Source organism: Lampris incognitus, chromosome 9, assembly GCF_029633865.1.
Source record: "Lampris incognitus isolate fLamInc1 chromosome 9, fLamInc1.hap2, whole genome shotgun sequence".
NCBI lineage: Eukaryota > Metazoa > Chordata > Actinopteri > Lampriformes > Lampridae > Lampris > Lampris incognitus.
Window position 1 is genome coordinate 33,078,188 of NC_079219.1, and position 108,931 is coordinate 33,187,118.

The 108,931-nt window shown below is 43.4% G+C and overlaps 5 protein-coding genes across 8 annotated transcripts in view; 1 reads left to right on the plus strand and 4 right to left on the minus strand.

Moving 5' to 3' along the window:
- LOC130118527 (uncharacterized) overlaps nt 1–8,009 on the minus strand; it is a 10,576-nt gene extending 2,567 nt beyond the window's left edge. The window contains 5 exon segments of the mRNA XM_056286976.1: nt 1–69; nt 1,171–1,311; nt 2,358–2,514; nt 6,737–7,234; nt 7,337–8,009. The exon segment at nt 1–69 is cut by the window's left edge and continues 143 nt beyond it. Of these exon segments, the coding sequence (XP_056142951.1) occupies nt 1–69; nt 1,171–1,311; nt 2,358–2,514; nt 6,737–7,234; nt 7,337–8,009 (1,538 nt within the window).
- Nucleotides 8,010–13,782: 5,773 nt separating this feature from the next.
- On the minus strand, nt 13,783–17,536 carry LOC130118316 (potassium channel subfamily K member 5-like). The gene is made up of 5 exons (XM_056286731.1): nt 17,279–17,536; nt 16,493–16,604; nt 15,272–15,438; nt 14,946–15,114; nt 13,783–14,815 (listed from the first exon to the last, which is right to left on the minus strand). Exons 1-5 carry the CDS (start codon nt 17,462–17,464, stop codon nt 14,103–14,105), a joined length of 1,347 nt encoding a protein of 448 aa, XP_056142706.1. The 5' UTR covers nt 17,465–17,536; the 3' UTR covers nt 13,783–14,102.
- Nucleotides 17,537–35,162: 17,626 nt separating this feature from the next.
- Nucleotides 35,163–66,753, plus strand: LOC130118528 (uncharacterized). Its single transcript, XM_056286977.1, has 34 exons — nt 35,163–36,383; nt 39,144–39,437; nt 39,538–39,642; nt 39,749–39,867; nt 40,007–40,225; nt 40,507–40,594; nt 41,010–41,162; nt 42,069–42,166; nt 43,022–43,200; nt 43,326–43,439; nt 44,209–44,466; nt 44,892–46,259; nt 46,980–47,207; nt 47,348–47,569; nt 47,684–47,920; nt 48,061–48,282; nt 48,399–48,635; nt 48,777–48,998; nt 49,113–49,349; nt 49,544–49,750; nt 49,921–50,148; nt 50,359–50,544; nt 51,411–51,617; nt 52,508–52,711; nt 53,413–53,618; nt 55,575–55,649; nt 55,786–55,824; nt 56,526–56,588; nt 59,068–59,247; nt 62,931–63,332; nt 63,951–64,073; nt 64,316–64,429; nt 65,118–65,201; nt 65,827–66,753. Exons 2-34 carry the CDS (start codon nt 39,384–39,386, stop codon nt 65,854–65,856), a joined length of 6,708 nt encoding a protein of 2,235 aa, XP_056142952.1. The 5' UTR covers nt 35,163–36,383; nt 39,144–39,383; the 3' UTR covers nt 65,857–66,753.
- A 1,787-nt stretch (nt 66,754–68,540) lies between these two features.
- Nucleotides 68,541–81,022, minus strand: LOC130118305 (casein kinase II subunit beta). 3 transcript variants are annotated; one of them, XM_056286717.1, is made up of 7 exons: nt 80,949–81,022; nt 79,553–79,628; nt 76,226–76,328; nt 75,784–75,899; nt 75,593–75,668; nt 75,285–75,474; nt 68,541–69,374 (listed from the first exon to the last, which is right to left on the minus strand). In XM_056286717.1, the coding sequence occupies exons 2-7, from the start codon at nt 79,622–79,624 to the stop codon at nt 69,284–69,286; spliced, it is 648 nt and encodes a 215-aa protein (XP_056142692.1). In that variant the 5' UTR covers nt 79,625–79,628; nt 80,949–81,022; the 3' UTR covers nt 68,541–69,283. The 3 variants fall into 3 exon arrangements, with proteins under 3 accessions (XP_056142692.1, XP_056142691.1, XP_056142690.1); XM_056286716.1 differs by lacking the exon at nt 80,949–81,022 and adding an exon at nt 80,630–80,928; XM_056286715.1 differs by lacking the exon at nt 80,949–81,022 and adding an exon at nt 80,179–80,448.
- A 695-nt stretch (nt 81,023–81,717) lies between these two features.
- LOC130118079 (allograft inflammatory factor 1-like) lies at nt 81,718–83,406 on the minus strand. Of its 2 annotated transcripts, none has more exons than XM_056286395.1 (6): nt 83,300–83,406; nt 83,124–83,185; nt 82,962–83,028; nt 82,831–82,872; nt 82,500–82,665; nt 81,718–82,019 (listed from the first exon to the last, which is right to left on the minus strand). In XM_056286395.1, the coding sequence occupies exons 1-6, from the start codon at nt 83,316–83,318 to the stop codon at nt 81,932–81,934; spliced, it is 444 nt and encodes a 147-aa protein (XP_056142370.1). In that variant the 5' UTR covers nt 83,319–83,406; the 3' UTR covers nt 81,718–81,931. The 2 variants fall into 2 exon arrangements, with proteins under 2 accessions (XP_056142370.1, XP_056142372.1); XM_056286397.1 differs by having other exon boundaries at nt 82,962–83,015; nt 83,300–83,348.
- Nucleotides 83,407–108,931: the final 25,525 nt, after the last annotated feature.

Here is a 108,931-nt window from a genome sequence, read left to right on the forward strand (position 1 = left end):
GCATAGATGCCAAGCTTCAGTCCACGGTCATGGACGTACCTGGCAAGCTTTGCGATTCCCCCTGGGAACCTGGAGGAAACAAAAAGGGACTGGTACTAGAGTTATGACACCAGCACAGAGGGCCTACATAACTACCAAATATCACAACATATATACACTGACAATGAATTTTCATATGATGAGATATAAGTACCGTATTTGTAAATACTGAACCATTGGGGATATTATATTTGAGCATATATTTAAGTTTCCTTTATTAGGCATCCATGTAGCGTGGCGGTCTATTCCGTTGCCTACCAACACAGGGATCGCAGGATCAAATCCTCGTGTTACCTCTGGCTTAGTCGGGGGTCCCTACAGACACAATTGACAATGTCTGCGGGTGGGAACCCGGATGTGGGTATGTGTCCTGGTCACTGCACTAGCACCTCCTCTGGTTGGTCAGTGCGCCTGTTCGGGGGGGGGGGGGGGACTGTGGGGAATAGTGTGATTCTCCCACGCGCTATGTCCCCTTGGTGAAACTCCGCACTGTCAGGTGAAAAGAAGCAGCTGGCAACTCCACATGTATAGGAGGAGGCATGTGGTAGTCTGCAGCCCTCCTCGGATCGGCGAAGGGGGTGGAGCAGCGACTGGGATGGCTCGGAAGAGTGGGGTAATTGGCCGGATACAATTGGGGAGAAAAAAAAGTTGCCTTTATTAATCCCCTTGGGGAAATTCAGTTACTGCAAATTAACCCATGCTAGCTGTGATCTGTGTAGCTAGGAGCAGTGGGGTGCCTCCTTCATGCAGCACCCAGGGACTAACTCCAGTTCTTTTCCCACTGCCTTGATCAGTGGCACAGACAGGAGTATAAACCATAAAATGCATGTTTCTTTTGATGATGGGGGAAACTGGAGCACCCGGAGAAAACCCACCGCAGACATGGGGAGAACATGCAAACTCTACACAGAGGATGACCTGGGATTACCCCCAAGTTTGGACAACCCCAGCATTCAAACCCAGGACCTTCTTGCTATGAGGCGACAGCGCTAACCACTGGGCCACTGCTGCTCTAAATATGAAATTATGCTAAGGAAGTTACAGAAAAGACTCTGCGCCAGTGTGACCAAGACCAATTTCTGTCCATTTACTCAGCAGGTTATTCTGACTCTGATAAAGAGAAAGCTTAACCTAAACGGGTGGGGCTGCAACCTCCCCTCGGTGTCTCTCAGCATGGACATCCAGCAGTCATCGATGATCACATACTCATACCCCAGCTCCTTCCAGCCATCCTCAGCTATTCTGTCAGCCATGTCTCTGAACAGATCCTCACTGTGGTGAGAATGGAAAGACACACATCATCCAAACATATGCAGTGACATGAAAAGGTATTCATGCCTCCTCGTTTTTTTTTTTAAATGCTCGCTTAGTTTTGACACAGCAGATGATTAGATCTTTCACTAGAACTTACTAGATTTAAAATGGACCTGAAGCCCAAAAATTGTAAACTTTCATCAGAGATATTTATCTAATACTGGATTCTTATGTGGGGGGGAATATATAGTATATCCATTCCATCCATTATCCAAACCGCTTATCCTGCTCTCAGTATCGCGGGGATGCTGGAGCCCATCCCAGCAGTCACTGGGCGGCAGGCAGGGAGACACCCTGGACAGGCTGCCAAGCCATCACACACATACACACACACACACACACACACACACACACACACACACACACACACACACACACACACACACACACACACACACACTATATATATATAAATATATAACTTTGTTAAAAGAAACACTCAACAGTAGGGAAAGTGCTCAACAAATGAGGAGCAAAATAATCTGATTTTATATATATTTATTTTTACTACTTTATTAATCCCCGTGGGGAAATTCTTCTCTGTATTTAACCCATCCTAGCTAGGAGGAGTGGGCAGCTGCCGTGCAGCACTCAGGGACCAACTCCAGTTCTTCTTGCCATGCCTCACGCAGGAGCACAGACATGAGTATTAACCCTAACATGCATGTCTTTTTGATGGTGGGGGAAACTGGAGCACCCGGAGAAAACGCATCGTAGACACGAGGAAAACATGCAAACTCCACACAGAGGACAACCCCAAGGTCGGACAACCCTGGGATTCGAACCCAGGACCTTCTTGCTGTGAGGCAACAGCGCTAACCACTGGGCCATCGTACCACCCCTATACAAACTAGCTATATGAATTACAACTCACCCACAGGGTGAGTTTTTCTTACTGAACTGTATACATACAGACAATTTAAACATATTGATCTCATCATAAAGATGGGAAAATATTTAAAAAATATATATTTGGGAGAAGAGAGCTAGATTGTTAAATGTACTTAATGCAGTTCTTGGGGTCGCTTTTACAGTCAACATTGCAACGGAAGTGTTCCCAAGCCATCCATCCCATGGGTGGAGTCCTGAGTAATCCATCATCTAAGGCCATGCCGGTTGAGATTAGGTTCAGCAGCAGAAGTAATGTAAAAAACTTCATTTCTGAGAGAAAATAACAAGTTCATCATATTACTGCACATATCTAAGCACATGAACATACAAAAAAAAACTATAATCACAATTATCCATTATCCAAACCGCTTATCCTGCTCTCAGGGGTTCGCAGGGATGCTGGAGCCTATCCCAGCAGTCATTGGGCGGCAGGCGGGGAGATACTCTGGACAGGCCTCCAGTCCATCACAGGGCCCACACAAACACACACACATTCACAGCTAGGGACAATTTAGTACGGCCGATTCACCTGGCCTACATGTCTTTGGAATGTGGGAGGAAACCGGAGCACCCGGAGGAAACCCACACAGACATGGGGAGAACATGCAAACTCCACACAGGGGACGACCCAGGACGACCCCCAAGGTTGGACTACCCTGGAGCTCAAACCCAGGACCTTCTTGCTGTGAGGTGACCGCGCTAACCACTGTGCCACCATGCCGCCCGTAATCATAATCATAGTCATCTTTACTGGCCAAGTGTGTCTATGCACACAAGGAATTTGACTCCGGTTCACAGCAGCTTCTAGCACTTGCAGACTCACACACAAAGCACGACTTCAGCTTATTTTACACTAAGACCATAAGTAAGGCAAAGAGGAAAAGGAGAAAGTACTGTTCCTTTATATTTAGAATTAGAATTTAGTCATCTGAGCCATAAGCTACAGCAATAAAAAGCAAATTTGCCTGAAATACAAATGTACATTGTGCATACATATGTACATGAAACATAGTGTAGATTGTAGACCAGTCTCAACATTTTGCATTTCTCATTCATCACAACTCCCTTAGTGTAAAGAAGAAATCTTAATTTAGTAACTTCCTAAAACAAAAAAATCTTGCTTTACAATACCCTTCTGGTGATAACGCTATCATACTACCTTTGAAGGGGCTTGTAGAACTGAAAGCACATTTTCTTACCTGTTCACCTGATAGCCAAGTTTGCAAAGATGTGTGTGGTACGAGCAGTTATACCCCCTGTTTTTCAGCAGCAACCTCTAGCCACCCCTTCCCTTTGAAGTGGGTTGGCTATCACGTGACTGCTTTGAGTCACATGACAATACAATACAGGAAGTATTGACTTGAAACCTGACAACTTGCTGTGAGCAGGTGAAAAACCTATTGCAGCCAATACATGTGTTGTTAAACCAAGGTAAATTTTGTTATTAATTTCTTTAAATTGCATCTGTGAACTGAAGGGCCAAGGGTGTTTAAATGGCTGATAATTCTAATTCTGAGCTATGAAACTAGGGATGCATTGATAGCAATACGTGGTATCGATATCGGGCCGATACCAGGCTAAAATGGAGGACTGTTATCAGATTTTACCCAAGGCTAAAATCTGATACCAAAAGTGGCATGCTTATCATGTCATGAAAAAAAATCATTTTGGCTTGATATACTGCATTTTTTGGCATGGGACATGATTGACTTTCTGCCAATCATGCCCCGTGCTGTCAGTCACCTCTTGTACTGGTTAGACCGGCTGCAGAGCAGGCTGGAAGCAGGCAGCAAGTGTCCTCACAAACAGGCAGTATTTTCCTTTGAAAAGCATAACGTATTATGCAGTCAGTTCTCATTATTATAACTTTATAGCAGGAATCGTCGTTATTTCATTAGAAAACCACACAGCGTCCGGGTGGCGTGGCGGTCTATTCCGTTGCCTACCGACATGGGGATCGACTGTTCGAATCCCCGTGTTACCTCCGGCTTGGTTGGGCGTCCCTACAGACCCAATTGGCTGTGTCTGCGGGTGGGAAGCCGGATGTGGGTATACGTCCTGGTCGCTGCACTAGCGCCTCCTCTGGTCGGTCGGGGCACCTGTTCGGGGGGGGGGAACTGGGAGGACTAGCGCGATCCTCCCACGCGCTACGTCCCCCTGGTGAAACTCTTCACTGTCAGGTGAAAAGAAGCGGCTGGCGACTCCACATGTATCGGAGGAGACGTGGGAGTCTGTAGCCCTCCCCGGATCGGCAGAGGGGGGTGGAGCAGCGACCGTGACGGCTCGGAAGAGTGGGTAATTGGCCAGGTACAATTGGGGGAGGGGGAAAAGGGGGGGAGGGTTAAAAATAAATAAAAGGAAAACCAGACAGGTCCAAAACACTGATTTAGAGTTCTGAAGTCTGCATAATGCTGTGATATTATATTACTAGGAAGCTTCCGTTCCTATGACAAATGTTTTTTTTCTTCTTTTAGCTTTTAATATGTAGTATTAGGACCAGTGCGGGAAAACTGAAATGAAGGTAAAATGGTAGACCGTGTCTTATTCAAAGGACCCCTCAGCAGCCAAACCCACCTCTGAACCCTCCAGCACTTTGTGGTAATAAATCTCACCCTAACTGTACATGGATGAGCTGGATATTTGGCGAACCGTCCTGATCAACATTCATTTATTCTCTGGTTCAGTCTGGCTGCTTCTATTGACTTGTGTCCACTTAGTCCAAAATCTTTTTTTATGTAGTTTTATTGAAATATTGCAGAAATAATGTGCAACAACAATTCTACACCCTGTGGAACACGATTTAATAAAACCTTGTACACCTGAAGCCTATTTATTTATGTTTTGGTAGAACAATGCATATACAACCCATTGTAGAACAGTAATGAAAAGCTCGGACAATATTGATGAGACTGAAAATGGTTGCGTTGAAGAAACTGAAGATATGAAAATATCAATGTGCTTTTAAATGTCATTTCCATAGCAAACCACATGAGGGCAGCATAGACCTTATTGAGTTTTTACATCTCGTCTATTATAAAGGACAACGTAGTGGTGGAAGAGGGAAAGAGCAGTACAGCATCATAGTTCTCCTTTTTCGCTACAGGATATAATAATAATAATACATTTTATTTGTGGGCGTCTTTCAGAGCACTCAATGACACCTTAACAAGCAGCACTGTATCAGACAGCATAAAATCAAAATAAAGCAGGGTAGACAATAAAAAGTTAATACAACAGATCAGTATAAAATCAACATCTGCACAAAACTCAGTGAAGCGTGGATCAGACTGAATATGCCAGTGTGAAAAGGTACATTGTGAGATGGGATTTGAAGGTTGCAAGAGAGTCAATGTTGCAAATGTCTTGTGGGAGAGAGTTCCATAGGCAGGGGGCGGAACGAATGAAGGCTGTAGACCCCATGGTAGTCAAGTGGGCCAATATGGTGCCGAAAGATCTCATCCTACTAGCAAATGGGTTCACTGACAGTATGTTGAAGTGTTTTTTATGACAAAAGGCGAAAGACTGGTTGTGTGTGTGTATATATATATATATATATATATATATATATATATATATATATATATATATATATATGTGTGTGTGTGTGTAATATGTGTTAACAGGTGAATGAGAGGACATACCAGTTAGTGATGACCAAATCACATTAGAAAATTGTTTATTGATCCATTCTCTCCCCCCCCCCCCCCCATCATTCTTATACATAATGAACGTATTTCTGTCATGACACTATGTCTTGGCAATATATACACTTATAAATGTACCGACTGCTCAGGATACTGTCATTACATTTTCTTTGCTCTTCGTATGTATGAGGTTTTTAATGTGGATGTGTCGGACCAGGTTGTGCAACTTGTTCTAGTGCTCACAGCTGGGTAGCAGTTCATCAGAATGGCTTTGCTGTACGGTTTGTCCAAACCACAAAATAGTGTCAGTATACTTTCTGAAGAAACAAAATGATTGAAAAGTGAACCACAGTCAATAAAGCTGCTGCATACAAATAATTGTGTGCTTGTTGCAGGTTTGCCTCAATTTTCCACCACAAGATGGTTTTCAAAGTGATGTAAACAAAAGCAATGAATTGGAAAGGGAACAAGCAATCATTGGCGGTGGATGTACTGTAGGAAGAAATGAACTAGTTGAGAGGACAGGTCTATGAATAGTTTGGAGCCAGGATGTCATGTGGTCCCTTAGCACCACAAGGTCCTTTTGGTTCTGTAACACATATGCTGACCCTTTGAGGGATGTTAAACCTTTTGTGGCTACTGTCAATATGGTTTGGTCATCGCAAATACATAGGCCATGGGTACCTGCACTCCGATGTTAACAAAATGCAATTTGCCTATACCAAGCGCTCCTAAAATCAACCCTACTACGGTTGCAAAAGTGCCCCCCCATGAGGACCACCCTCCCGCTACCGCTGCTGCTGCCCCCACTGACACCCCAGCTGCCCCCACAGCCCCCAGCAGTGCACCGGATTTCCCCCCGTCCCCAAGCACAGGGGCTAAAGCCTCCACCAGGACCAGTAAAGCTCCTGCCATCCCAGCTGCCCCGATGATGACTTTCTCCTTTCCAGCTCCTCGCCTCACCAGCGCCCCCCCCATCATAGCCCCTAAGCCCAACTGGCACAGCTTTGCCATGAAAACCCCCGTGTTCAAAGCCTCCAGAGCTGACCGGTAGTTCATGCGAGCGCCAATGTTCTCCCTGGATTGATGCTCCCCCGCAGCTTGCATCTTCATGGAGGCTGTTACAACTTCCTGTCCAGCGTGTAAAGTCAGAACCGCTATGACAAAGGTTGCAAGCAATCCCATGCACCCAGCCAACATCCAGAACTTGAAGTCGGATGATTTCAACAATAAGTAGGCTATAAGTGTGACTAAAACCAGAAGTGCTATGAACACAGATTGGTGACCCCCGTAACCATACATCCCAAACCCCGACATGGCTACGGCTATCATCGTCATCGGGGCCCCTGAGAAAGCCAAGAAGTCCACGTATTTTACCAGCCCATCGTTGATCCACTCTTGGGTGGTTCTTTGTTCCATCTCTGCCTCCTCTCTCTCTCTTCTCTCGCTTTCAATCTTGTCTCTCTGCCTGCGGTCGGCCTGCCAGGCTGTCCTGTGTTCCAGCTCATTCACCCTCCCTCCCCTTTCAAGCATGAGGATCCTTTGCTCCAACTGAATGGTTACCCTATCTCTCTGCTGCCTCTCTCTGGCATCTCTGTCCTTCTGTCCCCTCTCTCCATTGAGGGCTGCTTGTACCGGGTCGCAACATACCTGCCCTTGCCGCCAAATGAGCTTGAATAAGAAGTGCAGGGCCGGTTTGATCATGGTGAATATGGCCAGCGCCCAGAGCAGTCCTAACATGCCCGACTTCATCACGATCCACTCAATAATGACTCCGAGTGTGGCTCCGCTGAGTGTGGTCCCCAAGGCGCCTGCAAATCCGGCTGATGCCCACAACATTATGAAGTCTGTGTGGGACTCGGTGCAGCTCCTAGCGGCCAGGATTATTGAGGCTATGGCTGCCGCTAGGATCACCCCAGCCACGACTGAGGTCATTGCTGTGGTCAGCGCGGTCGCTCCTATGAGGGTGCCCAGTCCCAAAGCCCCCACCATTCGGACTTCGTTCATCAAGGGTGTCATGGAGTTCTTTGTGGTCAACACTGACAAGACTTTGTCCACAGGGTCCTCTGTGGCTCCCAGCACACAACCTCCCACGGCTCCCAGTGTGAACCCAAGGGCCATGTCAACAAAAAGGGTCCTAGCTCCTGATGAACATTACAAAAAGGAGTGTATTAATGCATGCTCAATAATCCAGGTAAAGCACTCACAGAAAGTTGAATCAGTGACTTCTACATCGGGGCAACCAAACGGATACTGGCCAAGAGGGTGGCACAACACAGGAGAGCTAACACGTCAGGCCAGGACTCCACAGTCTACACCCATCTACAGGACAGTGGCCACTCTTTCAAGGATGAGCATGTGCACATTCTTGATAGGGAGGAGCGCTGGTTTGAATGGGGAGTCAAAGAGACTATCTATGTTAAGAGGGAACGGCCATCCCTGAACTGGGGGGGGGGGGGCTAAGAATACATCTGTCGCCATCATACAGTGCTGTGATTGCAACTATTCCCCAATCCTCTGCGAATAGTACACATGGCCATTGAAACTCTAGTTAATGCTCACGACAATTTGCATATGAAACCTATCGCTGGTTTCGCTTGTTATGCCACTGTATTATTCATAAGGGTGGGGACACCTGCAGTCAATTTAGATATGAGCGATGAAACGTTTCTCCCAATAAAGGTTGTATCCAGATGAACTGATTCAGCTTTCTGTGGTTACAAAAAGGAACATATCATGTAAATCAAAATAATGGATTTTGCACAACCACTATTTGAATTTATGTTTTTCGATGCGAAAGTATGAATAAAAAATTTTTTTTTTTCCTATTGTATATCAAAGAGAATCTATATTTTTGCTTTCATAAACCATCATTTCATGCTGGAAAAACCACCACGTGCCTTCTCATGCATAAAGTACCTGCAGCCAGAGAGTCAACAGACCAGTTGACCAGGTTTAACCAGCAGGAGCTGCATGCTGCCATCTTATCTCCCCGCACCGCTCACATGGTGCTAACACTTGTGAGCATAAAATCATGATTTAGAAATTACAGCTTGGAAACTTGAAAATAAAAGGAAAGGTGTGAATAGTGTTTCCTATCATTCCCATCATATTCAGGTGAGCAAAAGTTCAATTTCATATTCTCCCTCTTCCAAAGTCATATACAACAATTAATATGTGACAAAGGATAGAAATATCCTAATCTAGAAACCGTTGCACTTATAAAAGAATATTTACACTGTCAATTTGGCATGATAAAACGCAATTCTCTCTAACGAAACAGATAACAAACCATCCATATCACACCATCGCCACTGGGCACTTCCACAAAGATGAATGAATAAGCCAGGTTTTTAAAAAAGTGAAGATGACTTACTCAGAGTTGACCGTGCCATGCTCCTCATACGATTGTAATGAAAGGAGGCCCTCTTCTACTTGAGTTATGAATTTTTTTTGTCCTTCAGATTTTGTGCAAAGTGACACAACAGCCCCCCTTTAGCGTCATGTGTCAGTGAAAGACGGGGGGAGTGTGCCTCTCTTGTTCTTTATAAGACATGAATGGACACACCTGCTACCTGTCTCTCCTCATCCTATCTTTCTGGGTGATCTTGCATCGATCTCTGTACCAAATAGTGAGTGGCAAGTGTGTCACGAGTAGTGAGGCTCCTGTATTATCTGTCATCTGTCCTGGCTCCTCCTCTGCGTCCTCTCCACTCCCATGCTGTCAGCCCCCCTTCTTCTGCTGGTTAGACGGGCTGACAGCAGGCTGCAGGGCAGGCCGAGCAGCTACTCTCTGACAGCCCTGTCTGCACAAACAAGCTGTGTGCATATCAATAATCATACACTGTTCACCGGTATTCAAGATACTGAACTACTTTCTGGCCAACTTGCACAAGGTATCCTGTACTTGGAATAAAAAGAACCACTTTTGGGGAAAAGACAAACCCCAACCCTTTTCATAGGCTGACTATGGCCCTGCTGATATTACATTGGTGGGAGTTTTCCATTACCATGACAACTGATTTTTCCTTGGAAGAAAAATAAACCCCACAGATCTCCAACTTGGGTGTATGGGTCTCGCTCAACTACACAACGCAAAGACAGAAAGCAGTTATTGGTCAGTTACACTTCCGCTACTCTTTCCCATATCTTCATGCTGTGGTTGATCAACTTTATACCTCTGGTGTTGCTGTAAGTCTGCACATCGCCCTTGTTCCTGAAAACCCATACCAGTATACTTCTTCTCCACTCCACAGGCACCCTCTCACTTTCCAAGATTGTGTTAAATGGTCTGGTTAAAAACTCTACTGCTGCCTCTCCTAAAGACCTCCATGCCTCCAAAGGTATATATCATTATATTATGCACCTGAAAGCCATTACCCATGACCTCCATCACAGTTATGTTCAGCTCGGCTGTGACACCATGAATCACACACTGGCTCTTTCAGGTTTTTATTCCGACCGTCTTTTTGTTTTGTCTCTCACTTACCGTCTCCCTCTCTCCACACGAGTAATGTTGCTCTTGTTGAGGTGGAGGGGGTCTACGCTACAAATGAGAGCTATTTTTCCAAAGAGCAGTTGCATTTTCTGACCATCCTCCGTGGTTTTTGTCAGTGTAATGTGGTTTACTGCAGTCCAGAGACATGAGGGTGGTGGCCACTTGGTTCCTGTCTTAAAATATTTCACCTAACAAAAGGTCACAATGCTACAATGTCCTTTAGCAGACGCTTTTGTCCATCTGAGCGACTTCCATCTGAGAGTTAATACAACACAAGCAAGGATCTAGTCAGCAGGCGACAGCAGAAAGTCCGATAGGACATATAGGTGTCAACTGGTAGTGCACAAACGCAAAGGCATAGGATGCATAGAAGCGATTTTTTTTTAAAAATTTCAGGTCATGTCTTGTTTTTTAATCATTGTTTGAAAAGTTAAACCAAAATCGTCTAGAATTTGTGCGTACAAGAATGTGGGTTGATTTGTATATGTATGTGTGTGTGTGTGTTAGGTCACATTAAGCTACATACAATAATTGGATTCGATCATTTTGCTGTATATCATTTACAGCAGTGGTTCCCAAACTATTTTTTCCTGGGGACCCACTTTTTAAAAATGACAAGCCATCGTGACCCAATTCACAATAGGCCTTATCTATAAAACGTGAAAAGAGCGAATTTGTGTGTAAGTGAACGCTCCTGACCATTTTCACTGCCATTTCCACATCACCTCATGTTATCTTAGGTAAACCTGACGTTTCAGAAACATGTACATTTGATAAATCACACCTTGGCTTTAGGCACGTGTTATTGAAAACATACGCACATGTTACATACTTTATAAATGAGACCAAATAAATGTCAAGGCGGAGTTAACAGTCTCATTTTTATTTCCTCTCATCAGTAAAACATCATAGACATTTCAAATACTTTATAAATGAGACAGAAATAAGTGCATTTAGGCAAAGTAAACACGTTCATTGTTTTTTTTTCCTCTCATCAGTAAAACAAATGGATGTACGCTAGTCTTTCATTTTAGATTCAGTGTTATAAGTACAATTATCAGAACAAGTAGGCTTGTGTTTAAGTGCAGCTATTGTTATCAAATAGCTAATCAATCAGTTTAAACAGTTAATCGGTTTGAACAGTCAACAATCAATTTGTTAGCCACATCGGGTCTATCCCACGTCAAATCTCATTAGATCTGTTACATGCGGTTTACCAACCCTGACTATTATCTTTTTAGGTCTACTCCAACTATCCAAATGTGCATATTAATTGTACTAATACCTTGCTAATGTGAAAGATGGACCTGCTTGCTTGTTAGCATTGCCGTGCAGTGTGGTGCACAAGAGGAGGTGCAGGGGTCAGCCTGTTTCTGAGGTCTGGTGGGAATCGTAAGTGTGGCAGAAACACCAACGAGCTCTCTTATGTAACTCGAAGGTGTACCGCAGATATAGATCTTAGAGATTCTGCAAATTTATTTGGCAACCGATTTACAGCAATGAAAAAAGAGTAAACATACACTTAAACGAAATGAGTTTTTGCTGGTAAACCCTATAATAATGTTGAATTTGATCTGCTTAATCACATTTTCTACAGGAGAGAAGATCGTGGGGCCTCATGATTATATTGTTTTCAACCAAGCTATGGCTGTTGGGTCATTTTGTGGCAATAACGATGGTTGGACCGTCACATACATGAATCATGGTTTGGTTGTCATCGAGCTGTGAATGGCATCAGGTTCAGTATAAATGATCCCAAAGATCCACTTGGCTCTGAAGTTAGTCCCCCCTACCTACCCCTTTTTCTTTTTTTTAGAAAAATTAAATATAATAATTTATTATTTTCATTTGCAGATCAGGTTTCCTTAACATTCACTTTGAGCTATCACAGATGACTCAGGTGTATACCAAAGGTGGTGTTGAAATGACTGGTTCCTCTGTAGCTGCTCCCTGTGGAGGAACGCTGTTCATCGGCAAGAGCTGCCGTAAAGCCCTGCCCTGTGATGTGAAGTTGTCAGTGAATTAATAAAACGTTTTCACTGATTTAGATCAGTGAACATTTTAAGTGAGATGTAATCGAATTTCCTGTGAAAATGCATTGCTGTAGGGTCACAGTATGATGAAAATATAACCTTAAGTCTGGGTAGCATAGCGGTCTATTCCATTGCCTACCAACATGGGGATCGCCAGTTCGAATACCTGTGTTACCTCCGGCTTGTTTGGGCGTCCCTACAGACACAAATGGCCGTGTGTGCAGGTGGGAAGCCGGATGTGGGTATGTGCCCTGGTTGCTACACTAGCGCCTCCTCTGGTCAGTCGGGGTGCCTGTTCGGAGGGGATGGGGAACTGGGGTAATAGCGTGATCTTCTCACGCACTACATCCCCCTGGTGAAACTCTTCACTGTCAGGTGAAAAGAAGCGGCTGGCAACTCCACATGTATTGGAGGAGGCATGTGGTAGTCGGCAGCCCTCCCCGGGTCGGCAGAGCCGCAGAGGGGGTGGAGCAGTGACCGGGATGGCTCAGAAAATAGGGTAATTGGACGGGTATAATTGGGGAGAAAAAAAGGGATATATATATATATATATATATATATATATATATATATATATATATATATACTTGGCACAAAAAGTAAGGAAATGTGTGTATGGTAGATTATTTCTTTGTTGTAACAATGCTTCTTGGCAATAAATCTTATACCGTTGGAAAGCCTGTTTATTTCCCTTTTAAATGGCACCACATTTGTAAGGAACATGCATTTGTGGGATGAGCAGCAGAGCTGAGTATGTGAGTTGCGCCCATGAAAAATTTGCCAAATCTTCTCTGCCAATGCCAAACAGCTTATTTTGCTGTTGCTATTGACTCTTGTTTTGAGCTTCTGGTACCCCAGGTGCTGACAATCAGGTGCCTGATATAAGATTTATTGCCAAGAAGCATTTTTACAACAAAGAAATAATCTACCAAACACAAATTTCCTTACTTTTTGTGCTGAGTTTATATATATATATCCATCCCTGTGATGGCCTGTCCAGGGTGTCCCCCTACCTGCCACCCAATGACTGCTGGGATAGATTCCAGCATCCCCTGAGAGCAAGATAAATGGTTTGGATAATGGATGAATGGATATATATATATATATAGCGTTTTTTTCCAAAACCATCAATGGTGTTGACTAATGAGGAGCGGAATATTAGCAGCTGATGAGTGCAAGGCGCACGAAACAGGCCTGTACTGCTATGCATTAAAATCTTTTTTCCTGTATCCGTGTTTATATATATATATATATATATATATATATATATATATATATATATATATATATATATATATATATAAAATCTTAATTCACTGTGATCTGAAAATAACATGTCATCTGTAATGTGAATGTGCCCATTTAGAGTGCCTAAAGATGAATAGACAGTATCAACAAAAAAAGCATTTTCAAAGTAAGGAATCATTTGACAGAACAACCTGGCTTGTGTAGAATGATGCATCTTACACTGCCTACTTTATGTCATATTGATATTTGTCAGCATTTAGGGGGCAAGGGCTGCTACTAAAGCTGGTGTTCATTACATACCATCATTCAAATATGCCTCCTACAGATTACTCCACAGATAAAGGACAAGTTCGCGATCAAGTTTATCACAACAACTAACTTAATCGACATGGTTCCACGACTCCACAACATATTTAATATATTATTCTCAATCATTTACCCCTCTTCATCTTTATCTGTAATCAGATCTCCCTCTGATACCTTGGATATGGTAAACCTGGTTCCCCCACTACCCGGACCCTGAACACCTTCCTCTTCCTTGAGGTCTTCATCAGGTTCACAGCTGATGCTGTACTCCTTCTCTGAGTCAAACACACAGCTGTCCTGATCCTCCTCACATAGAAGCAGACATTCTCTCAGTTTACGGTCTTTGTCGCTGTCCAGGATAAGTGAAAGGCCTTCTTCTGCTTTTACGTTACAGTCCGGGGCTGCCTTTGCGTCGATGAACATTTCGCTGATACTGAATTTGCGTCTCCGCCGCGGAGAATGATCCAGAGTCTGGATGTTGGTGGCCAAGATGTCACTACAACTCTTAGAGCGATTGGCGCTGTCGGAGAGGCTCCTCTTCTTGGCTGACTCTCCAATCCCCTTGATAACAGTGCTGTAGTCGTCCTCGTTCTCAGAAAGGAACTTGAAGATGTCAATGACTGTGGGTCGTGCTTCTGGGCTGTGCATCTCTTCTGCTGGCTGGGGTTGCTTCTCCAAATGGAGTTTGGGCTTATGCCTCCTTTTCTTCAGCACTTTGTGGGCCTCCACCACCATGTGGACGTTCCAGCTGAAGAACAGCGAAAGCCAGGCCAGGCCCATGTAGATCCACAGCTCCGCGAAGACCCTATACAAACTCGGGTACTCAATGTTTGGATTGACACCTGAAATGACAGTGAATGCTCTGACATGCCGTGGTTGTAAAATACTAAATCAAACAAAACCTGATGGTTAATGAGTGATCTCCAAAGAACAGAGCACATGCTTAATCCACCATGTTTAATTCAACCGTACCCGCTACATAGTCTCCAAAGCCAACAGTGGTAAGGGTGATGAAGGAGAAATAGAGGCCTTCCAGGTAGCTCCAGCCTTCCAGAGACATGAAAATAATTGGGGGGATCACCAGGTGCACAAACAGCCCCCATAAAAGAAAGAGGGCTGTACAGATAAACTGGACCTTTTTCTGACAGAAGGAGAAAAAAAATACACCTATAATGTATCACAGTTATATTCTCTCATTTCACAGTTGCATGAATAAAATAACATCTCCCTACTATTTTGTGCGATGAACACAAAGCTGTTTCAAAGATCGGACTTCAGTTTGGAGTTGGGGTTCTTACCACTGCGATGCCTTTACGGATCAGAATCTGTGACAAACGTTTAGCACGGTCGCCAAAGAATGAGCCCAGCTCACTTATCCACACCAGACACAACGGGATCCCGCAAAGACCGTACATGATGCAGAACACACGGCCATTAATGGTCTTTGGAGCGACATTGCCATACCCTGCAAAATGTGAGAGACATGTTCATCCAGATGTCAGTTTCCCTCTGACAAAGCAGGCTGCATTTACAGTGTGAAATGACTGAACCCACGTCCTGCAACCTGTCCAAACTACTGTTCACCGCCAACAAATAACTGCACGTGACGGAGTTATACATCATCTGAGTCAATTAGTTTTCATTAAATGCATTTTCTATACTTGGGTGGTGCAGTGGTTAGCAGGGTCGCCTCACAGCAAGAATGTCCTGGATTTGAATCCCGGGGTTATCCAAACTTGGGGGCCATCCCAGGTCTCCCTCTGTGTGGAGTTTGCATGTTCTCCCCGTGTCTGTGTGGGTTTCCTCCGGGTGCTCTGGTTTCCTCCCTCAGCTCAACGGCATGTAGGTCAGGTGAATCGGCCGTACTGAAATGGTCCCTAGGTGTTAATGTGTGTGTGTGTGTGTGTGTGTGTGTGTGTGTGTGTGTGTGTGTGTGTGTGTGTGTGTGTGTGGGCCCTGTGATGGACTGGCAGCCTGTCCAGGGTGTCTGCCCAATGACTGCTGGGATAGGCTCCAGCATCCCGCGACCCCAATTGGGGTAAGCGGCTTGGATAATGGATGGATGGATGGATGGATGAAATGTTCTATACTCAGCAATATACCATGCCCCCAACCAATACTCAGGTGTTGGTTGTTTTAGTGCCATAGAGGCATTATTCAGCATGGTGTCCTAGCGGTTAGCACTTTTGGCTCACAGCAAGAAGGTCCTGGGTTCGCATGTTCCCCCTGTGTCTGCGGTGGGTTTCCTCCAGGTTCTCCGGTTTCACCCACCATCAAAAAGACATGCATGTTAGGGTTAATACTCCTGTCTGTGCCCCTGAGCAAGACGATGGAAAGAAAAACTGAAGTTGGTCCCCGGGCACTGCAGCTGCCCACTGCTTCCAGTGTGTGTGTGTGTGTGTGTGTGTGTGTGTGTGTGTGTGTGTGTGTGTGTGTGTTGGGATGGGTTGAATGCAGATGATAAAGTCCCCCGCAGGGATTAATAAATGATATCTTATCTTATCCCATCGTATACAAACCTATAGTAGTGACGATCGTGGCAGCAAAGATGACCGAGTTGGACCAGTCCCAGGTTTTGATATGATTCTTCCCTGTGATGGTTACGCCTTGGCCGGCAGCCTCTGACACTACCTAGAAAAACAGTCCAGAAACACTCACTTTCCAAACGGTGTGACACAAACCATAACTCCCGCGGCAGCAATGCGCTCACTGAGTTTGATTTTATCACACTCACAGCTAGCACCCACTTTAAACCACCACGAAGCCTGAAACACACCCTGTACAAATATTCAGCCTTTCATTATGTGCTTAGTGGGCAGGAAGTGACACTCCCTCAGGTGAAGCACGCCATCGTGTTGGATTGCCTTCTATTATGGCATTTCTTGATGCTTCTGTTGTACTGACTTGCACGGGACATAGGCTTTGGGTTGCTATGATCTGCCGTTGACCTGCTATGAAAGTTGTTTCCTATTCCCAACCAGCAGAACCGGTTGTGATGTGTGCAGACATGCAGCGTCTGCACAATGCAGGTCTATACAGAGTAACAATGACTTAGTATTGAGTTATCAGCTTCACAAAACGAGAAGTTTTACACGTCATTCTTACCCATACAGTTGAAGTAGTTTTGGTTTAATTGGTTTAGATCATGATTGCTGCAGTTATTCTTCATGATGTAGACCTTATTTACGCTCAGTGCCAATTCTTAAGCCCATACAGACATTACTGATTTTTGTCAAATGTTGTATTTTGTAAAGTCCTACTGTTGAGATGACGGAGCTGTCAGGGAAATGATACCTCTCTCGTACCTCCAAAATGTCTTCCAGGTCGTCCTCGGTCAAACATGTATACTTTTGTAAAATCCTATGCTTCTCCTGGGTGTATGTGGATTTGGCCGCCTCCCAGTTCGGCTCCTCCAGAATTTGGAATATTGCCGCTCCGATCGACAGGTAGAAAATGATACACGAGGTTAAGAACGGACCCTTATCGGCCATAGTCAGGTCAGGAGCCGGCGCGGGACCCTTCAGCGCAGCGCCCGTGCTGCCTGCGGACCTCCTCCCTGCTCCCCACACGCATACGCGCGCGCGCGCGCGCACACACACCGGGGAGCATTTCAAAACGCGATCATCGTCATACTCGCTGCGCTCTCAGCTGCCACAGATGTGCGCGACACCACTTCTATAAAGTGCGCACTTCTTCTTGTGGGGTTAAAACGACTCAGCACATTACGTTGCGCTGCCGGTCGAGCGTCTAGGAGGGAAAACACAACAATCCTGCACATGACCTCAGTGTGTGTGTGTGTGTGTGTGTGTGTGTGTGTGTGTGTGTGTGTGTGTGTGTGTGTGTGTGTACTCGTTTTTATAGAAAAAACAGAAACCACATGTGGGGCCCCATAAAATGGCCCCACAAGGAAAAGGGTCTATTTTAGGGTTAGGACTTGGTTTTAGGGTGAAGGCTAGAATTATGGTTGGGTTAAGGTATAGGGTAAGGGTTAAGGTATAGGGTAAGGGTTCAGGTTAGGCATATAGTTAGTGCGGTTAAGGTTAGGGTTAAGGGCTAGGGAATGAATGTAGTCAATGAGGGGCCCCACAATGATAGATTTTGCGAGGATGTGTGTGTGTGTGTGTGTGTGTGTGTGTGTGTGTGTGTGTGTGTGTGTGTGTGTGTGTGTGTGTGTGTGTGTGTGTGTGTGTGTGTGAGTGTGAAGACGGTTGCTCTTATCTTTCCCAGGGGGCCCCAGCTGTCTCTTAACCGCAAATTGGGTGGATCCTGGCTGCTGGGCATGATAATGTGTGTGTGTGTGGGGGGGGGGGGGCGCATTTTTTATTATAGGCCTACAACAACAGTATTTTTTTATTCTATCTATCTATCTATCTATCTATCTATCTATCTATCTATCTATCTATCTATCTATCTATCTATCTATCTATCTATCTATCTATCTATCTATCTATCTATCTATCTATCTATCTATCTATCTATCTATCTATCTATCTATCTATCTATCTATCTATCTATCTATAATAATGACCCGTATCTATTTCATGATTGTCTACTGGATGTTTGCCAACACTGCCCTCTGGGGGCTAATACTGAGACAGATGCCCCATGCAGATGTTACTCTCTCCCCCGCAAGGTGGGAGGACTGTGGGCGGTCGGATCTCAGGTAATCAAATGCCTGCAGGTATAGATACAGTTGACAGTGAAAGGAAGTGAAAAAAACCACATCATAACCTGTGAGATCTAGCTATGCAATGTAATTGTCTGGAGGCTACAGTATCTGACGCGTGCAACAGTGAAATAGTAAAAAAGTGGCATACAAAGGGTCCTTAATTGGACTACAAGTTCCACAAGCGCCACCACCTGACGTCATGGATTCAGGTGAACATAAGGTAGCAGACCTCGGACAGGGAGACGACACCTGCTTTTCAAAGGTGGCCGATATAATATGGGTGTTAAAAGAAAAGAAACCCCCTGACACGCACACCAGAGAGACCACCACCCACAAACGTGTCTACTGCTGCTCCTGACACTCCGCGTCGGCTCGCGGCGCCTCTCTACAGCGGCACCCCCCCCCCCCCACTTGCCCCGTCATTGCGGCTGCGTCAGCGCTGCACTTCACCCCCCTCCCTCCCTTCACACCGACATCGGCCAACCTGGTGAAAGGGGAAACCACCGCAGTGATGGCACCGGATTGAGAGGAAACACAAAAAGGATCCGACCGCACTCACAGGTAGGACTCACAATTGGTGAAAAATACTGTTTTATTTCAGTCCAGCAAGTCATTTGGACCCCCCCCCCCCCACCGACCGATGGCTCTGTCAGAGTTCACCGGCTTCAGTTTAGTCTGCGTCTACAGGGATTACGATGTTCACCACGGCCAGGTCAGAGATATGTCTGCTTTCTGTGTGCAGGAAATAACAAATATGGATGTTGGTAGACAGGGGGGGAAAAGTGTTAAAATAACCACGAATGTCCGCAAATGTTGTGAATGGAAAAGGGTAAGCAGCCTTCACGTCACAGCCGTCGTTGGCCAATATTGTCTAGATTCAGTGCAGCTGTGCTGTGCGTAATATAGCATACAAACATGCCGTGCGTAATGTTTGTATGCTACCATGCTCACATAGGATGAGTGTCTGCCATTAACCGCCTGATTACACTGCCTTAACCAAACTTTTGGGTGTGCACGCGCGCGTTTCAGCCCATCGCCATCGAGCAGGTTATAACGCCAAATAATCCCCCTTCTCTATTCTCCTGGTTCGTCTCTGCGTATCTGTTTTAGTGCGCTGTCGACTTTGCATCTCATACCACCAAGTATACCCTTGTTGCCCCATGGCCTATTTCTCATATGCTTGAAATGAAAATGGGAAAATGAATAAAAAAAGAAAATCATGATTACCTTATTTACCTCTTGCATGTCACAACACTGACTTATCATGTTCTCTCCTCTCCCACCTGGACCGGGTGTCCCGCATGGTCCGGACTGCATCGGCCCTCTGTGGACATGTGTGTATATACTATACTGTGAGTATGAAGCAACATTTCACTTGTATGAAAACTGAAAACATTTTTTTTATTATTGTCAAGTAACAAACTGTTATTTTTGTGTGATATAAGTAGATTATCGCACTCCACATGGTTTTGGGCTGGGGAGAACAGCTTTATTTCATCAGAAGTATATCGTTTGTAAAAAATGGGACGTGCATTACAGTACAGTTTATAATGCATACGAGCAAACTCCATGTCATCCAACGCCCGCGCTCTCGCCTCCAGAGAAACAGTCCGTGTATGTTAATGAAACGATTCTCTGAAGTTGTTCTGCGTAAACACATGGGGACTAATGATGATTTCAGTCTTATATCCTTCTCCCTCGGTTGTGCTTGCAACATTTGCAGGTTTCCTCTGTATCTTTTGCACACACATATGCATGCCTCCACTGTAGGTGGGCCTGTTTGGACTTCTTCCTAAAGGAAATCAGGGTCCATCAACCTGAGTTAATAATCCACACTTTAGGTCAGATTGCCAAAAAATAAAGAAGCAACAAGCTGCACCCTTTGCTTAAATCCTGAACACGCAACGGGAAGTTGAGAGTCTGGAAATGTATTTACACTCATATGGCTTCCTCGATACGTTGAATTCTGGTAACCGAAACGATATCCTAGCTACCTAAATCACCCTAAAATAGTTGTAGTTCCTTTAACAATTGGATCCGTGGGTTGAGCTTATGACACGTTAGCCTTTTTAAATGAGTCCATCAATGTTTGTTTTTTGGAGGGGAGGGGTTGGGAGTGGTAGCGGCTGTACTTTTTGCCTGAGGCCTCTGGAGGCCAAGACGTCTTTATCTGCTTTGAACACTTGCTGCCCCAGCATGCATTGCAGCTCCGTGTTTTAATAGATGATAACTGGCGGGGATTTCAGTCCTCTCATAGCGAGCGATAATGTTGAACAATTTAAATGACATTAAGATTATTCCTTTAAAAAAATAATGCTTAATTTCAAGAGCAAGAATATATACTGAAGACATGATATGCTGGAAAATAGTCAGCACACAAGTGATATAACGCTTGTTTTTATTATTGTTCAGTAACGTTTAATACCTAATATAATGTGTTGTTTTGTGCCTCCTCACTCAATCCCCCCCCCCCCCCCACGGACTCTTGAGACGAAACGTTAACGTGTTAATAAAATGTAATCCATAACAGTTGCTATAGTTCCCCACTAGGTGGCAACCTAAACCAAAATGATGCTTGCGTGCAGTAGCGGATTATAAAAAACAAAAAAACAAAAACGCTCATGCACTATGTGCACTATGAACAAAAGGTGCACGGAGGAGGACGCGGGAAACCGTTAAGCGTCTGGCCTCTACATATCTTGTGTATTACATGCCTGATCGCCTAGAAACCATGCTTCACACTGGCACTCTCTCTCTCATAGCTTGATCTTTGAGTGTGGACATTAACGGTAGTTCTACTGACCTCAAAATGTTGTTCTACCTAAGAAACTGACCGAACCAAACTGCTTTTGGTCTTTTAATGAAAAATATAATTGTATGTTCTGGAGTCTCTGTTGGGGGGGGGTCCCAGCTTGGCCTTTTAAAGGGAAGGTCTGCAGAGCCACCATCGCTGTTGCCAGGCAGGAACGTTGAACATTCCCTGCTTCATGAATTCTTCATAGCATAATGGAGCACAATGAATATTGATGTGCTTGTTACCATCTATTCCGCGAGTGCTTCTGAGAGCTTAGAATCCCAAGCACGAGGAAAGGGCCCTTAAACCATGCCTCCACCATATGAACTTAAACCATGCCTCCATCATATGAACTTAAACCATGCCCCATCATATGAACTTAAACCATGCCTCCACCATATGAACTTAAACCATGCCTCCACCATATGAACTTAAACCATGCCTCCATCATATGAACTTAAACCATGCCCCATCATATGAACTTAAACCATGCCTCCACCATATGAACTTAAACCATGCCTCCACCATATGAACTTAAACCATGCCTCCATCATATGAACTTAAACCATGCCCCATCATATGAACTTAAACCATGCCTCCACCATATGAACTTAAACCATGCCCCATCATATGAACTTAAACCATGCCTCCATCATATGAACTTAAACCATGCCTCCATCATAACTCGGAGCTGTGCCGCCCACATTTCAGGTTCAAAGCCGCACGTGTTGTTTTCCACACAGGATGGAAACGGTGCAGTGTCTGATTTGTACCCAGATGCAGTGGTGAAGAGAGCAAAGTGGAAGGGAGATAATTCGGGCGGGAGGGGTGTGGGACATTATATAATCACTCGGCCGTGGAGCCAGGGAGGGATAAAGATGTTCAAAACAAACATACTCCATGTGTTCATGTGCTGCCCTATATTTTGCATTTTGTGTGCAAAAGGTTTTTTTGTGTGAGCGAGAAGGACAGAGGAAGAGACTGAAAAGGGGGCACAGAAAGAGAGAGAGAGAGAGAGAGAGATTGTGTGTGTGTGTGTGTGTGTGTGTGTGTGTGTGTGTGTGTGTGTGTGTGTGTGTGTGTGTGTGTGTGTGTGTGTGTGTGTGTGTGTGTGTGTGTGTGTGTGTGTGTGTGTGTGTGTGTGTGTGTGCGTGCGCTTGCCTAGCCCGTCTCAAAAGTCTGTGGTTGCAGTCTGTCACCGTCTCTGGGGACAGTCTGTGTATGAATGCTGCTCCTCCTCTCCTCCCTTCTGCACTCCATCTCTCTCTCTCTCTTTCTCCAGGGCCCAGCTCAACACCTGCTCCTTGCATCAGGGACAGGGAAGGCCGGGCTTCCTTGGCAACTGGCAGCGGTGTATTTAGTTCATAGTCTTTCTCTTCTTTTGGTCTTCTCTCTCTGTCTCTGTCTCTGTCTCTCTCTCTCTCGCACACGTGCGTGCTCTCTCTTTCTCTTTCGCTGTCAATAGTAAACAAATCATTCATAATAACTGCACCCACTCCAGTCCACATTCTGTCTGCATGTGGCTGGCCTTAATTAGACCTCTCGTTAGTGTGATATCCCATGGTGAATGAATAACACCACTGGAATTGATTACTGTGTGAAGTGATGTTTGGTCACAGTCTAAACTGCATCATCCAATGCCACCCTGGCCGCGCTAGGAAAAACAAAATGAGTTTTATTTCCTCTTTCTTTTTTTTCGCTCTGACCTCTCTCTATATTTCTGTTTTAGTTATTATAGCTTGAGCACCACGGTGGCACTTAGTTGTATTTCTCAAATGAGCTTTGGATCGGGGAACATGTCCGGAGGAGGCGTTTGGCATTGCAGTGCACAGGGCTGCAGTCTGGACATGGCTGTGGGAGACGAAGGTGATGGTGGCTAACCCTGTGTCGTTGGGAAGATAATGAACCCCCCTTACCTCCCTCCCCCGCCTCCCTATGAGCCGTACGGCACTAATGGGGTCAGGCAGATGGGCGGAGACCATTTTGGGGACCATAAAGACATCGTGTGTGTGTGTGTGTGTGTGTGTGTGTGTGTGTGTGTGTGTGTGTGTGTGTTTAGTTTTATATTAAGGTCTATTGTATGTGATTGTTTTGGTCGGCATCGTTGATGAAGTGAGGTGGTTGACGTGAGGCTGGGCAGATGCAGAGTACGGCGCTGTGTGTCGACATGGTGACTGGTGCAGGGTTATGAGCGTCATCTTCATGCTGTGTTTATGAAGGCCCCGGGTGGCTGACTGGGAAGAAGACAGCCAGGCGCTCCCAGGAGAAGTGCCGTCGCTCCCTTTGTACTTCCCTCCTGTTTCTAGACGGGGAGTTGTGCCAACACATGTCATCTTTGTATTGTAACGACCACGGATGACTAGACTCTCTAGACCTTTGCTAACTGGTCGGACCCTTTAGTTGACTGGCTAGAGCATTCCGGGTCCGCTTCCCGGCTGCCCCCTGAATTCGCTACATTGGTGTCAGAAGCGGGAGGGTGAGACCATGAGGCCATCGGAAGCACATGCACCCCGAGGCATGAGGGAGCTGGTATGGCGCTTCCCGAAGGAGGGGGTGGTGGTGGTAGTGTAATGATCATGAAGGAGTAGACTCGCTAGCCGGTTGGCTAACGGGTCGGACCCTTTAGTCAACTGGTTAGCGCAGTCGCCCCGGGTTCGCGTCCCGGCTGACCCCCGAATTCGAAATGTAGTGAATTCAGGGGGCCAGCCGGGAACCGCCGCAGTCGGGATGTGAACCTGAGTCGCCCGCGACCGTGCTAACCAGTCGACCAAAGGGTCCGACCCGTTAGCCAACCGTTTAGCGAGTTTAGTCTGGCTGTATTCTTGCCAGAGAGTCCGTAGTGAGGAGCAGTGTAAGTATTACACCAACATGACCACGAGTTTGTCGGTAATTTTGTTTTCTCTTTAGAGGAAGGGTGGATGGATAGTCAGGAGGCCATGAGGTGGTAGGATTTGTGGATTGGACCGAGGTAATCTTATTTGTGATGCAAGGGGGATAAAAAGTTGTATGAAAGCATAGGGCAGGGCAATAATAGTACAACATAAGTGTTCATCTTCTTTCACTGGTACTGTATCTGGAATTAAATGCAGATATTGCCGGATCATCATACCAAATTCTGTTGCCTAAATTAAAGATGACAAGACTCCATTAATCCTGGGCGTCCGGGTGGCGTGGCGGTCTGTTCCGTTGCCTACCAACACGGGGATCTCTGGTTCGAATCCCCGTGTTACATCCGGTGTCCGTACACACCAAATTGGCCGTGTCTGAGAACTGGAAGCCGGATGTGTCCTGGTCGGTCGAGGCGTCTGTTCAGGGGGGGTAGTGGGAACAGGCGGAAATAGCGTCATCCTCCCACGCGCTACGTCCCCCTGGTGAAACTCCTCACTGTCAGGTGAAAAGAAGCGGCTGGCGACTCCACATGTATCAGGGGAGACATGTGGTAGTCTGCAGCCCTCCCCGGATCGGCAGAGGGGGTGGAGCAGCGACTAGGACAGCTCGGGAAATAGAGTAATTGGCCAAGTACAGTTGGGAGGAAAAAGGGGGGGAAATCTATTACCTTTTTTTTACAAAATAAGGTCTGGAAATTTGATTAATATTATTTGAAAACTACTTTTTGATTTGATATTGTATTTCACATTACCAAACGGCCCTGTGATTGGACTGGCGGTCTGTCCAGGGTGTCTCCACGCTTGCCGCCCAATGACTGCTGGGATAGGCTCCAGCATCCCCGCGACCCCGAGAGCAGGATAAGCGGTTTAGATAATGGATGGATGGACTTTACATTAACAACCAGTTCATCATGATGACCCTAAGCCCAGTTTGTATACTGTTTAGGCACATATTGATGCATACTGATATCCTGTAAAATTCTTTGCGGTTATAGTGAAAATAACATTTTCCATATCATCCAGCACTATGGATTAAGCGTCTGCTACCTGTGTGTGTGTTTCAGCAGCCAAGAGGACTCTATGATGTCACGCTGACTATAGCGTTTAATTATATCATATGTGTTTCACATCAGCTAACATGAGGGTAAAACTCTCGGACTGGTTTGAGGAGCCTACTGGTCCGTGCGTTAACTGCTGTGTTGTGCGTGAGACTCCGCCTCTTTACGAGCGTCGGGCACCTCCGGCACAACAAAGCGTGCGTCTCTTGTGTGCAGCGCTGCCTCGTCAGCCAATGTACGGAATATAGCGATCCGGCGGATTTCTGCAGCATTTGTTCCCCATTGATGGTAACAGTAGAATAGGTAAGCCACGTTTTAATTCATGTGCGCGCGGGAAGGGGCCGACTTCTGATTTTTTTTTTAAATTAGTTTTCGTTTCACATTCGGCGCCATTTTCAGACGGCGACTATATTTAAATGTCCTGCGTGCTGTGCCGTAACAGCCCGTCAAGGAACGATTTCTTTCAATTGTCTAAATTCCGCCTTCTTATTTTTCCTGTTCTTCCAAACAAAAAGTAGATCCACACTTCTTTTTTTGAGGATTGAATATCCCATGAAAATAAATTTTTAAAAAAGTGCCGTTGAATTACAATAATATGTAGCTAGATCTTGTAAAAGTTAATCTGGTCTTTATAAAAATCAAATAAGATGAAGTAAAAGAAACGAATGGGCATGCTACTGCACGGCATGGACAGCTTTACTAAGCCCACCTCACAGCACCGCTGTTAAGCCTAGTTCTGCTCCGTGTTTACCATAAAACCGAACACTGTTTTACACCAATGTAGCGTGTTTGTTTTCCCCGCCGCTGCCAGATGAGAGCAGAAAGCGCAGCGGCTTCGCGTTTCGATGCCTCTGGTCAGTGTTGTTGACTCGGGTTTACGTGTGGGTGGTTTGTCTAGTGCCGTGCTGCGCTACTGGCCCGGCAGAAAGTTGTCGGGACGGAGAGCAGCGGTACAAAACACGGCTGCCTCCGAACACACACGCTGCTCCGCTCGCACCTCGCGTTGTCACGGACAATGCGCCGCGTTAGGCTTTCATTTTATGCTTGGCATGACTCGCTTTTATCCAAAGAGGAGTGGATGGGTTAAAAATATCCCGTCTTTGCTTGGAGGGCTGTAGTGTGTGTGTGTGTGTGTGTGTGTGTGTGTGTGTGTGTGTGTGCGCGCGCGCGCGCGCGCGCGTTTGTGTGTGTGTGCGCGCGCGTTTGTGTTTCTTTTTTGCGCATGTGCACTTCGGCGCGGTTCAGGATGGAGATTCAGCCCATAAGCCCGGTCTCCATTGATGATACTGATGGATATATTTATATGGTCAGATAATCTTTTATCAAGGGCTGATAACGTGACGTAGGGGCGAGGGAGGAGGAGAGAGCGGGGATGCGTTGGTGGTGTTTGTGTGTGTGTGTGTGTGTGTGTGTGGGGGGGGGGGGGGGGCTTACTGGAGAGCTTCACCATTTGTGAGTTAAGTGGTGGCAAGCGGGTAAAAGGCTGATGTTAACGACAGTGTAAATTCTAATAAGATCGGTTTACTTAAAAAAAAGTAAGTAAATGAACTTAATTGGGTCAAAGTTACGTGAAATGATGTCACACGACTTGACACAATTAAGTTCATTTACTTACTTTTCCCCAAGGTAATCGGTTTCCTGATTTAGTTTTTAAGTAAACTTAACTTTAAGAATTTGTGGTGTATGTTGAGGTGAATGTGGAGGAATAGGGAGGCAGGAGAGGCTTGGATGCGGGTGCATCTCTCTCACAGCTGTTTCAGCATCTTCCCTAGAGCAGAGCAGAGCAGAGCTGAGGTGATGTGATGTGGAGGGATGTCTCAGGGCACCGCTGTAGGAGGAGGGTGAGGTCCCTCAGGTCCTGTAGAAGAGCTCGCCGGTGTTAATCCTCTTTCGGGAATTATGATGCGTTAGAGTGGGTAGATTGTGGAGTGAGCACTGGCAGATGGAAAAGAAACGCGCTCTTTCTTGATGAATGAGCGAGCCTGAAAAGGTGAGAGGCGAGGGTGAATGTGTAAACAATGTGAGGATCGGTCAAAGTCAACACGGCATTTGTGCGATTTTGTAGATACATTATCGGCTCACATCTTTTGAATTGTTCGAAGAAAGAAAACAAAACTGCAGATCCCCATTTCTTGTGCTTTTTTTTTTATAAACTGCTCAACAAACATCACAGTCTTCTCTCTAGTAAAGTGCAGTTGTGCTGCATGATCAATGGGACTTGGCTGGGGTGATATCTGAAATGGATTCAGAGGCGCTTTCAAGGCCACCACAGTAAAATCAATCAGGCTCCTCCACCGTCCTCCCTGGACAGCTCACGTTGCAGCTTGTGGAGACACACCATCTGTGTGTATTGATCATTGTGCATGTGACTGTGGTGTACTTTTACACAGAACAGACTTAAGTAAGTCACCGTAGCCTTTAATTCTTTTTTTTGTTTTTTGTTCAGCATCGCCTACTTCACTAAGAGATGTATGATCAACGAATGCAGTAGTTCATCATTAGTGTATTTCCTGTTGTGTATTTTTCAACCAAGATCGGACATTGGTTGCCTCTTGTTCTTTCATTGTCTCGTTGTATTTGATATTGACAGTACGTGCAGCATTAATTGTACTGGGGCCTTGCTGAATGGAGTAGTTGTAAACTCAACAACTTGCATTTGAGATCACCATCCACTTTGGTGGTGTTCATGAAGTTAGCTGACAGTGTTGTGTTTCAATCTCACCTAAACAAACATGCCATTACGAGCAGGGATGGGTGGGTGGGTGTGTGTGTCTTCTGTTACAGTGTGTGTATGTGTGTGTGTGTGTGTGTGTGTGTGTGTGTGTGTGTGTGTGTGTGCATGTCTGGAACAGTGTGCATGTGCGTGTGTCTTGCTGTGTGTGTGTGTGTGTACATGTGTTTTTGTGTGTTTGTGCCTGTGTGTATGTGTGTGTGTGTCTTGCTGTGTGTGTGTGTGTTTGGTACTGTGTGTGTGTATGTGTGTCTGTTGCTGTGTGTGTGTGTGTGTCTGGTACGGTGTGTGTGTGCGTGCGAGTGTATATGTGTGCATGTGCGAGTGTATATGTGTGTGTGTGTGTCTGGTACTGTGTGTGTATGTGTGTGTGTGGGGGGGGGACTGTACAAGGATAACATAGTGTCCATGTGGCCAGTGGACTGATGTCTAGGCCTTCAGTTCTTTCCTGGTGACTTTGAGCCAGGCGCGGGCGGAGCTCCACATAAAACCATGAATCAGCAGAGCTGATCACCACCCTGCTGCTGCCAGCTCTCTCTCTCTCTCTCTCTCTCTCTCTCTCTCTCTCTCTCTCTCTCTCTCTCTCTCTCTCTCTCTCTCTCTCTCTCTCTCTCTCTCTCTCTCTCTCTCTCTCTCTCTCTCTCTCTCTCTCTCTCTCTCACACACACACACAGAAAGAGAGAGGCAGTGAGCGAGAGAGATAGATGGATAGCTACTGAAGGGGAGAGATAATCTCACTTGGACACTTGGGGCCTGATTAACTCTAAACTCCTTCTAATTCCTTAAGCCCACACTCAGCACCCAGGAAGCATGTTTTCTTTTTGTCTCGGTCTTCCAGTAGAGTAATGGTCTTTTCTTCCTCATGCTGCTTGTGGGTCAATAGCAATGGGTATGTTTGAAAGGGGTGGAGTGGTGGCATTGCTCATCACATTCAAGCAAATCAGATTAATTGCCTAATTGTAATAAAATAAAAAAGAAAGCCATAGGCCACCTTGTGTGCACGGCCGTGTGTGTGAGAGAAAATGTGTGTGTGTGCATGTGAAGATGTGCATGTGGATGGTTGCAGGCAGCGTGCAGTGACTGTAAATAGAAACGTGCTTGACTATAAAGGAAACTAATGAGTCTCAGCATCTTGAGCACACGTAGCTATTTATAAACCTGCTCCTCTCCAAGCTCTTCTATACTCAACCATCTCATCTTTTTCATCTCTCTCTCTCTCTCTCTCTCTCTCTCTCTCTCTCACTCACTCACTCACTCACTCACTCACTCACACACACACACACAGCATCACTGGGAAGTGGAAGGAAGGCTTGGGTAACCAGAGGGAAAGGTCTAAACAGATCTTTTACTTCAAATAGAGATTTGTGAGATCTGTCACAAAAACAGCTGAGTGGAATTTTATTATTCAGGGAAAAATCGGTCTAATCTTCCTCATCAGTAATGGACTATGCTGTCTTCCTGGGAAAGGGTTAGGGGTCGGCTCAGAATTTGTGATTCTATTAGTTTTTAAAAAAAAATTATTTAAATGTGTTTATTCTTTTATTATTATTATTATAATTATTAGATTCTATGTGATTAGTGATATCATCACCAATGATATGGCTTATCTCAGTTTCGTAAGTTTGAGCGGAAATTTAAAAAAAATTGACGCTGGAAAACATTTTGTCTTGAATGTAAATACAAAAAGAAAAAAAAGGAAATTCCACAAATTGCTATTCTTTGGAATGAAACACTGTGGAAATTCAGTTTAGGAAACTGTGAATATCACTTTAACATAAATTACTTGGAATGTCACAAAAATCAGATTCTTTCCTGTCATGTGGCGAGCCATTAAATTTCAATCAAATCTCTTTTAATTTGGAATAGTTAAATTTAGGCCTACATTTGCATCCCTTCCAGCACCTCTTTACTATAGGCACACCCACGCTGGAGGTTGCCTGCTTCATTTATAATTTAGCTCATTGGCAGTACTAATTACACAGTAACAAGGATGGCATTTAATTAATTATATTTTTTACCATAATGTTGTAATATTTCACCTTGTTTAATTTCAACCAAAGTGGGCCACATATTGGGAGGGTGATATATTGAGCATGAAGCGCCGCTGTCATTTGGCTGTTGCTGTCTCAATTAGTCTTGATGCAGGTTTGTCCTGCTCAGCTGGCCGCGAGCAGAGATGTTAGCTAGGCAACACAAAATGGAGGAGGCAGCAGACACAAGCTCAGCTGGTCCATTAGGAGCACGTCTGTTTCCTGACACTCAGAATTGAGATGACGGGGCATTAAAAAGACCCAGAGGAGCCTATGAGCGCTGATGCGTATGTGTGTGTGTGTGGTGACCTGGGGGAACAGGCCCATGGGGGGTCGCGTGGGGGGAAGGGAAGGCAGGATTAGTAATGGTGTGTGGCACAGTTATTGGTCACTAGACACAAACAATGGGAGGGGTAAAGAGGATTTGGTCTCTGCGAGGTGCACCCCCCCCCCCTTCCCTGCTGTCCTATAGTGTTGGAGGGAAGTGCACGGTATAGAGGAGCCAGGCTGTAGTCTACGGGCCATGGACAACCCCATACATCTGGAAGATTGGCCTGCTGCCTGCCGCCCTGTCTAGCCTCTCCCCTCCCCCCACTCTTTGCAAGGCAGGGTGAGACAGGAACCACATATGGAAGAGACAAAAAAAAACAAACAGCCACGTTCGCCAGCCAATTAGGCAAGACGTTGACCATTGGTACACGATGGTATGTCTGTCTCACAGGACTGGAAGTATTGATTGTCGTGCACCCGACTGTAACCATTAGACCTCACTTGGGGTAGTGTATAGAGTGTTTGGTGTTATACCTGCTGTATAGTTGCAGTCATTTGTGTGATTAAGCTTGTGGGTTAGAGGTTTACTAAATACTAAATCCCTCCTCACCCTGTCTCGCTGATGAATCAAAGGCGGCGCCCGTCTAAAACCTGAGGCCTGCTGGCTGAACTACGTGTATGGATGATGAGCAGTTCAGCGAGGATGTTTATACTGCCAAGCACTAAGATTAGTCTCGTCCTGCAGATCTATATGTCAGGCTTGCGTTGAACTGAGGTAAAATGTTAAGGAACAATGTGATGTTGTGTAAACCAGTGGTATTCATTCAACCATGTAACATGAAGGACCATGTGTATGTGTCCATCCAACCCAAATGGGGTGGGGGGGGGGAGTCTCCCGCACCACAGGTGACTACGTTAACCAGTTGACTACAGGGTCCGATCCGTTATGCAAGGGCTAACGAGTCTAGCCATCCATGGTCGTTACACTACCCCTCCTTCGGGAGACGCGTCCCCGCGCTTCAGCATATCAGCGCCCCCACACGCCTCTGGGCGCATGCGCTTCCGACGGCCTCACCATCCCACTTCTGACACCAATTTAGCAAATTCAGAGGGCTGCTGGGACGCGAACCCGGGTCTCCCGCACCATGGGGGACTACGTTAACCAGTTGACTAAAGGGTCCGACCCGTTAGCCAAGGGCTAGCGAGTCTAGTCATCCGTGGTCGTTATAATAGATTCACAAATTCCAAAAATTGAGTTTTAAAACCTTTTTATTTTTCAGTCTTGGGTAGCCTCCTCGCTGCTGACAATGTTGACTTGTGGCGCACCTGTTCCGGAAAACACGGCAGTGGCACAGCTAATGCTCCTGGTAGCCTTTCTAAAAATGGAGCAGCAACAAATTCAGCCAGTCCCATAAGGCAAGCGTTTGGGTGCATTTTGGATTTTACAATCTCCCTGGGGGAAGAAGGAGCTTGACATGACTCATTCAATATGCAAGATTTGCAAAAAGAAAGTTAAGTATTTCGGCAACACTACAAATGTTGGGTCTCACATCATACGCCGTCGCCCAGAGCTGAAAGAAGAGGAACAACGACCTCCTGCAACGTTAACAAACAACCAACGCACACTGCACCACCTTACCAAACTCTCAGCCAGGTCTGGACGGGTAAAAAAAACAAAAAACAAAACTAGATCCATCACCTGTTTCGTTTCAAAAGTCCTGCGCCCCTACATCGTAGTCGACAATGAAGTCTTTAGATTTATGGTCAGACAATTGAACCAAAGTACGACATACCATCGCATCGGTTTTTACTGAGAAAGGTTAGGTTTGCCTTTGTGTGTTCACATTATTGCAAGCAATTGATATAACTTTTTCAAATCTAAAAACTACATGATCCTACACACACTTTAGTCTGCTTTCATGCCATAACTTGCCACACAGCCTTTCTTAGTGCACAGCGGACTGGAGTAGATCCGGAAATTAGCACCCCTATGTACCAAATCTAGAATCGATTTTGAACCGGGAATCCTTTGGAATCGATTTGGAATTGAATCGTGACCCAAGAACCGAATCGAATAGCGAGATTCCGAAAGATTCCCACCCCTACCCAACACTACAGTGCAGTGGGTTTAAGATTGGAAAGATTAGTCCTCTCCTGTCTGACTCAAGTTCAATTCACTAATTAGCACTCATTCAGTTTTAAGTCAGACAGGAGAGGACTAATCTTTCCAATCTTAAACCCACTGCACTGTTAACATAGGGCTGGGCAATAACTCAGTGTTGTCATTTATTATCTATTGGATTGGGATGAAATTCCGATATTAATGTCATGAAATGCAATGTTGTTGACTAAATTATGATATTGGACATTTATTGCCTTAAATCTGTCACAAATGACAGATCTGAATCTGGAATATTTTAGGGAGCATTTTTTGAAAACTGGTCTAGGTTTGATATTACACTTTGCCAATCAATGCACTGATGTGACCTGGATTCTTAAACATGGTATATTTTTGCATAAGTAAGCAGATATCATGATGTTGATATCGTGTAAAATTATGATTATTCTGATAATATTTTCCATGTCCCCCAGCATTACTGTTACACATTAACTTGGCACATAGAGGGGTGTTGCATGACCCAGGCTGGTTTTACTTGGTTGGGATGATACTGGCTGTGCATGTAGGCATGCATGCAGCAGAATGTCTCCTTTGTTTTAGTGACTTCTAATGAGCGTGTGGTGGGCACTGTTGTTTGCTTGCCCTCAGAAGGCCATGCACACACACACACACACACACACACACACACACACACACACACAGAGTCTCAAACAAGAGAGACCATTGTTTAATGGAGAGGTGCCTCTGCACAAATGTTCGTATCATATTATCTGAATGGCATTTGGCTTCATCATGTGTTTTTTTCAAGATTTTTTTTTTTGGCATCAAAAGGAATTGAATCAAGTGCAACTGGATTTGGTATATTGCACTTGATTCAGTTCCTTTGGATAACCATGACCTGAATGAATGAGAACATTCACAGACATTTTTTTTTGGCATTTTTGCCTTCATTGAATAGAGGATAGTGAAGTGACAGAGAGGAAACGAGGGGAAAGAGAGATGGGTATGACATACAACAAAGGTCCCTGGCTGGAATCGAACCAGGGACGTTGAAGTTCTGTGGCATGCGCTGTAACCATTCAGCTATCAGGGTGCCGATATGGCTTCATCTTTAACCAACATGTTCTTATCTTATTTGTGTCATGTAGACGAGGCCACTAATGATCACCTTAATGATAACTTAAAAGTAGCTTAGGTACCAAGGATAACTTAAAGATGTTCAATATAATTTTTTTTTCTTTCACCCCCTTTTTTCCCCCCAACTGTACTTGGCCAATTACCCCATTCTTCCGAGCCGTCCCGGTCGCTGCTCCACCCCCTCTGCCGATCCGGGGAGGGCTGCAGACTACCGCATGCCTCCTCTGATACATGTGGAGTCACCAGCCGCTTCTTTTCACCTGACAATGAGGAGTTTCACCAGGGGGACGTAGCGTGTGGGAGGATCACACTATTCCCCCCAGTCCCCCCCCCCCCAAACAGGTGCCCCGACTGACCAGAGGAGGTGCTAATGCAGCGACCAGGAAACATACCCACATCTGAGTTCCCACCCGCAGACATGGCCAATTTTGTCTGTAGAGACGCCCGACCAAGCCAGAGGTAACACAGGGATTTGAACCAGCGATCCCTGTGTTGGTAGACAACGAAATAGACCGCTATGCAACCCGGATGCCCCCGGTGTTCTATATAATTTTTCACTGTATATAATAATTTGTTTATTTGGATCCCCCATAAGTTGGGGTACTAAAGCAACAACTACTCTTCCCGGGATCCTCGAACACAATTTTGCCTCACTTCAAGTGCAGGCAAATAAGACATTTCAATCAAAACGAAAATAGAATCTGTCTCCATCCTCACCTGCTTTCCAAAGCAGTGCTGCATATGTACTCTCACTGAGCAGACAGGTTTTCACACAGCCACACTAGTGCCAATACAAAAGCAATGCTGTGAAGTGTGGAGGTAGAGTAGAGACAATATTGACTATGACAGGTACTCATTTGATAGCTGCTGCCAAAGCAAAAACTTTTACTGTACTCTGTTGGTAGCAGACCATACCTTTGGACCCACTGAGTGAAAATATTCCATTGTCTCCTTTTAAAGTATTACCTGTTGTAAATTGTCCCACATACGAATGTCTGCTTAATGGCTGCAATGTGAATGTAAATGATGATGCATGCAGAAATTTTTGACGGGGTATAAGTTGAAACCCAGGCTTGATTTGATATGATATAATACTATACATTACCAAACATTTTGATACAATGAACCTCAGTTGGACTCTTTATTATGGTATTTTTGCATATTTGAGCAGATCTTGTGATATCTTGATATCATGTAGAATCCCCTATGGTTAATGTGACAGTAACATTTTCCATATCACCCAGCGCTACACTGGGTTGGAGCATATCTCTGCACTTGCATGTTGTATTGTTACTGTATTGGATCTGTCACATTTCCAAATTGTGGGCTTAACGAGCTAACTATTAGTAGTCCATGTTTGCTGCGGTCTAAGTGTAGCTGCTCTACATACTTTCACACACTATACAGCACGGTGACCTTCATTCACCTCTTACTCCCCCTCCATTCTCCATTTTCCAGTGGCGGCCATGACAACAGAGGTGAGCGCAGTGAGTGAGGCAGACACCGAAGGCAAGCAGGAGGTCAGGGGAGCCGAGCCGGAGCCCGAGAACAAACAGAAATCGGAGGCGGCGGCAGCAGCCAAGCCCGAGAAGGGCTCGGAGCCCAATCCTGCCGACAGTGCCACCTCCAACGCCGAGGAGGAGCAGCTGAAGCCTCGAACCCGCACCTCTGCTGGGAAAGGCCTGTCTCGCCTCTTTTCCTCCTTCCTCAAGCGCCGCTCCCAGTGCTCGGAGGGAGAGGGGTTTGAGGTCGAGAAAGCCAGCGAGGAAAAGGTGGACAGGGAAGAAAAAGCAGAGAAAGGAGAAGAAGAAAAGGTAGAGGAGGCAAAGAAGGCAGAAGTGCAGGAAGAAAAAACTGAGGTAAAAGAAGGGAAGAAGTGCGAGGAGGAGAACACGGAAAAGAAAGAGGAAGAGAAAAAAGTGGAAGAAAAAATTGAGAAGAAGGGGAGTAAGAAGAAAAAGAAAGAGGCAAAGAGGAAAGGAGAGGATAAAAATGAGGAGACAGTGAGAAAACCAGACAAGGAAGAAAAGGAGGAGGAAAAGGTGAAGAAGACAGGCGAGGACAAGGAGGAGCAGGCAGCAGAAAAGAAAGAGGAGGTAAAGGAAGAAAAGCTTAAGACAAAAGAGGGAGAACAGGAGGAGGCGAAAGAAGCAAAGGACAAAAAGGTGACAGTAGGGAAGGAGAGTAAAGAGGAGAAGGTTGACAAGAAAGACGTGAAGAAGAAAGATAAGGAGGAGAAGGCAAAGAAGAAGGAAGAGGAAAAGGCTAAGCGGAAAGCAGAGGAAGAGGAAAAAGTGAAAAAGAGAGAGGAGGAAAGAGCAAAGAAGAGAGAGGAGGAGAAGGCACGAGAGGCAGAGCGAGCAAAGAAGCGAGAGGAGAAGGCCAAGAAGAGGGAAGGGGAAAAAGCAAAAGAGGAGAAGGCCCAAGAGGAGGCCAAAAAGAAAGAGGAGGAGAAGAGGAAAGAGCAAGAAGAGAAGACAGAAAAGACGGAAAAGACGGAGAAGAAGGAAGAAGAGGGGGGAAAGAAGGAGGAGGAGGAGAAGGGAAAGAAAAAAGAGAAGGGAAAGAAGAAAGAGAAGAAGAAGGAGGAGGAGACGGAGTCAGCTGAAGAGCAGGTGAAAGCTCCCATTGCTGCTCCAGAGCCTGAGCTGAAAACTGAGCCAGAGACTGAACAGGCTCCTGACCAACATTCACTCAGCAGTGCCGAGTCTCAGGTGAGCTGGTCTTAACATATGCACATATTACACACTTATATGCACTTATTGCATATACAAATATTATACACACATTTCAAAGACAAATACACACTTATTACAGGCAAATATTACATTACATACTTATATAACATAGACAAATATTACACACCTAATACATAGAGAAATATGTGCATTAGCGGCTGATGAGTGTGCACGAAACAAGCTTGTACTGCCATGTATTAAGTTTTTTTCCTACATATATATATATACGTATATATATGTGTGTGTGTGTGTGTGTGTGTGTGTGTGTGTGTGTGTGCGCGCGTATTTCATACTAATTACATAGACAAATATTACACACTTATGTAAAAAAAAAGTTCACACTTATTGTACAAACATATCGTCACCATCTTAATATGATGGCCTAAGTCATAGTTTCAAGTTTTTCAAAAACAGAATAAACTGACAAATTTTGTTTCAGTTTATTCTGTTTTTTGAAAAACTTAAAATATGACTTAGGTCATTATTTTAAGAAGGTGACAATATTACACTTCATACATACACAAATATTACACACTTATTACATAGACAAATATTACACTGTTACATAGACACATCTTACACAATACATAGACAATTTTTAAATGCTTATTACACAGACGAATATTACACACGTCTTAGCTTCAGCAATATTACATTCTTATTACATAGACAAATATTACGCATTTAATGTGATGTCAGATTACCAGCAGCCGGCAACAAGTCATTTTCAATGGATGTTGGGGACCTGAAGCCACAAACGTACGCCCATCCCATGACATTGATGTCGTGGGCTACAAATCAATGTGGAGTTGGCCTCAATTTGTTTTTGCACTCCAATGATACAACAAAGCGTCAACCAATCATAATTTATGTTATTTCATCATTTTGCACTCTCTCAAAAGTGCCTCATGCCACTAGTTTGGAAGTTCAGATCTTTTTTACTGACTTTGAATCTCGTTCAGTAAAATTAACTAATTAACAAATCTGTTTTTCAAATCATTCTTTCATTTCATTCATTGGAAATAGTGTGGCACTGTAGCTGTCATCTGAGTGATGACAGAAAGAGCACGGTGCTCAAACACTAACAGCAACATGGTTTGCTTCACTTGGTAAAGTATACCACACAAGTTCACTTTTTTAAAGCTCTTAAGCAACCTTTTGGACCATAGCCTCTTGTTATTCAGTTGAAATGACTGATAACTTCAATTGCCTGTACGAGAGCACTGTGTCTATCAATAAAAAACTATCATTATATTCATTCTATGATATTCACATATATCATGTATTCTATGATATGATATTCACAAAAGCCTATCTGGTCATTGAAGACCCGTAGTGTGTGAACTCGTTCCAATGGAAAGCAAATTAAACATCTATTCAATAGCTACACAACACACAGCTAGAATGAATCAGTAGTTCCTACACTGTGAATATGCAGTGGTCATGTGACAAGTGAATGAGAGACTCAGACCTGGAAGACCCATTCGTGAATGAAATCTATAGTTCCTACACTGAGAATATGATAAGTGAACAAGATTCAGACTTGAAGACCCGTAGTTATGATCAGTGAACGAATCAGTTTTTCCCATAATAAGAATATGCAGCGGTCATGTGACAAGCGAACAGAAGACTCGGATCCGAAAGACCCGTTCATGAATTAATCTGAGCCTGTAGCTGTCACAAGTCACATGAGCGAATTGAGTGCTGTGCATGTGCGGCCCAGGGAAAAACGAACGAATCACTCACTGAGACAACTCGTTACTCCTGAGTCATACAAAAAATTACTTCAAAATGAATGAATCATTCACGAACGACACATCACTACATGCCATATACATGGAAGATAAACTTATTTTCACTGGTCCGCTCTGTTTCCAACACATGCAAGTCACAGCATTTGCAAGGAGAGTTCTTCACTCACAATCCGGGTTCATAACATGCAACCAAATAAAATGCACTGAAATTTATAGGCCACATAATTTATGATTTATAATGTATGATAAGCTATATTAACTAGGCTTTACACAATCTATTATTGAATTACAAATTCCATGATTTTTCCATTAGCTTTTTCAGATACCAAAAGAAGATAATTGTAAATTCATGGTGCGCAAGCCCATTACAACATGATCACAGTCGATGAGCGCTTGAACACCACTTGAAGGGCAACCCACCAACAATGTAATTCTGGCAATGCATGACCGTTTCGTAGCTTTGCCAGACATAATATGAATGTGCTGTTAATGATACATTTGTGAGAGAAAGCATGATAGTTTACTGCACATTGGAGGGGGAGGTAGTATGGGATTTGGACACTAGAATACACTCAAGGACACAAAGAGGGAGTAAACATGGCAAAGAAATCAGCAAGCAGCCAGAGAGTGAGTGAGTGAGATAGAGAGAGAGTGTAAAGATTGACACTGAAAGAGATTGCACTAGAGCAGCTTAGGTCTACACTCATCTTTGTTATAGCTTCAGGTCGTTTTTCTTTCTTGGTCATGAATTTTTAATTTTGCATGCTGCTTGCTCAGCAAAAGCAACTCCGCTCGTTTGATCTGAAAGTTCCAAAGAATCTAAAATGGATGTATGCAATAGTGGGGAAACACATTTGATTCATTGTTAAACTATCATACATACACTTCATAATATACCGATTTTTCTTTCCAAATGAAGGACAACATAATTTCTCACATCTTCCTTTTTGTCATGTGCATTGTCTTTAAATTACTTCACCAGCAGGCTCCAGAGGACCAAAAAGAAGCTCAGAAGGAGGCTGAGAAGGAGCCTGCGCTGGAAGAAGGGCAGGAGGAAGATACAGAGAAAACAAAGGAGGACCAAGTAGAACAGGAGGAAGAGGATAAAAAAGAAAAAGAAAAAGAGAAGGTTAAGGAAGAGGCCAAAAAAGAGAAGCCTAAAGAAGAAAAGAAGACAGAGAAGAAACCAGAAGAGGCCAAGCCCTCTAAAAAACAGAAAACCATGCAGTGCAAGGTCACGTTACTGGACGATGCTCCGTTTGAGTGTGAATTGGATGTAAGGCACCCCACCCAAATTATGTTCCATTTTAATATCCTGTTCTGTTCTGTCACAGCTGATTAGTAACATAGATGTTATTACCCGGTCTCTTGTTTAGAAACATGCCAAAGGCCAGGAACTGTTTATGAAGGTTTGTGACCACCTCAACCTGTTGGAGAAAGATTACTTTGGCCTGGCCCACTGGGAAACACCCACCAGCAAGGTAACCCACCTCTCTATTCTCCTCGGTGTGCAGGTATACATACATACACTGCATTAGGCGAAATTGTTCATTGTTTCAACTTGCAGCTGATGTTTGTCCTCTACAGACATGGTTAGATCCTTCCAAAGAGATCCGGAAACAGGTTTCGGGTGCCATCTACGAATTCACATTCAATGTGAAGTTCTACCCACCCGACCCAGCACAGCTCACAGAGGACCTTACCAGGTTATTGTCTCTGCTATCCCAGCTGACGCATCTCTTGCCAATATTCTCAATTATACAAGAAGAATTATGTTTTGTTTTTTTTCTTTATTTCGTATCTAATTTTCAAAACATGACCTGTGTTTCCTCACTTCTCCTGCAGGTACTACCTGTGCCTGCAGCTGAGGAAGGACATCATGAATGGAGTCCTGCCTTGCTCCTTCGTCACTTTGTCCCTGCTGGGCTCCTACACTGCCCAGTCGGAGCTTGGGGAGTACGACCCAGAAGTCCATGGGGAAGACTACGTCAAGGATCTGAGCCTGGCACCTGGACAGAGCAAAGAACTGGAGGAAAAGGTGATGGAGCTCCACCGAACATACAGGTAAAGTCCTAGGGAAGGCTGTGAGACTGCTAGGTTTGTGTGAAAAGTTGGTGACCACTCTTCAAAAAACTGCATATCTTGGGAGGTTTGATCAATAAGAGTATGCCTACTCCTATCAGGGTGTGAATTAACACCCTACAGAAGATTGACATTGTTTAAGGCCTGTACATTGGCAGATTGTAAAAAAAAACACCTGCAAAAGACCTTTCAAATGATTTTAACCATAAAATATATCTCTGATGTTTACACTTGTTTCACCCTTTTGAACTGGTGTGTTAAAGGTCAATGAGTCCGGCCCAAGCAGATATGTCGTTTCTGGAAAATGCCAAGAAGCTCTCCATGTATGGAGTGGATATACACCAAGCCAAGGTAGGAGTTCGAGTGAGTTATGTAACCTTTGTGGGGGTTAATGTCCTGTGGGTAAAACGTTGGGTGCATGTTTTTTAGGAAATTGAAAAGGTCCTAGCAGACAAGAGACCATAGTCCAGGTTCTCGGAATGCTTTGTTAAATACTCTGTCAGCCTTGACCCCCCTTTTATTCCATAACAACAAGCTTGCATAATATCAGATGCATCCAGATATTAATTACAAAATTGATGTTGGCTTTTTCTGAAAAAAAAAAAAAATAAAATTTGAAAAACATATCCTCAAAGTATGGCAAGGGTTGCCTTCTAGTGGCCAGTTACTGTAAATGCATGATAAGTTTTATGATGTCCAGTGTATGCAACATGGTGAAAAAAGGCTCAATATTTATAATTATTCCTTTTTGTTTGTGTACACTCAGGATCTTGATGGCGTTGACATTATGTTGGGGGTTTGCTCCAGTGGTCTGATGGTTTACAAAGACAAGCTGAGAATCAACCGTTTTCCATGGCCCAAAGTGCTCAAAATCTCCTACAAACGCAGCAGCTTCTTCATCAAGATCCGAGCCTCAGAGGTAAACTTGCAAATGACATTTTCCTTTCATACCCGTTGACTTATTCCATTTTTCTTTTTTTTTCTTTTATTAAGCTATCAGAGCTGGCATTATTCCACTTTCAGTTCAGTCAATTCCAACCATAAATGGAAACTACAATTTATTTGCTAATGATGAGTGATTTCTACTCGTCAAAAGTTAGATTAACCATTTTTTAATCCAGATTTCATTAAACCTTTGTTGGGAATCCTTTAGAATCACATAGACAAAAACTTCACTGATTGCTTCAATATTGATACTTGCAGTATTTGAACTGTCACATTAGATACAGTCACATACTTTTAAAGTAAAGAAACCTGTATTATAATGACTAACAAAGCAGACGTAGCAAGAAATATGTCTGCAGAAGCACGAAATAGTCATTTTAATTTCATAGAAAGCATGTTTCCCTACTAATTTTTTTTTCTCAAATGAACATAATAAGTTGTTTGACTGTACTGTGAGCTTCCCGTTGTGATAAAGGAGCTGTATCATGGTTTTTGAAGGCTTAAATGATTACTCCATTGTTCTGTGTTGAAGCCAGGCGAGAAGATTCAGGGGACTGAAAAGTTTCTTATTTGTTGTTTTTTTCACCATTCTAAATGATGTCAATGAAGTCTGGGTTCATATAAAGTGAACCTAGCCCTTCATCTGCAGAAAGCTTGGATTGGGCAATTCTTTCATGATGAAAGCTAATCAGTTTTTAGTTTTGAAGATTGAATTGAACATATTAAAACCAGCTCCTGGTTGTTAATAAACTGCTACATTTATCATTATCTTTATTTTGACATTATCACAATGTCCTCAACATGATGTGATTATCTGGGATAACGTTCCATTGGGTAAACTAAATTACACCAGGTTAATTAATATTCTTTTTACCTACAGCAAGAGCAGTATGAGAGCACAATTGGCTTCAAATTACCTAACTACAAAGCTGCCAAGAAGCTGTGGAAGGTTTCTGTGGAGCACCATACCTTCTTCAGGTAAAAACAGACATTATTATTTTCTTGAATGGTCTCCTCTTTCTCTGCCTGGCAACAGAGGCCATTCTCAGTTGTCTATCTCCTACCTAATTGGCTAACTGGTCCGTGCAGCTTATCCTCTCATAGTAGTTATATTAGCTAAGTGGTAGTTAAACCAAGGAAGAAAAGCCCTGACCCTTTGGTATTGAGCTCAGAACTAATCCTCAATTTTCTTTTTTTGCCATGTAACAAGTGAGCATACAGTCTTGTCACTGACTTTTGCATATGACATTGGTTCTTTCTAAGAACTGCAAAATTATGGGCAGTAAGACAGTGTGGGGAATTTGACAGAATTTTCAAATACTCTAATCCCACTATTTGGAGTGGTCTCTTTCGTGAGGTTGTCTCTGAACATGAAGTGTATTAAATGTTAGATGGTTGAGGGGAATCCAGGTAGCGTAGCGGTCTATTCCATTGCCTACCAACACGGGGATCTCCAGTTTGAATCCCCATGTTACCTCCGGCTTGGTCGGGCGTCCCTACAGACACAATTGGCTATGCTGCACTAGCACCTCCTCTGATCAGTAGGGGCGCCTGTTGGGGGGAAGGGGGAACTGGGGGGAATAGCGTGATCCTCCCACGTGCTACGTGCCCCTGGAGAAACTCCTTACTGTAAGGTGAAAAGAAGAGACTGGCGACTCCACATGTATCAGAGGAGACATGTGGTAGTCTGCAGCCCTCGCCGGATCAGCAGAAGGGGTGGAGCAGTGGCTTGGAAGAGTGGGGTAATTGGCCGGATACAATTGGGGAGAAAAATGTGGGGAAAAAAATGTTAGATGGTTGAAGATTAAAATGAGCATTTTGTGTGTTTCTCAGGGTCTCAACAGTAGAGCAGCCCTCTTCCCGTCGCTTCCTGGTCCTGGGTTCTAGGTTCCGATACAGCGGACGTACCCAGGCCCAGACCCGCCAGGCCAGCTCCATGATTGACCGCCCAGCTCCTCGCTTCACACGCTCTGCCAGCAAGAGGCTGTCCCGTAACCTAGATGGAAGCATGCGTAAGTATTCGAGGGGGTGTCGTAACTATGTTGTATGTTGGCGTCATTGTGATAAGTGTGCATCAATGACGTAAGATTGTACAACTGTACAATCAGCACCTCTCTAACTTCTCCTACTCTTGCAGCTGGAGATGATACACTCCAGTTCTTGCAGCAGCTTTCAGTCTTAAACAGTTCCGAGGTTGATGATTCGTTGCTGATGCTGGAATCTGACAAACCAAAGGCATATCCAAAACCAGGTACCGGGACCGGTGTGAAGCCTCATCAGAGCTCTTTGCTGTATTGGCAAAATGTATCTCATTCTGGCTTGCTAACAACCATTTTGCATTCGTATCACATCAGTTAACAAGAGGGTCTAGCCGAGTTAACTTGCTTTCATACCAGCTAACCTTAAATATCTTTTGTTGTGACTGCAGTGCACAAGGCCAACTTCTTAGGGAGGTGACCTGTTATGAACTGTGGATGATGACACCCACCATGTACTTCCCCTGGCATTATCCCAGGGTAGCCTCAGTCACCATGGATCGCTGGCCACGCAGCTATGACTCGCATAGCTACCTCACAGCTTTTGGCTATTAACATCCGGATTTTGATTTTGATAGAAAAAAGAGGAATTTGTCCACCCATTACATTTTAACTTCTTACAAATGTTTCTGGTCCATGAGTCTGTCTTATGTGTTGAACACTGGATCTCACTTGGCCTTCTGCTTTTAGCAATTTACATTCTACATCTAAAATGATTCAGATTGTTCCAATGGCTAGCACCAATTAAGCTTTGATCTCTTTGGCCTGGTCAGTACACACATCAAGTCCATCAGAATAAACAGGCATGTTGCCACAGCTTTACTTTGGCTTTGCCCTAACCTCAGGAACTGGAGTCACTTACCGTTGGATTGGCGCTTAACATTTGGCTTGGCCAGGAGCATACTAAAAGTGTTGTGAAGCATTGTCTACATCTCAAAAGCGGAACCATTGCATGAGATTCATTGCGCTGTCATCTTTCCACAGCCAGAGAGGAGTTTGTAAAGACTTTCACACAGTCCCTGAAGGAAGGGCAGTCGTATCAGACGGTCACAGAGACCTGGCGGGAAACTGAGAGTGGGTTGACTGGCTCTCAGATCATCACCCAGACTTTCAGTCAGTCACGGCAGGATTTGGCATCGGATAAGAAATGGCAGGATACAAAGAAAGATGACTGGTTTGTCCTCTTCCAGCATCATACTTCCCTTCCCATTGCCCCAACTTTCGATTTTGTGAGACAACCAGGTATCTATCACAGAAATGCCTGCAGGTGTTTATCCTAATTTTGATGTGAATATTTTCTGGGAAATGAAAATAAAATGTCAAGTGAAATTTAGAAGTTTGCCACAAAGAAACCTGAACCCTTGGAATAGACCTTGGTCACATATCTAGGAACTATTACATCCTTTAATTTCAACTGGCTGCAGTTTTTGTTATGATTTTTTTTTTTTGCCCATTGGGTGTAAAATCTTGAGTGAGTGAGTTTGTTAGTAAGGTTTAAGATGTATTTGTGGAAATATGGCTTGATAACCTACTTCTGTGACATGAAATTAATTGTGTGTGGTTAAACACAGCCAGCAAAAAAAAGGCCCTTAAGCAGCACACAATATGCATCTCATTTTAGTTCCCCTCTTACCTCTGCTGTGTTCTGTCTACTGTGCTCCTCCCAGTATCTCCCCCAGCTGGAGTCCAACTACAGGAGATATATGTTCAACATGTTGGTGAGACAGAGCAACAGGTTCAGACTAGTGAGGAGGTCACTGAGGGGTTACAGGAAATGATAACCTTGGTAGACAAGATGAAAGAGGCAGAGGTTTTAGAGGAGAGGCTGAAGGAGGTCAGGGTGCTAGAAGAGAGGCTCCAGGAAGTCGATGAGCTGGCAGAGAGAATTCAGGGGGTAATAGAAGGGGAATTGGGCAAAGAAGAAGTTGAACAACTTAAAGATATGAAGACAGTAAAGGTCAAATCAGTCAGACAGAAAGATACAGTTGAGGAGGAGGTTGATGAGCTCGAAGAACAAATCAAGAAGATATTTTTGAAAGGCTTGTTGCCTGAAGAGGAACAGGGCATGATGGAGCAAGAGAGTGAGACAGAGGTGGTAGAAGAGAGTCTGAAAGATGATGGACTGAAAGCACGTCTGCGCGAGATAGAAAAAGAGTGGCAAGAGGAGGTTGAGGAGCGGTTGAAGTCTGGCTCTTCAGATTTGGAAGGAATCTCCCCTGAATTGGTGGTGCAGAGGATAGAAAAGAGGATTGGCTCTTCAGATTTGGAAGGGATGTCCCATGAAGTGGTGGTGCAGAGGATAGAAAAGAGGTCTGGCTCTTCAGATTTGGAAGGGATGTCCCCTGAAGTGGTGGTGCAGAGGATAGAAAAGAGGATTGGCTCTTCAGATTTGGAAGGAATCTCCCCTGAAGTTTTGGTGCAGAGGATAGAAAAGAGGATTGGCTATTCAGATTTGGAAGGAATCTCCCCTGAAGTGGTGGTGCAGAGGATAGAAAAGAGGACTGGCTCTTCAGATTTGGAAGGGATGTCCCCTGAAGTGGTGGTGCAGAGGATAGAAAAGAGGATTGGCTCTTCAGATTTGGAAGGGATGTCCCCTGAAGTGGTGGTGCAGAGGATAGAAAAGAGGATTGGCTCTTCAGATTTGGAAGGGATGTCCCCTGAAGTGGTGGTGCAGAGGATAGAAAAGAGGATTGGCTCTTCAGATTTGGAAGGAATCTCCCCTGAAGTGGTGGTGCAGAGGATAGAAAAGAGGACTAAGAAAATAGTGACTATTAAAGAGGAGAGGTGGCAGCAACCACAAGAGATGAACGAGAGGCAGGTACAAACTGGCCTAAGATCAGTGGAGAGGTTAGAAAAAGAGGAGACATGGCTTAAGATGGAGGAACTGGAGGAGAACATTGAGGGAGAGTTGGTAGAGCAGCAACACGATGAGGAGATGGTGGAGATGAATCTGAAGCGATTGCAGGTGGAAGACAAAGATGATTGGTTCATGCTTTCTGACCGCTCTCCATATAAGGCTGATTTCAAACTGCCAGGTATAGTATACCCCGGTACAATCAGCTTTTCTATCCCTGCTTTCAAGGAAACTATCAACAACTTGCAAGCATCACCTTGTTCTAACCATCTCGCTAACAACTCCCATTGCAAATCGGCATCGTGTGTTGGCTATATTAACTTTTTAAGAATCAATTTAAAGGTTTAAATATGTAACCATTTTGCTGTGGCTTCTTGTGTCTTATTTTTTCATCATAAATTGCTTAACTCAGTTGCTTGTTGAATCCACAGAGCTTTCTGTAAGATTTGCAGACACAAATGGCTTTTTTTTTTCCGGGTCTTGACGATTGCCCTACTCTTAGATTAACATGCTGTGAAAATTATGCACACTGTGCACATTATGCACACTCTTTGGCTTATTTATGACAATTATGTGTCAACTTTGTTATTTAGGCTGCTGTGAAATAACATTTATGGAGTAATATTTGGGAAAAGTACAGATGGGTATATTATAAGGTATAGAAAGCCTGATGGTACAGCAGGAGTGAGACATCTCCTCAAGAGTTAACACCAGCTCAGACATGGCCACTACCATTGACCGTTCCTATGTACTGCGTAGATTCATCAAATGCATGTTTCCAGAATGGAGCCTAACCCCGATCCCCGGCCAATGCTGCTTCTCATGTTGCCAACTTTTTTTTAGTTTTGCATGCTTAAGTCTATTCTTTAAGTATTTTGCTTCTTTACTCTCTTTGTGTCAGCTACCATGGTGAAACAGGCTCAGGTGGATGCCAAGAGCTTCACCTCAAAGCTAAACATCTCAACAGCTGAGGACATAAGAGAAGTCATAGTAACAGAGATAAAAACAGGTGGAGAAGAAGCAAAAAGTGTAAAAGAAATTCCCCCACTGCAGACCTTGAGGGAGACGGATGACAGCTGGTTTTTGTTGCTGGATGTTGTTCCCAGAGAAACCGCTTATGTACCACCAGGTATAGCTTCCATTCCCCTGTGCTGCTTCAAAGTCCTCTCAAATCATCAGTAATTCCCCCAAGGCTTCTGCAGGCATTTTTATTCTCACAGCACCTCCACTGTATGTAGTGTCTAAAGGGAATTATATGTTTTATCCAAGTTGCTGCTGAGGAGCATATTCAGATGTATCCAGAAGAACGCATCACTGCGGTTGAAATGACAGCAGTCGAGAAGAGAGAGGAGAGAACGGAGGTTGTTGTACGAGACGCAGAGATAAAACATGAGCATGACATAGCAGTCCTACAACCTGTGAAAAAGGTAGAAGATGACTTTTTTGTTCTACTGGATGTTGCCCAAAGAGAGCCATCTTTTGTTCCACCAGGTATTACCGTGCTTCCCCCCGTGCTGCTGCTTACATGGCCTATTAACTCTTAAAAGCTAATTTGTTGGCCTATAGGCTCTGATGTCTAAGCATCTTATCTGCTTTTCATCACAGTGGAGGAATATATCCAGGTTTATCCACAAAAGAGCATCTCTACTGCTGTTGAAGTGATGGCAGTAGAGACCAGGGAAGGGGTTATGGCTGAGGAGATCACAGTACAGAAAGAGGACAGCAAGCCTCCAATGCACATTATTGCAGAGCAGAAAATAACCCAGCAAGTGAGAAAAAGAGATGATGACTGGTTTGTGCTGCTGGATGTTGTTCCCAGAGAAACAGCTTATGTACCACCAGGTATGGCTTCCATCCCCCTGTGCTGCTTCAAAGTCCTCTCAAATCATCAGTAACTCCCCCAAGGCTTCTGCAGGCATTTTTTATTCTCACAGCTCTCCACTGTATGTAGTGTCTAAAGGGAATTATATGTTTTATCCAAGTTGCTGCTGAGGAGCATATTCAGATGTATCCAGAAGAACGCATCGCTGCGGTTGAAATGACAGCAGTCGAGAAGAGAGTGGAGAGAACGAAGGTTGTTGTACGAGACGCAGAGATAAAACACGAGCATGACATAGCAGTCCTACAACCTGTGAAAAAGGTAGAAGATGACTTTGTTGTTCTACTGGATGTTGCCCAAAGAGAGCCATCTTTTGTCCCACCAGGTATTACCGTGCTTCCCCCCCGTGCTGCTGCTTACATGTCCTTTTAACTCTTAAAAAGCTAATTTGTCGGCCTATAGGCTCTGATGTCTAAGCATCTTATCTGCTTTTCATCACAGTGGAGGAATATGTCCAGGTTTATCCACAAAAGAGCGTCTCCACTGCTGTTGAAGTGATGGCAGTAGAGACCAGGGAAGGGGTTATAGCTGAGGAGATCACAGTACAGAAAGAGGACAGCAAGCCTCCAATGCACATTATTGCAGAGCAGAAAATAACCCAGCAAGTGAGAAAAAGAGATGATGACTGGTTTGTGCTGCTGGATGTTGTTCCCAGAGAAACCGCTTATGTACCACCAGGTATGGCTTCCATCCCCCTGTGCTGCTTCAAAGTCCTCTCAAATCATCAGTAACTCCCCCAAGGCTTCTGCAGGCATTTTTTATTCTCACAGCACCTCCACTATATGTAGTGTCTAAAGGGAATTATATGTTTTATCCAAGTTGCTGCTGAGGAGCATATTCAGATGTATCCAGAAGAACGCATCACTGCGGTTGAAATGACAGCAGTTGAGAAGAGAGTGGAGAGAACGAAGGTTGTTGTACGAGACGCAGAGATAAAACATGAGCATGACATAGCAGTCCTACAACCTGTGAAAAAGCTAGAAGATGACTTTGTTGTTCTACTGGATGTTGCCCAAAGAGAGCCATCTTTTGTCCCACCAGGTATTACCGTGCTTCCCCCCGTGCTGCTGCTTACATGGCCTATTAACGCTTAAAAGCTAATTTGTCAGCCTATAGGCTCTGATGTCTAAGCATCTTATCTGCTTTTCATCACAGTGGAGGAATATGTTCAGGTTTATCCACAAAAGAGCATCTCTACTGTTGCTGAAGTGATGGCAGTAGAGACCAGGGAAGGGGTTATGGCTGAGGAGATCACAGTACAGAAAGAGGACCGCAAGCCTCCAATGCACATTATTGCAGAGCAGAAAATAACCCAGCAAGTGAGAAAAAGAGATGATGACTGGTTTGTGCTGCTGGATGTTGTTCCCAGAGAGGCTTCCTATTCACCCTCAGGTACCCTCCGCCATCTTATACTCCCATTCTTATACCCCCTGTCTTATCCCATCCAAATAAATGTAGTTTGCGATGGAGATTACTTGTGTTGTGCATACTAAACAGAGATGATGCCTGTGCTTTTGGCCTATGGAATTTTCTGTGGCACTTACCGCTTTGGTTGAAGTTGAAGTATGAATCATATTCATTTTCAGTTTCTAAGGAAGTACCGAGAGAGGTTTATCCAGCTATCACTGAAACTCCAGTAGCTGAAGTGAAGACCATAGAGCAAAAAGGGTTGTCTGTGTCCGATCCGATTGAACCAGTTAGACAGCAGCCTACCTGGCCGCTGGTTGAGAGAGACGATGACTGGTTTGGGCTGTTTGGTGCAATTCATGAGAAGACAGTCTTAGTGCCACCAGGTATATCGTTTACCACATCATTATTTCATCTGAAACTGACTTCCTGTGTCACACATACGTCCATTGTTGCACGTTGGTCTAAATTTTGATCTCATTATCAATTTTATCATTAGTTTCACACATTAATGCTAGGGTCTCTCAGTTACATTGATTTTATCCTCTTGTGTCAGTTGCTTCTGTTGAGCCTATTCCGGACGTAAGCAAGACCACAGTTGTCGAGGAGAAAATCATAGAGACCAGAAAATGGGAGAAGGTGATAATTACTGAGGACAAAAAGCAAGAAGAGATACGTCCTCCTGAAATTAAACTGGTCAGAACATTACCGCCATTGGAAAGAGAAGATGATTGGTTTCTCCTGTTGAATGTTATCCGTGAAAAGTCCGTCATCATACCACCAGGTACTTTTCATTTGCACTCGCCTGTAAAACTGACCTCTCCCCTCCACTAAAAATTACTTTTGGTGTTACATATGGCTAACAACTAAACACTTGTTGCTTTTTGGGTTTGCTGTGAACATGAAATGATGGTGTAAATCAGTTTAGTTTGCAATAGTTTGAAGTTAAGTTTGGGGCAACAGTACTTAGATCACCTATGTTCTTCTGGGTCAGTTGCTCGGGCTGAGCGTGTTCAAGATGCGGTGCCAGCGGTTGGGCCAAAACAAAGCGTGGCAGTGGATGATGTGAGACCACCAGAGGCACTAGTGAAGGTGTCTTCTGTTGAGACAAAACCCCCGCAACCAAAAAAGTTGGACGATGACTGGTTTGTGCTGTTTGATGTTGCAGCGAAAGCACCAGGTATTCATCCCACTATGTTGTTGTGCTGTTATTGTATCAATCTGTTAAAAATGTATCAATATGGGCATCCAGGGTAGTGTAGCAGCCTAGTCCACTGCCTTCCAACATGGGGATCGCCAGTTCAAATCCCCGTGTTATCTCCAGCTTGGTCGGGCGTCCCTCAGACACAATTGGCCATGTCTGCGGGTGGGAAGCCAGATGTGGGTATGTGTCCTGGTTGTTGCACTAGCGCCTCCTCTGGTTGGCTGGGGCACCTGTTCAGGGGGAGGGGGAACTGGGGGGAATAACGTGGTCCTCCCATGTGCGACATCCCCCTGGTGAAACCCCTCACTGTCAGGTGAAAAGAAGTGGCTGGCGATGCCACATGTATGGGAGGAGGCATGTGGTAGTCTGTAGCCCTCCCCGGCTCGGCAGGGGGTGGAGCAGTGACTGCGACGACTCGGAAAATAGGGTAATTGGCCAAGTACAATTGGATTGATATATATATATATATATATATATATGTATATATATTTATCAATCTAATGATGATTGTTTGATGCAGTGAAGTTGTTGTAACTATTAAGATGACCATAATGCTGCATCCTATTATTGAGAGTGGTCTAGTGTATCATTCAATGGCTAGATGTTGAGATCAAGATCAAAATAGTGCCGGCCACAACCAATAGAGAGCGTGGAAGATGATTGGCTTTTGCTATTCGAAACACTTAAATGAAAACTAAAGAGATGCCAGCAGGTGCTTTACATCTCCTGTCTTTCTTTATGTTTAAGACAAGCGAGTATTTAATTACAAATCAGCAAATGGCAGAGGTTGATGTTTTTGTTTGTAAGTAATTTTTTTTTTTTTGCGTGTTTCTTTACCTCAGTCGCCATGAGCGAACAAGTCTATGCATATCCTGAGGTAAGACGCACTAAAGTGGTTACAGCCACAGAACAGAGAACACAGAGGAGGGTTGTTATGGCACACGAGGTGTGGCAACAGCAAAGCATGGTGGAGCAGAGAGCATCTCAGCCACTGAGACAGGTGGAAGATGACTGGTTCATTCTTCTGGATGTGGCCCCTAAAAAATCAGGTACCCTCACCTTTCTAGGCTGCAGTCCATCGTGACTGTTATATTAAACATGCTCCAGATCATCTGAAGTATATGCTATACTTGTGAAACTTTATATACTTTAGTTGAATCAATTTATAGCATACATCATCTTTTATTTAAGAAATGGTTTGCCATATATGTATATTAAGTAACAGTAAGTTGCAGTATGTAAATTTCCATGAGAGTACAAAACATCAGGACCAATTTAGTTTCTACTTTTTCATCTTTACCTTCCCCTCATGACTGAAGGGTCATGAATTCATTTAAATTGGTGAAATTTATTAGGAATTGTACATTTGATCTGGATCCAGTTAGTCCATCTCATTTCATTAAAAGCCATGTAGTCAGGGCGTCCAGGTAGCGTGGAGGTCTATTCCGTTGCCTACCAACACAGGGATCGCAGGATCAAATCCCCGTGTTACCTCCAGCTTGGTCGGGCACCCCTACAGACACAATTGGCCGTGTCTGTGGGTGGGAAGCTGGGTGTGGGTAGGTGTCCTGGTCACTGCACTAGCGCCTCCTCTGGTCAGTCAGGTCACCCGGGGAGGGGGAACTGGGGGGAATAGCATGGTCCTCCCACGTGCTACGTCCCCTTGGTGAAACTCCTCACTGTCCATTGAAAAGAAGCGGCTAGTGACTCCACATGTGTTGGAGGAGGCATGTGGTAGTCTGCAGCCCTCTCTGGATCGGCAGAGGGGGTGGAGCAGTGACTGGGACAGCTCGGAAGAGTGGTGTAATTGGCCAAGTATAATTGGGGAGGAAAAAGGGGGAAAAATCAACAACAAAAAAAGCCATGTAGTCTACTTCATACAAATTGTATGATTGCAGAGTATCACCTAAGAATGGTTTATTTGGTGTAATTGTGTTAGTTGCCATCCGTGAGCGCATCCAGTTCTACCCGGACATAAGCCCTATTGTCAAAGTTGTGACCATTGAGGCAAAACCAAGGCTTGCTATTCCTGAGAGGAGACCACAGTTTGAGAGGAGGATCCTGGAAGAGAGACGTCCACCAACACAGAAAGATGTCAACGATGATTGGTTTGTCCTGCTAGATGCTGACCTCAAAGAGTCAGGTATTTTGTCATATTCTGGTTTGTCTTTGAAAGGCTGAACTCACATGCTCATGCTTTTTGGCGCCATGGGAAATACACTAACATCAAGCCAAATTATTTGCAGGTTTAAAAAAAAACAAAAAACAGTGGTTCTCCTCTGATGACGATGCACCCAGAGATGGGAGTGCATGTTTCATCACGGTTCAGACTTTTCATCATGCTGAGCTTTGCATATGGATGGAAAAAAATGCTTTCCTTTTCTCTGCATTTCGGCAGTGTTCAGCTTTTTTAGCTCATTCTCGCCTGACAACTTCTGCCTTTGCATTCATTCATCATTGGCTTGAAGCAAGACATGATGCTTCTGATGCCGTTGCCCTCGACCCACACTGTGGATAATCTCACAGGCTGATATCTTCTCTAGTCGCTCTAGATGAGAATAACAAGGACCAAGGTGATGAAGGTACAGTATGCTCCTGCAGCCTTTTCACTTTTGCAATTGCGTCAATGCTTGAGACTTCTAAGTACAGCTCGGCCATTTGGATTTGTGCTCATGTATGTTGTTAACAATTTTTTTTCCCCTCCTATGTTCATGTCTGTTTTTGCTTGCTAATAACATTCAGAGGTGTTGAACATGAATGCTTTTTTCACTCTGGCAAATAGACCTAAGTGTGCTGCCATTCATTTACACTTCCATTTTGTTCTTTTTTAATATTTTTGTCCAGTGGCAGGCACTCACAGGGGCACTCGCCCAGTCAGCGCCCCAGTCTTCTCCCAGGCCGCCCTGTTGGAGGCAGGGATCCCCATGGCCTCGCTAGAGCAGCCCCAGACCTCCACCCCCATCAAGATCGGCAGGCAGGAGGAGAAGAAGCTGGAGGTCACTTTAGAAGTTGTAGAGCTGTCAAAATCCGAGATTGTGGATGACACCAAGGTACACTAGTTCTCCAATCACTATTACCTGAAATGTACACGTTATGCAAAAAACAAATCTGGTAAATGTGAATTGTATATATGAATAAGGTATATCATATGCTGTATATAGACTTCTATGCCTTCAAGGATAGCTGATATCAGTGCAATAGGATTGTTAGGTAATTCTTGTATGGTAGTTACATTAGCATTTTAGTTATAGGTAATGGAATCTCTTTAAAGGGATCATAATATTCAACATCTATCTATCTATCTATCTATCTATCTATCTATCTATCTATCTATCTATCTATATATATATGTTTTAAGAATGACGCTGTATTTGCAGCCATAATTAGGGTGGCACGGTGGCCCAGTGGTTAGCGCTGTCGCCTCACAGCAATAAGGTCCTGGGTTCGAACCCCAGGGTTGTCCAAACTTTGGGGTCATCCCAGGTTGTTCTCTGTGTGGAGTTTGCATGTTCTCCCCGTGTCTGCGGTGGATTTTCTCCGGGTGCTCTAGTTTCCCCTCACCATCAAAAAAGACATGCATGTTAGGGTTAATACTCCTGTCTGTGCCCCTGACCGAGGCATGGCAAGACGAACTGGAGTTGGTCCCCAGGCGCTGCACGGTGGCTGCCCACTGCTCCTAGCTACACCGCAAGGATGGGTTAAATGCAGAGAATTTCCCCATGGGGATTAATATAGTATGTATGTCCAAAGACATGCAAGTCAGGTGAATCGGCTGTACTAAATTGTCCCTAGGTGTGAATGTGTGTGTGTGTGTCGTTCCTGTGATGGCCTGGCGGCCTGTCCAAGGTGTCTCCCCACCTGCCGCCCAATGACTGCTGGGATAGGCTCCAGCATCCCCGCGACCCTGAGAGCAGGATAAGCGGCTTGGATAATAGTTGGATGGATGGATAGATTAATATATAATACCAAAACCAAAGTAAAAAAAAAAAAGATAATACTGAGCAGTCCTGTGTGTCTCTGAAACACTGCCAAAATTGTCCACTGGTGATGTCACTGGCAGATAATCCCCAAATCAACATCTTTTTATGGCACTTGGTTGCATTCACTACAAAGGCTTAATGTAATGTTGTTCTTTGCATTTTCTTATAAAATGTTGCCTACTTCAATGTAGCCCACCGAGGGTAGCAGCAAACCCGGAAGTTTGCATATTCACTGATTGTGCATCAGTGACATCACCGCTGTACACAATTTCAGCGGCGTTTCAGAGGAGACTGCTCAGTATTGTGGCTGCTCATTGAGTGTTTTCCCTACAACATATATCAATCAATCGATCAAGCTGCATTTTATCTAGTGCCTTTCTAGCTGCAACAGCCACTAAAAGCACTTTACAAATAATACAAATACAAAACTATATAGACAGACATAATGCTTAAAATAAATCGTGACTATTTCCCTTTTAAATCGTGATTATTTCCCTTTTTTTTTTTCTTCTCTTTATTATTTCCCTGCCCTTTGGGCGGCACGGTGGCGCAGCGGTTAGCACAGTCGCCTCACAGCAAGAAGGTCCTGGGTTCGAGCCCTGGGGTAGTCCAACCTTGGGGGTCGGCCCGGGTCATCCTCTGTGTGGAGTTTGCATGTTCTCCCCGTGTCTGCGTGGGTTTCCTCCGGGTGCTCCGGTTTCCTCCCACAGTCCAAAGACATGCAGATCAGGTGAATCGGCCATACTAAATTGTCCCTAGGTGTGTGTGTGTGTGGGCCCTATGATGGCCTGGCGGCCTGTCCAGGGTGTCTCCCCGCCTGTTGCCCAGTGACTGCTGGGATAGGCTCCAGCATCCCCGCGACCCTGAGATCAGGATAAGCAGTTTGGATAATGGATGTATGGATGGATCTTTCCCTTTAATTGTAAATACTTAAAATTATTCTTTAGAGTAGTAGTTGCTAGAGTAAAGAGCATGGGTCTCTCTCTGTGCCTGTGTGTGTGAACTGTGTCTCTCTTGCTGCTGTAGCCAGCAGTGGGGCTGGGCCAAAGAAAGGTAGCCACTACAGTGACTCCCACCATCAATGGGGATATTCAGCTTCAGGTTAGTGTCAGACTCTGGCCTCATGAACATGTGCGCTCAGAGCTATGGTTCCCATTATGGCTAAGCTGTGATTGTTGGTTCTGGCAAGCAGAGGATGCTAACACTTGTCCTTCTCTCTCCCTGGGGGTAACACCAGCCTGAGGAGACAAGCATGGAGTTGGTGCAAATGCGCAAGGTCAGACTCTTAGCCTGGTGTTTTCACATCAGTATACCATAGGTCATCTCCTCCACCCCCATTTTGACATTGCTGAACTTGTCATCCAACAAATTCTCATGCTGTTTTCATGTTCTGCTTCAATACTTCTAGGCCCATTAATGACATTCATGACAGGTCAGGGACACAAAATGTGAGCATAGATAGAACATGTGAGTCAGTGAATTTTTTGTTTTGTTTTGTTTCCAACAGTGTTTTCATATTATTTTAGAAAAATAAGTAGAATGTGAGTTCACACAGCGTTAAAACCTTCACATTGCCTGCTTGATGTTGCACTCCCTGTTATGCACATGCATGATGACGGGTTCAGTTCATTGTAATAGCATAAGGCATGTTAACCACTATTTTACTATTTAACACACTATTACTTCTTATTTATTTCTCAGCTGAATGTAGTAAAAATCTTCAGCCTAGCCTCTAAATCATCAGGTCCCCCGCTTGGGTAGCATACTTCAGGCTATGTATGTCTGGTCTTTGGTCCCTGTGGTTGCTTGGCCCCAGAGTATTTTGCATGCAGTCTCCTGCCCACCTCTCTTGTCTGGTAGCATTTTACTGAACAGAGTAGTGATGCATGTCCAAAGTGTGGCAATGTGTTGCTGTCACACAAGGAAACTTAGAGAAGAAAAAAAAACACACTTTTTTTGTTCTTTCATTCTTCACAGAAAAGAGCTAAGAACGTTGAGGGTGACTCAATTTATATCAGACATAGCCTTTTAATGTTGGAGGTTTGTATCCCTTTTGGAGACTTCGGTCTTCGAGCTGTTTTCTTTCTGTTTGGCTCACCGGCTGCTGTTCATTATCACGCTTGCATGTGGCATCACTCACATCTTTTTTTCACATTGGCGTTTTTTGATTGGCTGTGCAGATTTCATGGACTGCCTTTGTGTGTGTGTGGGCGTTTGTGCACGTGTGTGTGTGTGTGTGTGTATAAAAATAAGTCTAACCTATTTACTTGATCCAGGAGAGTGCTGTTGAGCTTATTACAAATCAGTACAGTCAGCGTTAGCGTTGACTATGCTCACACTGGTGTGTAGAAAAGTACTGTAGCGAATTCAGGGGGCGGCCGGGAACCACTACCGCAGCCGGGATGCGAATCCGGGTCTCCCGCACCACGGCGACCACGTTAACCAGTCGACTAAAGGGTCTGACCCAAAGGGTCCAACCCGTTAGCCAACCGGCTAGCGAGTCTACTTATTCATGATCGTTACACTACCCTCCTCCTTCGGGAAGCGCCTCCCCATGCTTCAGCATACCAGCTCCCTCACGCTTCTGGGTGCACGTGCTTCCGATGGCCTCATGGTGTCACCATCCCACTTCTGACACCAATGTAGTGAATTCAGGGGGCAGCTGGGAACCGCCGCAGCTGGGACACGAACCCGGGTCTCCCACACCACGGGCCCTTAGCCACACCGACCCCTTAGCCAAGGGCTCGCGAGTCCAGTCATCCAAGATCGTTACAATATGCTTGTAACACGGGGAGGGAGTGAGGATGCTGCACTTGAGGGAACTTTATGTTGCCCATTATTAGTATCAGTAAAAATCGAACCTTGCATTTCCCAGCTCAACAAAAGCTTGGACGGGTTGTTCGTTTTCCCCTTTGTACTCCGAAATCAATCCTGTTTCTTTAAACTGACATTTCAGTCATTCCACATCATCAGTATTCTCCTGTTGCTGCTTTGTGCCCTCCCTTTACAGCGCCCTTATTTTTCTTACTGGCCTGCAAAGACTTACGCTTTAACTGCAAATTGGGACATTTGACTTGAGGACTGTAGATTTAATAATGAAATCATACAACTTAGTTGTTATGTATGAATACAATGCATTTTAAAGAACACTTAGCATTAAGTTGCTTCTTTACTTAATGGTGCTTTAAGCCCATCTGTCCAGCACGACTTTCAGAGCATGAATTCTGGAACTGGTGACATTGGACTCATTGTTTTTTAAAATTGATTTTCCCCCCTTTTTCTCCCCAATTGTATCCGGCCAATTACCCCTCTCTTTCGAGCCGTCTTGGTCTGCTGATCCGGGGAGGGCTGCAAACTACCACATGCCTCCTCCGATACATGTGGAGTTGCCAGCCGCTTCTTTTCACCTGACAGTGAGGAGTTTCACCAGGGAGATGTAGTGCATGGGAGGATCACACTATTCCCCCCAGTCCCCCCTGAACAGGAACCCAGTCTGACCAGAGTAGGTGCTAGAGCAGCAGGACACATACCCACATCCAGCTTCCCACCCGCAGACATGGCTAATTGTGTCTGTAGGTACGCCCAACCAAGCCAGAGATAACATGGGGATTCGAACCGGCAATCCCCGTGTTGGTAGGCAACGGAATAGACCACTACGCTACCTGGATGCCCCATTAGACTCAGCACTATGCTCTCTACCAGTTAAGGAAAGTAGCTACATTAGAACAACTTAATGTTAAGTGTTGCTAAATACAATAATTTTGCTGCTGCTTTTGCTGTTGTTATTCCAATTAAACCATACCGGGGCTGCATTCATGACAACTTCTACCATATCTGCTATCACCTCTCATGCACTTTAATTTGCATTCCATCAATGCATCCTTTTTATTGACACCCTAAAGCTATGAATAGACACCCCAAATGCCACACCATGCAATAGTCCATAGCCTCTTATTGTCCAGAACTTGAAATAATTTGTTGAGATTTATAAACTGAGATTGCAGTGACTCATGAATGTGTCCTTTCTCTTCATGAATCAATGTCTTTATTCTCCTGACTCAGCTACCATTGTTAAAATGCCCGTTTGCTTTTTACAATGGAGACCTGACAATCTATCCATCATCTGTGATTCTAATCTCTCCAAAAATATTGAGCTTTGGCTTCATTCATACAAAACAGTAGCACAGTACCCCTGCTTCCGCTTTGCTGAAATCGGCTATGTAATCAGCAGTAAATCAAAACGCATCGTGACACCAGCAGAGAAGTGCCATGATGTGATACGTCTGTTGTCTTACCTTGCCTTGACTTACCTTACTCTCCTGTGTGTTACTCTCCCTCTGTCCCAACCACAAACCTCCCCCCATCCCTTAAACTGCTCTCTCCCTTCTCATTCAACATCCAACCTGCCCATCTCTCCTTCTCTTCTTAACATGCCTTGTTGGCCTCTTGCTCTACCTTTTCTCACCCAAACATATGCCCCCCCCCCTTCTCGCTCATCTCCCCTGTTCCTTTTGTACAGGAGTTCGATAAGCCTCAGGAGGACCTGCTAAGACACCATGCCAGCATCAGCAAGCTGAAGAAGAACTTCATGGAGGCTGTCCCAGAGCCCAGGCCCAGTGAGTGGGACAAGCGACTGTCCACACATTCTCCTTTCCGCACTCTGGGCATCAACGGTCAGCCTTTGCCCGGTACAGATGGGGTAAGTCTCCCACCTCAGCCCTAGTCAGCAACAGCAACACACTCCTATACTTAAGTCAATACAGGAAATGGGCAAAATATACAACAAATGAAATTCATGACAAGTTTTAAAAGATTGAATAACCTGTGTTCATTCCTGATTTGACTTAGCTAAAATGGAATTTCCGTGAAGCTCATGTTGTCTTCATGCATCGAAGTTGTATGTATGTATTGTGGTTGCACCATCATTGCACCTTTTTCAGTTTGTGCGGTATCGCAGTGAGGACAATTGCATGGATTCTTCATAATGGAAGAGTCTGCAGTACTAACTCATGTAGTGTTGGAGCAAAATTGAAGGAGTTTTCATTTTTGTGCCATCTTGAACCTTGAGGGCAGTTTTATCAAATACAAGATTAGACTCATGAGCATTGTTGAGATATCCGCTTTTAAAGAGGGGATCAGACTCTTCCAGTTGTGGTGTCGTCGTTGCTGGTACTCTGACATCTCGAGCACATTAGATTATATGTGCATGTGTGGATGCATTCAAGGTATTGATTGGCATGTGGTATGCAACACATGCATGTGTATGGAGAATGCTGTTGGGACTTGAACTTCAACATGGCCTTGAAAAGTGACTTTGCCTTCACTTTTGAGAGAAACGCTGATGAGATGACTTTGGAACAGATTGACTTTGATGAAATAAATGTCTTTTGGTTGATCTCATCACCATGAACCCAGTTATTTCCCCCCTCTGACAACCAGGGGAGCCTTGCTTTGTTTCTGTCTTCTCTTTGGATGCCTTTTTATGTCCCGACTTAACCTTACATGCATTGCACGACAGCCAACCAGATGAGCATAGGTCATTGCATGGCCAGATGAAGACCAATCTCCTGACTCCCTGCACGTTTTCACAGTCAGCGAAATGTGAAATGACTCACGAGACTTTTGAAGTTTACCAATTTTCTTCTCTCCTCTCTTCCTCTGTTGAGCTTTTACCTCCCCCTCCTTGCTGTGTCACTCTTTTCCCTAACCCTTCCACTTCCCACCTTCTTCAGCTTTGGTTTGTTTCCCTGTGGACACACTCTTGTCCCTAATCCACCCATTTGTTCCAGCTGTTACAATGTGTAAATAATATTAATACTAACATAATTATCACAGGATTCACCTGTATTTGTAATGTCCAACTATTGGAAAATTGCATTTTATGGTAATGATTACATGGGAGCTATTCAATGGCTAGACTAGAAGCAGAGCCCCCATTTATCTCAGGTACTATCTTGTGAATATTCAGCAATTGTAATACACTATGGTTTATTCTCTGTGGCTGCTAGCATAACATTCACTCATCTGCAGGACAGTATTAAGTAGAAAACTCTTAATGTAGTTAATGTCACAACCTCCTGTGATGCACAGGACACATCATCATCAGAACACAGACTGAAATCGAAGAAAGACACAACTAATTATCCAAAAAAAAAAAAAGACAATTTTACTGTGATAGATGTCAAATTATAAGATGAAAAATTATGATAGAGTAAAATAGAAAGCTAGGGAGCCGCTGAGGGAACTGCCAGCTTCCGGTCCATAATGAGGAGGTTGTTTCTGACAGAGAACCCCCAGTTCGATCACATTTGAGTAACAGGTCAGGTATTTGACCTAACCTGCTGTGGATAGTGGATGCCCACAGTTTTGGATTGGGCTCCTGTTATTTACCACCCAATAACTCATTCTGTTTAAACATCAGTCACATTATTACAGGCAATAAACCAAAGTCATTCTGGCTAAACTAAACCCTTAAATTTAACTAAAGAAGAGTGCGATATCGTCAAGAACATTTGATCGATACATTGGCAGGCACAGTTCAGTTCCCATTTAATGCCATGTTCTGTAAAACAAAATGCAATTGAGGTTTACAGAGCTTGAAAGGAAGTTAAGGTAGAGAGACAGAAAAACAATTTTAAAATTCATCTGCATGCAAAACACCCATATACTGCTGAAGAATACATATGTGTAGACTTCTGCCAAACCAAGATCGGACAAGTGTTATAATAAGTGGTTATTGCCCAGCAAGACTGGGGCTGTTAAGAGTTTCATTCCTGGGGCAACGGGGTAGCCTATTCCGTTGCCTTCCAACACGGGGATCATCGGTTCGAATCCCCGTGTTACTTCCGGCTTGGTTGGGCGTCCCTACAGACACAATTGGCCGTGTCTGCGGGTGAGAAGCCGGATGTGGGTATGTGTTCTGGTCGCTGCAGTAGTGCCTCCTCTGGTCGGTCGGGGCGCCTGTTCTGGGGGGAATAGCGTGATCCTCCCACATGCTATGTCCCCCTGGTGAAATGCCTCACTGTCAGGTGAAAAGAAGCAGCTGGTGACTCCACATGTATCGGAGGAGGCATGTGGTAGTCTGCAGCCCTCCCCGGTTGGCAGAGGGGGTGGAGCACTGACCAGAACGGCCTGGAAGAGTGGGGTAATTGGCCAAGTACAATTGGGAGAAAAATCCCCCCCAAAAATAAAAAAAAATGTCATTCCACTCCTTGTCATCACAGACATTTTACCACTGCTCCTTCTCATCTCTCCCCCCCCTCCCCACTCCTCCCCCCCAGTTTGTCACCCGCCTCCCGCGCGGCCCCCTCCTAGACTTCTACTCCAAACGCAGCTGAGGGGCCTCGGTGACCCTGCAGAAAATAATCCCACACAGGTGTGAGTGTGATGACCCGCGGAGACCACACGCAGTCATCTGCCCATCAACCTCTCGCTTCTTCCACCTCCGCCTCCTCTACAACATTGCGCTGTCGCATTCTTCCTTCTCTCATCCTTTTTCCTTCAAGCCGCCCTTTTTTCTGTCCTCTATGGAGTCAGGCTATCACTCCCGCTGTGCTCAATGTCCTTAACCTTCTCCTGCCAGACCTGTTTTCCAAAGACTGTCTAAGACTGGGAATGACTGATGAAACCCTCTTTTGCTTAATGCCAATATGCGGACTAGACAAAATAATGTCTACCAGTGTTTCTTTGCACCTGATTTTTTTGGGGTATTCTTTTTTTTTTATGTCTACCGCGTCACTTGGAGGCTGCAGTTATACACATGATCATATGTGGTAAATCGATGTCTTAGGACATTGTCAGACATTTCGTGTCCCAATTTTAATCACACGAATTCTGCGCCACTTGAAAACTTAAAATCTTCTCCGGAGTATTTGCCGTAAAATCTTTCACTTGGACAATTTTTCAATATTGTTTGTCACATTATATAGTATTTCCCATCAAAGGAGACCTTGAGACAGCTTATTACTAATACATATTAACCTCTCTGTCCTTCACCAGTATTTGGAATTGTTGCATGACTTTTTGACAACCAACTTTGAACAAAAGAATAAAAGGCATTACCTATACAATACTTACGATTATGTTTGTTCCTTTCAAGGAGCCTGGAATGTGAAAATTTAAGCTTTTGTTTGTTTACTGTGTATTTGTATGTGGGTGTCTACCTAGAGTGGTGTACATCATTTTAGACAGCCCCCCCAGGAAAAAAATTTAAGACTAAAAAAAAAAGTTCAACTAAAACTTCCAAACACTTATGAATGACAGTCATGGCTGTATATACATAGTGAAAGTACAATGTTGCATGTGTAAACTCATGTACATGTCTATAGGAATCAAGTCACCATTCATATATGATGACTGTATGCATTATGCCTTCTTTTTTAGAGTTTGTGTGTTAGTCCTGTGTGGGACGGCTCAGACACTAAAGCCACACAGGAAGAAGCCGGCATCAGTTTGGGCTTCTCAGGCATACCCAGTCCCACTGTGAGCCAAACAAGTGAGGCTGATAGCGTTGAATCCTACAGTGCCCCTGATGTGGCAGAGTCATATGATCAGGACGAATCTGTAGTTTCTGAGACCTCCTTGGTGCCCATCGTAGAAGTGGAAATGGCTAAATTGCCTCTGTCCCACGAGCTCTCCAGTCTGGCCGTAGAGGAGACCCAGTTGAAAAAGGAGCAGGAGGAGGAAGCGTCAGATCCGGGGTCGGAGTGTGCTGGGGGGATAGCTGGATCCTTTCCAGCCTCTTATTTCGTGAGCTGTGGTCCCCATGTCATACGCTGCTTCCAGGTAGTCCTCCTGAAATCCTCTGAGTGATGCTGATTGTCTGTCTCTGCTCGGCCCACTTGTGTGATGCCATGACTGGCACACTCGTTCGCCACTCTGCAGCACTGTCAGAACTATCAATGCAAGTCCAAATTGATATCTGTACGAATCTTGTTTAAGTCTGGCGTACATTATATCCACGAGCATGCCTAAATGAAACACAGCCTGCTGCAGAGGAGGTGCACAGTGTTTGTGGCTGGGTTCTTAACTCTGGTGATGGTTTTTCATAGTGCCAGTACACTTTTACAAATCTCCCATTGTTCCTCGAACATTTGCATGACTACTCATCTTCTCTCAATTCCAATCCATTTTTGGCCTGATAATTTTCTGGTTTATTGCTGTTTTTCCCCCATCTTTCTTTAGTAATAACTGGTGGTGGGAAGCGGAGTAGTTGAAGAATGCTAGTCCAATAATGGGGAAAATTCATAAATGAGTCAATCAGATAGTACAAGGATGGTTGTGGTGAATACTGGTTTACAAGGAAATGGCTGAGAAGGATTTAGGAGGTGTAAATGAATACTGTTGTGAGAGTTTTTAGGTGTCTGGTCACAGCCACTCATGGGGCTATGCTCCCATCCACAGCCCCCTCTTGTGCAGACGCAGACAGTCACCATTTCAGCTGTCTCCAACTCCCTACGCAGTGACATCTCCACCACTGAGGTCCCTATCATCCCAACCAAGACCATCACCTATGAGTCTGCACAGGTATGGGCTCCGCTAACCTGCACAGCCCCAATCTGTCTTTGGCTGTAACAACACCTGTCTGTCACCATCACTTTGCATGGAGTGGATGGTAGCATAAGCTGACTATAGTGAGCAAGATCAGGAGGACAAGGCCAAGGGCTCCACGTTGACTGTGAAGGAGCACTCTATACAATCCCTGGCTAAGCGTAGGGTACTAGATCTAGACCCAACACTGAGTCAACCATTTGTGTTATTCTGCTCAGGTGACAGTGGATGGGACAGACGGGGACAAGCATGGCACAGCTCTGTCCAGCACTGAGACCGCTACTTCAGAAACCGCCAGCAGAACCACAGTCACGACCACTCACATCTCCAAGGTCAGCAACTTTCTCATGCCGTTTGTTTCTCCCTGTTTCATGTTGGCCTCTCCAACCTTACCTCAGCTGTTCCAGTGTTTGCCCTACCAAAGCTGCCCAATTCTGCACCAACAGTGTAATGTAAAAATCATATGTGCAACCAAAGTTAATTTTACCATCTCAGAGAATTGCAGGATTTCAAAAGAAAAATCTGTAGCTCTCTGATCATTTATTTGTCTGTGAAATGTGACTTTCTCATAATAAATCATTGCAGGAGGGTTGTCAGTGCAGCAACAAAACACAAAATTCCAAAATACACTGGTATTTTGGTGTTCATCAGACTGTGGTGGATGAATTATAATGCAACATGTGTCAAATTCAGTATTGGTTTTTCCTAAAGATTCAACACAGCTGAATGTTCCAACAAGTTTACAAGATTTCTGGTATTGTCATACCACGTCTTTTTAATGAACATAATTACCACAGTGAAACCTGACTACTTGCAAACATGGTGTTAACGGAAGGCTGCAGAAAGTTTAACAGTAGCTTAGGAGCAACGACAAAACATAGTAAAGGAAGCGAGTTGGGCAAAAATATCAGTGAGATCCCCCCTCCTGATCGGCAACATACCAACACCTCACAAAATCAGTCCACTCACAGGAAATATCTATGGGAAATGCCGTTTTCTTAATTTTCTTCCGACTTTCAGGTTGTCAAAAGTGGATCCACAGAGACTCGGGTGGAGAAGAGAATTGTCATAACTGCGGATTCTCTAATTGACCAAGACCAGCAGGTACAAATAGATATAATGCGTACCAACCCCCTAACACGCATTAACAACAGCAAGTGACAAAATATTGAGGCCTAGGGCGTCCGGGTGGCGTGGCAGTCTATTCTGTTGCCTGCCAACATGGGGATCACCAGTTCGAATCCCTGTGTTACCTCCGGCTTGGTCGGGCGTCCCTAGAGACACAATTGGCCATGTCTGCGGGTGGGAAGCCGGATGTGGGTATGTGTCCTGGTCACTGCACTAGCGCCTCCTCTGGTCGGTCGGGGCGCCTGTTCGGGGGGGAGAGGGAACTGGGGGGGATAGCATGATCCTCCCACGCGCTACGTCCCCCTGGCGAAACTCCTCACTGTCAGGTGAAAAGAAGCAGCTGGCGACTCCACATGTATCGGAGGAGCCATGTGGTAGTCTGCAGCCCTCCCTGGATTGGCAGAGGGGGTGGAGCAGTGACCGGAACGGCTCGGAAGAGTGGGATAATTGGCAAAGTACGAGAAAAGGGAGGGGGGGGCAAAAATATATATGTATATATTTATTGAGGCCTAATACACAACTGGCATCTGGCATTAAGGCCTATACCAGTTCAAATAAAGACTTCAGTGTTACAAATATCCCAAATTTCTTTTTCTTGCAGGAGACTGACAGTGGGACATCAGCAATGTAATTGACCCACCAACTTTATATATACCGGTGACCAATAATCTGCTAGCAGTCTCCATCCTTCCCCTAGTTCAATGTGGATCACTGGCCAACAAGCAAGGTCCAGCTCTATCTACCAGAACGCCATCAGTATCTCATTGATCCACTTCAACCCTACAAAATTAGTGGATGACTGGTCCAATAAGTTTCAGTAGATAATCCCTTTGTTGCAGCTGAGTTGCTTATTGCATGTAGAGCAGGGCCATAGTTCACTCCTGCCTGTGACCAAACATTTATTTCTCATCCTAGTGGTTAAAACATGTAATCATAATACATTACATTGGTTAAAAAACCCAGCAGCATTTTAGGTTGACCGATTTCATTTTGACTTGCTTTAAAATGCTTTTATATTTCCCTGGTTTGTTTTTTTCCCATTCTCAATTTTACATAAACAGATTGCTTGATAGTGTAGACATAATTTTCAGGATTTTTTTTCCCTCTTCTTCCTACAAAGGGAACATCTGAATATATCCAAGGGAATTCTCATTTGTTTACTTTGTTTTTAATGGAGGAACAGACCTCTAGTGAATTGAAGTGACATACCTCACAGTAACATGGGAACAAAGATGCTCTGCTCAGACTCGGAGAGCTGTTTGGCTTTGTTCACTGCTCAGGTAAAAGTAAAACAAAATGTTAAATCTTTTCTTCCACAACTAGCCAAGCACTAGCAGCCTACACTTTATTGTAAAGTTTGAATTTAAAATTGATCTATTTTGAAATGTCTCTCTATTTTATAGAATACTTTTATAGTGTTTGTATAAACTGAGGTTTTTAAGTTATGCATATCCATCTATCCACTGAAATATGGGTTAACACACCGACTTTCTCCTTTTTATTGAATTTTGAGGGGTGCATATCAACAGATTCCTTACCAGTAAGGCTGGGATGATATGCTTATCTCCCGATTCGATACTATCATGATACTTGGATGCCGATCCAATATTACACATTTTTTTCTCCTTTTTATACAGACCATAGGGAAAAAGTTGAATCATACACTTCTAGACTGTATATCATGAGTCATATTTCCAAAAACAATGCACACCACACATCAGTCAATCTTTCTGAGTTTTATTTCAGCAGCATCTACTGCACACAGCACAAATGTGAGCCTTTAAATCAACATCCTTCACATGTGAACATGAACTTGAAAACTGTCCTTTCCCAATACCTGATTTAGGAACTGAAAAAAATCCATCCATTATCTGAACCACTTATCCTGCTCTCAGGGTCACAGGGATGCTGGTGTCTTTCCCAGCAGTCACTGGGCGGCAGACAGGTAGACACCCTGCACAGGCCGCCAGTAAAAAAAAAAAAAAAATCACGACGCTTAATTGAATCAACTTTTCCCCCTTTTCTCACCCCTACTTACCAATGTCTTAGCCAGCATGCTGAGTGACTGTTGTTTGTTCCTCTCTGAATGTATCACTGTGTACATCAGACTTCTCCATAGAGTTCCCTCTAGTCTTTATTAACATGGCACTCATATTGGTAAACATCTTTTTAACAAGTTCTGTGCAGTATCTCACAAAGCTCGATTAGCGAGTAACTTGACTAACTTTGAAAAGGATACTGCAATATCCTGCTAATATTCATTCGATTCTGTGAAACTAAAAACGAACTGTGGGTTTGGCGATGTGATTTGGCCGTACATGTTCCATTATTGCTCGCAAAGAACAACATTCAAGAAGCCTTGATGCATGCTCAATAATCCAGGTAAAAACATCAAAGGTTGAATCAGTTCATCTGGATACAATGTTTATTGACAGATACGTTTCATCACTCAACTAAGTGACGTCTGAAGATTGTCACTTAGTTGAGTGATGAAACGCATGTCAATAAACGTATCCAGATGAACCGATTCAACCTTCTTTGAACATTCAAGAAGCTACTGAATATCATTTTGTTTGTTTTTTTTCAATTACCTGGTTGACTTGCTAATCCCGTTTTGTGAAATACCCCCCAGGTCCATGTATCTCAGGTTTTCACTTTCTTTGTAAAACCACAGACCCTGTACGATTGTATGAGAAATATTCAGATACGTGTACCCATCCCTACCATAAGGTGTGCATTCTGAATCAGCCAGCAAAGTGAATGAATAAATATGAAACTTGATTTCTGTTGCAGTAACCAGGTGTGTAAGAAGGCAGCTGTCCCAATATGTTGTTTTTCTCTCAATAGGGGCACTATTTTTGTTTCTTTTGTACATGTTCTACTATACAGTAATTTATTTGTAAAGTAGGAAATGTTTCGTGTGACTTGTAACTGTGACGTTTTAACACAGGCTTCTACCAGATGTCATAATGTTAAATATTAAGTTCATTATTGCCCATGTTTGTAAGGACTTTTTACCACGTATAGAAAGTAGGATGCTCTCACTCGCTGTACCCCATTCCTTTGTAGATCCAAAAAATTACTCTGTTTTCTGTAGTTTTTTTTTTTTACCTGAAATAAGACATTTGGTATTGTAGCTACATGGAGAGAATTATAGTTTTTAGGTCTTGGAAAATATTATTGCTTTCTTGTGAATTCGCCGTCTTTATATGAAAAAATAAAATCTTGGAAAAAAACATCACTGTCTCCAGTGAGCTCTTTCCTGTATGATGTAATCCAGAATAAGAAGCTTTGACCAAGATATTTTGAATAAATAAATATTTAATGCCCTTCAAATGCTCTGTAAGTTAATGTTTAAAACAGAACTTTTCTGGATCGTAATGTAAACACAGTATAGCTGCAAGTTGAGATTTATCAGGATAATGTTGGCATTCAGGGTCCATTGATATTAAATACAACCACTCATTTAACGAACACAATGCATTTTCAAGCGAACTTTCATGTTCAACCTCTAATATGGTTTCTTATTTCAAATAGAGCCTAATCCCATGTATGTACAATTGCTGCTGTACTCAACCAAGGATGCTCTTATCCTGAGAGAAAACCTCATTACACATTCCAACATTTGTTCTACAGCAAATGTAAAGGTAATATGATTTCTTGTAAATGATATTACTGATACAGCAGATGTTCCTGTGGCAGTCAATCACCTATAAAACCTGATCACTTAATTTCAGCCATCTAGGTTGGAAAATCCTGCCTCAAATCTACTATGGATAGAATAGATAAATCTGACACCAGTAGTGAAGTGAAACATCAGGAGACTGATGTTAAAGCTGTAAGTAATAAGTGAAAGACTCATAACAGAGTGGAAACAAACTATTGCTTTACTGAGGCAGGGAAAAGCTCTTACTTGATCAGGAGAATTTTCTGTGTGGATCAATCTACACTGAGGATGACCAAGTTCATACGAGCCGTTATACAGAAAACATTAATTCCTTCAGCCAAGAAAATTAAAACAAAAAAAGTCAATCAGCTCAAGTTACTACCCTGGAGTTCTAGCGAATCGTCTTCACTGGGCTCTTGAAGCTTGAAGCAGCCTGGAGCTGAAGCTGATAGGCCATTGGGTGGATCTTGAAACCATACAGCCTACGAAACAACAAAATACAATCATTATGTATGTCTATCATGGCTTTAAACAAGACTGCAACACACCCTTTTAGCCTGTCTCTGCCTTAAACATTTTGAAAAATTAAATAAGCTGGGTAGATAGCGAGAGGGAAAAGAGGATCGGGGGGGGGGGGGTTCTTGTGTTAGAGAGGTGTCCCACTGATTAAAAAGCTGAATCTGGGAAAATATGAATTTTACAGCATTTTCATTACTGAGCAGGTCAGAACCTTGGATGTTTGACCCACTAGGACTGCTAACTCTAGTTCAAGTCCCATCGGTAGTAATTGAGCCTTTATGGGCAGAGCCTGCGGTGGTCTCATTATAGTGTACTTCTGTGATGTGGTGGCTCAACGTTCTGGCAAAGTGCTTACTGGTTTTCAAACGTATTCATTTGCCTACAATTTGTATAGGGACCAATGCTCTAAATCCCAACCTTGGTTTTATATTTATTCTTCGTTATTCTGAAACCAAAAAAAAACAAAAACAAAAAAATCACTTTCTCAATTTATGTCTTCTGATAGGTGCCTGTGTAAGCACTGCAGTCAGATTCCTCAAAAGAAAATGTGTGTGGATGGCGGTGAATCTTAAATACCATGACAATCTTTATACATACAATGTGTGTGTAAGTTACCGTGAAGCATTCTACATGTTTCAAACAAACTATTTCATATGACTCCTCATCCAAACACATCAGGCATCAGAATCATTCATACCATTTCTAAACGACTATAGTCAAAAGTGGGGCTAGAAGCTGTCCATCATCGAGAGGGGTGGGATTATAAAAGGAAGACCTTGAAGAGACAAACAAATACGGATAAAGGCAAACACCTCAAAGCCATGTAGTCAACACGGTTGAAGAAGTAGTTGTATGAAGAATGAACATACAGCAACTGCAGACCACTTGAAACCCTGACCATTTTCCTACCCTTAGCACACCTGGCCAATTGCTGTAGAAAGTGGATTCAGACTGTGAAATGTTGGTTCTGGAAAGTAAAAAAAAAACCAAAAAACACACCTCCCCCTAAATCTGAAGATCAGCAATGAGCATTTTGATGATATTCATCACACTCCTAACAGTACTTTTTCCTGAAGCATGCAGCAGCCCTAATACATCTGTTTTAATGGTTTTTTTATGCCCCTTGTCATCCCACTTTGGAACAACCAATTTCCTATTCTCTAGTTTCCTATTCTCATTAGGACACACCACTGTGCATTCTGTTACATCATTCCCTTCTGAGCAACTGGGGAGGGTGTAGACTCCCAAGTGTCCTCTGAAAATGCATGAGTTAGCAGACTACTACTTCTAACCTGCCAGCTACAGGTTTCTCTTGAGGAATGTAACGCATGCCGAGGCTTACGCCATTACCCCTGGTTCCCAGTTCACCCCTCTATCTGTAGGAGTCTCCAATGGCAATGATAGGATACATTACCTCTTCACATTTCCTCACCAAGAAGCAATGACAATTGCACATAAAGCTGTCTCTTGTTTTGATCTTTTATTACACCTGCCTGATAACAATATTCTCTAAGAGTAGAAAACATGCCATCACAGTGGATCAAGCCTAATAACTGCATTGCATTGTAAAATGCCAAAAATGCATGGGCCAGAATTGGATATCAAACCACATTTATTCTACTCTTGAAAAGCTGACTTTCTAGAGCGGGGGTTGGCAACCTACGGCTCTTGCACGCCTCCCTTGTGACTCCCTAATGTCAAAAAATATAGCCCTATTTTTTTTTCTTTCTATCAATGTTGTTGACCTTAAGGTAATTAAAGTTATCCTAACACTAGCCATTAGTAAAAAATAATATGCAGATCGAATAAAGAAAATATTTAAATGGGCTATTTGTTACATCTACATACTGGCACATTTTAGCTTAAATTTGTATACATCCTGGCGCCTTTTAGCCGAAGTGAAGAGAGGTGGCTTGAGTAGCCTATGTATTCACCTAGCTATGGATTCAAACTCCAAAAAAAGAAAGCTATCGGAAGAAAACCGAGGATTTAGTAGTGCGTGGACAGATACGTTTGCCTTCACCGCCTCTACTGCTGGTTTGCCAGAATGCTTGATCTGTGGCGAAAAGTTTGCAAACAACAAAAAATGTAATGTTGAAAGACATTTCCAGAAGCACACTGCATTTGCTGAAAAATATCCAGCTGGGGAACACAGAAAGAAAGCGGTTCGGAACTGCTGCGGAAAGCAGAGCAAAACAAAGGTATTTTCAAGAAACGGATAACATCTCCGAAGTCCACCACTGTTGCTAGTTGCGTCGCAGCTCAGGAGACTGTAAAACATGGAAAGCCGTTCACAGACGGTGAATACATGAAAACATCCTTTATCAAAATATCAGAGCAGCTCTTTTCAGACTTCAAAAACAAATCAGAGATCATTCAGAAAATTAGAGATATGCCGCTCTCTGCTAAGACAGTCAAAGACAGCCATAAGAATGTCAGCAGACATCACCTGTCAGCAAATGAATGACATTAACTCAGCTCCTGTTTATTCTATTGCCTGCGATGAGACATGCAACGTGAATAACATTGAGCAGACTGCGTTTCTATGTAGGTAAGTGAACTCCGATGGAGCGCAGGAAGAAATCTTTGCTCTGATACCGATGAAAGGCCAAACATGGGGGGAAGACATTTGTGAGGCTGTCTTGAACTGTTTAAAGATAAAAAAATAAACAAGTCACATGGGGTCAGTGGCTACAGATGGGGCACCTAGTATGAGAGGAAAGCAGAAGGGGTTTGTGACTTTACTACAAAAGCCGTTAGATCGAATGCTTCTAATGTTTCACTGCATCTTGCATCAAGAAGCTCTGTGTGCTCAAACATTCCCCCCTGAGTGTATAGAAGTGATGAACCTAGTTGTCCAGATCGTGAACAAAATTATTGCAAAAGGCTTAAACCACCATCAATTTTGTGCAATGCTTGATGAGGTCGACAGCGCATATTCGGATCTTCTGCTCCACAACAAAGTACGGTGGCTGTCAAGAGGGGCGGTCCTGAAACAGTTTACCGCTTGCATAGAGCACATGAAACCCTTCCTGCAAAGCAAAGGCCAGGTCTATCCGCAACTGGAAGATCCAGATTGGCTGGAGAAGTTACACTTCATGGTGGACATGACAGGTCACCTGAACAATCTAAACAAGTCTTCAGGGAAAGGGGAGCATGGCACAGCAACCGCTAGAGGAGATTTTAGTGTTTGAGCAAAGTTGACAGTGTTTGTGAAAGATATACAGAGAGGCACACCGTGCCACTTCCCTTCATTGAAAGAGTTCAGAGAACATAATCATATGATCAGCGGTGATTATTTACAACGTGCGATCACAGGAATGCAATCGGCACTTGAGGAACGATTCGGAGAGTTCCGAAATGAAAAAAACACACTAGCCTTCCCTGTCACACCCCTGGACATTGATCCATCCCTGTTAAACACATCCGCAATCTCAGGAGTAAGCCCATCTGATCTTGAAATTGAACTGTCCGACAAAGATACACTACCGTTCAAAAGTTTGGGATCACCCAAACAATTTCGTGTTTTCCATGAAAAGTCACACTTATTCACCACCATATGTTGTGAAATGAATAGAAAATAGAGTCAAGACATTGACAAGGTTAGAAATAATGATTTGTATTTGAAATAAGATTTTTTTTACATCAAACTTTGCTTTCGTCAAAGAATCCTCCATTTGCAGCAATTACAGCATTGCAGACCTTTGGCATTCTAGCTGTTAATTTGTTGAGGTAATCTGGAGAAATTGCACCCCACGCTTCCAGAAGCAGCTCCCACAAGTTGGATTGGTTGGACGGGCACTTCTTTGAGCAGACTGAGTTTCTGGAGCATCACATTTGTGGGGTCAATTAAACGCTCAAAATGGCCAGAAAAAGAGAACTTTCATCTGAAACTCGACAGTCTATTCTTGTTCTTAGAAATGAAGGCTATTCCATGCGAGAAATTGCTAAGAAATTGAAGATTTCCTACACCAGTGTGTACTACTCCCTTCAGAGGACAGCACAAACAGGCTCTAACAGGTACTATTTAATGAAGATGCCAGTTGGGGACCTGTGAGGCGTCTGTTTCTCAAACTAGAGACTCTAATGTACTTATCTTCTTGCTCAGTTGTGCAACGCGGCCTCCCACTTCTTTTTCTACTCTGGTTAGAGCCTGTTTGTGCTGTCCTCTGAAGGGAGTAGTACACACCGGTGTAGGAAATCTTCAATTTCTTAGCAATTTCTCGCATGGAATAGCCTTCATTTCTAAGAACAAGAATAGACTGTCGAGTTTCAGATGAAAGTTCTCTTTTTCTGGCCATTTTGAGCGTTTAATTGACCCCACAAATGTGATGCTCCTGAAACTCAATCTGCTCAAAGAAGTGCCCATCCAACCAATCCAACTTGTGGGAGCTGCTTCTGGAAGCGTGGGGTGCAATTTCTCCAGATTACCTCAACAAATTAACAGCTAGAATGCCAAAGGTCTGCAATGCTGTAATTGCTGCAAATGGAGGATTCTTTGACGAAAGCAAAGTTTGATGTAAAAAAAATCTTATTTCAAATACAAATCATTATTTCTAACCTTGTCAATGTCTTGACTCTATTTTCTATTCATTTCACAACATATGGTGGTGAATAAGTGTGACTTTTCATGGAAAACACAAAATTGTTTGGGTGATCCCAAACTTTTGAACGGTAGTGTATATGGGTATCCAAGTTCAAAAGCCTGAAAGCTGCACTCGAAGACGTCGCTCGTCAGAAAGCTGCTCTCGCTCTAATCCACAATTGGAGAGAAATTGAAAAACTCCCCAGACCCGACAAACTTGTGTTTGAAACATGGAATGCAATTCCTGACAATTATGCTAACATGAAGTATGCGTTTGAAGTCCTGTCCATCTTCGAATCAACATATTTGTGTGAGTAATTTTTCTCAAGCTTGAACTACATAAAGTCCAAACATAGCTCCCGACTTACAGACAAGAGCCTGCAGTCCTGCGTGAAGATGAAAGTTACGTCTTACTGCCCTGATATCGAGAAGATCTGCAGTAATATCCAGAAACAGAAGTCCAATTAACTGGTGAGAACGATATCCTTCATTGGTATCATCTCTTTTAGCAAGTTTTCTCCATGAATTATGTGACATAGTTGTGTTGCTCATCAGGTCCTAGATCGATTGCTGTACGTGGCCATGGATAAAATAACCCCACAACAGATAACCTTACACTGAATTATAGCATATCTTTGTTCAAAATGCAGCTCATTGTTTGAAACTGGTCTATTTTTTTCTACTTTTACAATTTAAAGCTAGCTATGTTTTGTTTATACCTTAAATTTAATTACATTTGGGCTTATCATCTCATTGGTCTTTCACAAAGCTAGCTAGTAAGCCCACATATGCAAGTGGATTGTTTTCTCCACTACTGTACCATTGTTCTCTCTTGTGTTTTGTTGGAAAAGGCATCCCTCACAAAAATAAAAGTGTCAACTGTTTCTTTATTACAATAGTAGCAGGTATGTAGCTGGGTATATCAATTAATGAATGCACAAAAAATTGAATTAATAACAATGTTATGTTAAGCTTAAAATAACCAAATAATAGGCCTAATAAACAGCCTATCCAGTCACCTTGTGGTAGGCTACAGCATTTAGCTAATGCTCATCTAAACATTAGTAGCCTACTGCTAGTGCTATGGGACTCAAATATTTTTTGCGGCTCCAGACAGAATCACCGCACCCCCACCCCACTTCCAGCCAAAAAAATGGCTCTTTACATGGTAAAGGTTGACCACCCCTGTTCTAGAGGCATGGAAGATACATCATATATTGAACATATGGTCACTCAGCCCATGCTAGTGATAGGTGACAAATCAGACCACAGGATGAACCAAACAAACCTTGGCACAAACTGGTTGGCTGGTCGTTTCGGCCTGTACTCTGGGTGCACCATGAACAGCATGTGTGGGAATCCCGTCCCAAAATAGGCCCCATCTGTGTGGTGGTGTCGGGAGGATTTAGGGGTGTAGACATCCATGCACTTGGGGCAATAAAGCTTTACCATTGCTTCACCTGGGATGTCGGACAAACCTAAAAAGGATAAATGGTAAGAGAGCATAATATTTTTTACGAGGTAAATGTCATTAAATCAAGATCAAGATCAAAGGTTTAAGGGAGATGTGATGAAATAATATGAGTCAAGACTTACCAATAGGAAGCATAGGCTGATTCTCACAATACACTCTTGGGCAATAACCAAAATCCCCTTGCTGATACTTTTCCAACTAGAATACATTCAACAATACCCAAGTAAGAACATGCCATTGACTTTATGAAATGTTAACAACTGGCTATACCATTGGTAAGGTAGTCTGTCTTTTTTTCAGTGATGCAGCCTACCATCTGTGCTATCCCTCTGTTGGTAAGGATGTAACGTGCGTGAATGAGACCATAGAGCATCTCTGCAGCTTGCTCAATCAAGTCACTCTGGTTAGGGTTGTCTTCGAGTTCCTCATCTGTATGCAGAGAAGACATTGAGGGGGTTTAGGCTGTTAAATCAACAGCCGTGCTTGCTGTGTTGTTTTGGGCCCCATTTTCGTGACTCAATAAGCATGGCATACATCACAGTCAACTGCATACAGCTCAATACGCTGGAGGCACAGTGAATGCATGTTTGGTATTTTTGTGGTGAAAGGTACCATTTTGGAGTATTTGGTAACATATACTTGTTTATTTAGGATACATTAAAACAAAACCCTTTTATTTTTGTACTGTTCACCTGTATGAAAATAGGGTTTGCTCTGATGACAAATGAAAATTGCTACTCCCTTGATGCTCTCACCTGGCTCAAGGTCCAAGATCATGTCCAGGGCCTGACGATAGTGGGGGACCTGTTCATTCAAACCTGTCAGATTGAACTTGTCCTGTATGTAATCCTCATCGACCTTGAAAAGTAAACACAATGCGTGATTATCCACAATACTACCAGAAAGTTGAATCAGTTCATCTGGACACAATGTTTATTGGGACAAACGTTTCATCTCTCATCGAAGTGACCTCTTCAGTCTCAACTGACTGCAGATATCCCCACCCTTATAAACGGCACAGTTGCACACCAACTGCCACCAACGATCGGTTTCATATGCAAATTACCATGACCATTAAGTAGAGTTACAATGGCCACGTGTACTATTCACAGAGGATTGGATTACTCAGCATGCATCAAGACTTTTTAACTCATTTTGGTGAGGGATTGCCTTAAAATTGTACTCGAGTATGAGCGAATGGCACGTAACATGGCAGATTACAGAAACCACCTGTGATTCAGCCTCAGGTGCAGACAGAGCGGGATTACATTTAAGAGCCTGCAAATGAAATCTTCAGTCAGGGGAAACCAAGCTAGCAACATCCTCCAGAAGGAACATGGAAAGTTGAATACCAGGCAGCAAAAGTAGTTTGACCCACTTGCTGCAAGCCAGCGACATCTGCAGACAACAAGACGGCGCTTTTAACGGTACACCGAGACGGACACCAGACACATGCCTCTGATGTGGACAATTGGGTGAAGAATCTGTCCCGACAGACAACTCACCCAGGCAGAAAAAGATGCTAAGGGGCTGAATTTTGCTTTTACACCGAGGCAAACATCAATAGTGGAACTGATCACAACCACGGAATTAGCAATCTGTAACAACAATATCACCAACCCGGAAGCAGAGCAACTGTGGACGAAAGTTTCAGCCTGCCTCAGCAATGCGAAGACGCTGCCGTCCAACATCAGCAGAGAAGAGAGAAATGCACTCACGACTCTTAGTAAGAACAATAACACCATCCTCCTTGCGGCGGAAAAAGGCAGATGCAGTTTTATTAAACCAGACAGACCATCATGAGAAAGTTATGACATTACTTAGCGACATAAATACATAAATGTCGGAACAGTTGAGATTCATATTTTTCCAAACAAGTCTCAGTTGCTTTCAAACCCCAAAACATGCTGTGCCAGAAAGTAGTCCACCCCAAAGATCGGGTCCCCTGGCATAAACAAAGCAATATACTGTACGCTGTTAAGTGACAGGAGGATTGCCAGGACTTGTACATCAGGGAAACCAAACAGATGCCAGCAAAGTTGGCACAACACAGAAGAGCTAACACATCAGGCCAGGACTCCACAGTCTACACCCACCTACAGGCCAGTGGCCACTCTTTCAAGGTTGACGACGTGCACATCCTTGATAGGGAGGAACTCTGGTTTGAGCAGGGAGTCAAAGAGGCCATTTATATGAAGAATGACCATCCCTGAACCGGGGGGGGGGGTAACAGTACACCTGTCACAATCTTTAACTTTGCAAACTTTGCATCTGTGATTGCAAATATTCCCCAATCCTGTGAATAGTACACATGGTCATTGCAACTCTAGTTAATGGTCATGGCAATTTGCATATGAAACCAATCGTTGGTTGTGGTCATTATGCAACGGCAACCGTGCTTTTTATAAAGGTGTGGCTATCTGCAGTCAGTTGAGACTCAAGAGGTCAGTTGGACGAGTGATGAAATGTTCCTCCCAATAAACATTGTGTCCAGAGTAACTGATTCAACTTTCTGGTATTTCCTTACCTGATTATTGAGCATGCATCAAGAAATATCCACAATGGTATACCAAGATCTGTAGCCACTACACACTTGGCATGCCAACACTTAAGTCTAAACATTGCATAAGGACTTAAAGGGATTACTTAGCTGTTGCCCCTGAAGAAAGCAATGAGTTAAAATTAGAATTGGGTTGTAGGATTGTAAGCATATGGGACAAGCCAAGGTCACACACTGAAGCCACAGAATTCCCAGTATGATAATTTAATGTTCCTTGAATAAGTCTCTGTGTCATTTTTGTGTGATGCAGTGAGGCCCAATATGCTCTAATAGAGGTGCTTAGTGGGCAACATAAGTAACTTTTAGGCTATATTGGAAAGTTGGGTATGTGTCTAAGTTGAGGTTTGTGTGTGTACCACAGTGTTACCTTTAATATAGACCCTTTTACAGTTGGTAAATAGTGATCACGTCATTTAGTATGCCCGCGCATTTTGGCAGCAAAAATTGATTTTATTATTTGCTACCATACAACTGAACGCTATAACCTCTCATTTATGCTACAATGTAATTTCTATTTGTTATGTTAGCCACTTATGCATTTATCTAGACTCGTTTTATTGCTTGTAGCCACATTCTTCCCCTGTCTGTATTGAACGGTCTTTTCCCCGATAGAATGCGGTAGAAATTAATACCTTTAGTTTTGCTTGACCTGTTCTGGCAACCCACAACACAACAAGATGACATTTTAAAAATATAAATATCAATCAATCAAAAATCCACTTACACTCTGCATTGATTGGAGATGGAGAAGTTGCCTCTTTTGCTGCCAAAATGCGCACGCATACTATGCGTGACATAGGTCATAAAAGAGTCTATTAGGTGACTTGGATATAAATGGTTCATTATCAACAGAAAAAGTTATGTGCTATTTAGTTTGCAGCAATGGCATCGAAGCAATTAAAAAAATGTTTTTTAACAACATATAGTAGGGACGCACCAATACCAATACTGGTGTCGGATATCGGATCACTATTAGGCTAAACTGGAGTATCAGTATCAGCGAGTTTGTTTATCCAAGACTAACAGCTGACACAAATTCATGAGCAACATAAACACAAGCAAAGTGGCATAATTTACTGCATTTTTGCCACATTGAAGTCTAGTTCTTAAATGGTGGGAAACAAAAACCGGTTCTATTTCAATTATTTTTTTCCTCACTGACTCCAAAATAATGTGTCTAAGACTGCACTGTTCAGCAAAACATAAAGGATCGTCGGAACTCAGCATTGGCCAAACTTTGAGAGTCCAGTTGGAATTGGTATCAGCAGCAAAAAGTGATATCGGTACATCCCTAACACACAGCACAGGTTACAGGAGTAGTCTTACAATTGACTGTTAACTGTGCTTGCGTAAATACCCAGTAGCAAAAAAAAAAAAACAATTTTTGGCCCATACTTAGCTTTGCATCTGAACCATAACACCGTTTTTTGATCGGCAATAAAACCATCTAGACAAGGGTCTTGGATGGGATGCCTGCAGGTTGAATGGAGAGCAGGACGTCGCTGGCTTTCTCTAAACTTACCTCACAGAAGAACTCGTTCCCCCTCAGACCGCAGAACCAGGAGATCCAAGACACCTCCTCCGAGCTGCTCATGGTCCTGGTCACATCCAAACACAGAAGGCCATCAACAGTCAGCGTCACTACGCTAGCGCCAAACCAGTTACAAGTTGAGGTTAAATCCTCGTCTGAGTTATGAGTTTGTTAAAACACCAGAGAACAAAAGCGTTTTATCATTAGTACATAAACCCATGCAAACGACATGATCAACACTGGCTCATCTTTAGGTGAACCTTAGATTGGTTTTACACGATCAATTGCACTGGCTTGAAACTCGGCCACAACAATCGCAAAAATTTCAACTGTTTGGCTGATTTCATGCAACCAACAAATAATATGCCGGGTTATGTCAGACGAACGACTGTTGAGAGGCATAACAATTCAACGCAATGGAGCTATAAAAAATGGAGGAAAAAAACTAAAACGGACGTTTGAAAAGTTTGTCCTCGAAGATCTTATCTATTTTGGGAATTAAATTAAAAATTAACCGATTCACTCAGCCAAGGCTCACAGGACCGAACTAGCTCCTTGAATAAAGTGTGACAAGATCCATCAGTTTCTCTTTTGAGTAGCAATTCCTTGACCCACACCTTTTTATGTCGTTTTTCTTCCTCCAGCATATAAACAAGAACTTGCGCATTAACGGCTCTCATCACGCCGAGACTTGCTCGGAATGACCCTTCAGCAAGAAAACGATGCAGGACAAAATAAAAGCATGCAAATGCATTTAGCGTAACAGCTAAACAGTATCGACTGTGTGGCATGCGTCTTTAACTTATTTTGAATTGCTTCGTGTAACTGTAAAGTTGCACGGAAATAGTGTCGCGTACAACTTGTAACCTTCAATTAGTTGCGTTGAAGTTTCACTGTGCAAATGCTAAAGCTAACTGACGCCTTGTGAGCTAACGCGTTAGCTTCCTTGCGTCATAAGTTAACACGCTTGGAGGTCATCCAGAAATTGGTGATATCTGACTGCTCAGTAATTAAAGCAAAAACTTCCTACACAGAAACTATGGCATCTAGCAGCATGGTCTGACTTACCGTAAAATTAATACATTAAATAGCAAATTAGTCTAAGAGCTCATTTATGCTCAACGTTAAATACGTATGCGTGCGGAGCCTCCTGTCCGTACTCCGCGTTCATTTCGTCCGTATTTCTGCACGTTTTCTGGGAGCCTGCGGATCCGTACAAACGGAGCAGTACCACAGGAAATCGTGGGGGCAGTGTTGCGCAGTGTAGTTAATAGCTCACGCGCGACCAGCCAGCAACACACAAGAAAGAAGACGAAGAAGTGGCAGAACTTTTTGAGGAAAGGCTGCGCGAGTTAGTACGTAGTTACCAACATATTTATGATGTTACCTCGCCTGGGCACAGACCACCGCCGTCTACTACGCTGCCTCCTTTTTTTTAACAGACACCGTCGCCATGTTTGCTCTCTTCTTCGTGTGAATTTCCGGCAGCCTAGTATTGCTTAACAACCATGCCAACGGAAAACATGGATGGGAAGTATGTGGGCAGTGACGTTTAGAACATTTGAAACGGACGTATCTATTTACGTACGTAAAGGGAGCATATCTGAGCCTTAACGATTCCCTCTGGGCAGCGACAAAATAACACATACCCGGACTGGAACTTTCAAAATAAAACCCACAAGTGGCAGGATGTGTGGTGGTCTTTCTTCTTAGTGTTTATTGGCGGTTGGCAAACAACGAATTAGTGCATTACTGTTTGAGCTATAATACCACCTGTAACAATTACCGCCACCAGCTGGTATGGAGTGTAGATCCGAACGTCTATATTTACGCCCCCCCCCCAAACCCCTCAAATCTTAATTAGGAACTGAAACCATATTTTATAACACTCAGTTGAATTCTTCTGTAGCGTTATCTACTAAATCAAACTGTATTTTAATTTTTATGAGATTTTGAGTCAGACGCCTTCTTTCTGCCTCATATTTCTGACAATATATCGTGACATGCTCCAATGTTTCTTCTTGCCCACAGTAGTCAATCTGCCTGTATTGTGTTTGCCTGTTTTGAACAGTCTTCCTTTCAGTATGGAAGTAGTTTTATTTACCACTGTGGAAATACACCAAACTCAATTTTATAAGTAAAAAACCCCCACAGCGGTCACTTGCAAATTTCACCTTTTAATTAACCTTACAGTCAAGCAATGACAAAATTGTTTTTGACATCTTCCCTGGCCCCATGCATCTTTTCTTATAGGCCACATCAACGCCTAACCAATATCTCTTGTAAAGCGTTTATGAGCTTAGCCTTCATACGATTCTTTGAAATCCCAAAGACATAAAGGAAAAGAGTGAAGTGCAGGAACGAGTTCCCTCATGGGAGGTCTGAAAAGGTCTTTCGGGAAGGTGGTCCAGCATTTGTGGCCTCTTGGTCTTTACCCATGCCTTCAAACATCAAGATCCTTTTAGATAGAAAATGGAGAATGACAATTTTCAGGAGACTAAAAAAAAAAGTATCTCACCGATCTGCTAATTTGCATGAAAGCATTTATGTATCAAACACCTAATAGTTCACCATGGCCAATGTTTACAACCCTTTCTCCCAGCAATTCACCTATACAAAGAAATGTATCCGTATATTTGTCTATTCTCCCTTAGAACCCATCTGATTTTGGAAGCTGCAACACAATCTTTTGATCGACTATTTTTTGGAGTACTGTTATTTTCGCTGCCAGTCAACACAACTTTGGCAGCAGATTCATATGAAGATGACTTCCAATGAGAAACCATTGGTTGTTTATCTTGAAAGTTCTAAGGGTTCCTTTTTTAATCTTTTGGAACCCAACCCTCATCTTCCTGTCACCCAACCTTCGGGTCTTAACCAGTTCTCTAAGAAAATCACTGGTATGGGCTAGGTATACATTTGATAGTTTCCAACTCACAGCTTTAGTATTGCATTCTTTTTGCCCAGCATCATTTTTAAGAAGTCATTGTAGCAGATATTGTCTTGTGTTGATCCACCAACCACTTCTGACATCATCTTTTTCAATTCCAGGTGAGTTTTGGCCACTCCTAGTTTCTCCAGCATCCGTTTTAGTCCCATCAAGTCTATAAAATGTATTGTTTCAAGACAGCATGAAAAAAGCGAGTCATCTTCACAATTTGAGCCTTTTGAATCAATGCTGAAGGCTGGAATGACAAAATGAAATATCTGGTTTTTGCGTAATGATTGTTTAGGTCCATGGCCAAGTAGAGGCAATGGTCAAATGTTACCTATCTCTCCTTTGTCATTGAGATCAAACTCCATGTATTTACCTGAAAAGAAGGCCAAAATTCATGGATGTTCAAATATTTTTTTAGAAAACACATTACTTTTCAAAACAAGATGCGTCTTGAATTCTCACTTTTAAACATTTCAAGCTTTGAAGCAAGGTCTTCTTCTTCGGCATACTGGGGATCTGAAAGAAATGTCTTCCGAAATAGAATTAAAAAAACACAACATTTAACCATTTATTTTCATGATTATCGTCTGTAGCCATGCACTTGTATTATTCAGTGGTACGCACCTCATTGATAGAGTTTAGTTTTTCATCCTGTTGAGACTTGAGAAAACCATAAGCTTTACCCCCTGCAATGAACAATCATGTCAACACAAAGTGTCACATTGCTCTTGTCTTTTTTTGGTTTCGTTTCTCGAATAATTGTGCACAAGACAGATCTAGCCGCGGGCAGACAGACTCACCTTGAAATTGTTTGTCCATTTTCGTCCTTATGGTAAATAAGAACGGAGTCGGAAATGTGTTTTCTATTAAGAGTGTGAGAAAGAATAGAGGTGTGTTTCTGTAAAGAGTGGTTGACGAGGAAGCGAGGTGACTAATTTCAAGAAAGCATGTGACCTTTAGGGAAGTTCGCTTAGCACTTTTCCTATGCACAGACATCAGAAATGAGCAAAGAAGTGAATGCAAACTGGTGAACTGAACGAACTACAAACTCTCACCAGGAAAAAGGTCATGGGCTAACAAAACCCCATTTGATTCCATGGCCTGCCAACCCTCTGTGGCAGGAAGGTGCTTTTTTTTTTGAGTCATGGTTTGGAGGCAGGTAGAACTAGGAGCGGCTCATCTGGACAACGAGGAACACCTGTTCACATTTAACCTCCATGCCCATATCTGTAAATGGGTTTCACCAGCAGGCAGAGAGGAGAGCCTGGGTACCTGCTACTCGGTGTGAGTGTGAGCAGACTACATTAACTGTGACTGAAAAGGAAAGGTGGAGTGACTGTGTGATGACTGATGCCCTATAACTTGGGTTTACCTTTATATAGGTCTGAAACACCACGTGGAAAAATAGCTGCTAAAGCTATAATAATGATGGTAATGATAATGATGACAACAATAGTAATGATAAGGATAATTATCTACTACTACTGCTACTTTCGGCTGCTCCCGTCAGTGGATCATCTGTTTCCATCTCCCCCTGTCCTCTGCATCTCCCTCTGTCACACCAGCCACCTGCATGCCCTCTCTCACCACATCCATAAACCTCCTCTTTGACCTTCCTCTCTTCCTCTTCTGTTGCAAATCTGTTCCATCGCATACCCTTCTGTTGCAAATCACTCCTGACACCCTTCTCCGCCCACTGCACCCTACCTGCACTCTCTCCTTCACCTCTCTTCTGCACTCCCCGTTACTTTGGACAGTTGACCCCAAGTATTTAAACTCATACGCCTTCGTCACCTCTTCTCCTTGCATCCTCACCATACCACCTTCCTCCCTCTCATTCACGCATATGTATTCCATCTTGCTCCAACTGACTTTCATTCCTCTTCTCATAAATGATAATGATAATAATAATGTCCATAATTTATATGGCGATTTTCATAGGTGAAAAGCAGCTCAAAGTACTTTACATTAGAGAGAAAAAGACAAAACAATTACAAGCAGAGAAAAGACAAAAAGTCAGTTTATCAGTCAACAAATGGGAATGACATTATTTAAAAGCATATAAGATAAAAGTGGATTACAAAAGGATGGATATAAAAAAACAACAACAAAAATAGCAAGACATCAAATATTTAGAATCAATATCAGCTATTTATCAATGAATTAGTATAAGCGGTTTGGAATAATGAATGGATGGATGGATGGATCAAATATGATTATCATATAAAAGTAGTGTAAATTAAAAGACAGAGGGCTATTTTAATGAAATACCTAGGTTAAGATAATGTTTTGAGGTTCTTCTTTTCTTTTCTTTTTGAAGATGCCCACTGAACCTGCCTCCAGTTAATTCAAGGTAAATGTTAACAATTGTTAAGAGGCACCGTTGACCAGGCCACATAGTAACTGTTTCCTTATCCAGATACATATACATATGAAACCTGCAGCATGACCCAATGAGAAGTGAAAATAGGTAGACCACAGTCATGTATATTAAAGTAACTGCCTACTAGCTTTACCTATTTGACCTTCGATCACACAGAATATAACGGCACATCTTCATGTCCTTGGTCTTTTAGTGTTAGTTCTACTAATTATCATATCAGAAAGCAGAGGTGAGTAAATCGTTGTTTCTTTTGAGAATAAAATCAAGTATCATCAACATATATATATATATATATATATATATATATATATATATATATATGTGTGTGTGTGTGTGTGTGTGTGTGTGTTAAAAGAAACACTCAACGGTAGGGAAAGTGCTCAACAAATAAGGAGCAGAATAATCCAGTGAGTCAAGTAAATTCTTTATGAGACAGTACGAGCCTGTTTCATGCCATAAGCAATCATCAGCTGTCAATAAAACTATAAGTTTTATTCAGAATTTATAGTTTAACTGAAGACATGTTTATCAGTCGGTTGTAGTCATAATAAAAAGTGGTGACAAAGATATCAGAATCAGAATTAGAATCACGTTTATTGGCCATGTAGGTTTGCACAAACATGGAATTTGACTCTGATTTCATGGCTCTCACAGTGTGCTTAACACAGAATAACAACACTACAACACAACAATCTTCAGATATATACACAAGGATTGACTATATACAGGTGAAATAAGAGGTGATAAAGTGCAATGGTGCTGAGAATATATCAGATATGTTGAAATACTAGATATTAGCTGGTTATTTACATACATGCCTGACATAGATGGATAGATTGTTGATTGGCTAAATAAAGTAATGATTTTTTTTCTATGGCTTGTCAGTGTTATGTTTGATATTTATGCGAGATTCCAATCGTGAAACTAAACACATCATTCTACACTCACGTCAATATTCTACTGTCAGTCTGATTCATGTCTTTATGTCTAGAAACTAATTCTCCTTTTAATGGGGGTCAACCACTGATTGTAAAAGTCATTCTTGAAGAAGATATTTCTCTCAGTTGTTTAACGGCAAACATCAAGAGCATGGAGAGCTGCCACAGAGTCAGATGGACAAAATATTCCGGAGATGATTCTACTCAGCAAATTTATCCTTGCCAGCCTAAGATGTCCAAATACCCAGACGCCGAGCATGTTAAATGGGAGGTTGATGGAAAAGGGGACATAACTCTGAAAAGATTTTGCAAATCTGATGAAGGGCTGTACAGCTGTGAAATATGTCAAGGTTGGGACTGTGTGGTCAATAACATTGTTCTGAAACAGAAAGGTAACATTATGCAGTTTAGTTTTCCCAATTGTTCCTTTAAATTGCCCCTCATGTACAGAATAAGGTATCCATTTATCACATTTTCATCCATCCTTTGTCAGAGTGTAAAGTCCTTAACCCAGTGAGGGCAGCAACAAACACAACAGCTGTCCTGCATTGCCCAGTGAACACAACGTCGAGGCCCCATCAGCCCTAAAACGTGTCCTGTTCAATGATAAAAAAAAAAATCAACCAAAAAGCTAATATTGCAGTACCCTGATATCAAACAGCAAAAGATAAGGTTGGAAGCTGACGGGTTATTAAACTGTCCACTCTGTAAATGTTGAAGATGATGGGTGGTACAGATGTAAGTACCTGGTGGGCCAAAGAAGACGTTGTTTTGATATGAAACTCCAGGTCCAAGGTAAGATTTTAAAACCTTATTTATTGCTGGCATTCGTTTGAAAGTCTACAAAATCGCTATGTTACTCATTTATGTCTTTTATGAAAGTGGGAGAAGCCATTGTTCACCCAGAAGACCCCATTACTGCAACAAGTTTTGTTCAAGGTTTGATATTCAATAATATGTTATTGCATTCAAACATAGTGTCAGTTGTTGGTTAATAATGATGGTGCTGGACAGCTCTCTGCTGGATTATCATGTTCAAATCGCACAAACATTTATTAGGTTTGATATGTAACAAACATTTAGATGTATCTTTCTTTGAGACTACATCCAAGGAGAATGTATGGAAAACTCAGGAGGAAGAGAGCGGTGGAAGATCTAGTTGAGTGATGGTGGGTTTGGTAATAGGGATCACCATACTGGCTGCACTGATCGCTTGTATCATAAACTAAGTCCAGAAACCCAAACAGTATGCCCAGGGACAACCAGGTATGACCTCTGTAGATGCTATATGAATTCATCTGTGAAAGATGTGCTAAGGTTGAATTTCAAAAGTGATTATCATATCTCTGTGCTATCTTTCTCTCTGTCTGATCTCTTTATGCTACCTAATGATGGCAATTATGACACAATACAGTCACCTGCTGCAGAAGGTGAGAACCATTTTCCCTCTGGTTTGCCTCTTTAAGCCAATCTATTGGGAAGTTTCCTATATCAATAATATCTTGTGATTTAATAACTCAGAAAATGTGGAACAACACTTATATGACAGTATCCAATATGGGGCATGTGTTCTTGTAAGTATTCTATAAAAATATTTCTGAATGATAGATTAGAAAATGGTGTTTTAACATAATCACATAAATGAGTAATGATTTCTTTTACTTTTCAGTTTCATTCCAGGAGCGGTATTTCATTTCCATGAGAATCATGCCGAGATGAAGTGTTCATGCCATCCATCCATCCTGAACACTCTTTTTTCCCCCCTTTTCTCCCAATTGTATCTGGCCAATTGCCCCACTCTTCTGGGTCGTTGCAGATGCTGTTCCACCCACTCTGCTGATCCGGGGAGGGCTGCAGACTACCACATGCATCCTCTGATACATGTGGAGTTGCCAGCTGCTTCTTTTCACCTGACAGTGAGGAGTTTCACCTGGGGGATGTAGTGCGTGGGAGGATCACGCTATTCCCCCCAGTTCCCCCTCCCCCCGAACAGGCAACCCCGACCAACTAGAGGAGACGCTAGTGCAGCAACCAGGACACATTCCCACATCCGGCTTCCCAACAGGAGACACGGCCAATTGTGTCTGTAGGGACGGAGGTAACATGGGGATTCGAACCGGCGATCCCTGTGTTGGTAGGCAACAGAATAGACCGCCATGCCACCTGGATGCCCCGCTGAACACCATTTTACTTGTAAAATGTTTCAACAGTGATTTTTAAGAGAGTAGCAGTAAAGAGGTTAACTGTACTGATGGTCATTAACTGTGACTATGGATACACTTCTTTTCTCTGCTCAACTGCCTTGTTTGAAAAGATAATTGGGTCATCCATCTCTGAAAAAAATCTCTGTACAGGTTACATAGGTGTTTATTTGTAAATTACTAAGATGTTTTCATTTGACTCTTTAACTTATATTCATTCAGTTGTATCAGTTTATGGTAATTGTGCCTGCATCACAAAGAAGTCTTTGAGATGGTGGGAGGAGTGCAGTCATAAGCATAGCCGTAACCTTCTTCTTTTTTTTCTTTTCTTTTTTTTTTACTGTTACTTGTATACTGACATTTTACGATTATAAATGTGCTTCAATATGTAAAAATGTTCAGGACGCATGAAATAGCGGTGACCAGCCCATGGTTTCTGCTACAATAAGGCGGAAACCATGGGCTGGTGCTAAAATGGAGAAATGATACTTGATTCAATTGACGGCCTGTAGTAGATCATAGAAACTGTCACTGGTGGTGACCACTCTGCTTTCGAGCTGACTTTGCTGGGGTAATTCCTCAGTACTTGGATCCTGAATATCTTCATAGACATGAGTCTGTTAGGGAGAGTATATCAGAGTTATCACATTACATATGAGATGCACACAAACTTTAAATTTAAGTTTACTCCAAACTCACTGATGGACGTAGCTAAGCTTTCCAAAGAAGAGTAAGTGGTTTCTGAGTGGTTTTTCTTACCATTCCCATAATTGCTACATCAGTTCCTGCAAAATAGCACTCATTAAAGAAAATCCAACACTGCAGATACATTTTACATAAAGGTTAATTGAAGCAATTTTGCCCATCAAATACATATGTTGGCTATGTGCAGTACCTGCATCCCTTTTGTGATTCCTCTTTAGGTACAGGCAGATTCCTCCAATAGTTGCACATAGTAAAAGGCTTAGACAAAGAGACAACCACACAATTGCATGCATGGCTGTTAACAGAGAATTATAATTGTTTTTCTAAAGACACCACCGATAGCCGTGAGATTTCTGCCATATATGGTTTACATGGTCAACAAAGGTACAACAGAAGGTGCCATACTTACTGTTGGTAGACGGCCACTTCTTTGTAGCCATTACAACCCCTTCTCTGGACACAGAACAGGCAAATGTATTGCCTCTGATTTGAAGATTTGGGAGAAATAACTTGGAGATGATGGTGTTTTTGTCAGTAATTAATCCTTCCTGCCTGTCATGCTGTCTACTGTCAGTCCAAGTTAATTTGAAGTCTGTATCACATTTTGTAGTGGCACAGGTAAGCAGACAAGTCAAGGTAAGGTTATCTTGGTCTTGCCCATGCTCTTCAACAACTGTGAGGACGAACACAAAACAGTCAAGACTCCACACACATACACCTTGCGGTGATTCACGTCACCTTATTTTTGGCTTAAATATCCTTTTGGCAGTTTCAACACTCACTGTCTAGGATGTGAAGGCGAATTGTGTTGTTCTTTTTGTTCTCCTCGTTAGAGAGTGAACACTGGTAGTTCCCAGAATGCAAAGTGCTCACGTTGCTGATGACCACTGATGTGTTTTGGATGACATAGGATGTCTTGAAATAGTCCTTAGTATTTGTGATACTATCAGTAAGTATCTTTCCACCCAGGTCCCATTGCACCCGGCCACCCACAACAGAGGAAGTGTCGCCACAAGAAAATGACACTGACTCACCAGCTACTGCAAACACTTCCTCCACACCATCTATAGGTGAAAGGCACAAAAGAAATTGTTGTTCTTTAACGTGTGTGGCCACTCACAATGCAGAAGATTTACATGCAAAACAAATGTCCTATTTGTCACTTTCTATCACTGCCACCTTTGACATGTATTTCGAAACAGCACATTTTAAAGTTACAATCCGGAAGATTTATGTGTAAATAAATGTCCTTCTAGATCCATTCTTTTATTGACATTTCCAAAATGCCTTTCCTAACAACATAATGTTGCATGTTCAGGGGGCAGCCCGGAAACCACCGCAGCCGGGACACGACTGCACTAGCCAGTCAAATAAAGGATGCGACCCATTAGCCAAGGGCTAGCGAGTCTATTCATCCGTGGTCATTACAATATTTTAAAGTTACAATCCAAAGGATTTACCCACAAAACAAATGTCCTTTTTGACACTTTCTATCATGGGCTTATTTAACCCAATGGCAAATCAACAAATATGCTTGCCATTAATGTTTTTGTTGTAGTTGTAGCTGTCTGGCTAGAGTTTCCCAGGAACAACTTTACACTTACAAGCATGTAACACTTTTTTAGGGTAGAGCAGCCACATGGCGAATAAGGCTGGTAGTGGTGAGTTTGAAGAGGAAGCACAATTGTTGTGGCTAGCTGGCTGATTATTTCTGAGCAAGCTCATAAAATACTCTCACTAACATTTAACTGCAACAGGAAGAGCTTGAACCCCGGTTCAGTCACGTCTCTGTTAAATGATGGGCAATGTGCTAATGTAACAGTACCAAAGATTGCTTTACTTTGAAATGATTTCAGAGACTTGCGGTGCTCACAGACTGCTGCAACTACCACCATATCACTATAAATATCTGAAATTTAAACAAAAACTACAGTCTAGAAGACTGCAACTTTAAATGTTTTATAGGAAATACACTGAGCTAGATGTAGTACCTGGTAGGACTGTCATGTAACTGATAACAGTTTCCTGGCGAGTCCCTTTCTGACTTAGTTGACAACGCCATTTCCTTCGATGGTCTGTCGGTTTTTTCTTGATGGTCAGCTTAGAGAAGCAATCGGATGGCTGTTGAAACTGAAATCTGCTTCCACTCAGCTGTGTATTTGCCCCACTCAGCCAATGGATTTGGATTCCAGTATGGCTACAAGGCGCGACGAGTCCTTTATATGTGTTCAAGTGGCAGTGAAGCTCTATCATCTCTTCATCAGTTTTGTCATTCTCTGAAACTGATGAATGACATGTAAAGCACGAATGAGTTACTTCGATGAAATTCTTGTCAAGTATCAAGAATGTTTTGAGCCAGTAAGACAGGAGACTTACTCTGGAGAATCTGAAGTGAAACGTTTGAATGAAATGCCCCATCATCACAACGGTAAAGTCGTGCATCATTCATTTCCAGGTGCTTTATCTGTAGGGAGCAGTTATTTGCAACCATAACTCTGTGGTACTTCGAAGCTGACATGTTTTCGATTGCTTGAGTAATCGATCCAAACTCTCCATACATATTCCAGTTGACAGAGGAGCAGGATTTGATAGAAGGTATGCCGCATGGTAGACTGACACTATCTCCCAGTGATGCGAAGATGACAACATTGTCTAATGGAGGAAAAAAAACAAACAAAAAGAGAAAAAAACAAAAAAACAAAACAAAAAAAGCACATATATGTTTTTTTTTCATTGATATACTGGGAGTCACTTTGTAATTATCTTGATTTTTTTTTTAAATTACTAGAAACAATTGAAAAATACTCAGTTAGCGTTTTTTTTTTTTCTGTCAAAAAACTCTAAAATATAGTGCCATTTTCAAAGGGGATACCTGTTTTGTATCCTCGGTTGTATGCCCCCTGTAACTGTTTAATGGTTTGAGCATCAATATGCAACAATTCACTGACTTTAGCCAAATGTGGGTAATTTGATAAACACTTTGTTATAGCATTCTTTACAACCTTTCAAACAATTAAGAACACTTAACTAACAACAAATGAAAACTATGACATAAAAATCATACAACTAGATTATTATAATCATCTTGGTATCTTTTTTTATTATCTTTGCATCAAGTATGTATGTGTGTATGTATATGTATGTATCTATCTATCAGTCATTTTAAAAAAAATTTTTTTATAATTACCAGATGGCTGGAACCCAAGACTTGCCAGTATAAAAAAAAAGAAGCAGGACCTAAAGAGTGAAAAGGAAATCATCTCTTTGCACATGTTCTGTCTTATGGTTATTACCCAAGTTAGTTTGAGTTCTGAATCTTTTTTCCCCGGAAATGACATGCAGGTTACTCATCCAGTAGTCAATTCTATTTTCATCCAGTGAATTCTCCGCAGATCTTTAGGCCTTGAAATATTTTCTTATCAATGGACCGCCCATCTCTATAATCCTTTCTTGAAGTGCTGTGTTTTTGTTTTTGTTTTTTGGAGACTATTAGTGATTTGTTCTAAGCAAAAGTGCTTAGTTTTATTAATAGAAAGTGCCCTTTCTTTAGATTTAGATTTGTGATCACTTGTCAGTCAAACTGATATCTATGAGTATACCACAAGAAGTGTTTTGTCTCACCTTGCTACTTGCAATTACAAGTAGTGAGGTTAAACAACAGATATCAAAACCATTATAGTTCAAGTTGTCATTTTCCAATGACATATGACACATGACACATAGTTAAACTATAAGGATGTTTCTTTATGATTTTATTTTATTCATTCAGGATGGTTAAGTCAGAGTTATGATAATAATAATAATAATAAAATAACTGGCGGCACGGTGGTGCAGTGTTTAGCGCGGTCGCCTGACAGCAAGAAGGTCCTCGGTTCGAGCCCCAGGGCAATCCAACCTTGGGGGTCATCCCAGGTCTGTGTGGAGTTTGCATGTTCTCCCTGTGTCTGCATGGATTTCTTCCGGGTATTCCCGTTTCCTCCCACAGTCCAAAGACATGTAGGTCAGGTGACTCGGCTGTACTAAATTGTCCCTAGGTGTGACTGTGTCGGCCTGTCCAGGGTGTCTCCCCACCTGCCGCCCAATGACTGCTGGGATAGGCTCCAGCGTTCTGCGACCCAAATTCGGATAAGCGGCTTGGATAATGAATGGATGGATAATAATAATAATAATAATAATAATAATAATAATAATAATAATACCGCAGCAAAATCCTCAAAGATGGTACAGACCCAGGGTGCAGGATATGTGGTCAATTCTAGGAAACCATTGACCATATTGTGGCAGGGTGCCCTGAGCTGGCCAAAACTGAATATCTACAAAGACACAACAAGGCTGCCACATACCTGCACTGGAACATCTGCAAAGAATTCAACATCAACACAAAAGAAAAACGGTACGAGCACGAGCCCCAAACAGTAACAGAAAAAGATGACATCACAATCTTATGGGACATGCCAATACAGACAGATCGTGAGATAAAGGCCAACAGACCAGACATCATCATCAAGAACAAACAAGAAAAAAGCTTCCTACTCATCGACATGTGCATCCCGACTGAAAGGAACACCTCAGTAAAAGTAACCGAAAAACTGTCGAAATATAAAGACCTTGAAATCAAGATTGAACAAATGTGGGGAACGAAAACCACAACAATACCAGAATTGATAGGAGCCCTGGGACTTGTAAAAAAAGGGACGGAGAAATACACCCAACGGATCCCGGGTAACATCAGAATACAAGAACTACAGAAGATCGCACTACTTGGAACATCTCATATCCTAAGAAAGGCAGTATCCATCACATTGACTTCTACCTCATTCTAACCCTATCACCTATCACCCTTGGTGATCTTAATCAGGGCTGTTTCCGTGCTATGTTTGGGGCGAAAGACAGATTGGAATTGTTCAAAGAGATTATTGTTATCAAGGAAGATCTGGAGTTGAGATGCAACTACCCTCTCAAGGATTTTGGAAATGAATGGTAAATTGGAAATAGACCGGTTGTTGGTTTAGTCAGTAATATCTACATTTTTTTCCGAGTTGGTCTGATTATGGCAACCTTCAGTGAAAGGCGGAACTGTACCAGTGGACAGAGAGGAGTTGATGATGGAGGTTATCAGGGAGATGATAGAGGGCAGGCTTTTTTTCCTTTTAACTAGGGTTGTGGGAATTGGATCCAGGTAACATGTGGAGGTGCTAGACTTAGTAATAAGTTCAGAAATGTGATGTTCAGTTGTATGACTGAAGTCACATAGGATTGTGGATGGGAACAATTTCATGGCGCTTTCTGATGGTAAGTCATGTTTGCAGAGGCTAGCTGCTCATGAATGGTACTAATTTTAGAGTTGAAAAACTTTAAAAAAGCAGAGCATTGTTTATTAGAAAGGTTACCATTCATATTGATTTCAGGTGGATTTAGTAACCTTTTAACTGTGGGGAAGAGAGTTCCAGTATTCCCTTCAACTGTACTGATGATATTTGCATAATAGGAGGCTTTAGCTGTTGAAATAACATTTTTGTAATGGGGTATATGGTCAGAATACATTTGTTTGTGAACAGCAAGGCCAGTCTTGATGCAAAGCCTCTCAAGGTGCCAACCTATAGCCTTGAGCTAATGTAATTCAGGTGTTTACCAGGGAGCAGCATGGGCAAATGAGACAACCCATGTTTTCAGGGGGGCTAAAGTATCAAGTGCAGAAGATAAAATATTATTGTAGTAGTCCATAAGATCAGGGTGTGAGGAGGTGGGAGCAGGAATGGGGTTTGAGGTCATTAAACTGCTGAATTAACATGTCTAATGTTCCAGTATGATAGGGTACGACACACTCTTGATTTACTGAGCAGTAGGTTGGTGTTGAATATAGTTTATAGTTGTTAGGCTCACAGACGGAAGTCACTGACTTACTCTGTACTAAACATGAAATATGTAATAAAATAACAGGAACGGAGCGGACTTTCACTGTACTGTGATCAGACTTTATTCCAGAGAAGAAGTCAACAAAACCAGACCGAAAACAACAATATACAACATGAAGACACTGGCACTCTCTAATGGCATACTACGGAAGTGTCAAGAGCAGACAAAAAATAAAATACATCACATCTCCTCCCCACTTATTTAGCTTGGAGTTCCCCGAAAAACCTGGATGCCTATTTATATCTCCTGAATAACAGCCGAATATCCCTGCAGAACAACACGGAATACTTTAAAACAAATAACATAACCCAAAACATCCTAACATCACTTGCATTAGAAAATAGAACCTGCACATGTTACACAACCTGGGTGAGCTGTGGTAAACTGCCCCACTCACTAACTAACCTAGTGTGGCGAGTGCCCCTTTAACCCTAAATCCATTACAGATTGAGGAGGTCTGGGGGTTTTATTTCCCATGTAGGGTACCTCCTAATAGTCTCTGAAGGAACAGTCTCTGGGGGAGCGTCAGCCTCAACCGATACTTCTGTTGGCTCTGAGTTTACTAGCTCCATTTGTGGGACTGAGTGACTTTTCGGGGGGGAATCCTACCTACCCACTGGGGGAATTGGCACTGGATCTTTCGTGGGGATAGTAGCTGTTTGCGCCAATGAGGCGGATTGTGGTGGCTCTCCAGGCATGAGCCTTTCCGGGTCGCAGGCCCTCATCTGGTCTGTGTGGTGTTTCCAGTGTAGCGCTGACCCCACATCTACCATGTAGGACACTGGCCCCGCCTGAGACATCACCACACCCAGCATCCACTTCTCCTCCCCCCGTCTATAATCACGCACCAGAATAGAGTCCCCAGGTGCGAAGTCTTTGTCCTTGGCAAATGGGGCCCTGCGACCCTCCCGGCCCACCTGTGCCTGACCCACCACGGCCGCCACGCTTGGCTTAAGGAGGTTGAAGTAGGAGTGGAGCTGAAAGGTGAAGGAAGAGCATGGCTGGAGACTAATTTGTTGTGGCACGGGGAGCATTTCTATAGCTGAGCAGGAACGAATCCAGTCGATGTCGCATCGTGGTCTGCCCCCTGGAAGCTTTCAACGACCACTTAAGCGTCTGCACAAAACGTTCTGCCTATCCGTTTGTGACTGGGTGAAAGGGTGCAGAGCGTATGTGTTTCATCCCATTTGCTTTGAGAAAATCTGCAAAATCACTCAAGGTGAACTGAGGACCATTGTCACTGACCAAAATCTCAGGCAGGCCATGACAGCTGAACAACCCCCTTAGAGCCTGAACAGTCTTTGAGCTTGTGGTGGAATCCATCAGTTCCACTTCTGGCTACTTTGAGTGAGCATCAACCACCACTAGCAACATATGCCCCTCCTACAGCCCAGCAAAATCCACATGTACCCTCTGCCACAGCATGCCCGGCCACGGCCACAAGTGCAGCGGGGAGAGGGTGGGAGACTTCTGGTTGCGCTGGCATGAATGACTCACTTTGGCCTGCTGTTCAATGTGAGCATCAATCCCCGGCCACCAGAAGTAGCCGCAAGCAACGGCTTTCATTTTAACCACTCCTGGTTGCCCCACATGCAGCTCTTTCAGAAGTTGTGGTGTCAACTTTTGGGGTACAATAACCTGGTTGCCCCACAGAAGGTACCCTAGAACCACAGTGAGCTCCTCTCTCCTTGAGCCGTAGGCATCAGTGCATCATCCCGTTCCTTGACTACTGAAAACTGCCCTGACAAGAGAGAGCACCGGGAGAGAGCACCGGGCCATGCCTTGTTTCTTTGCGAATATCTGTGCTGCACACAGGCAGGGAGTCCAGGTGGTATAACAGCACGGTATCCACAGAACCTGGTTTGTCCTTGTGATCCACCTGCAGTGGCAGGCGTGAGAGGCCGTCTGCATTTCCATGTTCAGCTGCACCCCTGTATTGAATAGTGTAGTTGTGAGCTGCCAATACAAGGGCCCATCGCTGCAGCCTCGCAGCTGCCATAGATGGGATGGCTTTACTGGGGTTCAATATCGTCGTCAGTGGCCGGTGGTCCGTGAGAAGGGTGAAATGGCGCCCATACAGATATGCAAAAAAATTTGCGTACGCCGAATATGATCCCCAAGGCCTTTGAGCATAATTTTGCTCAGCTTTGCTCAAATTAACCTAGTAGTTCAAGGATAGCTGTATCCTTCTCATTTCTAGTAGCATGTCTCCTATTTCCACCTGTAATGCTGCTGTTGGGTTTTTTTAAATGCACCTGTGCATAATCTCAAAGCCTGTTACGGTATCTTATCTAAATTTTTTAGAGAAGTGTTTGCTGCTGACCCATACACCACACAACCATAATCTAATACTGACCGAATTAAATCACTGTATATGACCCCCAAAGCAGTTCTATCTGCCCCCAATTCACTTCCAACTAAACACCTCATTACATCTAGTACCTTCTTACATTTGTCCACTCCATTCTGAATATGTATGTTATGTAATTCTTTCATAAAACCATATCCCTAAAAACTTAGTGTTTCACTCTTTCCAATTCTTGATTATATAATTTTAGTTTTATTTCATTATCAATTCTTTTCCTTGTAAAGAACATTGTCTTTTTCTATCAACTGAAAATTTAAAACCTAATTTATATGACCATTCTTCTCCTTTCATAATAGCCCCCTGCAGTTTCTTTATAATGAATTACGCATTTCTTCCCCTCTTCAAAAATGTCCCATCATCTACAAAAAGTGAAAGGCCCACCTCATTCTCCATTCCCATAAATACATCATTTACCATTATGGAAAATAATAAAGGGCTTACTATGCTTCCTTGAGGTATTCAATTTTGAACAACAAAATTTGCTGAATATTTCTGTCCTATTCTAACTTGTATTGATCTTCGTTGCAAAAAGTCCTTAATCCATCTATATAGTCTACCTTTGATACCTAATTTACAAAGTCTGATTAATAATCCTTCCCCCCACATCTATCATATGCCTTCTCTATATAAAAAAAGACAGTTACTACACTTTCTTTGTTTGTCTGTGCTTTCCTAATTTCATGTTCTAAACATACAGCTGGATCCATGGTATTTCTTCCTCTCCTGAAGTCACTCTGGTATTTAGATATATAACCTTTCTTTTCTATATAATATGTTAACTTTTAATTTATAATTTTCTCCATTATTGTGCATATGTTGGATGTTGCAATTGGTCTATAATTCTCTGAGTTTGTGCAATCCTTTCCTGGTTTATTTATTGGAATTACAACAACCTCCCCCCAGCTTTGTGGCAATTTCCCACCCTCCCAAACTTTATTATATAATTCCAATAAAATATCCTTTGATGGTTCTCTAAGATGGTTTATCATTAAATAACAGATCTGATCTTTTCCTGGTGCTGACATCTTGGTTTTCTTGAGAGAGCAAATGGCTTGTTTAAAAGGTCATTGGAGTCTTCTTCTAGCTGTAATAGCTGTTCATTCTCTGCTACTGCATTTTCCCTTCTTCACTAATATTATTGGAACTGTGAATTTTAACAAAAGTTTTTGCCAGCATCTCTGCCTTCTCCTCATCACTCACTGCTGTTACTTCACCATCATTTAATACTGGATACTCATATTCTCTTTTGATCCCATTCATTCTTTTTATCCTTCTCCAAATTTTAGCAATTTCTGTTTCTCTTCCCACTGAGTTACAAAATGACCTCCAAAAATTTCTTCTTTGCATTTTTCGATTCTTCTTACATTTGTTTGCATCTTTTTATATTCAATAAGATTCTGAAAATTGTGATTCCTTTCAACATTTTAAAAGCTTTATGTCTAGGCTCAATTGCTTTGTCACATTCCTTTCTCCATCATGGTACAATCTTCCTTTTGTGATTACCTCCCTTCATCTGAATGGACTTCTTTGCAACCTCTAGGATAGCTTTACAAACAGAAACATTTAAACGATCAATATCTTCATTACCATCTTTTTTTTGCATTTCTTGTTCACTGATATATGTAAATTTCTCCCAATCAGCACTAATGAAAGACCGTTTCTGTAACCCATCAGTATCATGTTCTTCCAAACTCAAACCTACTTCAATCACTATAGGCTAGTGGTCACTTCCTACAGTCGTTCCTCTAATTACTTCCCATGAGCAAACACCTGCCAATAAATCTGACACTAGTGTTAAGATCTAATGCCGATTCTGTGCCTGTTCTGATATCAATTCTTGCACCACTTCCACCATTTAGGCATACTAGGTTTTTATTCTCCATTAACTCTTCAATCACCATTCCATCGTCATCATTACCATTGTAGCATTCCAGCCGGACCTTATTCAGACGATGCACTCCAATGACGACTGATGGGTCCATGGTGCGGTATCAGACCATTTATTGCAGCATTTTACTAGTCACACCGTAGACACACCATAGAACCACCGTAAGAGCTGTTCGCCTTCCAGCTAGGTGCTAAATAAATGATGATGATCAGTGAATTATAAGTTGTGAATTCGTTCTGTGCATAGCGAACATGACCATCGTCTCCAACTTTCAGTTTTGTTCTGCCGTTTTCTCGCAGCAGCGCACAGCACCATGGGAGACCAGAGTTTTTCAAATAAAGGTCACATAACAAAAGGAAGCGTAATTCGCTGTTAATATCAATCAGGACTGTACTTTAGGCACCAAATACAAATCAATAATGAGCACCATACAAACCAATAATAATAAAAAATATTATGACAAAATTATATGGGTCATTTACACTCCCACCAAATCAATTATGTTTCGAATATAGAGAATCAAGCATAAGCAAAAACAAATGATTTCTCAACTCAAAATGACCATAAACCATAAGTATCGTGGGAAAGGAGTGTCAAGTATTTTAAAACAAAATAAAAAACGCATCTCAAGAGATGCAAGGCATGTGTTAGTTAGTAACTAACTAGTCACTATCTAGTAACAAGATCAGTTTTTGAACTGGCCGTTCAAGCACTGTCTGCTTGGTGAGCTGTTCACCTTTTTTGCCTAGGTTTCTATCCCCTAGATAGATCTTCGCTCTCCTAACCAGTCCATCTCTATCTACTACAGTCTCTAAAACTCTACCCAACCTCCATTCATTTCTAGGCAGATCATCTTCTTTCATCATCACTATATCCCCTTCCTGTAGGTTTCTTTTTGGGGTGTGCCAGCGCTGTCTGATGGCGATGTTGGATAGATACTCCTGTCTGGTGACCCTCCCAAAGTTTGCAGGTGCATAGCTCCGGGGAATGTCTATCTTCTCCATGTTGGTAAGGTCATTTTTCCATCTCTCCCACCGTGGGCGAAGTTCATCAGTCAGAGGATCATCCCAACCCGTTCCATGTCTGCACATTTCCTGCAGTACTCCCTTTCCGATGAGCAAGAATGGGGCGACAAACCCTAGGGGGTCATACAAGGAGGCAACCGTAGACAGTATACCTCGGCGTGTTGCAGGTTGATCCTTGAGATTGACGTTGAACTTCAAGCAGTCTGACTCGATGTGCCATTGGATCCCCAACGCTCTTTCTGAAGGTCATCCAAGGTAAGCTTAAGATCTTTGATTTCTGATGCACGTTCAGATGACGGTATGCTTTCTATTACAGCTCTGTCGTTGGACACAAATTTGTGGAGTCTAAGGCCACCCAGGGCACAAAGTTCTCTGGCTTCTCGAGCGAGCTGAATAGCCTTCTCTGTACTGTCCATACTTGCGACACCGTCATCGACATAAAAGTCTCTCAGAATGAACTGTGAACCTAGGGGGTATAGGTCTCTGTTCTCAGTAGCCAGGTACTTCAAGCTGTAGTTTGCGCAACCAGGCGATGAGGCAGCACCGAAGATATGCACCCTCATTCGGTACTCTTGAGGTTGCGTGCTGAGATCTCCTTTCTTCCACCACAGGAAGCGCGGGTAATCCTGATCCGTCTCGCTCACGTGGAATTGGTGAAATATCTTTTCTATGTCGCACATCAACGCAGTAGAATGCAGTCGGAAGCGAAGGAGAACACCATTGAGATTGTTCATCAAGTCGGGTCCGGTGAGCAGATGATCGTTTAGACTGGTTCCCTTGTATTTGGCAGAGCAGTCGAATACCACGCGCAGTTTGTCTGGCTTCTTGGCGTGGTAGACACCATGATGAGGTATGTACCATTTTTCTCCTTCCTTCCCATCATCATGTACTTCCTCTGCGTCACCCTTTTCTATGACATCCTCCATGAACTTGATATACTGTTCTTTGTATCTTTCATCCTTTGACAGCTTCCTCTTCAGAAGGCTGAGACGAACGATGGCAAGCTGTTTGTTGTCAGGTAGGCTGGGTCTCTCCTTAAAAGGTAAGGGCATTTCGTAGTGACCTTGACTGTTCTTCTGGATGTCGTTTTTGAGTTTGTCCAGGAACAAGATATCTTCCTGGGACACCGTCTTTTCATCCTCCTTGGCATCTTTGAAGTCGGACTCCAGAATGCGAATAGCATCTGCAGGGGTGACTGGCGGGAGCTCCTTCATAGCTACCCGGAAACACTGTCTCGCCACGCTTGGAGTGTCAAGGCACGGTGAAGAGCAACCCACGATGCTCCATCCAAGGTCGGTTCGGATTGCGTAAGGCTCTTCATTTCCTCCTGCTATTACGTCTCTTGGTGCCATTGCCCTCGCACAGTTGTATCCTATTAAAAGACCAATATCACAATCTTGCAGCGGTGGAATCTCGTCTATGGCTGCGGAGAGAGGATTCCATTCTCTGGCTGTTTCACTTGTAGAAATGTGGGCGCGGTTCACCGGTATACAGTCCTTAGCGTAGGCAGGAGGAAGGTCGATGTGGAGGGAAGATCTGTAACCGCGCACACGAAGCCCCGAGACTCGTTGGCTTTTCACGATGGTGTAACGACCTATCATTGTCGTTAACTTCAGTTTCACTGGACAGGACTCTGCCTTTAGAGCGCTGCTCACTTCCTAGTCGACGAATGTGGTGTCACTCTGTGTATCCAGCAGGGCGTAGACAAGTTTTTCTGTTCCTGAGTTGTTCTTGGACGACACCCATACGGGCACAATCATCGATGTGTTGGTAGACTGTCCAGTCGTGACGGCATGTGACATTGCAGTCGCGGCAGCTTCTGATTCATTACCGTTGCTTGGGGGAGTGTTTTCCCGAGCTGCAGACGGTTCGCTTTTCACGTGGTTGTCATTGTGAAGACAGGTGGGGTGTTTGCCTTTGCAGGTGTTGCAGGTATGTCTATGTCGACAGTCCTTCGCGATATGGCCGGGTTTGGTGCAGCCATAGCAGAGCTTGTTCTCTTTCACGAATTCTCTTCTCTCCTCCAGAGTCTTGGCGACGAACTTGGGACATGCATGTAGCCCGTGTTGACTGTCTTGGCAGAACGCACAGGGTTTTTTTTCTTTCCGCTGGCTGGCTTTTGCTTGTCACTGTCCGTTTCAGTTTGCATACTCAGAACACTCACCTTGTTCCTCTTAGGGTCCCTGTTATTCGGTTTTGCTGTGCTAGACTCGGAGTTGCGTAAGGCGTAAGGTGAGGTGATCGGATTGCATGCGATCGCTGCCTCCTTTGCCATGAAGGTGGTGAAGTCCTTGAAGCTGGGGAATTCTTGATTCCTGTCCAAGGCTTCCGTAGCCTTCCTGTTCCATCGAGATGCTGCCCAGTCTGGCAGTTTGTGGACCAGCTTCATGTTCTCTTCACAGTCGTTCAATATTTCGAGGCTCTTCACATGAGACATTGCGTCTTGGCAGGCGTTCAAGAAGTCGGAAAAGTCTCTAAGTCCCTCTGCATCCCTTGGTTGGATTTTTGGCCACTTTGTGAGCCTGTCTCTGAAGGCTCTCTGTATGACGAAGGCCTGTCCGTATCGGTGATTCAGTTTGCTCCATGCGTCCTTGTAAGACTCGCCATCGTTTCTGTAGAAGGTCCCTTCCAGTGTCTTACGAGCTGGGCCGCCTACATATTTCCTCAAGTAGTAAAGTTTGTCTGCTGAGGAGATGGCCTTTGAGTCAATGAGTGACATGAATGAAGTTCTCCACTCAATGAACTGAATGGGGTCGCCATTAAATACCGATGGCTCTGGCACTGGAAGTCTATTCAGGGCTATACTATCTTGGAGGGCCCGGGCGAGGGACGACACGTTTACATCAGGTGACGATGCCGTTATATTGAAGGTTTGGTTGCTGGTAGCTGGGGAGCCGTTAAGATTTCTTTCAGGATAATTAGAGTGGACACTGCCGCCCTGTGATGTTCCCTAGTTATAGACTTGAAGTCTGGCCCGTGCAGCCCTTAAGTCCTTTTCTGCCTGTAGACGTTCAAGAGCGCGTTTTTCCACTTCAAGCTGCCACCTTTGTTGCTCCTCTAGCGTCCTTCGTTGCTCCTCTAGTGTCCTTTGTTGCTCCTCCAAACGTTGTATCTTCTCCCTTTGCTTATCTTCTTCAAGCAACCCTTCGAACTCCGCTTCCTTTGCTGCAAGCTCTGCTGCCGCGTCCACACATTTGACTGTTAAAGTGCTGCCTTCGTGGCTGTGGACTGACTTTGACACTCTTGAGACAGTGGATCCATAGATTGAGCGCGCATAGCCGCCCTTGAGTAGCTCCTTGAGACGTCGTTGTGCTTGTTCTGCATCAAAATCTAAATCGATGTCTACAATCCTCTCGTAGGCGATTTTCTTAATCTCTGTTGTAGCTGCCTCACATGCATCAACACGGCTTCTCATTTCGGCTGAGGGTGTGAAGTGATCTCGTATGTCATTATAGGTGTTCAACACAGCCTCTTTATCCTTCTCCAAAGTATCAAGCAGAGATGCCAGCTCAGTTTCCTTGAGGTCTTTCTTTAGCCACTCTCTTGACTCACGAGCTCGACTCTTCCATTTTTCGTACGCTGAGAGGAGCTTTCTCTCCTTCTTCCTCACCTCCTCTTGTTGCAGTTCAAGCATTTTAGGAGTCGAGATCTTCACTCGAGTCGAGCGTCGGAGGCTATCCCCATTTTGTTCTTCAAGTTGACTTTGGAGACTACTTAGTGTTTCTTCCTTAGTTTGAATTTCCTTCTCTAAGTGTTCTATCTCGGTAGCCTCTAGCGTTTCGTTGAGAGCCTCTTGTAGCTTACTAATTTTAAGCTGTAGTCTATTTATCTGATTCTCTAGCTCTGACTGTGGGTCAGGATTCTCTGTTTCGGTCATATTCAATTCTGCCATGATAAATGTGATGTAATGAATTGTTTGCCTTTACTACAGCCCATAGACTACCCGAAGAGAGGAGCAGAGAACCTGGTATAGCTACAGACTGCTTAGAGGACTAGAGCCTATTACTGTAGGCTGACTGTTATATTACTGACTGCAAGGTTATAATATCAATCTCTCCACTGAATACAACATTCAGTTACCATTCAGACTGTAGAAGTCATGCATTAAACATTTTTCCCTTTTTTTTACAGTCAACAGGAAGGATGATCAGTAAATGGATAGTAATAATAGTAACAGTCAATAAACAAAGTCACTTGTTTCACTTGTTACTTTGTGTGAACTTATTTGTTCTATAAAGTCCCATCAGCTTCACATTGAGAAACATCAAATTCAATAAATGTCCACTGTTGTTGATGTATTTTTCTTCTTAAACCCTTTCTTCTCAAACCATATGTTTATCAATGTTCTCAGTGAAGATGAATTGTTCCTTATCAATCAATGAAATGTTCCATACCTTTAGAGTCTGACCGTCACACCAAACCTTCAAGCCAGCTGCCTGATGAGAGTAGAGTTCCTTTGTCTAGAAGAACAGTAAAATGGCGCCGAGTTGCCCGATGAAATGGCGCCAAGACGCCCGATGAATTGTCCCTTGTAGACTAGTAGCAACTTAGCTCCTTGGCTCGTCCTCATAGACCTCCTCTGGCAGCGTGGTGGGGTTGATGAAGAGGCTAGCTCTTACTGTTGCATTCCAGCCGGACTTTATTCAGACGATGCACTCCAATGACAACTAATGGGTCCATGGTGCGGTATCAGACCATTTATTGCAGCATTTTACTAGTCACACCGTAGACACACCATAGAACCACCGTAAGAGCTGTTCGCCTTCCAGCTAGGTGCTAAATAAATGATGATGATCAGTGAATTATAAGTTGTGAATTCGTTCTGTGCATAGCGAACATGACCATCGTCTCCAACTTTCAGTTTTGTTCTGCCGTTTTCTCGCAGCAGCGCACAGCATCATGGGAGACCAGAGTTTTTCAAATAAAGGTCACATAACAAAAGGAAGTGTAATTCGCTGTTAATATCAATCAGGACTGTACTTTATGCACCAAATACAAATCAATAATGAGCACCATACAAATCAATAATAATTAAAAATATGACAAAATTATATGGGTCATTTACAACCATTACCCCATAATGTGCTATGGGCATTAAAATCACCACACCATATCACTTTCCCTCCTAAATGTACAGTGAGCTCATCCATTATTAATTCTATCGAAAGCTTCTTACATGGATTGTAAAAGTTAACAACTTTAAAATTTCCCTCTTGTCCAAATTTCAATTACCAAATATTCCAAATCTGTTCCTTTCCTCAGAACTCTATATTGCATCTCTTGCTTCAAAAATATAACACACCCTCCTCCATTGCCCCCCCCCCCGCTCCATCTCTGCAGAAACTATCATATCCTTTGATAATAGGGAGGCTTGTCTTAAAGTTGGAGGAAGAGAACCATACTGCAGCGCTTCGTTATATACAGAATGCAATAGTGGGGCCAGTTTACCTTGAAAGCTTCTACAAAATTCAACTGGAAATCCATCGGGGCCAGGAGCTTTATTATTTTGCATATTATTCATAGCAAGGGGGATTTCCTCTACTGTCAATGGCAATTCCAGTTCTTTAACAATAACTGTGCTTATCATGGGGAAATTGAGACTATCTAAGAAAGAGTGCATTTCAGTAGTGTCAGACGGAGATTCAGATTTATATAAAGAGTAGAAAGCGCAAAATATAGAGTTAATGACAGTAGGATCCCTATATAGTGTGCCAAGTGAGTCTTTTATCTGAGGGATCATGCGCGAAGCTGCCTGTCGACGTAATTGGTGAGCTTGGAGGCGGCTCGCCTTATTGCCGTGCTCGAAGTATGTGGCGAGAGCGTAAAAGAAGGCGCTCTGCATCAGTGGTTGTGATGAGATCAAATTCAGTCTGCAATTCAACACGGCGTTTGAATAGACTGGGAGAGGGAGAAGTAGCAAGTTGTTGTTCCAAATTACTAATATTAATAGAGAGCCCTTTCAGTTTGGCTTTGCAGTTTTTATTCAGATGTGCAGAGTAGGAGATAATTAGACCCCGAAGTTGTGCTTTTGGCGATTCCCACAACAGTGAGCGAGAAACCAGTTCCATCTCATTCTGATTAGTAGCAATAAACTCACCAATTGCGGTTGCTAGGAATTTATTGAATTTATTGTCTGAGAAGTATTGAACCTCCCATGGAATTGAATACTGAGGTTGTGAGGCGAGCTGGCTCACAAACCTCACAGAAGAACCAGTATGAGGGATCCCTGAATTATTAATATTAGTGGTCATATATTTATCATTGTAGCGACTTCGGGGGGGGGGGGGCAGTCCGGGAACCGCCACAGCCGGGACGCGAACCCGTGTCTCCAGCTCCGCAAGCGACAACGTTAACCCGTCGACTAAAGGGTCCGACCTGTTAGTTTAGGACCAACGTGGCTACGTATCCATGCACGTTACACTACCCCATCCTTCGGGAAACGCGTCACCGCGTTTAAGCATATCAGCTCCTTCACGCCTCTGGGTGCATACGCTTCCGATGACCTTACGGTCTCACCATCCCACTTCGTAGCGAATTCGGGAGACAAACACGGTAACTACCGCGGCCGGGACGCGAACCCGTATGGCCGACACCGCGGGAAACGTCGCTGACCGCTCGACTAAAGGGTCAAACCTGTCAGCCAGCGGCCAACGTGTCTACTTATCCACCATGCACGTTACAGTATTTAGATACAAGAGGAAAAAGAACGTGGGGCCCCGCCCGCACCCCTCTAGAAAGGGAAAAAGAAAGGGAAAAAGAAGAAAAGATTAAAAAGGAAAAAACACTGCAAGACAAACAAACAGAAATAAACGAGCACTAACCTCTAACGGACCGATCAGCTCCAACACCAAACTGCCCCACCCCCATAGACCACTGCACTTCCGCTTTCGAACGTTAGAGCGGGGGGAGCTAGAGGGGGATAGAAGCCGGCAAGTTTGAACACGGTTTGAATGGCTAACTATGTCGCTACGTTGGCTGCTGCGGACAAGAACCGATATTTGCGAAAAATTCGCAGTATCGGTGGCCAGTGCCCTTTCAATCGAACAGGGTTATGGGTTAATAACCCCACTCATGCATTACACCCTGAAATGATAAAAGGCAAAAATTAAATCACACATCATGACCTAGAGCAGCCATGGGGAAAAGACATAGGAACTAGGCTACATTTTCAACAAATGTTTGCATTTTATTCAATTATTACTTTTTACTGGATTACACATGACTGCATACAATGATGCATGATATACTACTCAATAAGGATGACAATAATAATGTGATAACAATGTTTGCATTTTAACTGGGTAAGGGAGACCGGGGTAGTTACCCCTTGTTTCTAGGAAAGATAAACAAAATTGAGCATGTGACCAAATATTCAGGGGGGAGGGACCATTTTATGATTTTTAATGGATAAAAATACATATGGGTTTGAAGAATGATGATCCCATTCAGACAGGTTTAGCTAACTGTGGAATTCCATATAGCCACCGACTCTTGACATTTTGGTGATTATAAAATGTAGAATAGACGTAACCTATTATTAGCTAGTTAAACTAGCCAACATTACCAGTGATGAAGTGCAGACCGCAGACGTAAACATGTTTGCTGTCAGGATCCCAAAGTTGTCCATCCTTGTCTTTCCTTCTGATCGCCTGGAGCCATTTCAATCGTTTTTCTCTCTCCTTCTGCCTTTTAGGCAATACAAAAAAACGAATATTTGGGTTGTTTTGCTTGTTAACAGTACAGTCCACCACACAGCAACTTTTGGGCATCGTAGCTACGGCTAGGCTGCGTATCTAATACAGTGCGGCTTGGCGGCTTGGGTTTTCTATCCCCCTCTCCTGGCGTCCTGTTGTCAAGGTACCCGGAAGTGTTCCGGTGGTCTATAGCACTTACCACGCCCCCATCCCCAAACGATGGAGAACCCAGTGCTAACTCCACAAGGAGTCAAGCCCCGGTTGCGTTTGTTGTTTTAAATGAATGGACCGAGACCTTTACCAAATTCACGCCGAAGCTTTTATTTATCCCACAAGCCAGACTCCCTGTTCGTACGTCACTACCTCTGACCTCAGCACGTCACTAGCTGTTGTAGGGTAATGTTATGCAGCCAACAGCTCCCCCTGGGGCACTGATTGATGTATACTTGCCCTGTGTAACATGCCTCAGTTGCGTTATGGGCACAGCCGGTGAATACATATTACTAAGCGACACAGCCCGACTCTGTCTGTTATTTATATGCACCTACACTTGCAACATGGTGTCAGAAGCTGTATTGGAACCCAAAGTGAGTCTTACGTTGCCTGTTGCTTGAACAGTGTGCGTTTATTTTTTTACTAAGCGTAGCTAGAAGTTTCAGTTAGCCTGCTAGCATTAGCATCGAGCCAAGACGATGGCTTCCAATATTCCGCCGCCGGAGCCCATGAAGATGACTGGGGATCGTCACAGCAACTGGGCTAACTTTCGATCAGAGTTTGAGGATTATGTGCTTGCGACCGGGATCGACAAGGCAGAGAAGCCGGTGCAGGCAGCGACGCTCCGGAGGTTAATGGGAAGGAATGCCTCCATGTTTACGTGCACAACCTGGGACTCACAGCGGAAGAGCAGAAAGACGCCGGAGCGATACTCGACAAACTGGGGGAATACTTCACACCTACCAAAACGTCATCTTTGAGAGGTATGTTTTTGGCAACCTTAAACAAGAGGAAGGAGAACCTGTGGATGCTTTTGTCACGAGACTGAGAGAAAAGGCTGCCACATGTGAATATGGAGCTATAAGAGACGAGCTTATAAGGGACAGGCTTGTTCTTGGAACAACTGATGAGGGCGCCAGACGACGCATGCTAAGAGAAAAGGAGCTTAAGTTGGAGGGAGCTATTGACATTTGCCGTGCAGCGGAGGTGTTGGACAATAAGTTAAAATCCATGTCACTTAGCAGCTCTGTGACTGCGGAGAGCATCAATGTAGCACATGGACAGCGACCAGGACGGATACCTACCAGCAGGCCATCCGAG

What these genes read in the sequence shown, in the direction of transcription:
- LOC130118305 (XM_056286715.1), bottom strand. Translation starts at nt 80,228, where the DNA reads ATGCGCAAGTTCTTGTTTATATGCTGGAGGAAGAAAAACGACATAAAA. An exon ending in GGAACGAGTTCTTCTGTGAG is followed by an intron (nt 76,329 to 79,552) that starts GTAAGTTTAGAG and finishes TTACTTTTCAAG; the next exon opens with GTCGATGAGGATTACATACA. An exon ending in TCAGCCTATGCTTCCTATTG is followed by an intron (nt 75,475 to 75,592) that starts GTAAGTCTTGAC and finishes TATCCTTTTTAG; the next exon opens with GTTTGTCCGACATCCCAGGT.
- LOC130118316 (XM_056286731.1), bottom strand. Translation starts at nt 17,464, where the DNA reads ATGGCCGATAAGGGTCCGTTCTTAACCTCGTGTATCATTTTCTACCTG. An exon ending in ACCTGGAAGACATTTTGGAG is followed by an intron (nt 16,605 to 17,278) that starts GTACGAGAGAGG and finishes CTGTTTTTCTAG; the next exon opens with GTAGTGTCAGAGGCTGCCGG. An exon ending in TCCGTAAAGGCATCGCAGTG is followed by an intron (nt 15,115 to 15,271) that starts GTAAGAACCCCA and finishes TCCTTCTGTCAG; the next exon opens with AAAAAGGTCCAGTTTATCTG.
- LOC130118528 (XM_056286977.1), top strand. Translation starts at nt 39,384, where the DNA reads ATGCAGTGCAAGGTCACGTTACTGGACGATGCTCCGTTTGAGTGTGAA. An exon ending in AGATTGTGGATGACACCAAG is followed by an intron (nt 53,619 to 55,574) that starts GTACACTAGTTC and finishes TTGCTGCTGTAG; the next exon opens with CCAGCAGTGGGGCTGGGCCA. An exon ending in ATGGGGATATTCAGCTTCAG is followed by an intron (nt 55,650 to 55,785) that starts GTTAGTGTCAGA and finishes GGGTAACACCAG; the next exon opens with CCTGAGGAGACAAGCATGGA.
- LOC130118079 (XM_056286395.1), bottom strand. An exon ending in AACTAAACTCTATCAATGAG is followed by an intron (nt 83,029 to 83,123) that starts GTGCGTACCACT and finishes CTATTTCGGAAG; the next exon opens with ACATTTCTTTCAGATCCCCA. An exon ending in AAGAATGCAATACTAAAGCT is followed by an intron (nt 82,020 to 82,499) that starts GTGAGTTGGAAA and finishes TCTATCTAAAAG; the next exon opens with GATCTTGATGTTTGAAGGCA.